Raw genomic sequence first — 103,552 nt, forward strand, 5'->3', positions numbered from 1 at the left:
AGTAATAAAAGAAACATTATCCTGAAATGGTCCATTCTGCATAATGAGTAATATTGTATTATATATATATATATATATATAACACTTGAGTACTTTACATTTACTACCTACCTAGCATACTTCTACACAGCAGTAATGCTACTTTTACCTAAATAAGATGGAAATGATGATCCCCGGAATCATTATCTTAACTGCTGTTTGTGCTCTTGGACCAGATTGTTGACACACCCAGGACACACTTCTGATTCCCATGCCCTGCTGAGACAAGCAGGGTCAGGGTAACCTGGCACAGGGGTCAAATGTCAGCAAGCTGGGCCAGAAACATAATGGTCCCTATGGTGTTTTTGGAAGACCTGATGTGCACTTTTACCCTCGTTCCTAAAATGTTATTCAACTTACTGCACCAGCAGCAAGTCTTAATAGAGTTTGTATATTTTGACTTTGTACATTTAAAAGGGAGCAGTAATACTATTACCTAAAAATGAATGTTGATGCTCAGTCAATGAACAATTTTTGACAATTATCCCTTGGTCTTGAGACAAATTATCTCCAAATACCCTGCAGGCTTACTGGACAACTCACATTTGCAAAACAGGAACAGATACAACAGACAGCTTATTAATAAACAGAACTCAATGGGACACAAACACTGCTCAAGGTAACACTTCAACGCCATGTAGTGGTGACATAATACAAAAAACTAGTAAAAGACTCAATTCAAATCTAGTGCTTCACAATTTAACATACATGTTAACATATAAATTATATGAATTACAGGTGACTCATTCTTGGTTTATATGTGTTTTTAGAATATTTTAAGTAAGAGCAACATAGTCAGAGTGACTTTAACATAATGGTATAATTTGTAACTTACCATAGCTGCCCTAAGGTGAACAGTTTGCATAAACAGATCCCATGGTAAATGCTAGATAGTAAAAGTTCTGCTCCTGTGGCTGTGTCATGTTTACATCAGGTACAAAACTGGTTTCAGAGAAACTCTGTCATCTGTTGTTGTTTAAATCTACCGTCAGCATTTCCCACAACAGATCAATAATTCAGATTCTACATTTTATAAGCATGCTCTAAAAATGCTTCAATCCTGTAGGGCAAAGTTCTCATCTTGTATCATTCTTCTTGTGTGTGTGTGTGTGTGTGTGTGTGTGTAATTCAGATCACATAATAAAAATAAGTATATCTTCAATTCCAAATATATGCATGCACAATGCTACTGATAACCGTTCTAATAAAAACAGTATTTTATTTCAAACAAGGTGTTTTGGCTGTACACTGAGGTTATTATACCCATCCTCTAACAACTGGCAGCCTGCAACTCGAATGAAATCTAGAAATAAAGTTTGGCATAACTTTATCACAAGTGCATCATGAGATTAAAAAAACATATTTCTTTTAAATGTCTGTAACACCTACACTGTCGGCCATAAAACTTTCTGCTAGACTTAATTATAATGCAATTTGTTTCTTTTGTGTAGTGCGAGTATGTATGCAAGGCAGTTGACTGAGAAATCCAAATATTAGAAAAAGTGTTAAATCATATATATAGAGCCACTTTCTGAACCTTGATGTTGTGGAGCCACCATCACAGGGAAATGTAGATAAACTAATTGTGTAATGTCACTGACTCAAAAGTCAGTGAGCAAAGGTGAAACGGAGAAGAAAAACACAAAATGCCTTTGTTAGGCTTCTTCTCTGTCTTTCTTTATTGTTTTAATTGTTATGCTTCATTTAATCCTCTGTCAACTGCTGCCATTACTTCCTGGTCTGTATTTTATTTATTTCATTATAAGATGACATTTGTGACTCACCAGGCCAACATATTTACATTTTACTGTCTAGAAATAGTTCCTCCAGCATGTATGAATGTCATCATTTGTAAACAAGTGCAGGTCAGGTCAGTGTTTCCACAATAGCTAAAGTTTATATGATAGTGTGTGCTGCATATATGGAAAGGCTTGAACGGAATTATTGAATGAATTGTGAGCTCAAATCTGTGACGTAATTGTTTGTGAATGCTTTACAGTACAAATGCGTAGTGGCTTAAAGAAGAGACACATGTACTGTGACTTCATGTTACATTGTACGGTAATTACTAAATATTTTGAAACTGCTTTAATGATACATAAATCGGGACTAACAATGTTTAAAAGGGCTTGATACTTTTAAAACTGTGAAAAGTTTGAAGTGAATGCATAGGGCGCATCTAGAGCCCACTGCTCAAATGAGACTGGGCCTGATTCTCAGTATGAAAAGACACAAATAAAAATAAAATTAAAAATTCCCTTCAAGCGTGTTTTAATATTAATAAAAATACTCTACTTTGAATAATGTTTTTTGCCTGATGTGGTTTTTTTGGGGGGGTTTTTTTACAAAAGAAAATCTGCTTTCTTGTTCAAGTCATTAGAATTAAATGTCCTCCTCCAGAATCTATAAATATGCAAGTATTGGGAAATTCAGAAGTTGAATTGATGGGGGAAAATATGTCCCCTACTTCCCTGTAAAGTCCACTGGATGCTTCAGGTTTCCACGTCACACATGTGTTCATTGAATATTGATCAGGATTGGCTTCCAAACTTTTTGTGATGTCACAGATCCTGCTTGTAAGCACACGCCTTAAGACTGGACTTTCAATGAGCACAGAGAAACTTTCTACTGTCAATAGTAAAACAGTCTAACTTTGCTTATATACTCCTGCACAGATACAGAATTTTCAATTTGCCTTTCAACCTAAGATCATGGCTTTAGCTGGGTTAAAGTCACAGTAATGTACAAGTGAATACAGTCATCCTTGAGAGAGCTCAGATGTAAACTGTATTTTTGTAATGTACACAGCCATGACTGATGCTTTACAGCTGTAGCATACCAACTCTGCTCTGTAATATAATGGAATCAACCTCATGTAGGTGTAAAACAATCAGCGTGTGACTCTACAAAGTTCTTATTGTAACAGCCGTCATCATTTAATGACAACACAAACTGGAGGCTTGGTGTACCGTTTTCTACTGTAACTTTGGGAAAGAGATGTTCAGCATTTACTTTTTTTAAATTTAGCTTTCCAAGGTCACAGAAATATCATGTGCAGGTTCTGTTTTGAGATGATTTTCGGTTGGAATTAGCACAACCCTCAGCAGTTCTTTTGTCCCCTCCACCCCACGCTTTTCTCAAATCAGCCATCATTTCTGCAGAACGAACCGAAAGGCAAATTATCTTATCTACCTTTCATCTTCCAAATTTTTTCATCTGCATCACATTTTATTTGAGATTAAAGTAGGGCTGTGTCTTTGTGCAGCACTAATTGCCATAGAGCTTCAGTAATTAAAGGACAATAAAGCCTTAGTAGTAATTAGTTTCTCTTGTTTGGTTGCTAGCCCATCAATTGTGCCTCAATAATACTGATCATTAGCATGCGCCTGGGCAGTGAGGGATGCTGGGAAAGGAGCCCTGCACACACAGCACTCCACATTCCATTCCCATGAAGCCATGGCACTGGGCCACGTGGTTAACCCTCTGTGTGCTGGGCCTGGGAGAGTGGCAGGCTGTGCCTATCAGCCAAGTCCCCCGCTGTAAAATAAAGAGGTTGCACTGTAACATAATAGACCTGCTGAAATAATGACCAGCTTTTTACATTTCTGAAGGTTGGGAACATAAGAGTTGCAGCAGTGGGCAGATGCTGCTGTCATGGTTTGTGTGAAAACAATTGTACCCTTCTCAGTGTCACACTCTCCTCTATTCACATCCAGGTTCCCCCTAATGAAAGCCTGTCTGAAATACTGTTAAGGAGTGATAAAGAGGATGAATTATCATCGCTTAATGCTGATGCATCCTAAAAACAGATCAAATTAAACATCTTTAAACAGAACAGCACCAGGAGAATAAAGCCTATTTGTGTGCAGGCAGGGTGTATAGATTGTGCTGTAAACTGTGGCATAGTAATAACGCCAGGCAGCAGAAAATGTGCTCTGTTCTGTACTTTGCCTTGACATGATTGAAAGACAATGGTCCCATGGATAGGCCATTTCAACATCAAATGTGCATGCACATCACAGGGCAAGGGTGTGCTATCCATCACATTCAGTGAGCTGTCAGAGGCTGCTCTCACAGCCCCAGCTTCTCTTCACACACATTTGCAACTGTACGGCAATACAAGATTAAACCTCCTTGTACATATTTCACCCTGAGCGTACTAGATTTCACTCTTAAAAGTCATCATTGTGAGCTGATCTGCGTTGTTGTGTGAGGTTAATATTACAGCTCTATTTTGACAGTTTCTTGTCCTTATTTTATCAAAAAGAACACTTAAACTTAAAAAGGCAAGCACTGCTGGAGACAAAAAAACAACAACTTTACGATAATTAAAATGTACTTTTAATGAAAATCACAATTAACCTAACAGGTAGAACTCTATAAGAAAGAAAATGGAAGAGTTGTGTCCTTTCGCTTTAATCTATTCATTACAGTAAAATGAAGAGGACAGACGCCTGCCCAAGTAAATTTTCCTCACTGCCTTAGGCTTTGATAGGCTGTGATTTTAACAAGAAAGTGATCGACATGAAACACAACAGGTTCAGGTTGTAGTCATGCAAATGCAAAATAAAAATACATAAAAACATGGTCGAACTACTGGAGAGATAGTCTGTGCAACCTCCTTCCAATCCGCCTTGGCACAATAACCCAAATGGAAGCCTTTATGAAGCACTGATGGAAGCAGAGTAAGCTTTATAATGCACAGCCGTGCACACTACTACATTTCCAGCTAATCAGAAGCGCGCAGTTGCAGAAAAGAGAGCGGTTGCCAAGGCAGCCACCAATCTCCCCTCCCCCTTCTCCCTCCGTTCCTCTTTCCCGTTTATTATCGGCAGAGGTCGCATGGCAGAGGGAAGTCCAACCACTTCTGTACTGGAACCAATGCAAGAATATGCACCTCCATAACAAAGCCTGTATGGAGTGCTGAGAGCAGTGGGGAAAACAGAGGCTTACTAATTTCTGGACTGCTGTAGAAACAGCTCTAAAAAAAAAAAGAAAAGAAAGAAAGAGAGGATCTAAGTTGGAGGTTTGCTTTTATTTGTTGTGGAACAACGGGATAGTTTTGCCAACACGTGTGTATCCATGAAATTTGTGCTCTCCGTTTTGAGTGAGTGTGAGTGAGTGTTTCGCATCCCGGTGCGGGTCTTTGAGGAGGACTGCGCATCACCACCAGAGTTGGTGCCGAAGTTCGGCCGCGAACGGATGTGAGGGAAGAGTGTACCGAGTAAAACTCCCCCACTTCTTTTTTTTGTGTGTGTGTCTCCTGCTTCGGCGTTGTGTTTGCTGAGACAATAGTGAGTCAAAGACGCTGAAAGTGATTTCATGCCTTCAGTCTCGCACAACCTGACATGGACGTGAGATTTTATCCTGCGCCCCCGGCAAATGTGGGTTCATGCTCCCTACCGACTGATCCAAGTTGTCTGAGCTCGTTGGACTATTACCACTCAAACAAGGTAAATAACAGACTGTGTCGCCTCGTGCACTGAAATGCTTTATATCTCACCTGTCTCTCTCTATATATATGAGCGTGCAACATTCACGCGATGCAAACGCATGCCTTTTTCAGATGCGTTTTTTTAATACACGGGCGCTCACATCGCCCCATAACACACATCTACACACTTCTAAAAAAAATGTCAAGTGTCAGCAAATAAAGTGACCTGAGCTAGACTGGTTTTTAATTCCGTCTCGAACGGGACACAATGTGTTACTTTAGACTGAAACCTGCAATCATTCCATTTTGCTGTTGAAAGAAAAGGTGTAGTCGTACAACTTTGCCCCCCTCTCTAACCAACATGGTCATTCTGTTATTTCTCCTGTGATATTGTGCAGTTGTGTTACGCACAAAGCTGGCATAAGTGTCCCACCCGATGTGGAATACCAGAGGCTGTATAGAATCCATACTGCCCCACTCTGCTCTCTGCTGCTCCAACATTATCTTCACTCTCAATGATTTCTTATAGCTTACATGGTTTTCCACTGGGAGCTCAACGATTAAATGGATGTGTGCCAGTAATGTACTGTTAATTACTTTGTAAGGAGAAACCACAGAGTCTGACTGGTACAAGTATCACTCTTTTCTCTCTCTCTTTAGTTTTGACACCCTACGGCTTTTGGCTTGTGACCTGCACTGACTGTATTGCAAGTGCGCAGGTGGCATTTAAAACAGCATTGTGAATATTTTGTATGACATTTTCCATTGAAGAAATAAATCATCATGCCATTGCGAAAAATGTAACCCGGTTATAAATAACCGGAATATTTTGCAACACTAGAAATGTCTAGATGTATTGCCATAAAAGATTAAAAAAAAAAACACCACAAAGTCAGATAATCTCACAGCCTAAGTACTAATTAGTACCGCAAACACAATATATACCCTGTGGAAATACCAGGAAAACTATTTTGAACTGTTTAATTAACATACTTCCTCTAGCAGCATCTCAGCAATCTGTTATCACCAAATTAGACTTTGTTGTTGTCACTTACCCTGGTTGGATTATTACAAATTAACAGGCTCTGGATGTTGACCTGCTGTTGTAGATAGAGATGGTTTGGAGCTCTTTGACTTGCTACCTCTGATAAAGATGGCTTTCACTTATATTGGTAATGAGTGGGCATGATAAACGGTTGGGGATGTTTGTCTTTTCGGCGTGTGGGCAACGGAAAGTTTGTGTAACCCAACGAAACGTTCCAGTTATCAACTGAAAAAAGATCGTCTCCCAGTTTAGATCTTAAAAAATGCCGCGACAATAATCTCGGCTCAGGTGTGGTAGAGCAGAAAGCTTGTTCAAGAGAGAAAGATGGAAAAAAAAAGCAATCAGGATACAGTTTTATTCCGCATCTAACATTCGATCACAGATGGAATAAGGTCTATTAAACATTTACTGGTTTACACCTGTGACACACAAATGGGCTCATAGTTTCCTTCGCACGGGCTGTCTTTTTGTAGGTCAAAAGAATTTGGATCATCCTCCGTGCACGTAATCTCGAGAATATGGTGATATCCACACATTGCATAAATCCTGTAAAAAAAGCTGCTAATTGACATGAAGTACTGTGGGAGAAAGTGACACCAACTAATGTCACGATACAAAAGTGTGGTGCCCCTCAAAATTACAAGTGATCATTTAAATTATTGAAATCCCCCCACTCCCTTTTTCTTCAGGGAGTGGGGGCTCTTTCCACAAGAGGGGTATAATTCGCCATCATTACATGTGTAACACTAACTACCTTCACTAGCAATGCAAATGAGACCCGGGGGCAGCGAGGATCACTTGGTGTCCTGTTAACACAGTGCACAGGGTCAAGTTCCTCTCCTCACACGCTTGTCAAACTGGCTGTGGCACTACAGAGACATCTGATTTGTTATGTAGGTACTGTATCTACGGATCAGATCTAATCATCTCTGACAGCCTTGGTTGATCTTAATTCTGCCCAGGTCTCTTTTTGAAACAGCATGGAAGCAAAAGGCTAATCAAAGCTTTAAGGTCAATTGTTTTTCATGGGCTTACTTTGCAAATTCATATGGATATTTTTGTATGTAAATCAGTTTGTTGGTGGGGTTTTTTTTTGGTTTCTAGTTTATCTTGAGAATATACGTACTTTTGGGATAACATTTCTGGAAAAGAGTCAGAATAATTTGAATAAAAATAAGCTTTTGGTTAGATTGTTGAAATTTGGCAACCGTGTTGAGAATTAGCACCATTACTCCTTTCTGGCAGCTCCAGTCTCCCTGTTTAAAAAAAAAAAAAAAGAAGCAATTTACAGCCTGAGAAAACATCTCTTGTTTTATCGCTGTAAAATTAGCAGTGTTAATCTGACTCATGCACCATCTTAATTGGATAAAAGGAGCATGTGCTTGTATTTTAGCTTTATAGTCTGTTTATTCGCAAACCTGTTTTGTGTGCGACTGACTCACTCTGGATGCTGTGCGAGGACATAAGCCTAGTTTGAGTAATTATCAAGTTTATGTGGCTTATGCGAACATGTGCTGCTGTCATGCTTTCAGCCTTTGTCACACTGCTCATTTGGAGCCGCAGCTTGTTTAATTCATAATAGTTTATGAACGTGCACGCTTCTGGATGCATTCTTTCTTTCACCTTTTTCAAGGTGTTGATAATTACTGCAATCATCAATCAGTGTATGAATCATTTCTGTTACTTGTGTTGTCCTTGGTGAACAAAAATCCTTCGGAAGGAGGAAATGTGAACCTTTTCCTACCCGACATTTGTCACCGACTGGTCCTTAAGTAACATGAATCACTCTGCTTTCCAGATCAGTTTGTGCTAAGACTGTAATCACCGAGAAGTTAAGAACTGTAAAACTGACAACTGTGAAGAAAGCAAAGAAATAGATGCATAAAATGAGCAGAGACTTCAAGTGCGGATTGAGATGATTCAGAAGAATCCATAAATAACCCTGAAGATTTCTACTTCAGTACTTTCAATACTCACTTTATTTCACTGAGTGTGCGTGTCTTTTATTGCTGTGGTGCTCTCCCACTGCCAAGGAGAAATGACACAGAATGAACAACAATACTATTAGAACAGCTTTGTGCTCTCATGGTAATATTAATTATAATATTAAACTGTGCCATGTTTTAAGGCTGTCTGCTGCCTTACAGGCTGTATGTACAGTATAGTATATATATATGCTGTATATGTATATATATATATATATATATATGCATATATAGTGTGCAAATACTATTCTTATTTGTACTGTAATGTAGAAGGCATTGAATATATAAAGATGCACTTTGTCTTACACAACATATACCACTGTATTTGTGGTTTGTCCGGCACTTTTAGTTTGCTCTGTAAAATGGGAACACAGCGTCTGCTCCTTTATTTGAATACCTTAATCAAACAGTGGTGCTGCTGAGGTGAGGTGATGCATACAGTATAGCAATAGCATAGAGTGCACAGAGAGTAGGCCCTGTGTTTATACACCCAGGCCCCACCCAGCTCATATATCCTCCCAACAACTGATATCTGCTCAGATAGGGCATGACTGAAGAGTTGGCTTTGTTAGTTGGTGGTCTCCTCTGCCTTAGATAAGCTGGGATATGATGCGCTCCATTTGAATGCCTTATCTCAGTTTTATTTTTTTATTACAAGACTGCCTGGTGTATGCTGTGCAAAGGTTTGATTACTTTGCATTAATATATTCAGTTGGTCCCTATCAACTGATCATCCTCAAGAGAATACAGATATTTATTGTTATTTTTGGCTAAATGTACAATCCTTATTTTGGGTACCATGATACATAAACATGGCTGACAAATTAACCAGTCCCAATATGTTCACGTTGAGTGGCGTTGTCGCTATTAGCTAATGACAAACTCTGTGGTATGTGACAGAGAGGCAGACGGGGAGAATCAAAGGATGAGTGAGAGTCAAATGGGTTGAAGTAATCAGTGGCCTAGTATGGGGACAGTGTGAGTGCGTGTGTGTGCCTGTGCATGCTAACTCGGGGCCATTCAAGCGTTTTGCTGACTACAGAATCACAATCACAATTGCTTTCATAGCCCCGTGCAGAGGAAGGCCATGCATACCACAGTAAGGGCCGGTGACACACAGCGAGCAGGGGCAGAGCAAAAACAGCCACTAAATCATATTCTCCCTGCCCCGACACGCGGAGGAGATTTTTAATAGGGATTCCAACCATTTGAAATCATTTCAATAAAACTGGAATTGGCTCTGACATTGGCTGAGTCACAGAGCTTGCATATGGCGCAGAGATTTCTTGCTTTATAATTTTTTTTCACCTCAGTGACTCTCACAACCAACGAAAAGATGTCTACGTCTGGGTTTTTTGTGACTTTATTTTGTTTTTGTTTGTTTTTTAGATTAGTTCAGATAGATTAAAGAAAATATGATGCTGTAATACCACACATGGGATCACAGATAGCTTTTTCAACATTTAAATGCCCCGTGTCTCTTTGTTTGGCCTCTTAATGTTTGTGTTTGATGTAGGTTATGACAGTGACAGTATGCATGCATGTGTGTGGTAGTGGCAGCGGTGCTACCCATGTGCTAATTATTGGCCCTGGCAGTGCTAAGCTACTTCCTTGTGTGTGGGTACCAGTGCGTCCCCCTCAGCGTCTGTTACCATAATTAAAACCAGCCGCCCCACTGTAGTGTGCTTACATTAGTTAGCCCAGGCCTTCCCATGGGGCAGTGCGATGGCATTCTCATTCTTGTTGCAGAAGAAAAAACAAAAAGAATCAGCACCTGCAGCAGAGAAGGCCCCAGGGTGTTTAGTTAAATGTTGATTATGTTTGTTAATGGCTGCAAACACTCAGAAGGAACAACGCATGACAGCGTGATGAAATTGGTGTGCAAATAATTCAGCATATCTTTTTATCTAATCTGTCTGTCTGTCTATTTATCTATCTATCTTGGTGAGGAGTTCATTAGAGGTGCCTCCTCTCTTGTTATAATTACACATGTATTGCTGAAGCTGTATTGTTTGTTTTTTTCTAGTGGCTTAAGTTTAGTTGCAAGTTGACAAGATTATTGGAGCTTTGAGCTGTCCCATCATGTTTTTTTTAACTTAGGTTACCTCCAAATAACTATCATAATTTTATTTTGTTAAGCAGTAGGAAACAAAGAAAAAAGACACAGAACAAGTGGGGAAGTTCCAATATACACTGGAGATCAAAATATGAAAATGAAGTGTTAATATTTGATTTATTCTGAAATATTGTTATTTTTTTATTGTTCAGAATTTGATAGAATATCTGCTGTGGCTGCACCACTGCTGTACTAGCATGTTTTTTTATTTTTTAAATGAACAAGGCACTTTAACAAAAACTTTATTTTATGAAAAAAGTGTGAAAAGATGTGAGCAAAATTAGATAACAGTAACCATTGTGTCAGAAGAGAAGATTTTAACTCTGTTTTCTTAGGGCTATAGGATTAAAAAATGAATAGGAAGTTTTAAGGCTCTTGCTTTGAATGACTTCAGCACATCTGCGCCCACAGAACATCACTAGTTTCTCACACTGCTCTGGTTTGATCTTGGTTCATTGTTCTTGCAGTCTCTTCCACAGTTCAGTAACTGTTGTGGGTTTCTTAGCCATTACTTTGTCACCGAGGATTTTCCAGAGCTTCTCTACCCTGCCATGGAGCTGTACAAGAGGCTTATTTCCACACTTTGGGTTCAGTCTTTCCCCAGTTCTACGCTGAACATAATGTTTCCCATCAGACACAAATAAATTGAACGTACTCTCAGCACTGAAGTGCACTCTGGACCAGTTTTTCTCTGTCCACACAACATGCTCCTCAGCAAAGGCAAGTCTAGCATTTTTATTCTTTCGCTGATGAGAGGTTTGTTCACTGCAGAGTAGGCTCTCAGTCCAAATTGTCTGAAACAGCGAGAAGCTGTGCCGAGACAGATCCTTGTCCTGTTCAGTGCTGAACTGGAGAGCAACTCCAACTGCAGTGTTGAACCGATTCCCCATTGAGAGTCTTTGCATAAACCAGCCCTCTTGTGCACTTGTTGTCGACGAATGCCTTTTTTTGAGGGACTTCAATGAATCTGTGTCCTTGTAAAGTTTCAATATTCTTGAAATCCCAGACTTGGAACCCCCATCCTCTCTTGAAATGGCTGAAAGGGTTATCCCTTTGGCCTTCATCTGGACAACCTGCTGTACCAGCTTGCCATCTTGCAAAGTAACCAGGAGAGCTGCGAGATAAATAGGGTGTGTCCAACAATTAAATAAATCTTCAGGTGCCAGATCAAGACCAATAACCGGGAGCTATCTGTGTGTTGGGTAATTTACTCACTGTTTTTTTCACCAAATAAAGGTTTTTGTTGAAGGTTATTTAAAAAAAAACATGCTCGTACAGCAGTAGTATAGCCAGAGCTGATATTCTATCAAATTCTGGACAATAAATAATAACAACATTTCAGAATAAATCAAGTATTAATAACTTGTTCTCTAATTTTGATCTCCAGTATATCACAGATATTGTACATCTAAATTTGTACAGAACCCAACCTGATAGGAAGAAGCGTACTGTAGTGCCAAAGCCAGAATGTATGTATGGATGTATAAGGGCTGAAATGATAAGTCAATAAGTCAGTTGACAGAATTTTTCTCTGTTTAGTATAATTGAGTTTTGACTACCCAATTAATTATGAAATATAATAATCATTAATCAATTATATAGGCTACATATGTACTGCATGTATGTACGCACTGTGCTGTGTGTACTGTATGTATGTACGTACGTATGTATGTATGTATGGAAGAGGCTGGAAGCTGGACAAACATTCCCAGTTGTCCCAGCTTCCTGAGGTATGTCCTGTGCAAACACTGTAGGCCCTGGTATAAGCTCCTTGCCAGGGATTTAAGGCTCTTTCCCTCCCTTGTTTTCACTGAATATCCTTTAAAAATATTATCGGCCTGGTCTCAGTCCCATGTTTGCACTTTGGCCTGAAGGGACAGAGCCCATATGAGAGTTCAATTAATGGTCTATGCCCAGACACATACACACATAAACAGTGCATGTAGAGCACAATGATCTGTATTTTTGACATATTTTTTCTGACTGTGCCTCATCTTTGTAGATTAAATCTTATTCTTTTGGGAGCTCGATGATCAGTCAGAATACCTTTTTCGGTTGCCATGCGCTAGAAGATCTTTGACTTTCTTACCTGAGCACTGGTGTCTTTCATTAATTCACTGACATGCATTGATTCGCACAAAGCGAGGTTTCCACTTGAGGAAGATATGGTTAATAAATCCATATGATCCTGAATTTGCCCTCTTTCCTCAGTTGTGACTGTCTCGCCTTGTCCCTTGTCTGTCAGGAGCATGTGTTTATTATGTGTGACATATTTAGCAGGCAGATATAATTGCCTGTGCAAGGCTGTAATCGTCTGCATCCAATTCAGTCAGGAGAGACTGCGGGAGCCCACAGAGCCACAGAGGTAATCAAACTGTAGCCCATTCTTCCTCTTTGAGAGCTAATGATGAGCTCCATGATCGTTTACAATAGGCCGAGAGGGAAGTGTGACAGAAAGTGCAGTGCTAATACCATGGTTTTAGTTCTTGCAATACTGTCATCTTTTGCCTAAAACAGAGTGACATGGAGCAGTTGCTGTAGAGTTATGGAAAGAGAAAAATGAAGATAGATGTTGCTAAAGAAAAAGGGAGGAAGAGAGGTTAGAGGAGACTTGTGGGTTGAAAAAAGGGAGGGAAAGCCAGAGAAAGAGGCCCTCTCTTTGTGTTGCCGACCTATTTAGTCTCAAACTGGCCATGAGCCACGTCGATGAGTGATGTCGCTAAGAAAAACAAACAGAGGAAGAAAAGTAGGATTTTGGAAATTATGACATACGGTCAGTGGTGCTATCGAGGACTCTGTCTCCCTCTTAACCAGGCTTCAACAACCTCATAACAGCTCAGAAGAGTTGTTAACACACAGGAAAGGGAAACTTGAGCATATCTTTTTATAGAATTGTTAATAACACAGTAGACAGTAGTGAAAAACCATAGCCTTAAGCAGCACTTACTGGCAAACCCACGTGAACCAAGCAAGTATATTTGCATGCGCCTGCATATGCATGTTTTTTTGTGTGTTGCCAGCACCTTAGGAGTGGTGGAGGAAGTATTCAGATCTTTTACTTAAGTGAAAGTAACAGTTAGACACTCAAGAGACACTCTTATTTCACTGGTAACACTGTCACCAGTGAAAGAAGCACCCATATATGCACCCAGTATGAAATCACATCAGAGTGTACTGAATGTGAAAGGGAAATTGGATCAGGAAGTTTGAGGTAGAAGAGGACTTGCTCTTGACTTTTTTTTTAAAAATGTATCAGTGGGCCGCTTTTACCTTCCTGTTGTCCGTGGGTCAAATGTTAATGGAGTGTCAAACTAGTGGTAACGAGTTAGAATGAAGTTGGCAAAGAAGGTACATATAAACACAGAATTGGGTGATAATTTGTACTGTATGTTTTATAAGGAATCAAAGCAGTGTCACTTTTTAGACCGCAAGTGGACAAAGATTGCACAGTCAACGGGTAGCCATTCCAAGGTCATTCCACCCAAATTACAAAAAAAAAGTAACCTCCAGTTGTATGGTTTTATTTACTGATGTCTGCAAGAAATCCATCTCCTAGAGTTCTTCTGCCAGAACAGTACAACGAAGGTATAATTCTACTTTAAAAAAATTACATATAAAGAATTGCACAGCAATATGTCTTTTCAGAAAATGCCCCTGTTGCTCTCTAGAGAATCCACAGACAGTCCACTGACGGCCAACTGTTAACACTGTGATTGTTCTTTTGGAAGAATGTGTCTTCATTGATCCTTTAATCTACAGACTTTAAGATTATATGAGGTAACTGGGACATTGTTTATGTAAAGAGATGATGTGTTATTTTTAAATGCTCTGTGCACCCCAAACAACATTACAGTCACCTACGTTTTATTGTGGTATAGCAGCAGAAATCTGAGACTTAATTATCTTAAAACATGTTCTTCTTTGGGTGAACCTACCCTTTAATGTTAATATTGTTACTCAGAGAATGTAAGTGCCTTGTTGGGCCGTTTGTATTAGGGTTGTTATTAATGTTTGGTCCATAAAATGTCAGACAATTGTCTCTTTTTTTGGTCCAACCAAAAGTCCAAATAACCACGATACTTAGTTTTACTATCAAATTAAACAGAGGAAAGCCGCAAATATGTACCTGTTGCTTCAGTTTAACAGCAACAGGTACAGTTAGGCTGGTTACTTTGCAAACACATTGGGAATGTCATAACCAGGAACAAACAAGTTTGCGGCAGCCGGGTAGGGAAAGGGAGTGAAAACTGAGAGATGGTCATGTTTTATTAAGCCTGATAATGCAGCCTAATCTGCGGCTCCGGTTACACAGTGCTTTGTGGGTAATTAGAGATCATGTCGTATGCCTGGCCTTCTAAAAAATTTGCACTCCGCCCTAATCCCCTCCTATCCGCCTCTCACCCGCCACCTCCCTTCTTCTCTCTCTTCATTCTCTGCCTCACAAAACGAAAACCTGCTTCCAAATTAGCTGGCTTCCTGTCAGGGAAATGAGCAAATAAACAAACATGGCAGTCATACTTCAGGTAGCTAGTCATCAGAAAGTTTAAACATTTCTGTAAGATACTTGTAAATGTGCTTATATGCTTAGAATTCAATAAGAGGAAGTCAACACTGGAGCACTTTGTGGTTTGCTTTGTGGAACTTGTTAGATGAATGACTAATGCCTCCTGGCAAGTGCCCCAGGTTTACTATTACCAAAACAATGGCACTTGATACAGAGCACCGTAGCCTTGGTTTTCACACAGACAGGAGTTCAGGCTGCTGTTTTCTTTTGAACCCTAAATGCTGACTGCCCATTCATGCAACATCCCCCGAACACAGAGACACACACAAAGGAAATTCTCAACTCACATGGGGACTTGTTGGAAAAAAACAACAAAACAACAGCTTTTTTCAACGCTCATTGTCACCAATTCTTTCCATTATTAAAAACTGAGAAATGTTTCCCTTTCTCTGTATCTAGATCTGGCTAACACAAAGTGCAAAATAGTAGGTGTGTTTACATGCAGTTATATATTTACTCGGATTATGACAGCAGCTCCATAAAAGTGTCTAAAATAATGATGCAATCTGGTACAGTTTTAGAGCAAAAGCATGAGCTGCCTCCCACCATAAACGGTATGGGTAAAATGACTGGATGAAAAGCAGCTTTAATTTCTAACTCAGTGAGTTGGATGCAGTGTTTCCTCTACAGTCTTTGTCACGCCTTGTGGTTTGAGCTAAAAAAAATCCCCTGTACATAAATGAAGACATGAAAGAAATAATACAACCAGCCATATAGAAACAGTATGCATTTATCTCCTCAGCTTCTCAGTGCCACTTAAAAACCTCATCCTACAGTACATGCTATATGAGTCATTGAAGAAAGTGTATTAGTAAACTATTTTGAATCTTATCACTATGGGTGCGCATAACAGTGTTGTCATAGACACAAAAAGTAAACAGTACTAATGTAAGCCTGGCATTGAACTCATTAACCTCATCAATCTCTTCAGAGTCACCAGAGGTTTTTATCATTTATTCAGACACAGAGGAGATAAAGGCAAAGTACTTCATAGTGATGTGTTCATAATGCTGCCATGAAGGAAGCAAGTTTTCAAACAGCTCATATACCATCAGGCATTACATTTGCATAAAAATGTAGCAAAATGCAAAACTGAGCTATGTTCAAAGCGTTCAAGTGCTATGGTGATTATCGGCAGAACGAGAAGGCTTTTAAGAGTAGAGGTAGCTAATAGCTATAGAGGCTTTGTATCTCAATACGCATGTACAGTAGGTGTTTCTTTTTTGTGTGGGTATGAACTTGTTATGAACCGCAAACGCAAAGCAAAGAAAGAGAAAAGTGAAGTTCTTAAGCAGCACTCTAGACTCCTGAGGCCAAATCAGCTCACATCAGTTTGAGGTCTTGGAAATTTTGACATCTAGTGTGTCATTTCCTTTTTTCGACTGGTTTGGTTGGTGCCAAAACATTCTCAATTTTAATCCGTCAACAAGTTCAAGAGAGTTTTAAAAACCTGTGCTACAGACCCAGACGTTACAAGTTGAAGGTGCTTTACTGTAATTTTTTAGCATCTAGATATCCTCCTTTATACCATGGAATACTTGATTCTCATTGGCTGCAGGATGTCCATTAAGACTGTAGTCCTTCAGTGCCTCATCTTCTGCACACCACAGGATGGAGACTAACACACAAGCTACTAGAAAAGTACGTTTACCGCCCCTCTGGACTTTCTATCACAGTGATCATCTCACATCCCACTCGTTGTTCAACTCACTACTTCAGGCTGCGCACATTGCACCTGGTGTATCAGTTGTTTATGAAAATCGTTACCGAGTCGTATCTAAAGTCCTTCTTGTTTAGTGGGATAGTGAACAATGTCTCTATTACATAAGAACCATGTGGGATGGGAACAATTGTTCCAGGTATCAGTCAAACCCATAGGAGTTACCAGGGAAACAATTGTTGTGTGAAAAAAGAAATGGTTTTAAATTGCAAGAATATAAATTAATTATCTCTAAAAATGTTTTTGGCAATTGACCATGGTAAAAGCATTTAATTCCCTTCAGCGTGTCCTATGCTAATATTGCAATAATCCATATATCATTGAATGCATAGTTGTGTCATGTAGGAATATATGGTTGGTTTTTCTGTCATTGTTTCACAATGATTTGTGTGTTTTGTAACCGTAACTTTATTATTGTGGTGCTATGATTGAGTAGAGGTGACACGAAAAATTCCAATTGCCCGATTAGAACAATACAAGTTTTAAACACATTTTTCAGCATATACCCACACCCACTTTACACCTCTGAATCCTCCACCATCCACAAACACACACACACACACACACACACACACACACACACACACACACACACACACACACACACACACACACACACACACACACACACACACACACATATATATATGCTCTCCATATAGCTTCAAGGCATTTCATTTCCTCTTCTCCTATGACAACATCACAATATAATGGGACATGGTGTCACGTGACAAGAGCAAGTACATGGAGTGATCAAATCGCTCTATCTAGCTCTCTCTCTCCCTAGCTTCAAGGGCAGAACGGTCAGTCGTTACATAAACTAGAGTTGGTTCAATTACAGTAAAATGTGCTTTGTGTCCTTGTCATAAGCAGAGTGATGAGCCAGATAAAAAAATAAGTTAGTTATCTGTGTTCTTTCAGGATTTTGATAAAATACCTTGGAACCAAACTGTCATGAGGCTAAGATACTTCATTCAGTTTGATGCTGCATTGATGTAGCATTACTAAAGGGGTTTATGTATAAACACACTTGTATGTTCAGCTTAAATGACTACATGGGCTGCACTATAAAAGAACGTGCCATCCTGAGCAGTAAAGATATCTGTAGGAAGTGACGAACCAAAAGAGCGAAGTACCAAATGGTTTCCCAAACAAGGAAATGGGGCCTCTTTCACATTTGACCTTTAACTCTTTAACTTGAACTCTCTCATCCCGAATCCTTTGGTAGAAACAATCGCAGACAAGCAGATTTGGAAAAACATATCATGAGAAGTTAACATTTGTGACGACAACATTTCTATTATCACATGCACCTTCACACAGCCAACACTTTATCAAACCACTTCTGTGTGACTCAGTTAGATTTTTCCATTATACAGGGCTATTTCCAGCAGTTAATTTGTCATCTATTGAACTTTGTTGTGGTTGACCCTCACACCAGGTAGTCACCGTGTGCTCCAGCATCGCACAGTTTTCCTATGAGCCTGTAATTAAGTCATCTCAGAGCCTTGAGAGTGCGACTATAGTGCACTGAGCTGAGACCAATCTGCCACTAATTGTCCCGAGTTTTAATTTCTAATGGAATAAGAGCCAGAGGGAATGCAGCTTAATGAGATGCAGTTACTGTGTGTCTGTGCGTGTGTGTGTGTGTGTGTGTGTGTGTGTGTGCGCACGCTCTTTTATCTGTTTACTGTAACTGCTGTTGGCCCCAGTGAATAGAGAAACAAGAGTGAGTAAAGCAAGATGTTCCGTTTTGATTTTGTTACCACATTTCTGTTTACTCTACAAAGCACTCAGGATGTCTCTGTCTTTCCAAACTGTAAATTTACACATAATAAATGGTACGTGTACCCTAAAATAAGTAACATAATTGATTGTACATTGACAGTAGAGTTAGAATACGCCTTTTAGCGATGCCTACTCTCTTTCAAACAAACTAGGGAGCCTCCTCTCTTAATAAATGTGTGACAGTGGAGACTCTTCCAGAAGTGAGAAGTGCTTTTGCCCTTGGCTCTTGCATTATTGCTCAGACAGCATGGTTGTAGACTAGAACTGGAAAGGTTGTTTACATAGCTTCGGGAATGTTTGTGTCATGATTTAGATTCCAGGCATTTCAACATCCAAATAAATCAGTTTAGACTTTCTGAGGACAAGTAAACCTGCAAAAGAAGAGATGCGTCAGCTGTGGTAGGTAGTTTTCTGCAATTTTGTTTTCAGTTATTATTGGCCAAGGGTGTTAAAACTCATTTTATTCTAGGGCCTCACACAGCCCAATTTGATCTCAAGTGGGCCGGACCAGTTAAACTATTGCATGAAAGAACGATAACATCACCTTCAAATGTGCCCATTTCTTTCAGTTCAAACAAGAACAAACAAATTCTGAAAATATCTACAATTAATGTAGAATCTATTGTACAAAGCAGATGATGACCAGCCTGAGATATCGTTAGGATTACTGAAAAATTCTAATAACTGATACACACAGACACACACACACACACACACACACACACACACACACACACACACACACACACACACATACGATCAGCTTGTCCTATGACATGTTACACAAACAACAACTCTGGCAGCAAAAAGATTAAAAAAAAAACAGCAACATGAGCACCACTGAATACACATGACTGCATGAATCTTTCAAACACTTTGGTGACTTCACTGTAATTTTTCTACCTTATCGCTTTTGAGTGAAGTTTGCTTTTGCAACTGACTCAAGGCTTTCCTCTTATTGTTTCAATATGTCAGAGCATTGTTTGAATGAGGTCACCCATTACCGATCTGGCCTGAGGCCAGCTTGACTTCAGCTGATTTAATTGAATCTACAACATGAGTCAAATTCAAACAAGCAGAGACTGCTTTGCCATGACAGCCTCATTACTCCACATTAAGAACTCATTTCACAATACATTGTGACTTTGGGCTTGACAAATGGTGAAAAGGGATGAAATCAAATAAGTGAGTACATTTTGGAAGGCTATTCTTGAAGTGCTCGGGCTGAAAGTACTCTAGTGCTGTACATATATTATAGGAAAGCCAAAAAAAAATTGTCTTTTTGCTATTTTGTATAAGTTAATGTGAATGCCTTCTGGGTTAGAGTGTTCCCATGTTTGCCGTCTGCAGTAATGGAATGACATTCAATGCCATTTTCCCTTTTAAATGGGATTTTTGTCAAAGCGTTATGAATTCAACCTGCCTTGTCACTCAAGCCACAGACAGTACTGAGAGAGGAGAAAAATATGCGAATGAAACCTTTCACTGCCGATTTCACTGTTAGCTGCGAGCAGTCCAAATAATGACGCCTTTATCACGTCAACGGCACAACAAACAAAGAAGGCTTTCTTGTGGCATACCATAAGATGTGATATCAGGCATTATAATGACATACATTATGTATATAACACATACGCAACATTCATTGCATCGAAGCTGTGTGCTAGCTGCATTTCAGCATTTCATCAGCTCCAACCTCGACTAAATTTCTCAATTAAGCACGCATTCTTTGAGAGCCACTGGCAGCTCGGCCAGAGCTTGCGGGGGAAAAAAAGTACAGCATGCTCAACGTGCCAGGGCCTCCCCCTACAATAGGGAAGGAAATGTTGAGACTGTGAGGGCTGTGGAGTAGAGATATGGCGGTGTTTGCTTAAGGCTAGGTATCGGGCACAAAAACAAACATGGCCGCCCTTAATGAGCCTGTTTGCCTGCCAAAGGTAAAGACAGCTGTTGTCTCTCACCACAATGGAGCAAGCCCCAGTGCCACAGAGCACAGAGGAGCACTCTGCGTCCCCATAGTAACGCTCACCTTATTAAGTCCTCTTTACAGATAATTACTGAGTAAAATGTAAATCGTGAAGCCATTCGGCACTTTCATATGGTCTGTGTGAAATAAAAAGGTTTATTAAGTAAGTATTGTCTTTTGAACACTAAAAGTGATGTTATTGAGAGGCTATACTTTCATTTTTGCATCCCTTTTGCCACTGGAGATAAATCTCTCTAAAATCTCTCCTCGTAAATAAAAAGTGGCTTTTCAAAGGGACCCTAATGCACGGGGATATAGGCAAAGTGCAGGATACTGAAACCTGGAAAAGCACTTTTCTCCTGTATGATAAAAATTAATAAATTCGAGCTGTGCCTGTCCAACTGAATCAGCACTGACAGCTTACTGCACTCCATGGCTAATTTTAGAGTTAAGAATATGAGTGAGATGACTGTACAAGCATTTTGTTGAGAGAAGAGCAGGCTGTAAGAAAAGGCGAACATTAAAGGCCCAACCGTCAATTGCATCAGGGTGGCTTCTGTTGAAACAAAGCCCTCCCAGCCCCCACTGCTTTCCTGCCATTGTTTACAGTACATTTTGAGCTGTTGAATGGATGACATTTTTCTCCATTATTATACTGGCTTCTGACAAAAATTTCACAGATATAGTTTTATATCGTATGGATGAGTATGCAGTAGTGGTAAACCTTAGTAACATATGACGTTTGAAGAGTATAGACAGTAACAGATATAGCTCTCTTGATTATAAAAATAAAATACACACATGAAGACATTTTCCCTTGATAAAAAGAAAAGTCTGTCTTGTTCTGTCCGATTTTGAGTGTTAAAAAAGTGTGATTGAATACATTTCGGATTAAACAATGAAAGATTGATTTTACTTTATTGTTTTAGTGTCCGGTTTAGATTGACTTTGTGACGTTTCCGAATTTCCTCTTGTTGCTCTAACGGGCATAACACACAAGAGCCTTCGGGGCTTCTGTCATATATCCAAATGGGAAACACTGCCATATGTCAGAGAGTAATTGTACAGTATATCACAATGTCACAGAATTATACTCAGTCACGGTAATAATTACTTTTTTAAATGCCACAAAGCATTATTTTTGCATTGATAACTCTGCTATTTTGCAACAGGGTAACGTCAATCCAGCAGAGGCTTTAATTATTTATATCGTATTTCATCCAGTGTACTTTAATGTTTTACGATGATAAGCTAAATGCTAAAACAAGTGACTCACGCTAATGCTTGTTGGCTTAACCATGCAGCAATGTTACACACTCATAGTTGTTTTTAGTATGATTGTTTGCAACAAAACAGAATAATGCAACAACAAAAGGCTTGAAATTGTGCTCTTAATTAGTTCCACAGAACTAATGCAAGTCCTACATAATGTTTTAAAAACGATATGGGAATCTTATTCATACTATGAAAAAGCTTGTGGGATCCCTTTTGCCTTATTTTTTGAAAGCATTCACTGTACAGTTTTTATGCCTCTGCGCCTACAGCAGCCATGGCTGGAGGCATTATGTGTTTGGGTCTTGTGAATGCGATATCTCAGGGTCCCCTGGAGGGAATGTCTCCAAATTTGGCACTAATGTCCATTTGGACTCAAGGATGAACTGTTTCGATTTTTTTGAGGTCAAAGTTCAAGGTCAGATGACCTCATAAAATGCATTTTTGTTCATAACTCAAGAATTCCTGCGTAAATGATGACAACATTTATCACAAATGACGACTGCAGTAAAAATGATAAAGTGATGACATTGTATATCCAAAAGTTAAAACTTAACTTTACTGTGACATCATAATACTCTGCAAAATCACTTTTCAGGCCGTTATTCTACACCATAACTCAGGATCAGAAGGGGACTCATTTGGTGGGATACTGAATTGGTGACACTGTGGTGATTGTATAAATCATCTGTGCTGCCGGCTTAAATATGTGTATGAATCATCCATGTGTCACAAAAAAATACACCTAAAACCTTTTATTATATTAATGTTTCTTCACTACATATATCACGAAAGTCTGAACAGTTTGGATGTAAACTGCAACTTGACTGGTCAGTGGTGACATACAACCACAAGATGGTAATTTCTACTTTTATTTTCTTGTGAGAATCAAATTAACATCACGGTTGCATTGTGGTTGTTATAACGTTGTTATAAGATAACTGTCATTGTGGTGCTGTAAAAGCTCAATGCGCATTTCCTGTTTGACTATTTCAAAGAAATGCTTCATAATTGAACCGCTGCAGTAGTATGCCTGGGTACAAAATGCCCCTGACCACATGTTTGACAACAAAGGTCAGAGCGTGAGGTTCCTAGTGATATGACTGGCTGGCATTCTCTGTCCTACATCTTTGCATTTACACCATTGCACTCTGGTAATGTTGCTGAGGCAGCAATCTGGGGATACAGTTGGTGTTTTTCTGCTGTGCAAGGAAGCATTAGGATGTAGAAAATGTTTTACCTTCTTTGGCAAGGTGTGGCCACACATGATCATAGAATTAATGATAGCATGACGAATAGATACACAGTGCATGGACTAGATCTACAAAATTGTGTCTCATGTTGATCTGGGGGATATGGCAAAAAAACGTATATCCCAATATGGGTATTTTTATATAACAATATATCTCACAATATAATATGTTTTCAAGTAATTTTATAAATGCATGGTCTATATGAAAGACATGATAAAGCCTATTTTTGTATGTTGTGTTGACTAATAAAAAGTACTGAGTATTTTAAGAATTTAAGTGAAAAATTAACATACATGCAAGAATCAGAACATACAGTAAAGCCAGAGGCTGGAGATGTGCTGGTAGGCATTCTTCTTCGGCATTTAACGGCAGTCTAGAACACATGTATATACTGCCCCCGTCAGGCCTGGAAGAATTGCAATTCCAGTACTTGCGGTACTCTACAAAAACAAGTACCATCATGTTTCCAGAACTTTTGCAACATCTTGGTATCAAAGTATTAGTTCTCGTGACATCCCTCAACTCAGACTAGGTGATGACTGAAAGTGTAGGGAAAAGGTATGAGATGAATTAGACAAGTTAATATCATGAATCTTAGTCTGCAGTCTACATATATTCAAGCTAGCTGGTATAGCTGTCTGCAATTTGTAGAGGTTTTTTTTGTATTTTTTAAATTTAGATTCACTACTTTACTGTTCAATTTTGTGAGTTACATACAATAATTTAAAACATTACTGGATTAAATCCATATTTAACTCTCACTTCATAGATATTCTGACTGTAATGCCAGTAGAGTATAACTAAGCGGTCTCTATTTGTCTCATTATGACAAATGGGGATTTTTTAAAGGCTCTGTGCATGGTAATGATAACTGCTATTTTTACCCACAATATGATCATATATTTGTCAGAGATATTTGGCCGTTTCATGTCTCCCAGGCTGTAATCTGTTAGCACTTGCCCTATTTGTTAGCAGCAGTGTCTTTCAATTAAATAGCAGGGCCAGTTTCTTCAGAGATTTCGTTTTTCAAGTGACTCCCCAGAGAGGGAGCAGAGGAAACACATCAGACACATTCGTCTTCTCTGCTTAGTTACCTTGCAGGGGGAAGATGGTGATACCCATTTCCTCCGTCTAATGTGTTTGCTTTACACCCTATGCCAAATGTCAACATGCAGCTTCTTGACAGTCATTTTTCATTTAGAGCAAGTAGCTAGGCTGAATAAGCCAGGGCAGTGCACTGCTTTTGTTTTTTAGGTGGCAAACTTCTAACATGTTTAAGGTTAAAAGTGCACTAGTCAGAGATTATTACTTAATAGCCTTGTCTGCTTGTTGATTGAGAGTAAAAAGCCAATTATCATAATAGGATATGGGACATAATGACAGAATTAAATGACTGTGACAGACACACAATAGGCCTGCTCTGTCATCGCCTTAGCCCAGCTCGCTTATTAGAATTAATCTGGCCTAATTAAAAATGCAAATGGATCAAAGTCATTGATGGAGTTTACATGTTTTTATAACATTTAACTGATTTAATTACATGGAAAATGAAATGGTGGGATGTGTGATTAAAATTTTTTTGTTTTCGTCGTCACAGAGAAATGAATATTCTCTCATGCCAGGAAGAGAAGGTAATGAGATTAGTGCTCTTCCTCTCACTGTTTCTCTCTCCATCTCTCCCTTTCAGAAGCTGATGGTTTGGTTCATCGAACCAAGAAGAGCGGTTTTATTGTTATCACTGAAAACACTTTATCTTGTCTCAAAAGCACCTACTGTATTGTGTGGGCTGAGAGCTTCACAAAATTTAAAGAGTTTCCTCCTACAATGTATCATTTTAAAAGAACACTATATGATTTATAGCTGGGCAAAAAAACTTATTCAGATTCTTCCTAGTATTGTTTTTCATGCCCAAACAGCCATGTGCAGAAAGGATCAGATGTTTTAACAGACAGATTTATTTGTCTAAAGTGTAATGACATGCTGTATAGCCTGCAGCAACTTGTCAATTCAAACAGTACCTGTTCTCACTCCCACCTTGTCAAATATGGCAGCTTGGTGAGTGGCCCTCAGCATCTGATACAGACGCACAAGACACCCTTTAAGATAAGATAAGATAAGATATACTTTGTTGTCCCCATAGGGGATTGCTTGGGCAAGAGTAATACACACAGCTGCAATCAACTGAAAACAATACATGGTCAATAGATAGAACAATGGTACACAAAAGACACAGTATGCAGTCTGTATGAGACACATCCGGCTTTCAACTAACTCCAATGTAAATGCATCTGCATTAACATTAGATGCTCAGAGCAATCGCTCCGCCATGGCGCTGTAACGTGACGCAGTATAAATAGAGATAAAGTCCACGGAGGGAGATGGGCGGTGAGTAGGGTTTCCCTCAGAAAAGTTGTTCGGCCCGAAGGCGAGTGTCTTTTTTTGATGGGGGCCAGGTGCAGGCAAGCGACAGACTGATGGCAGCTCTAAGGAAGGGCCCCTATAGATTCTGTGATAAAAGAAAAAAAATGGACGGTTTGCAAAATTGAGTTTTTAAAAAATCTCAGCTTCCAGGACTCCTGGTGGCTCGGTGGTTAGAGCGTGCGCTCAATATACAGAGGATGAAAGTCCTTGCTGCAGCGAGGCACCCAGGGTTCGACTCTGACCTGCATCTCTTTGCTGCATGTTGTCCCCCCTCTCTCTCCTCCCATGTTCAGTCATCTCCTGCTGTCCTATCTCTATAAAGGCATGAATGCCACTAAAATCTTTTTAAAAAATTATATATATACACATATGTCTTAAATTCCATAGGACACTACATTAAGCCACTGCTAAAAGCTGACTGGAGATTTGAAAATATGACCGAGCTGCCCCAGGTTTTTTTTAACTTGCTAACGTACTGAACTAATGTTAGGAATGTAAGTTACACAAGTATGTATGTGTGCATCTTGCTACAAACTCAAGATTAAAACGTTACCAAAAGTCTGAGTGTCCCTTATATCAGTCATTTCTTCTTCCACAGTCATACAGTATATTGCACACAATGACCTTTTTGAGCGAGACCAGCCAGTTCCTGTTTTCAGTCTTCGTGCCACTAAAGGTTTCAGACTATATTCAGACTGTGTGCACGTTGTACTGTGAACTTGTTAAACGTGCAGAATGATGGTTTTGCTTACATGAAACACGTTTGGTGTTTTTGCACCTTTCAGCCGTGGTTGTAAAAACCCGCTAGCATGCAGTGGACATCCTGTGGGGGAGGGAATTGATTTTGTTGGGTTTGTTTGTTCTAGACGAACAGGCGGCATGCATTGTTTGGTTATATTTTTATATCTTTACATTTCAGACTTATCGTTTTATTGGTGTATTAAAATATTTTATGGCTGTTATGACTTTACAGCTGTGTCGAAATAGTTTTATTTGAGCCAGTATGATGTTTTTTTCCCCCAATCATAAAAGGTCTACAACGTGCAAGAGAAGGCATTTGGAAGTGACAGAACCTTTTTAAATCTGATTCATGTGAATGGGCCAGATGTTCTGTTTTGATCTTGATGTACTGTGTCTATGCCTCAGTTACACCATTTCCCACCCACCTAGCCTTACATTAGCAGCAGCAATGCAGTTATTCAACGTGTAATACAGAGATGTCAACGTCAAAGCTACAAAGGGCTTTGAGATTGTAAACACGCTGTGAAAAAAGCTTTTTATTTAAAGACCATTTATTTTGCAACAGCAAAAAGACGTACAGACATAAAACTTTGTGTTGACAGGACAGGATCAATTTCAACTGTGCGTCCGTACATCAGCTCAATGTGTTGAAATGGAAAGTATGCTATCGATCTGTGTGCATTAGTGCTCTACAGTAACATAAGCAATGAGTGGCAGAACAAAAGAGGCACTGTGGACGCTGGAGGAGAGGTGCAGTACAAAGAGGGACAGTTAACTTCATGCAGTCTTTTGGCATTTCGTTGTTTATCATTTTAAGACCCAACTTATATTTGTCTTTCATAAACTAATTTTACCCTTATAAACATCTGGAACTGATTTTGCCTATTTTGAGTTATATAGGCCTACTGCAATGTACTCTTTTGCCCTGCAGAAATAGAGGTTATTAAAGTATATTGTAGTAAGTTCCTGTAAAAATATGATATGGCTTGACATTAAGGAGCTAAGAAAGCCACTAAAGCCTGCTGTAATAGAGGTCAGGCAACACAGTCACATCCCAGAAATCAAGTCGTTCATGTATATCTCAGTGCGCTACCCCTCACTCACAACTGGATCTTCATATGAGGCTTGAAAGCATACATCCTGTGCCGATATTCCTCCTCTTCCGTCTCATAATTTCCCTCAAGGGACAAAACACAATTACCCCATTGTGCCACACACTACAGTATATCACATTCTGCACATTTCAGCTAGAGAAAAGACGCAGTGTTTCGTTGGGGCATATGGCATCAGGATAAATATGATTTAGAGGAGGAGGGTAAGTTGGGGGAGGGTTGGGGGCGGGGGGTTCACTGTCAGGGCACAAATTGAATGAACTTTAACGCAGTGATTGGATTAGTGTAATGTAAACAAAGCCATATTTCTGTAAATATCCTAATCCCAGCGGCCCGGATTAAAGGCGAACAAACAAGAACTGACAAATATTTTGGCCCCATATGTCCGCCTAAGTATGTTAATGTTTCTTACATACTACGTTAAGTAACTATAAGTTGTAAAAGGCAAAACAAAACAAAAAATGTCAAGGTAGTGTACCTAGATCTCGGACCACATCTGAGAGAGAGAGACAGTTTGACAGACAGTGTCAGGGCTTTTTCAGTAACTGCACTGTTCAACCGTACCTATGACAGGAAACTTGGTGGTGACAAGAAATAACCCTGAGATGCCGCACACACGGGTAAAAATAGGCCTTTTGGCACGAGAGTCAGCAAGCGGGTGGGAGGAGAAGAATCAAACAGGAAAATTGGTGCACACTGTCTTCTTGTAGGGACTTTCTTCTGCAAAAGATAAGAAACTTCACTCTTTAATGTTGGCAAGTTGTTAGATCAATCTCATTTTCTATTGTTGGTTTCGGAGAGAGAAAGAGTATTTTCCCCTATGAATATTGGGGGAGGTTACATTCTACACCGCCTACACATTCACAGTTAGAATGGTTGTCCATTTTAACCCATTATCACCTTTAATGTGTTACACATCTCACTTGTGAACAGTGCCAGTAACACTCCCTCTCAATGTTGACCCAGGAAAAGCCCACATTTGTTGTTGGTGTCAAGGGTGATAACAGCTTGTTTGGATCAGTCACTCAGTGCCGGTAAAGATGCAGCTTCTTGTGTCAAACACTACAGGCTCCCAAAAGCAGACTACTATAGGAGTGGATATTTGACATGACTTCCTGAACCCAAAGATGCTTTAACATGACTGTAAAAAGAAAGTTGTCACAAGAAATTCTCAAAAGGTCACCAAACTCTATCTTCTGAAATGTTGAGTGTATAATAATAACATTACAATGACCACTATTGATGATAGAACACAACAACCCTGTTAATTTCATTTAATGTCCAACAGTGGATCCCAAACTGGGGATGGAGACCCATCCAGTGGGTCTTAAGATGTATTTGATGGGTCAAAAGGGTTTGTTTTTAAAGGAAAGAAAAATAACATTCAGTTAAATAGATTAAGATTCAGCTTCTGACTCAATTTTTTGCTTTCCCCACCCCTCACGAATAAAGGCATAAGTGCACATTTATCTCAAATCTAGCTTAAATTAATAGTCAGGTACCCATTTGAACAATGGTACTGATTTTGTGTGCTATAATTATTCCTTCTTTTCATAATAGGCATTAGGAGATCCCTTCCTAATGTGATGATAAAATCCAAACATCTTGTTCACTGGAAAAGGTACAAATGTAAAAAACAAGTGCTCATAAAACATATGTAGTCTGTGACTGGCAGACACTGATTTATATTAAGGGGTTACAAACCAAAAAGTTTGAGAAGACTCATATGCAGTTTGAGTTTTTGCGTACGTAACTACTGGCTGTGTGGAAACAGAGACAACCTATGTATGTATCCATCTATTTCAAATAATCACTCATATTCTGCATCCTGTATGATCAAACACCGCGGCGGTCGAGCTAGACTTTTCTAACGAGCCCGCCATGTCTCAGCAAACGGTCAAGCTGTAACACCCAGTCAGAGTCTCTCCTTGGCCCTGAGTAATGAAAAACGATGTGTCCTCACGCCTGCCCCTACTCTGCATATCTGCTCATTCATCTGGGCTGCTCATTAAAGGGTAATTACCTGTAATTAGTGAATCATGTCGCTTTAATGAAGACGTTGAAAGCTGTTGGAGCCGGAAGGGCTGGCCTTAATTCTGAGTGATGCTCAAGATTAGTGGCAGACAGGAATTCAATAAAGACGGACAGATAAATGAAATATTAGCATTTTGTCTGTGCCATAGATGGCTTGTATTATGTTTATATTTCACATTCATTTTCAATTCTATTAGCGTCAACACCTGGCTCTGGAGGGCAAGTACGTGTTACTGTATCAGAGCAGGCTAATGGGCACGATGGTGATGAAGCTGTGTGTGTCTAAGTACATCTGTGTGTGTGTGCAGTGCTTTAACAGGCGGGTGTAATTCTTGCTCTAATGTGTGCTGTGCCGACTGTGTGTGTGTGTGTGTGTATGTGTGTGTGTGTGTGTTCCCTGGCGGCATGGTGAGTGTTTAATCTGGCCCGGTGGCGTGCCGTTGGCCCGGCTAATCACAGTGTGTCTGTAGGAGTGCGCTGAGCCAGGGGAGCACGCCATCGCTAACAGCGCCTGACAGACTCATTAGAGAGACCTGGCACTGAGCTTGCAAAGCACACACACACACACACACACACACACACACGCACATAGAAAGATACACACTCAAACACTTTGAAACACACACAGTGGGAAAGGCACTCAGGCTCAACTGTACAGACATTGGGATAAATTCACACACTCACACACATCTTTTTTTGGATGTTCTTGCACACACACACACACACACACACACACACACACACACACACACACACACACACACATACACACACTCATTCATATAATCATTCATCGGCGAGTGTGTGCGGTTTCTTGCTTTCTTTCCCACGCGTACAAACACACACTCAGTGCTCCACGTGTGAGAACAAGGCAGGCGGTGACCCCTCGCAGTCGCAGCCCAAACACAGACAAGAGCCGAGAGAGCATCTGGGAAAAGAGGGGGGTGGGGGGGGGGGGGGGGGGGGGGGTTGGGAAAAACGAGAGGAGGCAAAGAGGAGGAGTGGAGTGGAGAGAGGGAAGTGTCTGACACAGCAACGCTTTCTGCCATTGAAATGGTGTGTTCAGAGAGGTAAATTACATTTTCATGGCTAATTATCTCCAGTCAGAAGATCACCTGCACCCTGTTGAAAAGAAGAGTGTAAAAAATAGTATGTTAGCAATCCATGGAATGTAAGCTGGTACGATACCTGGACAGGTGCTGTAAGTGAGAGAAGTATTTGAAAGTGTTTTCAAAGTATGAAAATTAAAGTAACAAACTATTCATTTTACAGGATTCGGTAGAATGACATGACAATGTCACACAAAGTTTGACAAACTACTTCCTTTGACGAATTACTTAAGATTTGCTTGCGCTGCTCTCACAGCGAGGTTAATTGCAGCTCAGCTGCAGCGGAGCCAAGTGGAAACATTAAGTTCGGCTGAATAACAGGTGAATGCAAAGCAGGTCAATACGTAGTCAAGTGTGAGCCTGCCAGCTGTTCACTCCCTGCTCTGCCACCGCACAATGGTGTGACACAAACACACACACACACGTTCAGGCTTTACGAACATGTAAAAAAAATGTTTTATTTCGTATGTATGTTTGTAGTATTTATTTAAATTCTGTTAATTGAAGCATATATATATACAGAATAAATTAAACAATACATACAATGATGCAATAAACAAAAGTAGTGGTATTCAGTACTACATTAACAACTGAAAGGTTTTGGCTGAAGTAGCACAACAGCACCTATTGTTTTCACCTTGTGAGTGTGTGTGACCACATGAAAAAATATGGTCCTGGAGACACCTACTGTAGAGGGGGAACTACCACAAAGGCAGTTTTGAGTATTTAAGGTGTTTATATGTCGGCCAGATTTTGTCACAGCGACAGCACTGCATATGTGCAAGATGTCCACAACAGATGTGTGGTTGAGGGCAAAATGAAAATTGGGTTTGATCTGAACAAATGCGCAAAGAAGTAGGGGGGGGGGGGGGGGGGTTCAGAGGGGGCCTATAAAAGCAAAAACAATATACTAAAGGTGATAAAATGCTAAATAGATCATCATCATTCAGGTTTCTGTCTCTTTTCGTCCGTTGTTCATATAAAATATTTACGAGCAGATTTTTTAGAGAAAAAAAACTTAATTTAAAGACAAGATAGGGATGTTGGAAAGTATTGAGAGATTAACTACCATATAGTTGGTTTTGGTCTTCTCTTTGAAAAATATCAAGCAAAATGAGCCTTATCCTCTAATGCTTGAAAAAAACTTAGAACGCTTAATAAATAAACAAGAAGATCCTGGAAAGAAGCATGCATTTCTGTATGACAAGAAGTTACATTGTATGTTCTCCTCCCAGTTCTGCCAGCTTTCTCTCTCTCTCTCTCTCTCTCTCTCTCTCTCTCTCTCTCTCTCTCTCTCTCTCTCTCTCTCTCTCTCTCTCTCTCTCTCTCTCTCTCTCCCCCTTCCTCTCTCCTTCTTTTTCTCACTTTCTCAGCCACTCTTATCCTTCACTTTCTTACACAAACCTCCTTGTCAGGATTTTTAATCTAGCCTGGTAGCTGTAACTGGAACAAGGTTTGCTGACAACCTTGTTTCCACTAGCCAAATCAAACTGTCTTTAATTTTCCCTACCAATGTACTATGTAACAGGATAAATCTTCTCTCTCGGTCTCTCTCTCTCTCTCTCTCTCTCTCTCTCTCTCTCTCTCTCTCTCTCTCTCTCTCTCTCTCCCCCCCTCTCTCTCTCTCTGTCTCTCTTCAGAGTACAATAGCTATTTTACTCCTCCCTTTACCCATTCTCTCTCTCTCTCTCTCTCTCTCTCTCTCTCTCTCTCTCTCTCTCTCTCTCTCTCTCTCTCTCTCTCACTCACTCACTCTTCTCCAGCACAAGGCAGTGACATTGAGGGAATGTGATGTGATGTATTGTAGTGAATAATGTATTCTGCAAAGACTGTACAGAGCGCATAGAGCAGATGGCAGCAGGTTGATCTTGGTGTGTGTGTGTGTGTGCGCGCGCGTACGTGTGTGTTTGTGTGTGTGTGTGTGTTTAATGATGACAGTGTGTATATGTGTGATGTGCGTATGAGCGTGTATCTGTATGTGTGTGTGCTCACCCAGAATGGGGGAGGGGACGGAGGAGAAGAAGGGAGGACGGAGGGAGAGTGGGGGTTGGTGTGTGTGTGTGTGTGTGTGTGTGTGTGTCTATGTCTATGTGAGCCTCCTTTGTGAGATAAAACATGCAAATGGTGGATTATTTTAATGCAGTTTCTTTTCTAGAGCCCTGAGCCTTAATCCCTAAAGCAGTTGAAATGAAAATAGTATATGTTTTCTTTCAAACTCTCTCCCTCCCTGATTTTTTTATTCCCTGATAGGAATTTACAACCACCAGCTGTCTAGGAACAGGATCCTTTGCACTTAAATTTCTCTCTGGTGTAGTTACAGCCTGACTGATGATTACAGCTGGATAGCATTGGAATTGACTAAGGCTCCGCCTGAATTGCTCTGTTACGCAGTAGTAGGATGATTGAATGGTGATAACAATGTCAATAATAAGAATAGAGCCAAATGCTCAGTCTGTTACTTTGACTGGACAGCTGAAATAAAATATGCGCATTAAAAAACACTTGCATAAGCACGCTGGATATAAAAACACATAAAAGAGGCACAGAATTACAGGACTAGAGCACTTGTATTACATTTAGGCTCTGTGTCAACACTTAACTGTATCTTTTCTGTAGTTTATATGTGAAAATCTTCATTTAATCTAACAAGGTTTTGTTAAAAAAACGCTGGTATTTTATACTTTCACGTTATATTTCACATGTGACGTGCACAAAAGCATATTTCTAACAGTGAAACTGTTAGACATGATGTTTTGTATTTCTCATGTGAAATATCTGAAGAGCAGATAGAGTATGTACATCACAAGTTAAATTATGTATGGTTCACATGTGATAAATGTACATGTTTGGGGGTTTATTTTGGAAGGGAGAAGGTTAATTAACAAAGCACAATTTTGTGCTTTTGCTTTCCGAAGGGTTAAATAAGAGCATAATAAGCAGTGGCTGAATCACACAAACACATAGATACACACTTCTCCCCACTATGATTATGTCCCCAATAGATGAGGCCAACAGATGGCAGAATCTATTTCTAGTCACTGAGTTGATTTGTTTATATACTGAAGGTTATTCTACAGTTTCCAGAGACTTAATTTTGAAATATATATATGCGACTGTGTGGTTGCACTTACAGTGGGTTTCATGGCATCTTTACTCCACAGAATTATGCCACGCTGATATTGTGTCACATTACATACTTTCACTACCTATGTCCATCCTTTTCCTACCTGTTGGTTGCCTATATGAGCTGGCGGTGTGACACCCCACTCTCGCTCCCTCAGGCCCCCAGAAGGCTCATCAACGATGTGGCAACAACAAGATATTCAAGGTGGCATGTTCGGCTGCAAAGCGCAAAGCCTGCTGTACTGCTATGTTAGTGAGGCTAGACACCACAACAACAGCACACATCCTTTTATTGTATCCTCCCACACCACAGATGCAAAAACAGAAGACAAGTCAAGAACCGTGTTATTGCTTTTTCTATGAAAACATTTTATCAATTAATCATTATAAGACCTGTTGTTCATGTAAGTATGTTCTTGAAATATCAAGGCTGAAACAGAGCGTATGAAACAGTCGGGAGAGGAAAAGCTTGTACATCCTTGTCTCTTTCATATTAGGGACAGTGAGCATAATTGAGTAAATGTATTTAAGTATTTGAGCGAGCTGATTCAGCCTCTCTGGGATGGTTGATATTGTACTTAGGATGAATATTGCCCGAGGCAATTCATTAGCAGTAAATAATTGAGAGGCTTGGATTGTGCTAAGGTGAAATGACTGTTATTATTTTATAGAGTTTGTGTTTTCAGGGCTCTTCAGTTTAAGAATATTAAAAATGCACAAGCTTTCCCACAAATTACTCACTGGAAAGATTTACAATGGGCGCTAATGACTAACTATCCGTCTTCCATTGTTTTCAAGCTCTGTAAGTGTAAGTGTTTCACTGAGCCATTATCAATTCTATTTCTGCTTTTGGTAATTTTCTTTAATGTTATGATATTACATACATACAGATACACGCTCATTTTATGTTATGTTATTTTCTGAATGATGTTATTTTACTCTCATACTTTTTACATTTTTTCCTCGTTTGATTTGAAGTATTTAAGATACATCAGCCTCACGGTCTTCACTTTCTTTTCATTTATAGTATAATATTTTGAAAGGCCGTTACATCATTACTTAACGACCAAATCACAGCAGAATACTTCTTCATTGACATATTTAAAATAAATGTATCTCCAACTCTAGTTTTAAAAGCATGTAGCTTAGATTGTTGTCCAATCTCTCAAGACTGGGTGGGAGGGTGTGATGGAGCTGTCAACCAGGCACGCAGAAGGCCTGTATGGAGCTATATGAATAGCCAGGGCTTATATTAAACATAGATTAAACACCAGCAGTTGTGGGGTGGTTATTGGCAAACTAATAAACTTGCCTCATGTAAGTGTTGAGTTCACATGCATCTGTTTATTTAACCTCAGATAGACTCATGCAAATGTCTTAAGTTTTTATCGACTGAAAGGTTTTCTAAAGCGCCCCTCCGCTGTTTTCTCCCCTCTCTCTGTCTTTTGTTTATTTCTGTGCGCACTTCAGCTCTGTTAAAAAATTGTCACCTTTTCTCGTTGGTTTTCCGGTGATGCAACTTGAAGGCCACTGAGGTTTTATTTAAAATCTTATGCGCCCCCACACCACCATGTGACAACCAAGAAATGGGGGCCCATCTCAGGGTCTGATCAGTTACTCACAGCACTGTGTGCACTATAATAGGATGATGTGTTTATCCCGTAGTCTGTGGTCTGGGCGCGGGGGCTGTTTGTCCTAAACAGGTCAACAGTTGTGTATGGTTGCATAGTGTTAGGTAAGATGCTGACTCTTGTGGTTGGACTGTGTTAGGTGATCCATCCATCTGACTGACTGCAAGTCCATTCAGTTCAGTGTGAAATGTAGAATGGATTGACATTCATGGTCCCCAGAGAGTGAAACCCAGTTGCTTTGGTTACTCCCTCACTTATGATGAGTGCTACCCGCAGGTCAAAAGTTACACTTCAGTTTAAACCTAATTAGGGATTTTCAGTCAGACTCATTATAAAAATGCTAGTGTACTCAGGATGAATATAATTTTGATAACAGCATGACACACACAGACACACACACACTTTTTGCCTCACACATTTTTCAACCATTCAAAACGTTTTGTTTTCTGGTGTGTAATAAACATTTTAGCCTCTTTGGGCCACTTGTGTGTCTGAGGTTCTCAAAATGATGTGCTTTAGATTATGTGAGCTGATGTTTGCAGGTCATATTTAAAATAAAGGTTATATTAGATTACTAATTATTAATGTGCATTCAGTGTAAATCCACTCCTTGCTCCATGACTCCTTAAGTCTCCAGATCCTTGGCTGAGTGCCAGCGTTCAGCCCCACTGGTTTGTGGGGGGGTTTGTATATATGCTTGTCAGTGTGTGCAAGAGAGTATGGAGGTGGGCATGGGGAGGAGGCGTGTTCGGGGTGGAGGGGATGTCAGCTCATTAACCTCCATTCTCCCCCTAGCACTGTGCTGCGTAGAGCCACTGTGTAAGTCTCATGTGATTACTCCTCCCCCTGCACGCGTGTGCTGGGCATGAGGGGAAGAATGAGGGGAAGAGCAGAGCAACAGGAGAAAGGGAGTAAGAGGGAAAGGTTCACAGGAGGGAGGGGGGGGGCTTGACATGTTCCTTTACAAATGCCCTGCTTGTATCTCGCAAACTAAAGCCCCGCAATCTCGTTTCCTTCCCCACTTTTGTCTTCTCTGTCTCTTCTCTTTTTCTCCCTGCTGTCTCTCTCTCTAACCACAGGCCCGGTACAGTGTGGGTGAACGAGGGGTTAGGCTCCACACTGCCCACCCTCCAGGCATCAATCCAACTAGGAAAAGACTGCCCACTGCTGTGGTGAGATACAATAGCCAAGCCCCCCCGTTCTCAGAAACCTCTTCTGTTTGTCAGCCAAATGATTTGGAAAGGTGTACCTCAAGCTACTGACCTCGGCGTGGTGGTATTTTTGAGGCTCTAAACTGAGGATATCTCAGTTGTGATCAAAGTGCTCCTCACAGAGAGACAAATTTACTTAATCTCATGAGAATCCCTACAAGAACACATACCTCCACGTACTGTATATATTTTCCATGTACATGGGTGAAAACTCATTATTCTATATTCTCCACCGCACAAATATTGCATATATTTGCATTCAAAAATAGACACACAGTTACGGGAATACACAGATGATGTCAGGAGTTTTGTTACTTAACTGCAGCAACATATGTGTGAAAACATGCAAAGGTGCAAAATACGCCCCTGCAGTTGTTACAGTCAGGTCACACTGTGTGTGTATAGAAGTGAATAAAGTCTGAAACCGAAAGCTTTTTTTATTTAACGATTAATAACTGACTGCAACACAGAATTATTTGACAAAGAAAATAAAAATAGTGCCCAAAACATGACACAGATCTTTCTTCAGGAAGCCTCCTATCAGAATTAGATGTTGCAATGTAACTTCCTGTGAGTTTCATATGTTTTGTTAGAACTGCACTGATAATCTACTGGACTTATACTGTTGGTAATTGTACAACACACTTCCCTGTAAGTAAGTAAGCTGTAAAACTGTTTTTGTGTAATAATTAATGCATGCATTACATGCTCTAGAACTGTTTAGAAATCCATGCATGGAAAAGTCCATGCCATGTTGGCGCATGACCCAATCCAACACATGGAAGAAGACACTTACAGTATAGTCATAGATTGATGTGTTTCCTGTGCTCATAATGATTTATTTTAGTCAATGCGAGAACAGTCAAACTTTGGCTTTCTTCTTCTTCTTCTCCCTTTGCTCTTTCATACTTCATTCTGTGCAGAGGCAAGAGAGCAGTAGATTGCAATAAGATAACCAATTATATGCTAGAGGAAACCAGCCTTTTTTCCCCCTGCTGCAGTTATCTGATGCTGCGGTGAGCAGAGGCAAAGGGCTGGGGTAATGTGACATTCACTCTGCCCTTTATCGTCTCTCATCACTGTTTACCCCAGTCAGTTAAAAGTGGCTTGTGCTCTGCATCCTTTCCTGCTGCCAGAGAAACGTCACCGACATGGACTCACACAGAGACGTGCACTTGTACGGACACACATATTGTACACACAAACGTGCAAATGCACACACGCACACATTCTCACCTCAGACAATGTGAGTGTCAGGTAGACTGGTGAGATAACCTGTTTCCTATTAGTAGCACCTATGTTAAGTTTAGTGCTATTGCACCTGTTGGTTCTAGTTGCTAATTGCATGCGATGTTACTGTGCTGGGTGCTAAGAAGGTGTTTCCCAGCATTGGTTAGCAGACAGGCCGTTGAAGGCCACCGCGGGAGGATGAGGGAGGCTATGTGGGTGGCTTTGGTCTGACATTTTCTTTCTGTTTTACCTTTGCACATGCTTTGCACGTGGCACACTTTTCAATCTACTCCCTTCTGCTTACAGATACAGGACACTTAACTGGAAAAAGGCCCTATTTAGAAAAAGTTTTGTCCCCTCTGTATGTATGTATGTATGTGTATATGTAAGTATGTATTTCCCCTCTTTGAGAACAATGAAATCTATCTACATATGACCTCTTCAGCTCTCTGCTCTAGTGACTACACAGACAGACTGATTGTATCGATGACATGTTGACATACCTGGACCTTTTGAGGGGCAGTGCAGTCATGTGTTATCCAATGAGTCCAATAAGCAATACGCTAACTGCTAACTCCTGGATAGATTTTTGGGCAAAAGTAAATTTGACTCTTGATATCCGAGCAATTTCAGTCAAAAGCAACTGGACTTAGTTATTAGTCACCTCTCATCCAAGAGGCTTCATCAGTTCATGTACGCAACTGACCAGGCTGCAAGATAAAAGTCGAGACAGAGAAAATAAATGTTCTCCAGTGAAATATGAAAAGCTCTCAATCCACAGAAAGTAAAATCAAATAAAATAATAAATAAAATAATGTTAAAAGTAAAATACATTTGTCTCTTTAAAGACAGTGAGACAGATATTTTTTACCTGGTACGCTATCTTTTGGCATGAAAGAATCACAGTTTGGCAGCTTGGTAAACATGAGCCAGCTGTCTTCTGTTTACCGATGCATTAGAGTGTATTAAAGTTTTTTGAACAGTTATTTGTTACTTTCAATTAAAACCCAAAAAAGCTTCTGTTTCACACATTGTCCTAAGATGAAGACTGCATTATTACTGTTTTCTTCTTATTTTTTTGTTTTACCTTGAGTGCCTGCATTTGGAACATATCATTATATGAAATTATTTTGATGATAATTAAGTCAAAAATGAAATGAAAAAAGGGATTTCACATTAGCCTGTAATTATTCTTAACATGGTGTGCGTTATCAAGCGTCACCATCACCGTTTAGATTTTTTTAGTTTAACTCACAGTGAACCCGAGTTCATAGTGGAAACAAAACCTTATTTAGCACCACCCCACCTGGCCTCTCTCCTCCCACACACACACACACACACACACACACACACACACACACACACACACACACACACACACACACACACACACACACACACACACACACACACACACACACACACACACGCCTTTCTCCTCAATCTCTCCTCCCATCTCTGCTGTTGACTGTTACTTCTGTTTTGTGGTTGCTCCAGTGCAACAGAAAGTGGATGAATGAGAGCTTCAGTCTGCCTTTTTATTTTTACACATCACAAGGTATAGGTGAAGCCGGAAGCGGTTGGAACTTGTATTATGTCTTTTGTGAAAAAGTTTAGGGTTTTTTTCAAGTTTCAGCCGCTGTGTGTTTGTGTCTATCTGCATTGTTTCACTGTGGAATGCATTAGACATAATCATAAATGTGAGCTGATAGATCGCACCGATCACTGACAATAAAACAAAAATATTTATTTAACAGAATCAGCTGGAGAGGTAATGCAGATAGACTTTTAACACTTTTGAAATAGTCCTTTGAAGAGATACATCACCGCGCCTATTTGTGTTTCCTCTAACTGAATATTTTCTTGAATGGCATGAAGCCAGGAAATTCCACACAGAATTCCAATCCCAATCCCTGTGAGAGATCAGGGAGCTGCTCCGTGTATGCTCCATATCTGATCATGACCAGCTGACCAGAACACAGTGGGGTCCACATAAAAAACATAGCCTGGGTTTTTGCATATGAAAATTAACTATGCAGCAGATAAAGATGAGGATACATAAGATGCTTGGCGTTGGTGGATTTGACCCCAGTGCTGCTGCAGAGTGCACAGGCAGTGTGTGTGTGTGTGTGTGTGTGTGTGTGTGTGTGTGTGTGTGTGTGTGTGTGTGTGTGTGTGTGTGTGTGTGTGTGTGTGTGTGTGTGTGTGTGTGTGTGTGTGTGTGTGTGTGTGTGTGTGTGTGTGTGTGTGTGTGTGTGTGTGTGTGTGTGTGTGTGTGTGTGTGTGTGTGTGTGTGCGGGATCAAACTCACACCCAGGAAGAGGCCCTGTTTCCCTTATCTAACGACAACAGAGCATGTGTCGCCATGGCCACAGGCTGCGCCTTTATGGGCTTTGTGTGTGTGTATGTGTGCGTGCGTGTGTTTGTGTGTGTTTGTGTGTGTGTGTGTGTGTGTGCGTGTGTGTGTGTGTGTGTGCATGTGTGTGTGTATGTGTGTATGTGTGCCATGTTCATTGTTTGCTTGGGGCGTGGTGCAACACCAGAATTGTTACTATAGTCTCTCCTCTCTCCCACTTTCTCTTTCCTCCCGCCATTCAACTCTGAAATCTATCTACCATAGCTTTCTTTATATTCCTTTCTTTCTTTCTTTATTCATTTCTTCCTTTCTTTTTTCTTTCTTTCTTTCTTTCTCTTTCTTTTTTTCTTTCGCTATCCATTCCATTATGTCTCAGCCTCTTTGGCTTGCACACTTCTTCAGTTTTTAAGTGTGTGTGTGTGTGTGTGTGTGTATGTGTGTGTGCGCGCTCAGGTCTGTCTCTCTGCCTGTCTGTTTGTCTGTCTCATCCTCCCATGTGCCTTTGAACCAGCAGTGACAAGTTGGGCAACATCAAAATTCAGTGGCACATTGTCTCAGGTTCAGGTTAGTTAGGTCTCTCCTACTGCTTACAGTAATTGAACAGAGGAAGAGAGAGAGAGAGAGAGAGAGAGAGAGAGAGAGAGAGAGAGAGATGTAAAAAGAGAAATAAAGAGAAGAGGGGGAAGATGATGAAGAAGGGTGCTCAAACAGGCATACATATTGCATGAGTCCCCCCACCCCACCACCACCACACCCTTTCTTCACAGAATGGCTGTGTACTGTTCTGGGCTTATTAATTCCGCTCGGTGAGAGAATTATTTTTAGAGACTTGGTGAACTGGCAAAGGCTTTTAAAGTCACAAGTATTACATATTCTGCTTATAGATTCCCTCTTATACAGTTAAAAGTTCTAAAAGTTTGTTGTGGTTGTTTTTTGTGTGATACCATATGTTTTTTGTTACCCTAATGTTGCAATGGTCTGCTTAAATGTGTTGATTGCATTAAAGTTCACTTTTTTACTCAGTTACATCTCTGTAGTATAGTATATGAAATAGTATTAAAGCCCACTGGTGGATTGTGTAAGATAATTCACTTACTTGCAGTCACAATGTAATCATAACTCAGATTTTAATTTTGCAGCTGGTCAAAGTAGATTTTAGACAAATTTATATAAAATTGGTTGGTTTAATCTCTAACAACGCATCATATTTTACGGGCTTGTGGTATGTTTTTTAAAATCTTAATCTGCAATATAGTAACTAGTAACTGTAGTGGAAAAGATGAAAAAAGTAGAATAAAATGGAAATACTCACGGTACCTCATACTTTTACTTAAGCAAATTTAGTTACGTACTTTCAACCACTTATAAGTGCCTACGGAACAGGCATGCGCTAAATATATCTAAATTGTAGTTTACCTTTTATGAATACTATCATATACATAAAAACAGATTACTGTGGCATTTGTGTATTCCAAAATAAGTTACAGGAATTATTATTTTATTTTGCTTCCTAGATAATTGGTTTCCTCTCTATGAAAATGAAGGTTTTTTCATCATTGTGAGGTCATTTTTCTCTCTAATGACTGGACAGTTGTGACATTACACAAGCACACAAGCCGTTCATCTCCGCCCAACCCCCTCATCAAACAGATGTTGCCTGGAAGGCTTTATGAGGAGCTTATTTGAATTGTCCATCAATCAACAACAATCTTCAGTGGAGTCTGTAATTTGGCATCCAATCCTGCCATCAACTGTCTCACTGGTGCACTCCAAGATGAAAAGATCCCAGCATTGTATTCCACCATTAGCACTGTGTAAATATTACATGTTTTCCCTGGATATGCTAGTTAGCATTACTTCCACCTTGTGGCTTCATTATTTTTGAAACGCTCAGCTTTGTCTATGATTGCGAGGCATGACCTAGTTCTGGGACTCACTCTGTCTCTCTGTTTCTCTCTTGCACTGTTTTTACTTTCTCACTTTTCTTCCTCATTTACTCATTCTCTACATCTTTTTCATTCTCTCTTTTTGGCTCTCCACCTCATTTTCTTCTCACACTGAATCTGTCATTTATTCATTGTCTTTCTCCATTTACTGCCTCAGCATTGCCTTTATCCTTTTAGTATGTCTCTTTTCTGCCTCCCTGTGACTCTCATCCTCCTCTATCATGCATGCATTCTTTATTTCTCAATTTGTCTCCCTTCCACAAGCTATTATTATTTTTCCTCTACCCCCCACCCCCCCTTTCCTTCCTCCCCATGTTTTTATTCCTCTCTCACAGCACCACGTGTGTCACGGAGGGAAACATCGCGAGCAGTGGTCCCTGCTGAACAATTACCATGCAAAGCAATCCAAATAGAGATGTTTGCCGAAAACAACATGTGTGTAATTACTGCTTAATGAGGCCCTTGTCTCAGGCAGAATGCCCAATTAGACTGCCGATGAGAAAGAGATGCCAAGGCCCACTGAAGAAAGAGAGCAAAGAGGGGTAAAAAGGGATAGGGAGGGAGATGCAGAAGTAGAGGGAGGTTATAACGTGGAGAGAGGTGGGGACAATGGGCACATGAAGGGGAGTGGAAAGAGTAAGATGGAGAGAGTAAGAGAAAAGAGTAAGAGAGAGAAAATGAGAGAGAAAGGGAACAACAGAGAAAGAGAAGATGCAGTAAACGTGGAGTAATGGCTGAGCTGATAGCATTGAGCCGAGGATAAATTGGCATTTTAAGTGGGAGAGGGAGGCAGTGCAAAGGAGTGCTTTCGAGAGAAGAGCAGGGGGAAACAGCTTTACATTTGCAATATATGGGCAGCCATGTTGAAGCACAAAATGGCTGACCTTTCAAGGCTGTATTTGGCCTTTTTGTGGAATACTACATTGCAGATGTAATTGGTGGAAATGAGCATTGCCTAACTTCATTGCTTCTGTTAGAGATGGAAAAAAAATGGCAAGAAGGCTTTGCGTCAAAGAATTCAGTTTGCAAAATAAGCTAAAATACAAGATCTGGCAGCTTTTCCGGGTTAAAAAATGTTATCCAGTGACTCTCTTTTCGGATGAGAGAATCTTCCTAAAGAAGCTGCCTAAATGGCTTCATGTCACCAGTGATAACAAAGTGGATTTCAATGGAATGAAATTGTTCAGTTAGGCGGGGGCAAGAGGCTTTCATGTGAGGAGCGAAGAGTTTATCGCAGATATGTCAACGAGGTCGACTTAACTTTGGCCCTGTCAGTGAGCTCCTGTCACTTAAGTCAGGTGACAGACTTTACCAAGTAAATTAGCATCTGTAGCTCCAGCGGGTAATGCTGAACAATTACCCAACATTCAGATTCACTTGAAATAAACATGTAGTTTTTTCCTTTTGGTTTAATCATGTGAGGTGTGAATGAGGTTTAAACGCAGTGTCTAAGTTTCATGTTTGTGTATGTGGTCAAATGTAAATGTAATCATTAGAATAACTGAGTGAATCCTCACAACGGCTTCCATGATATGCATCATTAACCAACCATTGCCCTGAGGCAAGCACTCATTCCCCCGGCCCTTCTCCTGCAATAATGTACAGTAATTTCTCTTTCTCACCACTCTCATGCTCATTTAGCTACTTCGACTTTTTCCTGTCTAACAGTGTAGATATTAGATTTCACCCCCAGGAATTCTGCCCATTTCCGTCCATTAGTCTACCTAGTTATTGTTTTGAGCAGGTATATCTCATGATCCATTTGTGTTCACTCATATCTAGTGTGTGTTTATCTTTCAAGTCTTCGGTCGCTTTCTCCATAGGCACAAAGCAGACCACCCCAAAGAAAAGGGCCCCCTGTATCTTCACATCTGAGGAATTTGACATGGAATGCTGTCTAGTTTGATCATGTTGTCTCTGCTGTCTTTTCCCATGTGTTCTGTGCATTGGTATCACAAAGAATGACCTCAGTCAACAAACAAAATGAGTCTCTATTTGACACATTGGGTTTCTGTGTGTGTTTGTGTTCTTGAACGTTATTATCCAGTCCAGTCAAGGTTTATTCCATTTGCTGTAAGTGTGGTATGACAAAGCTTGATGTCTTTGAAAGCCAAGGGCATTTCACAATAACGCTCTTCTTAACATGGTAGCAGTTTCTCAGTCACCTTGACACCGCACAGGTTCAGTTACTGAGCCTTTTGTGGGGCAGAATCTCATTTTCTCTGTTGCTAAAAACAGAATCTGTGTCGTTTTTTCTTCTTCATTTATATCCCACTCAAAGCTGATTTCAGTGGGGAATTCTTCAGGCCTTTAGCTTACCGACACTAGATATCAGAGCTAGCATGTTGCATGTAGCGCTCAACTGGTGACCTGGTTGCGTTTCACAGCACCCTTGGGGGTCAAGGGCTATTTGTCGTGTCAAACTGTGTTTTGGCACCTGCAGCGAGTGATCTTTCAATGCCTTATTAGCTCAATCCTGACGAGACAGCATGCCCCCACTGCACACACACACAAACACACGCACACACACACCCTTTACAACTGTATGTGCTCACAGTTTCATTCACACTCATTCTCTCTCAGACACACAGCAGAGCCCACAGGGAAAAGCCCATCTCCCGTCACTGTGCTCATGTAGCCTAATTACCGGCCTGCTGACGAGCAGTAATTACCCACACTGCTATGCCACCACGAGGTTTAACCAAAGTGACAAAGTCATTAGTCTCACACTTCAGGCCACCCATAAAGAGCTTTTCTCTTTTCCACCACAGCCCCCAATTTTTTTTTCTTCAACTCTCTGCTTGAATACTATGTTTATTTCTCCTTTTTGTTTCCGTCCACAGTTTGATGGTGACAACATGTACCTGAATGACAATAACCAAGAGTTTCGGTCACCAAACCAGGTAAGACAGCCCTCATATTTCCCTGCAAACCCCACATACTTGTGTAGATCAATACCTGCAGAAGCAGTCATGTTAGTAGCTTCAGTTTTGCAGCTGTCAGCATTTAGAGTTTATACAAATATATGTTTTGACAAGTATCGTTAAATATTAAATGTATATGTTTGCCATTAAATGAGCTTACTAACTGAAGATGGGCTTGGTTCTAAATTGAGACATTGGTTAAATAGCTACAGTTAGTGGTTAATGTAAGTGGAAAACAAATGTCACAGTAGTGTGTAATCAACTACATCTTCACATTAACCTCTGTGGTAAACTGAAAACAGTGTTAATCTGAACATTTAAAACCCTCATTAGCCAAGTGTAATCAATGGTCTTTGCATTTTTTCTTACCAGAACAAACAGCTGCGGGGCAAAATAATCAAATGTAATTCAAAGTGTGTTTACTCGATCCAGGTATTGAAAACCGGGTTGCCCAGATTCCAGTACTTTTTTAGGCTGTTTTTGTTACTTTCTAGCTTTACATGCGTTAGACATGAAGGGCAAAAATGCAGAATTGACAGAAGAAGATTTTTTTGCCATGCTAGCTGCATGGCTCTGGGGTTGATCGTGCCGTTCTGTCAGCCTGTAGGTTGCTCGTTCCACAATTTAGTCCAAAATGAAATATCTCAAAAACTACTGCATGAATTACCATGAAATTTTGGACGGACATTTATGGTCCCCAGAAGATGAAGCTTACTGACTTTGTTGGTCCCCTAATTTTTCCTGTGGCGCCAGCCACAAAGCAAAAATGTCACCAGCAAGTTGACATTTTTGCTTTGTAGTGCCACCACTTAGGTTGATTTGGTTTATGACTTCAGCTGTACTTTCAGTTTTGTGACCAAGGTGCATCTGTTTAATGGCCAGATGAACATCAACTGTAATGTGGTCTTGACAGTTTTTTTTTTTTACCTTGAGCAACACCTGGATTCTTGCAATATCAAAAGATCACGCAAGAATCACAGGATCAGGAGATTACACAAATCTGTCAGGCTTCAAGTAAAGTGTTTGTATCCAGTTAAGAGCTACTGGCAGCTAGATGATGATGTTACATTAGCATCAGTTAAATCACAACTGAAAAGCATTTCATTATTGAAACAAGAGCAAAGAACAGCACCAAAGGCATTTCTCAATGGAAAAGATGTCTTCACACTTTTCCTGAGTGGCTTAGGCAAGAGTTTGATAGACAGATTGTTCATTCAATCACCTGCCAGATATTTTTTTGAAAGTGCCCGCCCTTTTCCAACCCGTCTCCTATGACGGCTTCTGTGTGACAAACCATCTGGCGCGTCAGGTTTGGCCGTTTTACCAGGTGTCTGAAATGTATATAAAAAAGCTGCAGTTTGTCAGATCATTTGATCTCACAAGCTTTCTCCAAAAATATTTATGACAGCATTATTAAGCCTAGAAATCGATGCTTCACTTTCATGACTTTGACCCTCTCTTACTAAGTACGAAAAACACTTCATTCCTCGTAAGCCAAAGTACCCCTTAAAGTCCACAAAACATGTGCCATTTGATGGATGATTTTATCCAAAGCACATTAACGTAACATATATCTTTAAGATCAGAGGGATTAAACCATCAACATGAGTGCAATGTCACTAACACAGATAAACCAGCACAACATGTCACCGTTCCAGACTCATTGAAGTAGTTGTCCCAGTCTGGAGCGGTACAGTCCCAGTCATACAGTCAGTGAGGTAGACAGGCACTGAACACAGAACTGAGCGCTCCCAGCTGGTAGATGAGAACACATGCCTGGACATATGGCAGAATTTGGAGCTCCAGGATTTGTTGATCCAGCAGCGAGGCCTTCACGTTCTGACAAAACACAACGAGGTGGAGGCTCCTCGTCAATTAGCGCCTTGCGAAATTCTGTCAGAAAGTCACAGGACAAGGCCAGAAGGCTGATGATGCCAGGGCACACACACACACACACACACACACACACACACACACACACACACACACACACACACACACACACACACACACACACACACTCTCTCTCACATAAAAACACAGCATATTGTAATGAGATGCGACACATTCTCTGACACAAAGTTATTCATAAGTCATAAGCACATGCAAGAGAAGACGTCCTCAATATAAGTTTCTTTACAAACTGTGCAGACACACACATATGTTCATACTTCCATAGTTGGAAGGCCCCACATTGACATAATGCATGAACTTGGTAGCCATCACCACTACCTAATCTGGAGCAATTTTGGATTTATGTATTAAGAGTAGCTGCATCTGAAACTTCTGCTACCTCCCCAATACATGAGGATGTTACATACATTTAATATAAGGTGCCCATCTATGTGTGAAAAGGGTTAGATCAATAGCCACTTCCTTCTACAAAACTTGTTCTAAACAGTTTTTAACGGTGCGACCATGTTTTAATTTTTTGTAATTTGTATGAACTGACCCCATTAACCCTAAAAACATCTGTAAACCCTTAGTCATTCAACAGCCCTCTGAAGATGTGATGACCAGGAAAAGTATCCTCACTTTCCAAAAATGCTCTCACTTCTAGGGTGCAAAACTTAAATTGGTCCGTGCACAGATTGACAAAGAATAACATATGTACGTGCACATAAACAGCCACACACAGACATACTCTCAAAAGCTGGACAGTGTATGCTCACTGTCATCCTATAGCCATAAGGTTGTCTTTCCTTTGAAGTTGGGATTGACTGACTATAATGAGGGGTCGAGTGGGAGCTTTAGCAGCTTATTGTCTACTTATAGCACACATCACAGACTATGAGGTCCATCCTTGTTAGCCCTGTTTCCCTGTCTGCCCTAATTATGTCAGTTTGTGTGCGTACATGGGTGTGTGCCAATTGGGATAAATGTCCAGCTTTGTAGTTTCTCTGCTGCAGCGGTCATGTGTCAATCATCAACACTCACTCCAGGTTTGCAGCATTGTGTCAACAAATACCTTCTTAGTGGATAAGGCAATTTGGGCTTTTCAAAACATGCCAGTTGCGGTTGATGCTCTGTCAGCACTGTCAAATAGGAGCTTACACACCCATACTGAACAGCAATCAGAACACAGAGTTCACTGTTTGGCATCCGATGTTTTTAATACAGCCGATTTAATTTGAATTTGTTGGAGTTGGGATGGGCTCCCTTGAGTCATTCTTTAGTTAAAGGTTGCATAGTTGCAGGCTTAATGGCAAATAACTGATTGGTTAACACTGATCTTGGTATCTAGGCACAACTTCCATAAGTTCTAGTTGTCTTGTGCATACGTTTATGCATTTTTCCTTGTAATTTAGCCTGTGCTCTGGTGTTGGGATCTTGACCAGAATTAATCATTTCTGTGGATTTCAACAGTACTTGGGTACAAGCCATGCATTTGCAATGGTTAACCTGCCAAAGGGTCTGAAAAGGTGAACTTATAAATATCTTCAAAGCCACCACGTACAAGGAATGTCTGCATTTTCTTTATGCCTCATACAAAATCCTTCAGTCTGACTGGTCACTGTGCATGTGAGTCAATCATTTCTTAAGTGATGCTTAATTGTGAGCATTAGCTGTGCAGTGATTTGTCAAATATAGCCGCTTTTGAAGTTAAATCAGACAAATTAGAGGTTTAAATATGGAATAATTTCTGCATCAATTTTGAATGGTGATTACAGTCTAAGGAATATGCTGAATACATTCTGGTAACATATACATACATACTGTATATGTATATATATATATATATATATATATATATATATATATATATATATACTGTACTATATATATATACTATATATATACTGTACTATACTATATACTATATATATATATTTACTGAATACTGGATCCATTAGTAACTTATTTGTATATTGTTAGCAACATTGCTACCGCTAGCTGCCCATCCGGCCATTATCACTCGATTCAATGGCTATGATGAGTGGTAATCAGCCTCACAGATATGGGTTAAAAGTTGCCTGCTACACCTACCAGTAGGTTGAGAAGGCTGTTAGCATCTCTTTATATGGTAACTGGAACGGTCAAATCCACAGAGACACTTGGCTGTCCTAAGGAACAAACAACCGTAAGAATCCTAGTTTGAATCAGAAACCCTGATCTCTGAGCTTTTTATCGCTCTCCCTCTTTGCCTTCTTAGCCTCCTCTGTCAATGGGGCTCTTTTTATGTTGCAGGGTAGAGTTTCCACAGTTACTCTGATTGTTCCACCGCCCGCCATTTCACCTACCTGATGATATTAACTGTAAGATAGATTAAGATTGTTGAGTTATAAGCTTGCCTCTTAGTGAAATGTGTTTGGTAAGCAGTGACCCAGTGCATAGGCTATGTCTAGGGCTTTTATTGTGGAAGAAGAGAAGCTAAGGGGGAAAATAAAGAGTTTGCCATTTTGATTCGGACTTTGGAGCCTCCATGTTATTATTTTCTTACCTTCATGAAGAATAAGCACAACTCAAGTGCTATCCACTTCCTTTATGCCGTAAAGCCAGACTTATTTTTCTGAAGGATCATACAGGGTGCCAGACTAGAATTACATAGTGAGAGCGAGGCTTATAGGCAACTGAACTAAACACAGATTATGTAATTCTTATATAGCCATTACATTGTGCAATCAACATCTACTTCATAATGATAAGTTAAAGCAAAAACGTTGTGCCTATTGCTACATTAAGATTATCTGTGTTTGTAAAAGAACAAGATGCAAGGTGGTGGTATTTCCACTATTTCTCTTCTGTTTATTCTGTGCAAAGAGTACTGTGGAAAGACTTTTATTCTTTGGTTTGGAGATACAGCACCTCCACAATGGTCAAACATAATGTGAAAGAAGGAGCCTGTATTCCTTAATGCAAGTTTTAACACTGCGTTGAGATGCCCACTCGAGCCTTTATATGATGTGTGCCTGTGAAAAAGGTGCATGTAGCCAGAACAGAGACTCCTTTGTTTGCATGTCTGGGGTCTTCCACAGAGTACGCACTGAGGTAGCAGTTTGACACAGCCAAGAGATTGCATTACACATAACATCTCTGGGCTTTTAAAAAGAGAAAACAGCTAATCAGAAACAGCTATAAAGGGGCCGTTTACTGTATGCTTGGACACAATCTGTCCATTCAAACAAGATGTTTTCAAGGCTTTGAATACTCTACGGTTTTTGTACAAGATATGCATACAAGCTGCACATATGGAACTCCCAGACGTTTTGATGGTATTGATGTTTTTCATTTGGTTCATCTGTTGAGGTTTCAGCCTATATGCAAAAGTGTGGGCGTGTAATTTTGTTGATCAGTCAGCGTTGTTTATATCTGCCCACACACAAAGCTACCAAGGGGATAGTTTGTCAAATTAAAGATTATTAAACATCTCCATTATCCTGATTGACTGAGGATGTTCTTGTGAGGCACAAAAGGTTCGAATCACCCACATAGACTTGTTCCAGATGTCTAAAACAACAGATTTTAGTCACCTATTTAAATACATGTCAGTCTGTAGGTCTCATTAATGGCTGATTCCTTGGTTATGAAAAAAAACCTAGCCTGCTGGAACTCTTTATAAAGAATGAGGACAGAATCTTTCTGTGTTTTCGTAATCAGACTTGCAGAAATAACAACTCTTAAAGGTCCAGTGTGTAGGATTTAGTGGTATTTAGGGTTGAGGTTGCAGATTGCAACTAAGTGAAACCTCTCCAGTGTGACAGGCGTGTAGTAGAACAAAAACGTAATTGGCCCTCTCTAAAGCCAGTGTTTGGTTTATCCATTATGGGCTACTGAGGAAACGTGGCAGTGCAACATGGCTGACTCCTTTGAAAAGCAGCTCATTCTAAGGTAATAAAGAAAGCATCCTTATTAATATCATATTCCTTTTCTGACAATATAGATCCACCTAAATCTTACACACTGGACCTTTAAATCACCATATTTCTTCCAAAAAACGTGAAGAAGAAAGAAAGCACTAGCAATCATTACTGCATACCTGTCAGTCACTACTGAGGGCAAAATAACCCCAATGACAGAAAACGGTTCTCTTGGAACATGTTTTCAGACTCAATAATGATGTGAAAATGGCAATTCAGTCTGATTATCAGCGATCACGCACATGCATGCCAAATAATGCTGACTGCACTGTATATTTTTTCAGCACTATAATAGCTGCAGAATGATCACAGTCAAACCAAAATGGCTGTCTCCAACCACGCCCACACATATTCTAATTCTGTGTAAAGCACAATTAGTGTTCTTTATTTAGATTCATATCAGACCTGATGTGTTTGAGCAATTGTGCAGATTTGTACCTTCATGTATATTTCTGTGTTTTGGCTGCCTTCTTCTCACCCTATAATTTGTATGTGGAAGCATGTCCATGTGTATATATGTGCAAATGGTAGATTAGGGAAAATTAGAGACAAAAAAGGGTAGATTTAAAGAAATAGCCGGTTAGGGATGAAGTTTGAAAGAAAAAATAAGCTAGTGGCAGGAAGAGGGAGAGCATGTCTTCTTTCTCTGCTTTTTAAAAAAAAAAAACTTTAAGAGCATATGAAGCCTACATATAACACAAAGCAGTGGTACTCAGCTCATCTGACAGTTACAGATGATATGTGCATATGATTCATTGCAGAATTTCCTGTAGGCCTACTGTGTAGTTGTTAATGCATTTATATGAAGTGAGGAAATACTTAAAGGAGTAATTTTTGGAAAATAAGCCTAATCATATTATTCTCATGCCTGTTAAATGTGAAGCTGGAGCCAGCTAAAAAAAGTGCTCACCAACAACTCTGAAGCTTATTATTTAGCACATTATATCTTGTTTATTCAAGTGTTGCTAGCCAGCTGCTGGCTGTCGCTTAATATTTAGTGTACAAATAAAAAGGCAGCATAAATATTTCCTAACATTTCTAGCTATTAACAGAAAAAGAAAAAGTATAATTCTAGTTGACAAAATGATGTTTTGTCAATAGACCATTAATAGAAATCCAGATGTTGTTTGGCCTGTGGGACCAGCTAATGTCCTCTCACCCTATCTCACCCGTTTTCTCTCACTCTCTCTCTCTCTCTCTCTCTCTCTCTCTTCCTCTGTCTCTCTGTTTTTCTGACACCTCAGTACACCCTGGCATTGCACACCCAATGTGGGCGATGGTGATGTGAAAAGGCAGCGTTACTTAACAGTGACTCACAGTGCACCATTATACCCCCACCACCACAACAGCAACACTCACTTCACAACCCCCCCCCCCCCCCCCCCCCATACTTAAATGAAAATGTTTCTCTTTCTACTATCTATTCCTTGCATCCTTCCCCTGCAAGAAAAGTTAGGGGGACATTTGAGACAAAGGATGAAAAATGAAAATTGAGGGTCTGAAAACGCCAACACACATCTCACTCCCTCTTTGAGGCCGTACGGAGCCGCTGGCAAGGTCGCGAGAATGAAGTACTGATACATATTGTACGGTGTGTATTTAAATTTCAAGAGAGTGTACAATTTTAGTAGCGTGAATTCAGGCAGAAAACAGTTTGCAGCTTTAAACCAGCACTGGAGCACAAATATCTGAAAACAATGCTGGAGGAACATCAGAGCAACATCACCACAACATACACGCCTATGCTAGGAAGAGGAATTGTAAGTTAGAGGGATCGGTAGGTTTTTTTTTTTTTATGTAGGTCAGTCCATGTCAGCCAATAAGTCCAATTACCATCAGCCTCTCAAATAGAACATGCTATGACCTCTGCTCTGCTTTCATGGAGTTGAAATGGATGGAAATCCCTACTCTGCTGCAGAGAAAGGACTTAATAAAAATGATATAGAAGATTTATTGAGAGTAGAGACATATTAGTGAGTGAGCAGCTGGATGAAAAATATTAGGGAAATAAACGTGAGGGTTCCTTGGTAATGTGAGTTGTCAACATACCCGTGTCTGTTGATATCTGAGGTTTTAAAAGACATCAAAACAACCCACTGTCCCACTCTTTTGTTGCGTACTCCCTCGGTCCCTCCTCAAATGCACACCCTGCAGAAAAGCAGCACTCCGCCCCAAAAAACAGCAACTTATCAGCTGCGAGAGTGCACTCAATGATTCATACACTCTTTTAAGAGAACTTGAAACCTTGGCTCTATTTCTGTCCCAGCCTCTCTCTGTATTTGCTGCACAGTGGAGCAGATGGATTTAGTGGGACTAAGTAGTTTGATATTTCTATTGGTTTTCTGTGTGTATTTTCATTCTCTCTTTCCCTCCCTCCTAGTGATCTTTCTCATCATATGGAGACCAAGGTCATGGCTGATTGAAATATAATAGAAGTGTAGACATCTGGCCTAATACTGTGGGAAGTTAAATCTATTTTAATGGCCCCTGCCGCAGTGGATTCTCTCTGATGCACTCTTGCGCTTCACTGACAGTAAATCACAATGTTCTCTTATTACCCTGACTGGAATGAGGGCATAGAGAAAGAACAATGAGGGATCCACATCATTTGTTTTCACCCCTCCCTTGCTTTCTCCTCTCCTCCCTGCTCCTCCTCTCCTCCCCTCTCCACTCTGTTTGCGAGTCATAAAGCAAGGGGCTTAAAGAGAGTGACATCATGAAAATAAAAATAAAGGGGATTATGGGCGAGCTATTGTGCCATATGTGATTACTGGGGCTTCCATGTTCCCTTGGGGGGGATGAGTGACTACGAGACAACATATTTTATTTATTTATATGATTCTCTCTAATGAATAAGAATAGGAAATGTGTCTGATAGAACAGTATTACCCCCCTTAAAAAAGAAAATAAACAAAGAATATGCAGCCTTTGGATAAAACATTAAATAATTTTCCGGTAAAAAAAAAAGATCAGAGATTTATTTTCACCTATCATCTTTGATATAACTGAGGTTGTTTTTCTTTTTAGAAATTTAAATTTGCACACCTTTTCAAAAATACTTCCCTTGCAGCTGAGTTTTAAGAGTTCAGGTATATCCAGCACAGGTCCACCCACATCTGCGATGGAGAGTCGGGTCCTTTTTACCCACCTAAATGAGATCCATTTTGATATGACATTTGAGGGAATTACCAGTGCATTGGGGATCATGGAAGAGGTTAGCTCATCCCTTTACCATTGGTTGAAGCACACCACAGCCCACCTTTAGTAACGGATGCTGCGAATGACCCTGAGCTACTATCAGTCGTGGTGAACCCCCCTCCCTTGCACACTTCACTTATCCCAGTTCTGTCTTGCTGTCAGTCAGCCCAGTGGGTCTGCATTCTCCTTCTTTTGTACTACTCTGTCTGCTTCCCTTGATACATCACCCAAATGGAGTTCCTTGTCGTTTCAAAGCAGGGTCAGATAGTCTTTGTGGAACCTGCAGACCATTGCTGTAATGGTCACTTGTGCAGCACACCGCAGCAATGTTCAACACCCACTGATGATGAGTTTGATTTCTGCCCTTTCTCGGTTCCTCAAGGTTGAACTTTGAAGGTGAATATTTGAAATTCTTCGTAAGATGTTTTAAAGATTTACTGTTGCCATCCGTCTATCTGGAATACACAGAATGGACGTGAAGACCTTTATGTATGCATGGCCAGCTGTTGTTTGTCACCAAAATCATGCTGCTCTGTCATTTTTTTCACAAAGAAGCATATGGCTGGATGACTTTCCATAGGACACTGTATACTCCTTCAAAGTTATACGGTTTTATGGCGTAAAAAGAGTAGTTATTTTTCAAATCATATTGGTGTTTTGGAATACAGGAAACACTTTGAGTGTGTCAGTCAGTGAAGCTGTAATAACAAAGTCCATCAAAGACAGACAGCTCTTGTCTTTGGACAATTTGGCCCCCATCAGCCATGACAGGTTCTCTGGTGTGAGCAACATTTTCATTCTGCTCCCTTTGACGAACACATCATTGTTCCCAGATGAGCTGTCTTCCACTAAACACCTCATAGGCTACGGATGACTCCATCACCAAGCTAATGACTTCGTCTCATCTTCCCAGCCATTTGTGTCAAGAAAACCTTTAACTGAGCTGATTAATTTGTTTCCACTTAAGATAACTTCATTACTTAAGGAGACAAGGTGGAGCTGTTTGGTTGCAGATATTTTTCAACATACAAGCTTACGGGTCAAGTGACATTTACAGCTGTTACTGTGACTTTTTGCTACCGCATGTACTCCAATCTTTTGTGAATTTAACATGACATGTTAGCATGTAGACACCATGTCCACAAATCAAACAAAAGACTTAGCCTACATACAACTGAGAGGACTAGAAACTATATGACTGGGTATCTTTATGTAGTGCCTGATATTTTTGTACCTAAACAATAACATAAAAACACATTTCAATAAAATGATTTTATATAAAGAATCGACTTAACTTTTTTGAAGTATAAATGAATATGTTGTCTCCAAGAGTATCTTAACACCACTGCCATCTCTGTTTGGAGTGCAGAGGAGCTTTTCTAAAAATAAAATCAAAACTTAACTGAGCCGTAGGTGGACTAAGATAGCCTCGCAAGACCATCCTGATCATCAGTCCATTGTATTTAACTCGCAGATCAGTATGGTAACATGCAATTGAAAAAACTTAGCCAAGGTACCGAACCAATCAACATTGGTTTTGAGGGGAGTCGAAGTGTGATGCAATGAAAAGCGACTGTTCGGTGTAAACAACATGCTGGCTGCTCGCTAACGTTTTTTTTCTCTCGGATCTTCTGTTGGAATATGTACCTGAAATTGTGCCTCTTATCTGTAAATTTAAGTTACACAAACAAAAAATATTATTTACGGACATGTCGTTTACTTTCTGAGCTTTGCCTTGACGCTGTTAGCACATGATACGCTTCGTTGATCTGACTGGTTGATTTGGCCTGTATGTTGGTGATAGAGAGATGGTTTATCCAATCAGCAGCCAGTATTTTCGCCCCTTCCCAAAAGATCTCCAAAAGAGAGTTCCCAGATGTATATGCAGAGCAAATGCAAATTATGCGAATCAATCCATCGTGCGGAGTCAGGTTAGGACTAAATTGCAGATGAGCAAAACTCAGAGAATAGCTGGTCCACCTTAACGGTTAGGTAACTCTCTTCACTTTAGCCTGCCGTTAGCAAGCAAAACAGAGGGACATGGTTTGGATCTGGGGGAGTTGTAGCATAATTTTTTTTAACAGACGAATAAAGTGTTCACAAACTGCTTTTCTACCTTCACAATGTTACCATAGTGGTGATTGCTCTAAGACTGCAAGGGAAGCTCAGCTTGCCCTAAAATGTTACCCAAAAAAAAAAAGTGGTGAAATATGCACTCCTGTGTGTTCATTTCATTGACTAAATACACCCTAAAAAGTCTGAGATGGAATCCTTTTTTGATTGACAGCTAAATGAGCGAATCAGCGATCTTGAAAAATAAACATCCACCGGAGCAAATTTTTAATTCCAGTGTTCTGAACTGATCTGGAGACTTTCCCAATCCCCAGAGACTTTGTCTTTGTTAAAAAGGACTACAGTTGTGTTTGGCGACTCTGTTCTGTCGCTCTGCGATTTCTTTCCCTAACGAGCAGCGGCGGAGCTCCTCCCCCCGTCACTCACACTCACAGGCGGTCACACTTCACAGTAGCCTGGCGCAGCAGCTCCAGCTGGGCCAAGGCCGTTTAAGCAGCCTAGCTCTGCTGGCCATTGAGAGGACACTGGTCAAGTCCCTGGAAAAGACGCCTAGTTGGTATGACAAAGTCACAGATAATTTTCTTGAAAAGGAACGAAGGGTAGAATTAATATATAAATAAACAAACACATTTATGATGTAGGCCGGAAAAAATGAGCTTCCCCTCCTTGAAAGACCAGCAGCCACCACTGCGTAACTTCATACTCTTCATCATGCTCACTCTCACTGTTGTGTCTGTGAGTTTATCAAATTTTGACAAAGACCGAAAGCAGCATGACCAGAAATGACAGCTAAATGTATCTCAACATAGTTTCTCTCTCTCATTAGGGACACCAATATGCACGTAGTTATTCCTTAAAGGAGTTTGCTACTTGTTAAACATATTTTAGTTTAAAAATCATGTGAAAAATACTTATACTTATACTAAAAAAAAAGAAATCCACTTAGACCCTGACCTACTGTGGCCTTCAGGTAACATAAAAAAATCAAAAAGGCTCTCTCTCTTTGTCCTTTCTGGGCTACTGTAGAAACATGGCGGTGCAACATGTGAGAGGACCTGCTCAGATATAAAGGGCTCATTTTAAGATAACGAAAACACAACATTTCTTAGTTTCAGGTGATTATACACTAATGAAAACAGAATGCTGAATATTATATTCCATTTCTGTCAATAGATTCCCCCTTTCCTGCACACTGGTTCGTTAAAGCAAATAGATACAAGTTCATTTCTTTTAGTGAAATGCAGTATATTTACAGAATAAATCCTGCCATTTCAGACAAAAAAGAAATAAGTAATACAATTCAAAGAATATGACCTACTATTGGTGCCAACTTTAAACACTTCATTAGGAACTTTACATTTATCAGGTAAAAAATTATTATAATGGTCACTATAGCTGCCTTTCAAATTGAGAAAGCACACTTTATTTCTTTCATATGCAGCACGGATTTACCATTGAAGTAAGTTATGAAGGGTGCAATGTTGTTAGTTTCCTTGAGCTCGTGACACCTCAGTGGTTCATTAACTTAATACTGCAAATGAAAATAATTTGATCTTAGCTTCAAAGCAAACAGTGAGTATAGTTTAAAGAATGCTTGAGCTTGTTCATAAAACTTGCTTTTAATGTATGTGTTTTAAGTGATCGAATTGTAGAACATCAGAATTAATTGTGTGTTTTGTCAGTCTTGAACTTCCAAAGATATACATCTCAACATTGTTCCCTTGGGGTGAATCGTCCCCCCTGCTTTTTTCCCCCAAAGAACCAGGGACTGCTTTATGTATGATGATTGTCAATATGCCTTGGAGCAGCATCTCACAACTCTAAAGCATGTTAAAGCAATATGGTGTTTTTGATGTCAAATCACAGCTGATGTACAAAGAAGCTTGGTGCTATCGTTGCTGAAGTTACAGAAAGAAAATCAGGAAAGAATTGATTCGCAGATCCTTCAAAGGTCCAAGGTAACGTCCTTGTCCAGGAGAATGACAGATTTGCTTAAATTTCACAGCTGGAGAAGAGAGGGGAAGGTGAAGGTTAGAGAGAGAGAAGGCTGAATCAACATGGCACGTCTCTCTGACCCCTCTTTCTTTCATCCATGTCCTGAAAGACGGTATACAGTATATATGAATTATTTATCTTTGTTTGAAAATATTAAACTTGTGATGTCCTTGTCCCGTATCTTATCTCCAAGGGCATCATAAGAAGCTGTAAAGAAAATAAAAATTCACCAAAGCGATGGAAGGCACGATCATAAAATACCCTCTGACAGCATTTATGTTTTTATGTTCATTGGGCAAAGTTATACAACATACATTCCAGTTATTACAGCATTTGTCTTTTAAATTCTGCTAAATGAAGTTCTGAATCTTGAACTTGTTGTGTTTGTAGATTTTCTTTATGGCCTTATTTCTCTCCTCTCCGTTGTTGGCATGCCACCTTTATTTTCAACCCCCGCTATATTCAAACACACACTCCTACACATGCCCTTCACCCGCTCATCACTTCTAATTATGGGATAGTATAAAGTTTATACAACTAATTAGTTACCCGATAAAAATAACAAAACAAACAGGCGCAATAAACAAAGATTGTTAACATGCAAACCAAAAATAGTATAGAACCAAAACACTGACATTAGCTGTACACTTCACCAGAAAGCTACTTACAATATAGATTGTTGAAATGTGTAAGATTCCCATGCATGCTTAGCTCCAATGCTCTACATAGATCTCATATCGGTCGCCTTAAGTGCTTTCTGTTTTGAATCTTTATAAGTTATTGCTCAATAAGGCAATCAGATTTCTCAAGGCTATTCCAATTTGCGTGTATGAGCAAAAAACTCCTCATCGGAAGATGTCAACAACAACAAAAAAAAACTGACTGACGGGATTTAAATCTTGGATCATAAATCAACTTGTTAAATTACTAATTTTTGCCAAACAAGCCTCTACAGCAAGGGTCATCAACAACATGTTTTCCTGTGGGGGCTTTACTGTCGAAATCATAAAAAAATATATATATGCCTAATTAGCCTATCATTTTTTATTATTTTAACTTCTTTGCAAGATCTATATTTTTATTAGCCTGTATCCATTTGAACAGACTCCTAAAAACATGGGAAATCCATAGTGTTAAATAAGAGCCTATAAAAAAAGGAAAGAGAGCCATACATCCTCTAATGCCCTAAGTTTCACAAGGCTGTGATTATCCTGGGGGTCACTATAAGTAATTTTATACAGTGAGGTCAGGTTCCAGGTTTTTTGAATCTACAATGAAATGGCTACTATGGGAACTAAGATCATCACACATGAATATGATTAGGCTCATTTAATCCACAAGAGTCTTAGCTTTCCAGTCAGATCCAATTTATGCAATTCCAAGACTGTTTAGGGCCCGTAGTATGCAGACATATTCAGACACACTATCTCAGGAGAAAATAACACACTTGTGCGGCATGCAAAGAACTGCATGGTATCAGACAAACCTACATTGGATTAGCATAAAGTGGACATTCCTGCAAAGGTGAGACTCGTGGGTACCCATAGATCCTATTTTCATCCAGATATCTTAAGGTCAGAGGTCAAGGGACCCCTTTGAAAATGGCCATACCAGTTTTTCCCCCGCCATAATTTAGACTGAAGTGTTATTATCAGCATCTAGACGGTCACTGTTCTGCAGCGATTACAAGCACACACTTGAGCATCCTAGCTAGAGTTCCTACCTGTTTTGCCTATGTGCATATGTCAGTGAGCTGTAACCAAGGACTTGTTTCCTTTCAGATGGTTGCGTTTTAATGGTTTGCAGAGAAAAACAGCTGTATTAGTAATTTGTTAAAATGCTCAAAGACCCATGATGTTGATAAATTACAACCTTTCCTCTAACTATGATTGTCCACTAACCTTAACCACAGAAGGATTTTCTAAGCATATAACCAAAACCTTCACCATGGTACTGCGTGGAAGATGAGAATACAGTCATTTGAATAATTTTGGTAATGGTGTGTTGGATCAAAAAATGCTCCTGTGTTGTTTTGAAGGCAATGGAAAACTACATATTTAGTCATTTAGACTGGAGGGCAAAAATGTAATTAGCAATTCATCTGATAAATGATTTATCTCATAGTTTACAAAATAATAAACAAAAAGAGATGTATGATCATTCTCATCCTCATTTCTCATCCAATATATTTGTTACATGTTTTTTTTCTTATTGCAGAGATATTCAGTTTATTATCACAGATGACTGAAACAAGCAGCAAATACTCACATTTGAGAAGCTGCAAATTAGCTAGATGCACAAACGGGTGAGACTTGTTTTCATTTGTTTACTGAATTAACCCTAGCGCATATGCTTGTTAACAATAATAACAAACGACAACAAGAATAAATGTTGGTAAACAAGGACGCATTTGCAAAACCTTTATCGTGGGAAAAGGAATTGTCAGTGATAATATTTCTGAGAAAGCATCAAGAGTGAGTGTTGTGGGAAGAGAAAACAGCACATCACAGCACACAGCCTTTTATTATTATTATTATTATTTTCTCCCTAATGATAGTGCACATTATGAGACTTTTATCCTATCTTCAAGCACCAGTTCTGCTAGTGGGGACATTGTAGCTGTTCCTCAACGTTTTCTTGCCATTTGTTTGCTAAAAGTATTTGTTTTCAAGATGAATTGCTGCACTGGCAGGCGCGATGACAGCCTACACGAAGATGATATTGAATTGATTTCTGAAATGTTGCAGAACGGACTAGTTGATGTGTACCACGAGACATGAATAATAAAAATTCTATTAAAAAGCTCTTGAATGGCTGACACTGGAATATTATTTGTGATGATTAATTTTCTTCAGTCATTATAAAGGGGAGTTGGCATCAGATTGCCTCTGACAAAATTGCTTTTCATTCCCTGGTGAATACCCTCAGTATGCTTTTTGAGAGCACAAAACCATATTTCTCAACGCAATATTATGTCAAGATAGGCCCCCGGAAAAGACAAGCACAGGCTCTGTTCATGTATCACCTTATTAGCACCATAGAATCTGTGCTGTTTTACCTGGTGGGGGTCATTGGGACGTACTGGATACATTTCATGATGAGGAATGGGAGCTTGGTTTAGTTCAGTTTTTGTTTTTCTGAAAAAAAAAACATGATTGGCATTATAATTACAGGATTATAAAATAGCCAGTAACTGAGTGTCAGTGGTGTTTTTACACATAATGAATTTGATTAACTGTATTTTAAAAGCGTGCAGGCTGACAGTTTGTTGCTTTAAAGCTGTCAAGATTTCTGAAGCATTCTGTACAGCAGCTGCTGTTGTCTAACTCTAATTAATTTGCTCTGTGTGTTTGTGTTGAATTAATTCTTTACACTTTTGTAAGTGCAACAATTTGCATTTCTAATTATTTTTATTTTCAGCAAAACAGCCTAAATTGACTGCTGCAGTTCAGTGTCGGCTGCACAACAAAGTGCAACAGGTGCATTTAAAAGCCAATTACGAAGCTTTTTAATTACTCTGGAATGTCCTTTGTTAGCAGTTCCTCTTCGAGCGTTCATTAAAATGCTGTATAACAGTACGGTTGTCTGTTTTTCTTAGAGATTCAAGTGTTGAAACCAGCCCCCTATTTTATTTATGCTGTAACTAAATGTGACACTGTTTTGAGACGCAGGTACAACGTTCTTATGTTGTCATGTTGTTTTCACGTGTGTTTACCTTACTGTAGGTGGGCACTAATTTGACCATACATATGAAAGTCTATCTGTGACCTGTCCTCTTGCAACCCTTAAAATGCAGAACAAATAAGTATATGAGTAAAAGTTGCTGTTATTGCAGTTTCATCCTCTTCTAAAAGTTAATTTCTCTGCCTTTCCAGAGCTACTCCAGTCAGGGTAGAGGCAGCAGTGGCGGAGGAGGAGCAGGGGATGAAGACTACGAGATCCCCCCTATCACACCTCCTAACCACGCGGACCCTTCTCTGCTGCACCTCATGGAGCACGAGTCAGGTTACCCCTTCCACTCCCTGCCTCACAATGGTCTGCTCAACACCTACTCCTACCCTGAGCTGCCTGCCCTGATGATGTCCAACATGCTGGGTCAGGACACCCACCTCCTCTCGGGGCCTATGCACTCGGTGAGAACTCTTCTTTTTTTTTTTTTCCCTTTAGCTGCGACCTTTTGTGATTGTGCAAGTCAAGCGCTGCGGTGTGCTCTGTCTCTGTGGTCGGAGGGCTCGAAGTCATCCAGCAGGTCAGCGCAGAGAGCATTTTGAAAACGTCATTATCAAGCATTTGAAACAGGTTTCACATGTTTGTGTCGCGTAAAATTCAGTCATTGCTCCATTGAAGCTATAAACACGCATGAATTCAATTCAATTTTATTAATAGGTGTAAAATCTAACAAAAGTTATCTCAGGGCACTTTTCGTATAGAATAAGTCTAGACCACACTCACTGTGATTAATACAGCAATTCAGCAATACAACAGTAAAATGACTAATTCTTCTCAATAGTCTTCCTTTATTTTCTCATGATAGCAAAGCATTCTTCTATGCGAGATATAATTAAAGGCCATGGTAGCTGAGTTGCAGTCTGAGCAAATCTAGAGTCTATACATGCAACACTTTTAAATACAGACAGCTGCTGCCTCCTTAACACCCAGACCTTTGCAGCATAGCTCCTTTAATATCTATTCAGCTGCACAACTCAAAGATTTCATTGCCTCAAAGTGAGCCAAGAAAGAGAGCAAAAAACTCAGCGGTGCACATTTTCATTCGTTATGATCGGCAAAGCAAAAAAAGGCATGGGGGGGTTGTGGGTGGGGGGGGTGGGGGGGGGGGGGGGGGCATTTTGAATAGAGAATTTTGACGAGGAGAGGGGGATATCCCTTGTCAGCTGCTTTTTCTTTTCAAAAAGATGCTGAGGACCCCCACTCCGCCCTCCAGTAAAGGGACTTTTTCTTGTGTTAAACATGCTTCAGACTGAACATGTAAACACCCCTGGCGAACACATTCAAATGCTTTAATCATAGGATCGAACCAGATGAATTATAGATGGCCTGTGTGGTGAATTATTTAGCGTTATATACTTTCATCTGACATAAATATTACTTTTTTCTCTCTGCCCTCCATCATGAATATTTATGCTTTAATGTGAGCATCCGTGGCATTTATCCTCCGTTAATCAGGTCTTATGTGATTTTCAGAATCAAACTGCGTAAGTTGCAAGCTCCATTTTTTTTTTTTTTTTTTGTGGGTGGTAGCTAAGGCCTCCATTAAAGCCAGTCTTCAGGATTAGGTCACAATCCATCGGCTACTGTGCTGAATATGCCTGATGCAGGGAAAAGATGTTGTCGACTGTAACATTTTCAGTCAATCTGCTTTTTAACGTCGATAGCTGGTTTGAAGAAACCTATAAAATAATTTGGGCGAGTGGATTTTAGAGGATAACAACATATCAACTGGATGCATGTATGCAGTATTTATATATAAATGTGATGTCCATGCACCAGTATATACCAAAGCAGCCCGTTTTTGGCCAATAGTATTTTAGAAGGAAACAGAGAGGGAGTGCCTGCCTCTTAAACAGCTTTTGTTTCACCTTTGCAATTATTTATTTTCAAATAGCCCTTCAGGGTAATGTTCCATTTTCTTATTTCACACCCCCTTTTCTCATAAATGAACCGTCATTGCAATAAATCACCGCACAAACAGAGACTTGCACACACTGTGAAAGGTCCAGAGATTTATGTAACACATTCATGTTTCCCACTTCTACATTTTAGTACTACTCTAGCAGAGCCTGGCTAATAATAGCCGCTATTAATATTTCTTGTTGCCTAGCAACCCCAGCAAGTAATAGCTTACTCTGGAAAAATAGATGACCGATAAGGAAGAAGGAGGGGGTTGGTGGAGGTTGGAGTGGGGGGATTCAATTCATTTATTATCTCCTGGGACAAGAGGAGCTTATTTCTGAGGCTGTGGAATAGGAAAGTAGGCTGTATATTGAGAAATATTTTAAAGCAATCGAAGGTGACGTTATTTTCATTTTGGTTCCATTAGGGATGTTTCATTTGATGTTACCCCAACAAAGTCAATTAACCTTAATTTCATACTGATAAAGGTATAATAAGGAAGATTGAATTTATCTGCTGCATGCTTAAAGAATAATAAGGGTGGATGGAAATAGGCTCTCGGTGAAACCAGGGTCGGAAATGAAGAGACAAGCCTTTGCATTTGTTGTATTGTATTAACAAAAGCCTTTCAGTAAAACCACAAAATTTTAGGAGATAAATGGAAAACACAAACGCTAATCGTTCAACAGTCTTCTTTCACGTTGCTGAAGAAGCAAATAAAAAGTCAACAGCGTTACCTTAAGGATACACTCCTCTTCAATAAAAGCTATCCTTCAGCGCACATATAAACCTCCTACAAGTACAAGCTCAGCTGGAGCAACAGATACGCTTCATCTCAAGGGATGCTGTTGCTGGTTTTTGTACAACATTTAGCCTGAGGCTAAAGCTCTGTAAACTTCTCCCTGCTTTGGGATTCTCTTTTTCAGTGCACATCGATCCTACAGCAAACACAGTTAAATCATTCCAGCAGTGGATTGACCATCATCTTCATGCTGCATACTGTACACACAAAATTCTGCACCAGTTTATCCTCACAGCTATAAAGTCTGTAATGTCTACTCAATTGGAGTTGACTTTATAATAAGATTATGATTCCTGGCATGCAGAACAGCATATGTCTTTGCAAGAGCCCAGTTTTTTTCCCAGCTGAATTTATTTTGTCTGACTATCTCCTCTTTTCCATCTAATTATGAATCCACAGGCGGCAGAAATATTACCCAGTGAATCAAAAAGATGTGTAGCAGATGGAAAAAAACAGGTGTCATATACATGCGTTGAGTATTAGGCAAATTTCAGAGCTGGAACATTTGATGTACACTGAGGTTTGGTTTTTCTATTTTTATTTTCAAGCACTTTGTTCATATGTAGAGTTTGATCTTCTCTGCTGCAGTCGCATGTTGTTCATAATAGTCTTAACTGCCAGTTTTGAACCATTTGTCACACTTGAAATTGCACCATTTACAAGGACGCCAACAAGTAAAAAGGATCAACGTTGGTGTTATAAAAGACAGAGCTGTCAATCAGAAAGGCTCTTGCATTCTTTTAACTCCTTCCCCACAACGCTGACCTACTCCGTCAGCTCAAGGAAGAAAAGGGCAAAGTCTTGGAAGACTGGTTACTGCCAAATGTGGAATGCCTTTGCGCGAATGCTCGTTACGGAGGGAGAATCCCTGTCTCACCCTCAGCTGTCAGCGTTATGGCCACCCCAGCGTTTGGGGAAGAAGTGGCACCCAGAGGTCTCTTGTTCAACAAGCCCCCTGATCGTACACGTGTGACTGAGGCTACAGCCGGGGGGAAGATACAACCAAGATCTAGCGCTTTGAAAAAAATGAAGGAGGAGGGACACTCACCGGCAGACAGTAATGAGGGGTCGTGAAGGAGTTAGCAGAGCGGCCACAACGCGGAGCCTCGAGGGGCGCCAGCACGTTTAAATATTGAAACAGAGTACCAGCCCCTGTCTCATTACCGGTGTAATGAGGCTGGTTAGGGAGGAGGAAAGCCCCCGCCGTCAAAAAAAAGCAGCTGCCAGTTTTACAAGTTTATGTCACACATTCAGTCAGATGACTCCTGGTGGGAAGTTTGTTCAGTTTTGTTAAACATGTGGTGTTAGAGTAATATTTTTGGCAAGATGTGTGATGTGTGACATCAGCCGTCGATTTTTAATGCTCCACTATGTTGAGACTGTGACACGCTACAGTTAATGGATATATTTGTCAAATGAAGATACAGCTTTGTTTTCTTTATTTTTAATGCTGCATGTTTATATTTTGATGTTAACACTTTATACAGTTGTTACTGGGGTTTTGCATTAATTTAGTCTTGTGTTAGTGACCACCTGATGGCAATATGTGTAATTTTCACTCTTCTTTTAGCTCTGGTTCAGTTTTAACCCAACCCTGAGGAAAATATCCGGGTCACCTGCTGCTAGCTGTTTGCTTAGCTAATTTTGTTTGTTTGCCGTTGCTGAGCATTTATGTATCATATCATATCAATTATCAGAGCTGTTTTTCTGAAAACTACTGCTGCTGGAAACAAGGTTTAGACTGCATCAGACAATACATTGTCAGGATGTACTTAGGTTATAATTCACTGTGAGAGACCCCTTTCAGAATATGCATTTGATAATATTGAAAATATTGATTAGTGGAGCTTCAACTTTACACCTACCCTATTAAAAAGTATGACACAGAAATGCTGAGTACATTGGTGCATGTCTGTGCAATATTGCATGGTGCATAAGCACAGTGTGTTTGCACTGTGTTTGTGTGTGCCTTTAGGATCAGTCTTTGTCAGAGTCACTGATTGCTACAAGGTTATGTGAGCTTGACTTCATTTAATCTGTGAAAGGAAATTTATTTTGCATCACTTGGCATTTAGGACATAGGCAGCGGAGGAAAAGGCCATAACTATTTTAATGCCGCAACCTAGAAACGGTTATTGACAGCTGTGTTTATTGGTAGCGTAGGGATAGTTAGATAGAGGCCCAATCAGAGTCAGCATTGTACACAAACCTGTGTTGTGAAACAAGTCATATTCAGACAAATAAATTGATATAATGCATATAAAAGAAAATGCACTGAAAGCAAAGGGATGCATTAAGAATGTGTTCACAGTGTATCGAGTAGTTTGACTTGACTTCACATACTGCAGCTGGATTACTTTTTTATTTAAAAAAAAAAAAAATTGAAACAGCAATCTTTTTTTTCCAGTGTAGGTTTTAGACATATCTCATATGACCCGCTTGCTCCGCTGCCTTTCACTAGGATAGATATGACATCTTGGTGACGTTCCGAGATAAATCAGTTTTTGTAACAGTAGAAATGTTTTCTGTTGTGGCTTTTCATTTCACAGAAAGACAGATGCCCTTCAGTGCTGCACTCCACAACAGGGGTGAACAATGTGTCTTGTAGTTGTCAAGAGAAATGACAGCGGGATAATTGGTAGGGCACTCCCGTTTCATTTAAAACTGAAACAAAAAGGCTTCTAAAGAGGATTGTGCTTTAAAAAAGTAAAGCTTTGTTTTGTGCAGTTTATTATGTAGGCTTTGGAGTGAAGTAATGAAGAGGAGTATTAACAGATTGAGCATTAAAAACAAATGCACATTCATTGTGGTTCATGAATATTCACGGCACTAATTCAAATAACCTTAGGCGACTGTTAGGACTAATGAATATTTAAAACAGCTTGGTCACAGAGATTTGAACATTGCGTTACAGCTGACTCTCTAGGATCATCTTGTACAAGGGTAGACAATTAGGAATGGCAAAAAACAGATTTCAGTGGTGATCAAAATACATCTGGAAAACAATATCTCATGTTGTCACATTAGTAACGCACCATTAATGCTCCAAAGGAGAATGTGATGAGATGCGAAAGGACAATGAGGTGAAGAGTTGCCAGTAATCATAACTATTGGTTGAATTATCAATTAGTCAGTCAACGGAATATTAATCAACAATTATTTAAAAAAAAATCTGAACCATTTATCGAGCAAAAACGCTGAATATTAGCTGGTTCCAGCTCTCTGGACCAGATTTTAGCTGGTTACATTCAGCTGGTTGGTCAAAACAAGCTATTGTAATTGGCAACTTTGGTAAACTGCGCTCGGCATTTGTCAATATTTTATAGACCACATTGTGATTTTTTTAATTCATCAATAAACAAATTGATCTTAAGTTGCAGCCATGATCACTTTTGAGTTGGCTCAGTCAGGAAAGGTTGAAGAGCAGCAAAGCGACGGCGAACACAAGGCAACACCTGACAGAGCGGGACTTCCCCTCCGAGGGACCCTGGGGTGACTAAACATGACACTAAAGATTTACCACGCTGGTATTGAAACAGCCCGGCGCCCTTAGCCGCTGCAAGTAGGAGAATCCTGTACTGCCCACTTAAAAGGGGGCCTCGGATGCCTCCTTTGAGGGATCAGTGTGGTGACTCGTCCTCCTCACCACCACCGCAACGCTAATTAGGCCCACCACAAAGCCAGCCTGTGGGGATAATGTCCCATTATTAGAGTCATTTGTTTCAATTAACCGCTCTGTGATTCTACAATAGCACGGCGCGGCCCAGTGCAAAGAAGCCATTACTCTCGCCCAAGGAACCACTGAGGTTTGGGACAAGAGTGTTTGTAAGGAGGTTACAGCTTTGACGCTTCCAAGCTCCACATACTGCACAGTCACTGATGAATTGTTTCAGAAAGGAAGGGGTGCAAAAAAGTCCCCGTTCATATCTTTTTGTAAAGCTTTTAAAGACTGAAAATGTGATATTTCTTTTTTGTTTTTTTGTTTTGTGCACATCAAGGAGAACTGATTGAAAGTTAGTTCATGGGATTGTGGAATTGAGCTATAGGCTGTTCCCTTTTTAGACCATTGTGGTGTGCTGAGTTACTATTCTGCTACTGTATACTTACATGCATGCATTCTACATGCTGTGCAAGTCATTTATAGACTGCAATGAGGTTACATCCTGAACTTTCTGGATGAGGCTCTCTTTGTTTTTCTCCTCAGCTCATGCATTACTCTTGTAACTCTAAAATCGTTGTTGTAGATTTGAGGAAATTTACCTGTCTATTTTCTTCACATCACTGGACCAAGAAAACAGATTGTTTTGATAACACTCCCCCCATCCAAGACTCTCAAAATAACAATTACTCTAGAGCCTTTATGGCCACCGACAAGCGACCCTTGATAATAGCTGATTGTACTGTTTGTGCACTTGCATACTGCTTTCCGTTGGTCACAGCTGGAGGCTGAAAGAGCCTACTGGTTGCAGGTTGCATAAGACATGACTGTGAGAGAGATTATGACTGTGATTTGTTGCCTGATGTAAGAGGAATAACAGCAAGAAACAGCGTTTGTGTAATAGCTTTGATGTCAGCTCTTCAGTGATTCTTCAAGCAGCAAAACACATTGTGTCTACAAAAATTAACTTCTTTTTTGAAACATCACTCTTCCCTGATCATTTGCATATTGTTTTTAGCAGCTGCGGTCTTCACTGTATTCTACCTCAATGTTTTTAGACACTTAACAGACACTGTACAAAGATGCTTCTCAACTCTAATGCTCCCGAATACAATATTACAAAAGCACTTTTAGGTCCTTTCAACACTTGATAATGGAAACTTCGATTGTTACCAAGAGGTTGCTGCCCTGTGATGCCTCTGTTGCCAGACTCTCTCATTGGCTCCCCCCCGCTGCACAGATGTTTACAAAGAGACATCACCAGCTCACATTAAAGGGTTCAAGTTGTCCCCTCGGGCTGTTGCCATGGAAATAACCCTGCTATGGTCGCTCATTCATGTTTGATTAATTTTTTTTTCTCCTTTCTATGCTGTTGCCTCTACAAAGAGCTCATCATGGGGACATTCATCTTGAAAACAAATAGCAGAAAAGATAAACATGTCCACATCTGTTTTATTTGGACTTTGAGATATTCTCTCCCCTTGTTTTGTGGACATTTTGTGGATGTTCTGTGGTGATAAATGTCTGTTAAAAATTATATTGGTACTGTATTAAATACACACATAACATCATAGAAATAACATTTTTATTTCGTTTCCCAGACTTACCTGGATTGAAGACAAGCATTTTGCCTTTTTTCCCGTCCTAAATTGCACTGTGTAGTGCTGAGCTACAGCAACCCACTGGGGCCAATTAGGATGCCAGCAGAGCCAGGAAGTGCATAGCAGATGCTTTTGCCACTATTTATTAAAATCCAATCTGCGGGGGCCCCTCCAACAGCTCGTTAAACTACCGTTAATCTAATTAGCTCTCACTTGCCACTGTTTTCACCACATTACCAAATACAAGGGCCTCGACTTTGCAATTTAGGCTGATTAAGTAGGTCCAGTGCTGTTAGGCAGGGCTTGCAGGGAGGAGCTCCTCAGAGCTGTCAGTCATTTTACAGTCCAGAGCAAGATAAATCATGCTGCTTAGTTCAGCAACGGCTTTGGGCTCCAGTTTGAATTAAAATATCTGTAACAGGAATATTGGTTGAAATCAAATCCACATTGCCAGCTCAGTAGTGCAAGCCCACATGTTTAAAAAACACTAATGAAATACTCCACATCATAAAGAGCTTGTATATTTGTAATGGCACGGTACCAGAACTGGATACAAATTCCATAATGGGCTCTTTATGGATCAGGTCTATACGGCTCCCACTGATGTCCTTTCATGTCTTTTAGATCACGATCACGAATCCGCACTTCCGGTTCATTATTGTTTGGGCCGGGCTGTATTTTTATTTGATGAGTGCTGCTCTCTGGACAAGTGTCTGGTTCTACTCAAAGATCTGTGCAGCGGCTTTGACATGCAGTCCTGCTCATTGCTTACAGATGGGCAGTCTGACATGGAGCTGTAATCGCTTCCAGATGAGTAGGGCACAGTATATACTTTAAGACATATTGTAATCCATCAAGCCTTCATGGTTAACCAGATGATGGAAATGCACATATACCAGACAGGGTTGATTGTAAAATAATTGACAGGTATAAGATATGGAGAATTTATAGTACACTTGTAGTTTAATTTGACTATCACACATTGTATAATATTCAAGGAATTTTAACAAGCATTGTATTTTGGATTGCGTCCATGAAGTCTACAGACAGTCTTAGTTTAGAGAAAGTTGAATCATTCAGATCTCAAACAGCTCTGTTTACATTCTCATCATGCCTGCCAACATTTTGTAAGGCCACAGTCTTGACAGCACGGGGGCACTTTGAAATGTGAGGTGAAACCGATATCTAAATAGCAACGAAATGCATGTCATAATTACCCAAATGAAAGCCCACATGATCCCCTATCCTGATTATGGAAACTCAACAAAGACTTGCTTACGTTCTCCCCAAAAAACCCACTGCAGCATCTATTCTTCATACAGTCAAGTAGAGAAGGCGAATATTGTAATTTCAAATACGTGATGTTACAAAAACTTTGAATAGTATTCATCATTTATCATATGTCTCCGTACCGCCTGTAACCTACCAAAAAACAACTGGATGGATGGTTTCGTTGACAGACATGCTTTTACATTTTTAAACCTCCTGACTTTGTAGCCGCTCATGAAAGACGTGTGCCACAATAACTTTTTGCTCTGCGGTTTTGTTGCACTACACAACCATCAGGAAGCCACTTTTTCCTTTAAGGCTGCGAGTTATATCTGGTGGTGAAAATTGCACAAAAATTATATATGGCATCTTGAAATTACATTATTCTCACTGCTGCTTCTCTAACCATGGCCATTTATCTATTTATAAACCCACAAAGGCTTAGAGTCTGTAACAGCTGCACTAAGCTGTGCTTCTCTCCAGTATGTTAGTGCGGAGAGGTCCATGTTTGTGCAATTGAAGAGATTTATTCCACTGTATCAGAAACACATTTTTTTGTTTTACTAATGCAAAGAAATCTCAAAGAAAAAAAGAAAACAGTAGCTAAAAGAAAGTAGTTATGGCAGGTTTAAAGATGACCAATAAAACTACATTTTTGTTGACTTCAATACATTTAAGGAGCAGCGTGTAGGATTTAGTGGCATCTAGTGGCGAGGTTTCAGATTGCAACCAACTCAATATCCCTCCCCTCACGCCGTCCTTTCCTAGCGTGTAGTAGAACCATAGACTGTATAAAAGGACGTAGTCTCGGTGATGTCACCCATAAGTTTCTGAAGAGCCCCTGTGAAGCTCAGCGTAGGTGACACCAGCTATCAAACATCTTGGCAGTGCTTGCCGCCTGACTCCACTCAGAGGATGAAGCTGCAGCAGGCCTGCAGTCTATGCTACCTGTGATATGACATCCACCTGTCACTCAAAGCGGACATCCTTTAGTTATGCAAAATTGTAAGCCTTTAAAGCAGTTAAAAGCAAGTTTTGGACCTCCAACTAGGCAAAGTGCACTGGAATGCCTGTCAAAGTGGAACCTCCCGAATTCGGGGGGGATCGACCTACCCCAAATTCGCTAGTAGTAGCATGAGCAGTGCAAGTGAAACGGAGAGACGGATGACAGGCAGGATGCTCTGCAAATAATTTTATTTGGACTGGATAAAATGGTTGGTCAGACTTTTATCAGAAATATAGGAGAATTGAATATTGATTAGTTTTAACACCTGGTGGATTTCTTTACATTTTAGTGTGCCAAACGCTTACTAGAAGCATTTTAGGATTACAAAAGAAAAATGTAAAATTGCCAGAAAGGTAAGAATAGCTTTCATTTAAATGGGTGAGATATAAAAAGAAATCTTTCCCTGTACAGTCGTCATGAATAGGGAAATTGGCTAAAGAGACCAAAAATGTTTTATAGCACAAGGCTGTAAACATGTTTCTGTTGTAATGTTGTATTCTAACATGAGTTTCTGTGGGGATTGACACTTTTTGGAGCCAGCCTCAAGTGGCTATCTGAGGAACTGAGTTTTTTGACACTTCTGTGATGGCTTCACTTCTCAGCCTCGGAGTTTCCCACTTGGTCACTGGTGTAGTGTTGGATGACTGTAATTTTTGACATCAATGTATTGTGGAATTAATTAAGAGAAAGTAGTGTTTCGACATTTCTTTTCTTTCCATTGTGGGAATTTTTGAGACCATTACATAGAGCGTAATTTCACACTCCTTTCATAGTTTCTTTCAAACTCCTGACACAGTCATAGTACTTCAACCACAGCTGAATGCCATTTTTAATTCAAATATACTGCATGTCATAATCTTCTGTTAAATGTGGTCTCATAATTGGAAAAAGTCCCCTAGTTAAAACTACTTTTACTGGCTTCCCCCCCCCAAGTCATTCATTGATCAAAGATTATTTTACTGCCGGTCTTTGATTGATGTTCTTGAACTGCTGTTTAAAGAGCCTCTTTTATATCACTCGGCTGCTGAGGAGCGCTGCTTGTACTTTGGCTCATTCTTCAGTCCAGTGCACATTCAGACAACATTTCCTTGCAAAAACTAGCACGTTAAAATTGGTTTATCGTGTTTTCTCTGTTGATGCTTGCACACTTACTCTGTTACCGCAGACTGTACAACACACTGACAGCCAGTGCTTGTGTGTATATTCTTATTTTACAGTTGTTTGGCTTGAAAATCCACAAAAGTGTTATAGACTTTGGACGTGGGATTGCATTCATATTTGATTTGGTGTTGTGTTCTGTATCATGCTTTGCTGTAATGACCATCACTGTAAAGAGAAAGTGTATCTGCGTGTCACCTCTGAGTAGTTCCTGTTTTTATGGCTTTTTGAAATCGATACGCCGCGCAGCACTCTCCATTTTGCTGCGCGGTGAATGTGATGATGATGATGCATATATTCAAGAGGCTGTGATTGGACAAACACTTTTATACTCTCCCCATACTATTACCTGATTTTATTGTCTAATTTTCATGTCTCTAAAACTCTGTCAGTCTCTGCGTCTGCGCATGTCCTTCTTTTTGTTATCAGACCTCTTCTCTCTATATCACTCCATCTCCCCTCCTCATTTTATCTGCTCTCTCTATATCAACTCTCTCTCTTTCTCTTTTCCTTTGCATCTCACACTCCCCACTCCCCTCTCACTCCCCTCTCACTCTCTCTCTCTCTCTCTCTCTTCTCTCTCTCTCTGCTGTTTTGATAGTGACGCAGTTATCAGGCTGTCAATTCTAATCTTGTCTTGCCAGTGCAGTGCTGTCCATTCAGAATTACAGCTACCCCCTCCTCCCTATCTGTCTCTCCACATCCACCACCCCTCATACAACAGAAACGCTGATGGGATGAGCAAGCTCAGGCTGACACTATAGCTCAGTGTTTTGCTAGTAAACTAGAAACTTGGGTACAAAATATATTTAGATTGCACTGCTCAGTACACGACATGGTCTTCTTACCTAGCTACCTAGCTTCTAACAGCTAAATGCTGTTTTTCACCAAACCGAATTTGTTTGTCAGTGTTGATCTGCTCTGTAAATTGGCAGTGTGTCCTCTTGTGTGGATAAAAGCAGCAGAAACTGAAGAGAAAATAATATTTTACATCTTCTGGTCTCATTAAACCTCAATAATAATAATAATAATAATAATAATAATAGTAATAATAATAATAATAATATAATAATAATAATAGTCTCGAATGATTGAATATTTGCTCAATGATTGAATATTTGCTCAAATTCACAATTTGAGATGTGAATTTGATTATATTGAATAAAAAATGGTTTATTAAAGAAAAACAAAACATATCTGTATTTTTCAAAGTAATATTGCAAGAAAAAAATATTGTTTGCTATTTATGATAAAAATCAAGACGTTGTATTAACACTGTAGTCTCTAGTAGTACATGGTCTGTAAATGCCCTGGATGGTAAATGGTCCTTGACTTTAAATGTTTCCCCCTTTACACATGGAATAAATGGATTCTTTTTTTATTAATCTAAAATTGTTGTGTTTTTTTCTATGCGATGGATTATCCTGATAATGCATCTTCATTGCCACGTTTTCACCCGAAATGTGTCTGTGGTTCAGCTCACAAGCTACAGTTAAAGTAGAGCAGGATGAGCAGAAGAAGACAATGGCTTAAAGCAGACCTCTGCACGTGTTTGCTGCAGTTCACGTAACTGTCGTGACCGCACAGCCTTTCCCTCACCCTGCCGACACTTCTGATACCAGTGAATAATTAGGCAATGAAGCCTGCTCCTCAGTCACTTGGAAGCTTAATGGATATTTCCATATTTATATTTATGAGACACATTTCTGATTTGGGGCTAAATAAGTAAACTTAACTGCAGCAGTGACTCCTACTGGAGGATCGGGACATCTGCATGGAGGGGTCGGGTTGGGAGAAAACTCCTTTAAGCAACGTACTGTAGCTTGCATATTGTCGACAAGTCTATTATTCAGAGTGTTTACATATATTTTTCCTGTTGCTGAGGATATCTGACCAAAGGTAGAAAAAATTACATCCTGTCACATCCAGATATCTCCAGCACAACTACAGTGATGCAGGACAGGAGATAAATGCCCATCAATCTAAAATATGAATTTTAAACGTCAGGATACACTGTCAGCACATCAGAATCAAAGAATTACTTCACAGACTCAACATTTTGAATCAACAGTCACACAGAGAGAAATCCATCGTCGAAGAGGACCAGATACCAATCTCTCCACTGGCAGTATCAGAAAATAGACCAGCATGCAGTGCTGCCACAATATGTTGCGTTATGAATAAGGGATGGGACTTTTTTCTCAACTGACAACAGCTGTCATAATCATTACTGTTCTCTGAAACCTGTATGAGAAAAGCAATGAAAATAAGCTTTATATTTCATACATGGTGTATATTTGTTTATCTGCCAGTAATAATTTGTATTAGCCATCAGATAAAACCAAACTGATGATTATGTTTGTGATTAAGGAGAAGAAACAAAAGTAATATAAAAAGTAATAATAGTGCATCATTTTATTTACATAATAGCCAATATCTGAATATCTGAAACTTTATTGAGGTCACATAAACTCCAAAAAGTCATTGGGAAAAAAAAGAACCTCCTCCTTCAAATGAATACAATAATCTAAATAAATTTGCTATCATCAATGGAAAAATCTGCCAATGTGGTAGGCAGAGGTGAGATTTCTATAGACTAGCCTTGAAAACTATTTTTTGCAAAATTACTTGATAAGCAGGGAAACTTTGGACATTCAAGATAAAGGATATCTAAAAAATGTGTCCTTTTAGTTATATATATATATATATATATATATATTTAAACAGACTGTGTCTGTCGTTTCGGCACTTAAGACTGTCTACTTCTTAAAACTTAGATATTTTGGATTCGAGTGAGACAGTCAAATTCAGCATATTCACTTTTCCCTCTAACTTCGAGTCAGCTCTAGACCAGTAAAATAAAAACACATTGAACATTTCTTAGATTATTTCTAATTGCCCTTAATACAGTAAAGTTCAAACCCACCCATGGGTTTTTTTTTCTGAAGGTCTTCTGGGAAACAATATGACAGCAATACATGTTGATTAGACAGGCTGAGAGAAAATAAAAAAGTGCCAGAATGATTATGTATTTTTGGTTTATTATAATCTTTTTAGAGGTTCTGTGTGTTGAGCCGTCTCTATTATTTTCTTTCAATTTCGTGGATATGTCATCTGGCCTCCTATAAGTTCACAAACATGAATTTCGTGCAGTTAGAGAGGAATATAAATATACAAATGAAAAAACATGCCCCTGGTTTGTTTTTTCATTTGTGGTTGATTGCATGTAGTTGCAAGCTGTTGTGTGTCATCGCTCTGTATGAATACAAGTGAATTTTCCTGCAGATTATTTAGCCTTCTTTTTTTCCTATTTTGTCATTCCATTAGCTCTACCTTCAGTTTATTCTATTTTCACTTCAAAGGCTTGAGTGGAACAGATGTCGTTTCAAATGCCTGTCTTCTGCCTCATTGCCTAAAAGTGAGGGATGATTATTTTTTAATGAAACCAGGCATACTCACACACAAAAAAAAGAATATTACCTGTAAGCTGTGAAATAGACAAGCAATACTTTCGCATCCCCCTGAATGAGAACATCCATTCATTTCCGCACACCACAAAAGCCATTTTGAAGTTTTTCTTTAGCTGCCAAATGTGCTCCTGGACCTTGAATTTTGATTAGTTAATTTCATGCTGTGTGGAATACAGTGTGTTGTTTGTCTGCAATTGCTTTGCTGAAACAATGTGATTTTCAAAGGCAGTCATTTCCTCTCTTCCAATTGACAGTTAAAGGGGGAAACATGACTGTTGCCTAATCCCGTGATAAGTATGCATTAGATGGATGTGAACGTCTTTAAATGTCCTCAAGTTGCTGTTTGATACTCGCACAGGGACAAATCTTTTTCATGGTTTGTTCTCCCTCCTGCTGAGTTTTAACACTGAAAGTCAGGATCAGTGGATTATGAAAGAGAATGTTCAAAGCTGTTTCAAATTTCTAAAATGCAACCTGATGAAATAGGAACTTGGCCTTAGAGATAAAAAAAAAAACTTTACTTCACTCAAAGCAATATTTAAGTAACTCTCCTTAAGCCCTCGTCCATGAATAGTGTGCATAAACATCCTCATTTGACATAATACCAGTGTCTATCATTATATATTCAGTACGTCATTATAACTTCTATTATATGGATGGAAATTGGATTGTTATTTCCTGCCTTTATAGCAACCAAGAAATCAGGTTAACTGATGTTTCACTGATACTAATGGCAACATCAAGCCTTCACTTCTTTCTCGCCATCCTCCCTCAGCTGCACCACTTCTCTCTCTTTCTCCTTATCTTTCCCTCTCTCACTCCCCACTCCCTTCCTCTCCCTCCTTCCCCCGTGCTTGATGTGTTCTCTCCTCAGCAAAGAAGGCAATTTCCATATAGAATCACAACCAGGATCAGGTGACCTGGATTTGACTCCCCGTCAAAGCCTTGCACGGAAAATGAAAATGTATTCATGTGTATTGGATTGAGTGCATCGCACAGATGTGAGCAGTTTTCGCCTCCTGAAAATGTAGTGAGATTGCACTGACTTATTGTTGACAAACCAATACATCCTATGAAAAATATAGATATAATCTTTTTTTTATGGTTTCCACAGAAAGTGGAGTTGAATTGTTTGTGATCTACATGAAAGAGACAAAATTAAGATTGAAAGCTAATCTGAACATAGCCATAAATCCAGTGATTTAAGAGCTGATAAAGTGATACCAAATTGCCGGGACTCTCTCCCCGCTAGCCATGATGTTTGACCAGTTTCTCCTGAACTATACCTCCCTACCCCCCTCGAGCACCCGAGAGGCTAACCTGTCTCACTGACGTCCTGTTGGTCTTCACTCAGCCATGTCCGTAAATTGATCTGTTTTCTTTTCCCAGAAAAAGCTGCAGCTGCTCTTCACAGAACTCTGTTGCTTTCGCCCTCTCTTCAGCATTAATTGAATGTTCTATTAGGCTGTTTCAATGATGCTGAGCGTCACAGTGTTTAACGCTCAGGTTTTTTTAATACGTAGATATAAGTAACCTGGCAAAAATCTACAGTAGCTTATCCAGTCAACGCATCATGCCCATAAATACGCTGAATGATTCTTCAATCTTCTATCTGCGACAAAAGAGTTGTTTTCATCAGCTGATTTATGACCAGAAATGTCTTTGTCTCTTTTTCTCTCGTCTCTCTCTCGTCCTTCTTTCTGCCTCCAGATAAGCAGTGAGAAGCGGGCCTCAGCAGAAATGATGAAGCCCAAACCCAAACCTCAAAAGAAGAAGAAGAAGAAGGACCCCAACGAGCCACAGAAACCTGTGTCGGCCTACGCGCTCTTCTTCAGAGACACCCAGGCAGCCATCAAGGGCCAAAACCCCAACGCTACCTTCGGGGACGTCTCCAAGATCGTGGCCTCCATGTGGGACAGCCTAGGAGAGGAACAGAAGCAGGTACATGTTACTGACCGCCCAAAACAGAACGTTTTAAGTGGAAGGAACCACTATTACCTGCATGTAGGCAAATGTAGTACTCTTACATATAGCTTCTATGCTTACACAGAAAGTAGCACATGTAGATACATGCACATACACTCACTACACACATTCTAGTCTAACCAGTAGATGGCATGTGTGCTGCAGCAGGCGAGCAGCCTTCTCCCTGGCATTATGTGCTGTGTAGTGTGTAATTACCAGAACATCACTGTGAGATACAGCTCACCTTAATGAGCTAGTTCTTCTCTTTCTAAAGATAATCCATCCGTTTATCCCCACTCCCCTGACTCTCATAAAAAAGATTTTCTTTCTAAATTTAATTCAAGCTAAAGGAAGGAGGGGAAGGGTGGGGGAGGGGTCTGTGCAACAGCAGTCGTAAAACAGCCTGAGACTAACAAAGTTGGACATTTTACAGGCAAGTAATGGTCAATGTGGGAAAAATATAAGCGCACCTGGGGAGAGTTTCCGGAGTCTAGGACTGATATTTCATTTAGAGGGTAGATTCAGTCATACTCACATAGATTCAGTCATACTAACATGCTAGTGCACACCTGCAAACAGATATGAATACACATATGAATACACCCTCATCGGTGTTCTACTTGTTTCCAATCTTCAGACATTTTCAGCAGCGCAGTGTCCAAAACTAAAAAAGGACTTTCCAAAAATATAGAGGGCAAAAAGTGAAAATCATCTCCTTTGCCAAAATAAAACTCCACAAACCCCCACGCCCAGATACGGTCCACACTTCCTGTGTCCCCCATGCCTCCATAGCAGATACCTCGAAACCATGCATCTTCATTGGCTCTCTGACAAGCAGGGATGTGTGAAGTTTTCATTTCCACTCTCTTTATTTATATCTCTCACCTGCTATTTTGATCCTGCCTAGAATACAGAATTAGTGTTCCCCCCCCCCACACACACACACACACACACACACGCGCACACACACACACACACTCACTCGTCTCGTCCTTGGATTCAGCTGAAGGGCATCTTGGCTATCCAGGAAGAGTAGTATATTGTTTTTGTAGCTATTTAACATCATCTCCAGCTCAGTAGTAATAGGTAGGAATTGCTAATGATGACTGAGTTTAAGCAGGTCATGGTGTTTTGTATTATGGGTATTTAACTCCAAGTGAAACTACAGTTGTTAGCTTCTTTTGCAGTTCTCTTGGGATGAGGAAGCTTTACTTTTCAGAAAGGAGACTGCGTAAAGACAGTATTCTCATAAATTATGTGTATTTTAAAAGCACCAGATTTTCGAAACTGTTTCTTCTGGAGTATCAGTTCTGCAGCATACATGTCAAGCATTTTTTTTTTTTTGCTGTACCAGACTAAATGTGTCCAGACCACCAAGTATTGAAAGTTGTCAAGTAATGAAAGCTTGTATCATCAAATTAGTAATTTCTTCTTTTTTAAATGCAACTTCATTCAGGCAAACGTCTTGTGTGGTTGTTTGCGTCTCAACAACATTAAACATTTGAGTTTGGTTTCCTTTGCTTAATGAAAAAAAAATACGTATTAAAAAAATTACCTACTTTGGTTGTCTACTGACATACATACTTCTCTCTTCTATCTTTTTTTGCATAATAGACATGAGTTTGCCTATAGTGCTTATAGCTAATTGACACTAAGACATTCAGAAACTCCTACACAGACAATACCTGCAAATACGACCTGCGTGCAAACACATGCATGCAAAAACACACATCCATACGCTCTCATGAGCCCACATTCTTTGTGCAAACACACTGAGTTCAAACCCATTCAAACACAACAGTAGCAGCAGTTAGTTGTATGGCAATAGAGGTTTGTGTATCACACTAACAACATGGAAGGTGGTTTCAAACAAAAGTCATACACAGGCATCCTGATCACATCCTAATGTACAGAGAGAGAGAGAGAGGGAGAGAGAGAGAGAGAGAGAGAGAGAGAGAGAGAGAGAGTTCCAGTTCATTTCTCTAGGTGGATTGAAATGGAAATGATGTGTTGCTACGATAGATGGAGACACATTGAGATGAGGGAGTTTTAGCGCTGTGATGAGGAAATAGAGGTGTTCTGTACCATTGGTTCTGATGGAAAGGGAAACATTAAGGGTGTGTGTGTGTATTTGATGTGTATAAAAAAGTGTTAGATAAAAGTATGTGTGTGTGTGTGTGTACTGAGAGTCAGACATGTGTGTCTGCACATTTATAAGCATGTCAACCTCTCCCCTCAACCAAAGCCACTCGTTTTGATTTTTTTTCTCTCTCTCTTCACAGGCGTACAAGAGGAAAACCGAGGCGGCTAAGAAAGAGTACCTGAAAGCCTTGGCCGCGTACCGAGCCAGTCTGGTTTCCAAGGTAACTCTTATGACACACAGGTCCTGGCTGAAACTGGTGATGGATTGGATAGAAAATCCCTGCTAATGGGCTGGGTGGGGCTTCCTTGGGATGATGTGGTGTTGATGGTGGTGGTGGAGGAGAGGGTGGGGGCATCTGATGCAAAAGAGCAGGCCGTACTTGGAACAATACCTGATTTCCATAGGGCGCAGATGTTGGGGGTTGGGGATTGTAGTTGGTATGGTGATATAGTTGGGGGAGGGGTCAGCCCAAGCATATGGCCAAAACATCTATGAGAGATGGAGGATGGAAAATGATTGCTCCCTCATGTGCTATACATAATATTAGGTTTACGTTTTATATGTATTGTTAGAAGATACAAACCATAAATGGTGTCTCAAACCAACAGACACCTGTGTCATGTATTAGATCATCGATTTCTTCCATCTACAACAGGAAGTACATCCAAATCAAAGCCAGCAATCATAGGCTTTTCTGCTGTTTCCACTTCTGACACCTTCCAGCTAATTCAGATCTACGACATCCTTTTTGCTCAGTGAATGATGGCGTCTTGTATGCACCAGCATAGTTGCACTGGGAATAAGGAAAGGCAAGAAGGAGGGCTGTGGATTGCATTGTTTAGTGCCGTCTTGTATTAACAACATACAATGTAGTGCGGGGAAGATTCCTTTTGTCATTCCATTTGTTCTGCAGGCAAACAGCCTCATTTCTCTGCCTGGGCTCCTGCATATATGTGTGTGCGTGTGTGTGCATGTGTGTGTGTGTGCTTGTGTGTGTGTGCGTGTGTGTGTGTGTGTGTGTGTGTGTGTGTGTGTGTGTGTGTGTGTGTGTGTGTGTGTGTGTGTGTGTGTGTGTGTGTGTGTGTGTGTGTGTGTGTGTGTGTGTGTGTGTGTGTGTGTGTGCGTGTGTGTGTGTGTGAGAATGTGTGTCCCTCTCCTTTTTTCCCATCTATCTGTCAAGGTATCTATTGATCATTACCCCGGCCCAAGCTCTATTCATACAAATGGGCTCCATTACCTTCTAATCAACACTGATGGCTGGAGATGAGCAATCTGACAGCTCATCATCAGGGCCTGGAGAGGGTGGGGCGGGGCGGAGGTGGAGGTGGGTGTACTTTGTAGGTGCTACACCTGATGCTTTCCAAAACGAGAAAAAGGTCAAGTTTTGGTGGTTTTGGTGGAATTTGGTGTTTTCCTTCAAAGCACTGCATCTATTTTCAGCCTTGACCCTGTTTCCCCCACCTGTCACCTTGTCGTACATGTGTGTGAAGTGAAAGCTGTCAGGCTCAGGATAGACATATATATTACACAGTGAGCATCAAGACGCTGAAACGGATTTGCTGTTAGGAGCTTTGAGTGTCAACTGTCCTGTTAAGACTATATTAGACAGCTGCACCAGGCAAGCAAGAAACATGCATTTACCCTGTCAGCTGCTTTGTAGAGAAGCAGAGAGTTTTGACAGAATCGATCAGTAGTGAGAAAGGTATTTCTCAACCTGGGTGTTTCTCTCATATATTTTTCAGTTATGACTATTTCATAAAGGAAGAGTTGAACATTGCGGGGAAATTCACTTTCTTGCCAAGAGTTAGATAAAAGGATCGAAACCATTATTGTGTCATATGAAGCTGAAGTCAAGCGATGGTTAACTTAGCTTAGCAAACAAGGGGAAACAGCTAGCCTGGCTCTGTCAATCTTGTCATCTTTCTGTGAGCAAGAAAGCGACCAAGCCTGTTTCTCAAACTGCTCCTTTTAAAAAACCTTGTATATGTGAGTCCAACAAAAAAGTAAATACACATAGTAGTCCCTTGGAAATCCCTGCAGCTGTTGTAGCAAACAGCCCACTACTTCCTTTTCAACTTGGCTGACTTACCTGCTGTGTAGTAAGAACCAGGTTGACTGATAAGTAACGGAATTTCCCTTTAAGTTACAGGTCGGGTTTTGTTTTAAGTGTAATGGATGTTGCGATTATAGTACGAGAGAGGAGATGTGTTGTGATCAGAGCTTGATAAATGATGATTGATGTGATGATGATTTGCATGTAATTAATTGAAGTTAGTCAACTTAATAATATTCTGTTTTATTCATCCACAGACATACAATGACCCTGAACCAAAAAGTGCCCAGCAGACCAGCCAGCCCTCCCACATGCTGCCCCCGAAGCAGCCCCTATACAGCGTGCCCCCCCAGCCCTCCTCACCCTACCTGGGCCCGCCGGGCTCCTTTCCCCTGTCAGACCTCCAGAGCTACGCAGGGCCGCCCCGCCACACCCTGGCCCAGACCCTCAGCCAATCCCAGATGCTGCCGCCCAGCATGAGTGCCTCTCCCCCAGCTCCTTTCCAGATCAGCCCACCTCTGCACCCCCACGCCCAACTCTCCCTGCATCAGAGCTCCCTGCTCAACCAGCCAATCCGCATGCAGCAGTCGCAGCCAATCATCTCACACCAAATGGGGCTCCAGGCGTCGCTGCATTCCCCTCCTCTCAGCCAACAGGTTGGTCTGGCATTTATGAAAATGAAAAAAAAGTGCTATTCATCACTAAACTAAAGAACAACTGATAAAGACCACAACAACATTTGGCGTCATACAGCATCATGGCTCAGCAAACTCTAATGGCTGGCCTTCACAAAGCTAGAACGATATAACCTCTTCTCCTCTCTCCTCTCCCTCTTCTTCGATCTACAGGGATTCTCCCATATTCAGGCTGATTACCAGAACAGTGTTGGGGGATCACAGTCTCCAGGGGCCCCCAACCCAGTGCATGGCCAGAATCCTGACTGGGACAGTGAGTACTGCAACAGGGACTGTGGACCCAACCACTGCGGGTGAGCTCATCACATGTTGTGCATTGGTAGTAGCATAGAAATATAATGAGTAGAAAGGACATTCTCACTTAAATCAACGTAACAGAGTTGTCAGAGCAGCGGCCGTTTTTATCAATACCATTGCCCTTGCAATAGGCTAATTTCCATATAGACCTTTTCAAGCTAGGCAACAGCTTTGGTCCTTGTTAACTTCCTGTCAGCTGATGTCATTCACATTCACTGCAATAGGAAATAAACTAGAACACGTTTAGAATGTTTATATTTACATCTTTGAAAAGGTCTGTAAACCGAATTGCCAGCCGCTCGCTAGTTAGCTAATTAGCTAGTTAGCTAGGTATCTTGCTAATTCCACTACTACAGGGACCATCTCAGGAGCTGTGTGTGCTCTCTTCCTCGATGAGCTGCAACACTCCTTTCTACTTATGCCATTTCTATGGCTAGTAGTGAATGTTTTATGATTAACATGATGGTTAAAAGAAGAAATCACATTGAAAAGTTGGTCAAGGATGAAAATGTCTCTGCCTCTGTAAATCCAATCCAGGACATTTGATTGTTGAGAATAGTAAGCAGTTGTCTGACAGTTACTCATTTTCCAAATGAGCTGCTCTAAACCACTTCACTTTCACACTCAAAGACTCAGACAGTATTAATCATAAACTGCGATTTCTCTGCTAAGGCAAAGCATCTCCTTGAAATTGAAATGAGTAATGCAGCAGTAGAACAATGCTATTACAGAGCTCGGAGAAAGTGTGACATCCAATTAAGTTTCCCTGTGTTTCGCTCAGCACACATTGCCTTATTGAATCAAGCTATTCAAGCAGGTACAAGAGGAATGTTGTGTCTCACACCTGAAACTTGCCGTTGCTATTCTGAGAGGCAGCCGAGCTGGGAGTCAGTATCTCCTGTATTTAGAGCTGATTCATCTGTATGTCAAATGGGATCAAGCCTGGGTCAAATCATGTTTGATGCTCTTTGAAGTAGCTTGAGTCTTTGCTTAAACCTTCTCCCTCAGTGTCAGATCATAGTATTTTGGAGTTTTGGAGCGTACAGTTTGTCGGTAAAAGATAACTGGAGAACAGACTTTGTATTTGACATTTCGAGTACCAAGTGATCTGCAAATTCTGACTTTAGTATTTTCTTTATTCTGATTGATGTCTGTTGCCAGCTTCAATGTTTGTTTGGAGCTCCTTTCTTAGACAGTTCTTCCTTGGAATAGATTTCATCATCACACTGGGATTTCCCGCCGAAATATAGGATAAACGGAAATGCATGTAGTCATTTTTTTATATTCACATGTATCCAGACATACACCAAAGGTCCCATTTTGTTGAAAGAGAGATTTATTTTTTATTATAAAGCCAGTCAAGGTAAATACTGTGTAAAAACTGTGAACGTATCAAAAAAATAAATCCCCAGGGAAATGCACACAGCCTGTATTGAGAAACTGTACCTTTAAAACTAGGACTTCTGTACAGTTGTGATGTCACAACTATAATATACATAGACAGTGCCGTTACAGTCATTCCCGGGCTGCAGTGACAATGCAGAAACACAGAGAGCGCAGATGCGGTAGACTTGAAAATGCTGACAAATCAGAACCGACTGGGCTTTTTCAGGAGGGGGGCTTAAAGAGACAGGTGCTACAACAGAGCATTTCAGACAGAGGGTGAATACAGGTATATTCAGTTAGATCGCTAAAAAAAATATATAAAAAACAAGGTTTTCTTTTTTTTACATTAATGGAAACAAGTTCTACTACAAACCCCAAATAATGAACCTGTAAATGAGCATAATATGAGACCTAAAATACAGTTTCTTTTTCCTCAGCAGTGGCATGGGAGCTCGGGACAAGCCTCTCTACCTCACTTGAAGTTGAAAGACCTCCAAATGTCAGACTCCAGGGAGCTTTCCACCATAACGACAACATCATTGATGTATCTGCTTCTAAACCATTTTCTTTTTCTTTTCTTTCCTTTTTTGTGTGACGGATTTTGAAAATCCCAAAGACTGCTACAGTAACTTCACCTATTTGCCAAGCACTTAGATCGGCCAGAAGCCTGAGGCACTTCTCTCTTTTTTTCTCTCTCTCTTTTATTTCAGTGAACTTTCCATTTTTTTGCGGGGGCAGTGAGCTTTAAGCTCATGCCAACATACTGGAAATGAAGACCAAAAAAATGTCTTCTCATTCTGTTTTGAATTTTTTAAAGATGCTCTCTCTCCTCTTCACTCCATTACTCTGTGTTTGCCATGGACTGCCCTCATTGGGGAGATGAAATGCTCTAAGCATACTCAAAGTGTAGGGGTCTTGGGTAGTAAAGCGAATGCAGAAAACTAGAATATAGTCACCTCAGCAGGGGCAGATGTACTTCAGGACAGACTGAAACACCTCGACTGAGTAACAGCAAAGAAAAATTATAATGAAGATAGTCACATACACTTAAGAACATTTGTAAATCATCCTCGCCCCCTAGTAAAGGACTCCCTCTTTTCCTTTCTTTCTCACAGAGTGATTGTAAATATCACCAAAATGGATCCCTCTTATCTATGTATTTAGCTGCAGTCCCTTGCTTTCTTTAACATTCTTTTCGTTTTGGTTATGTGATTTGCGTGCAAGCGGATTCAGTGAGGGAATACACACACTAAAAGTTGTGTTGAAACTGTTTTCACTGGTCTTGTTTTTTCTCCAAATGAGAGAGAAACGCAAAGACTGTAAAATGCTCCATTTCCTCCGTAACTGGCGGAGATCTGATCGAGAGTGTCACTCTCTTCACATGGCCTCAGGACGTTACAGAACTGTAGAGGTCAAAGGTTGATACCTCTCCTTTTAGCTCCTCCCCCTCTCGGTCAATAAGGACCCCCCCCCCCCCCCCCCCCAACCCTCCACATGTAACCCCACCCACCCTTAGTCCTGACACCACTTGTACAGGTGAATAAAAAAAAGTTGCTAAATGTGAAATGTTACTAAAGAAAAAAAAACATAACAGTGGGTTTTAAAGTTTTTGACTAGTTTTATTAGGTGTTTTAGAATTGTGTTGAACTCATCTTTATCATTTTTTGTGAAGAAAAAAAAATTCTGAAGATATTTTGTTTTTTCACTGTAGCAGGATTTGCGTTTCGGAGGGACAGTCATGGGGGTAGATATTTTAAGTTTGTGTATAAACCTGCCAAATGTACTTCTTTAATTTGTAAAGCCAGTGATGAGAGAACCCATTTTGTTTTGTTGGATATCATATGTTTTACAATATGGTCATTCTATTTAATTTGGTTGCAGGTTTCACATCTATTTATGAATGATATGAAGTATAACATTTTGGCTTATTTTCATCAGGGTGCATTACTATTATTATTATTATTATTATTATTATTATTATTATTGATCAAACAACATGATTATTAGAATAATAAATATTTTTTTCAGAAATGCTGTTGGTGCAATACCAGTGTACCAGCATTAGATTCATTTTGTGTCACAAATACTTCTTTTGTTTTCTTTTGTCTGTAATAAAATGTTTAAAGTGGAGAAATTGATGTGCATGTCTATTTTATCATTTGGTTTACATTTCTGAGTCTCAGCACATTCATAAGTAATTTGAGTAGCACCTGATAGCTGCGGCAGCCTATAAACATAACTTTGCATTCGCCTGCATTGGTCTCAGGTTAATTAGGGGAATTACCTTTGATGTTGTAGGAAAGTTAATGTGACTGCTGTCACGTGGATCATTAGGTGAGGGGTTTAGGATTCACAGTGTACTCTAATAAACTTTAACCTTTCCACAGTTTTTTTCTTTCTTTTTCTTTTCATAAAACCAGACATGATCGATAAAGTATATGAAGCAACATTCTGCTGCCCACTGGTCGTGTTTTCTGGTGAAGGTGTGATGATGAAACTCAGGGTTGATGCAGCAGTACACGGTTATTCAGAGAAGTACCTGTGAAGAAAAATAGGACTGCCTTTTACTTATGAATTTCACAGTTGGATTAAAGGTAGAATAGAAATGGAATCTATCATCCCCCCAGTTCTCTCTCTCCCTCTCTCAGGGACGATGATGACGCAGTGCCCCCTAGAGCTGATTCATAAAACTGACCACATTATTTTTCAGTTCTCCTAACCTATAAAGAATACGTTCATAACAGCTCAGTGGCTCAGTTAGACTGTTGACCAACTGTAATACTGATATGATTTCCATAACAATAAAGCACATCAAAGGCCCTTGCCTCACCCTCTTTATCCTTATCCTTACTGGGCAGCTTACACAAGGGAGATGTGTGTAACTGTGTGAGCTTGATCAAGACAAACAGAAGGCAATGCAATTTTAAAAACGGCAAATATTCTCAAGAAGTTACATTTGAGAGCAGATGGGAGAAGAATATCCTTTGAATGCCAAAAAAGGAGGGAAAAATTAACGAAATTCACATTGCATTTATCTAAAAGACAGATGATTTTTATACATACACTGTTAAGGCTGATGATATAACTGTAACAGCACAAAGTGTTTAACAAGCTCATATTCATGTACCTCTATCGCCCTCTGCTGGTGAGATCAATGTTGGTGGTGCATCCGCGGTTCAAACAGAAGTTCAGAAACTATTATACCCACTGCCAACATCTACATTTAATATGTTTCAGAAATGAAAAATGATAGATTTATAAATAGAAAACACAACCTTATCCTGATCTGGAACCTTACTATGTTTATTCTCATGTCTCATTCTCACATTTAATCTAAGAGAGTCCTACAACTTTAATTCAAAATATAATTGTAGTGAACCAAGTCAAAACAAAATCTACCCGTAAGATTTTATAATGTTCATTAAAGACTTTTTAGCACATTTCTTTTGGCTTTATATGTTAAGACCTTTCTTGAAACAAGTCAAAATGCTTAGAGGACAAGTTGATTTATTTCACCCCACTGGCAGAATGTTTCTTGTTTTATGAAAAATAGATCTCAAATCCTCAATATGAACAACTAAATTATGTATAAAGATTGTTGTTGATCATGTGTTTCATGAAGTTTTTTCACAACACAGAAAGGTTGGCCATGAAACTTTGAAAACTAATATGATGGTAGTAACTTAAATCCGTAAAAATGAAAACTGCCATGTTGCATGTTAAAGATTGCTAATAATAAACATATTTTAATGTAATTCTTTTATGTTTTCTTTCTATGTCAATAACAGACTGACTTAGAATGTAAGATCCGACTCCACTGCTGTGGTTTACTATAGCCTACTGTATTTATTATGTTACAAATTGAATGAACTGGTCCACTCCCTGCATGATACCCTTCCCTTCTGCAGAAGGTATCAAAACACGCTATACTTCACTTGTGTATTATTGGCTCCTTGCCTGTCCAATCTCCCATCACTAATATTGTATCCAGCAGCTCTGATATTAGTTCCATCAGCAGCCATCAGACTCTCTCATTTCCTCTTCAGACGGATATGAACCCTCCTGACAGCACAGGCATAGGCAGCTCCATTGTCTGACAGCCAACAAACAAGACAAGACAAACAGGACAGAGCATTTCATACAGATCGCTACCCAAACACTAGATGGCTGAGATGATACCACCATTGGATGACATTTTGAGAAAATTGTGCTTGTGAAACACCCTCATTTGGATAAAAGCTACGTTGTGTTTTGGGGATTGCTTGTGTTATCTGCAGAGAGGCTGCTGCTGGCCTTTTTGTTAACTGATGCAAATATATTAGGACTCTGCATTCAGGCAGCAGTGAGGAATCTGATTTCAAGCCTCTGAGGAACACAAACAACCTAGGCCAGCTTTGAACAAAAATATGTTTATTGTTACATGTACCTGCCATGGTCACTGACATACAACAGCTACAATAATTGACATAATTTAAAGATTAAAAATATGCAATTTGTTTTTTACCATTAAAGGCATTATCAATTATACACACAGTAACACTTTGTACATAGAGATACTGAGTAGAGATGTTGTGTAAAACATGAAATATATGACGGGATCCGCAGGAACCATTTTTCAACTTTCAATTCAACTAATTGTGCTGTGTATTGTTTTGCGTGTAGCTTTCTGACTTTTGAAGATGATTAAATCTTGGGGTGGAAGAGGTGCATCCTGTTGAAAAGTTTGTAATAAACTTTCATATCAACCTAATTTTTCTTAGAATATGATGTAAACATGAGACTCTTTAGGGGGGTTGATGCTGTTGGGTGGTATTTAGATATGTGCTTCCCTTTCCCTTTACATGTAAATGGATATCCATTAAGGTATTTTTTAAACTTTTGTCTGCAGTTGTAAAAAAAAAATTCTTAACATTTCAGCTTTATTAATGTTAAAAGAATGGCACTCACTTTTCTGTTTTGTGCATTTTTATCCAATTTAAGTGTACGCATTTTCAGTTTGGCAGTGTCCTGCAACACCTGGACTGTAAGGGCTGATAACCCACTAACCAATGGCTAATGTTTGTTATGGGACTGTCTCTTTTTTGTGCAAAAATCCAGAAACATTTGCTAGCCAAGACAGCCTTCACCCTCCTTTATTTCCCTCAGAAAGGGAGTCTACTCAAAGTAAGTGCTTGCAATAATATTGGGAAACATCAGATATTCAGTCAAGTAAGATTTTATAGGTAAAATATAAAAGCAAAGCCGATGTCACTAAATTTGCAACATTCATTCTGGTCTTATGGTAAACATAAAACAAAAAAATGAAATATCAGCACTGACATGGCTGGCACAGATACAAGCAATACAAAACACTAACACTACAAAGATGTTTTTTCTAAAAACAACCAGAAGGACTATGTAGGTCTTCAGTTTCCTATAATAATTCCCCACAAACAGCTGCTGGTATCCATTGTCATGTCATCAAATATCATCCCATATTGAGCGCTGATGCTGATGTGGTTTGATATGAAAATGAAATGATACAAGAAACAGACCTGATTCACAGCAACACATCTTCAGGAAACATGACATACACTGGTTTATATCACTTTAGCTTGTGCTTTAACATAGTGCTGTGGATTCTTTTTTTTTTTTTTACAAAGTAATGCAAAAACATACTGAAATCAGTTGTTATGAACACAAATATTAGTAGCATATAAGTTTAATGTAATCAGTGTTATGCTAATTAACTATTTCCTCTGCCGACCCTGACCTTATCTGTACACTATACACTGTCAGTGATTGCCTCTTATGTGATCAATAACTGCAGCAGAAAGTCTATGGTTTTAACTCACATTTTCTATAAAACTGTCAACTATCATAAACTATGTGTAGTTTGGTTTGTTAGTCTCTATCAAATATCTTGTCTTGCTAAGCTACTCATTTGTACATAGTGAACATGTAGTATGTTTTAGGCCACTGGTGTATGTGTGTGCAGCTTCTAACACTATGTTGGCAGCACACAATTAATTATGTGTCTGCAACAGTTACTCACATTTTAAAGGGGAACTACATCCATGTTCTTGTTATCCCTATGGTCTAAGACATTTCAAAAACATTAGTAAACATGAAACACTCAGATTTGTGATGTCGTCAAGTATAAAGTGTGGCTACAGTTTCTGTTTCAGAAATGATAACACTTCAATAGAAAAAAGCTAATTTTGGGTATAAAAATGGAAATTTCTCTTCTCTTATACTGATTTAACTTACTAGAATTTAAATAACTATATCATATAATATATTTGAATACATAATTTAGGTGGCATTCCCCTTTAAAATGCAAGTGTTACTCGCCTTTAACTAACATGCAACATGTAAGCATGTTCTAGCATTAAAAGGAATGCAATTGTCCAATTTAGAGTTAAAAGTAGTGGAAAATGTCTTAAAGCCAAAATACATTTTTTAGCTTTTAACATTTTGTAGTGTTCACAAATTGTGCCATAAACTCTCCTTTACCAAGATTGCCACTCTACCCTTGTCAATACCAGTTTGTTCCACAATTACCTTTCTGATTAGTTAAAGAGAAAAAATAAATACAAAAAAAAAGGTTGTTAGCCAAATCACGAGTGAGTGAGTGAATGAATGAATGCAAATATATCAAGAATGTTCAGACAAAAATTTTGACACAGTACATCTTCTATCAGTCTGTCCAGCGTTATTCAACCGCCTCATGTTGGTCCTTCTCCTCAGGAACAGACATGAAGATCTTCTGACAGAACATGGTGAAGATTTCTGAGGAGAAAAACTTATCACATCAGCCCTGTCTGTTATCTTTTCCTAAGTCACTGCAGGTCCAATGTCAGATTTTATTAAACATCAGATCAACACCCTGGTTTGAGTCCTTTGCACTGACTGTAAAAACAAACCAAATGTATCAGTGCCCGCAGCTGCACTCGAGCAGATATTCTCACAGGAAATTCACAACAAACTGTAATGAATGCTTCTCTGACCTTGCCTGAACAAATAGACAAAGAGGGTATTACAAAAACAAATATGTCTTACTCACCCAGCATCTTCTTGACCACATGGGGTTTCTTCCACTTGTAGCCCAGGAGGTATGCCGGGATGCCTGTGAGAATAATGCTGCAGCCTACCAGGCACTCAAACGGAGCTGCCCAGAAGGACACGACGATCATGAAGACACAGCCCAGAACAAAAGTCACAGGGATGAACAGATACACCTGCAGAAAGAAACAGAAATAGATGTAGGCGTTTGTTCCTGCTTTCGTCGGACTGGTTATCAAAACAAACAAGCTTTGTTTGCTGCTATATTAAAGTTGTGCATGTTGAGTACAGCTCTTTTCCAGAGGGAATCTGTAGATATCTGTATATACAGTATTCTTTGCATATAAAGTAATTGGAATTATCTCCACCTTTACCAGCTGCAACATTAAAGATATGTACACATTAATGCATCAATCAAATTATATAACACATAATGTAAATGGGTCCTTTTGCATGGTGAATTTTGAGTACTTTTACTTTTGGCACTTCACATATATTTTTGAGCTATTTTTATTCCTTGTTAGAGGTTCATCATGTAAAACAAATGAGCTGAGAGCACTCAGGCTCAAAGGAAAGATGAAAGACACTAGTCAGCCAGAGTTATATTCCCATGATGAAATAGAAACAAAGAGCCATGTGTGTGTGTGTGCAAACAATCCCTCCTATTCTGAAAACACAGTATGGTTCCACTTCCGACCAATAACAAGAGCAGTAATACAATGGTGCTTTCATTAAAGAATAAATAAAAAAAGAAAAGAAAGAAAGAAAAGTGGGTGCTCTATGAAACCAGGAGTGTTGATATTTTGGTCAGGCTGAGGTTCAGCTCGAGCAAAGATCTTACATCACTTGTGTATTGAATCTCAGATCCTTTAAAAACAATTTAAAATCTCCAATACAGCAGGCGTTTACAGCCTGCAATACAACCTTTCAGACAAGGGTACCTTAATGGGCCTTCGGAGGTTTGGCTTGGTAAAGCGCAGCCAGAGCATGCCAGCAATGGCCATACCAACACACAGCCAGGTGAAGAAGCTGAAGAGATTGATGACAGAGAAGATGTCCTGAGAGATGGCGTACATCATTGACAGCAAACACTGATACAAGGGAAAAGGAAGACAAGATAGTATTAGTCTTGCATACTTTGTATATAAACACACAAATTGTATTCCTCAAGCTATTTGGATATGTGTTATGCTAAATGCTTTCATGCTGAGAACATTCTGAGTTTTATATATACGGTATATATATATATATATATATATATATATATATATATATATATATATATATATATGATGCATATACCGTATATGTAACTAAAGGTCATATAATGCACCTTTATTTACTAAATCCTTCTTGGAAGCCATGTTTTCTATCTTACTTTACTTTTTTTAATAGGTGTATCTTGCTTGATTGTTATACTATGAGGCACTGGTGTTGGCATCCCTCATTATACACTTTACATGTATTAGTCTGTTGTTGTTGTTTTTGTTGTTGTTTTTATTATTATGTCGTTGTAATTTCTAAACAGTCTCTGGCACAAGATTTTTCTTTGCAATTCAAAATGTTCCATCTTATCTTATAAGTTGTTTGGCTGATTTGAGAAGAATTTTTGAACGTGCTCATGAATCAAACACAAAAGTAATGTCAGATCATTGCTGTAAGTCGCAGGCATCTTACTGTGAAGATTAGGGACGGCACCGGCGTGAAGACATCTGTGTGAACCAAACCCAGAGCAGCAGGGAGTTGACCCTCGCGAGCTCCAGCATAGAACAACCTGAAGAGAAGAGAGTTTATTTTGCAATGAAACAGTTGGCATTCATAAAAGAAATCTCATATGATATGAAACTGCACATTCTCCCAACATTTGAGGGTGTTCAATCCCACAGACCAGATTCTCACTGTAATGTGATTATTGCAAAGGAATATTTAAGGTTTTTTTGAAAACTTTTTAACACACATCCACCAAACAAGGAATCCCTAACCTGTTTTCCCAAACTCATTTGTATGAACTGTAATCAAAACATTTATAAACTGTTGTATATAACATCTAGACGCTACTTAATCTTTATTCTCTCTGTGCAAAAAACACACCGTGCTGAGGTGAACAGGGATCCGTTGACGGCTCCAAAGCAGGACAGTCCCACAAAGACAGGAATCAGCCAGGACATCGCTCCAAGATGGTACTCTCCAAAAGTCTGCAGAACAGCACAATGTATATGAGAAACACAATCTTCCGACAAGATGCGTCTGATGGCTTTGAGTTACAGTCTGTAAGTAACCGTGGTAACTTTATGACAGAAATATGAAGCTCACCACAGCAACAGCCTCAGACTCAACCATGACTTCAGGAGAGATGGTGGTGAAGTAGGCCAGGTTGGTCAGAACGTACACCACCGTCACTATAGGCATGGATATGATGATGGACAAGGGCAGGTTCCTATGGGGGGAGGACATCTGTTATAAAGGTTGTGTTCAATTTTATTATTTGTATGTTTATGTGACCATAGTATTTCATGAATTGAATTGAATATCTGATTAGTTTCCTACAGTGGTCAGTTGTGCTAGATTATATAATATTACACAAAACAATTGGAAATCCTAAATATTTAATGCAATCCAAAATTAAAGCTTATATTTTCTTTTGTCTATAGCTGTTTTTGAGGCTGCTTTTGTCAAGAGGCATCTTGTCACTTTGTAAAGGGGACAAAGTGAGAGTGATTTGAGCCTGTGGGGAAGTTGAGCCACTCCTTGTTTCTAGGCAACCATAGAAAAAATTGTTGTTACTCACCCTAGAGGCCCATAAGTGGTAAGAAAATTTTGTTTTGTTTCAAATGATTTTTGTTAATATATTACTGTATTCACGATTTTTCTGTCTGGACAATTAAAGACACGTTTCCAAAAAAATCCCACACGTGTTCTTTGGGAAGTTACATCATGAGGCTATACTGTTAGCTAACCTGACTCCGCCAGATGGATTGATTCGCATAATTCACATTTGCTCTCCATAGCCATCTGGGAACTCTCGTTTGGAGATCTTTTGGGAAGAGGCGGAAATACTGTTTGCTGATTGGATAAATCATCTGTCTATCACCACCTATGTTTGTGATTGACAGGCCAAATCAACCAATCAGATTAACAAAGCGTAAGACGTACTAACAGAGCGTCGAGGCAAGGTAAACAACATGTCGGTGAAGGATAATTGGCGTTTGAGTAACGTGAATTTACGGATAATAGGCACAATTTCAGGTGCCCGATTCCTTTTCCAACAGAAGGGTCCAAGAGAAAAAAGCGTTAGCGAGCGGCAAGTCGAACACGCGGCCGCTGCCTCGAGGACCTTCAGACTCTTTACATGGGGCGACTGCTCTAAGCACTGTTCCACCGGAACCCCCTGGATGATATAAGTTTGTCAAGATGGGGCTCAACTGATTGTTATATGATTATCACTAAAGTATTATTTAACTGCAGTTCTACGTTGCAACCCCCCTTAACACTATTGGCTCTGTCAGCACTGCTGCTGTTAGCACTGAGCGCCGTTAGCAACACTAATAACGCTGTCCCGAACCACGGTGGCGCTACACAACCCCCATTAACACTGTAAGCTATTTCAGCACTGTTGCTGTTATTAACACTGTTAGCATTATTAGCGTTGTTAACATCATTAGCGTGGCTAGTATTGCTGGCTGCTGCCATTTCAGCTCCACCACGTCCATGTTTGCTTGTGACTTCAGAGATGAGAACCATATAAAGCCCCTTTAAATCACCTCTCTGGATTGATCATCTCCTCTGTGACGTAATTCAGGTAATTCCTAAAAAAAAAAAAAAAAAAAACAGAGTTCAGCATTTTAGGGATTGCATAAAGACTACTGTATATTGTTTAAGCAGACAGGAATAAATAATTTCCATTTCTGGTCTAAAGTTGCATCAAAATAGGTCACAAATGCCTCACCAGCCTCCAAAAGCAAAGAGACCACTGTACAGAGCCAAGACGATACTGTCCACTCCCAGTTTGCTGCCTTCAAATGACTTTTCTAGTGTCAGGTATGGCACATCACCTGCACACACACAAGGAAGAAGAAGTTAAAGGAATCTCAAAAAAAATAAACATCCCTCTATCTTAACAGTTCATGATGTAATTATGTGGTTTCATCACTTCAGGGCTGTTTCCACCATCTATTTCTTGCATGTCATTGCAACATTCTGTTGCAGCCTGCCCTTTGATAGGCTTGACATTTTAGCCAGTTTGGACTCTGAACACTATGCCTCCAGGTTTGAGCATCTGCTTTCATGAACTGAAACATAATCAGGTCCTGTCCAGCTGACATTTGAAAATGAAAAAACCTCAATCCACTTATTTAGCCGCAGCAGTTAACAAACCCAGTGTATCATCAGAGAGGGCAACAGTTCAACTGTCGTGTGTGTGTGTGTGTGTGTGTGTGTGTGTGTGTGTGTGTGTGTGTGTGTGTGTGTGTGTGTGTGTGTGTGTGTGTGTGTGTGTGTGTGTGTGTGTGTGTGTGTGTGTGTGTGTGTGTGTGTGTGTGTGTGTGTGTCTGTGTGTGTGTGTGTGTGTACGCTGGAAGTCCTCTCCTCTACCTGTCGCTTTCAGATGGTAATGTCCACTTTCTGTGGGGCCTATTACACACACACACACTATACAATATTTTTCTCACTCTGTCCTTCTCTCTTGCGTTCTGAAAGACCACAGTGTGACAACAGCCGGCAAGCTTCGCTGCCTAGTCTCCATGGCAACACAGCGTGGAGCACAATGGTGGTGGGTGTGGCCTTGCAAAAAAAAAAAGAGGGGGGAGGGCAGCAGATGTACATGGCCACACTGTCTTCCCGCTCTGTTTTATTTTGAATGGCATGACCGGAGCTTATTTACAGTATGTGTATATCTTCTATAAATATATTTATAATATGTACGATAAACAGAACATGATAGAATTGATATAGTCATACAAGGGAAATAGTAACATTTTAAAATCATTGATGCTGCAAAAAGAGACAATTAATCTGCCTGCAGTATAATACATTTTCCTTACAATGAATCTCAGTTTAGACTGAATCATCCACACCGTTTGCCTAAACATGGAGGCAACCGCAGTTGATGTGATTCACAAGTGCAATGTCAGCTCCATCTTGAATAACACCATATATGCGCATATACAGTATAGGCCTCCATGTTGTAGCCTAGAGATGAGTCATATATTAAACCAATTATGCTCATCAGTGTTTCAACTTCAAAGCACACCCACGCAGACACACATGTAGGGTACATCATGGCTGCACACTTGCTCACACTCAATCGCTCAGCTCCAGACAGACGAGCCTTGTGTTCAGACTCAGCAACTGTGCTAACAAACTGAAAGGAGGGCAGTCTGCTTGGTTGGGCTCATTAGTGTTAGTCAATAATTTGTTAATCATTAGAGACAAAAAAACATAAACCTTGGTTTCAGCAGCACCAATACACACTAAGACAATAATCATTATAACTATACTTTGATTAAAAAAAACTACTAGCTAATAGTATTTATATCATTATACTCTTTTGATCATACTTATTACAATAAACAACACTGAAAACAAATGGAAGTTGGTCAAACACACTGTACACAGGTGCATGCTAGAAAAGACACACATACGGCTTAGTAAAAGTTTATTCAGGAAGACTTCTGTGCTTCTTATTCGTTCGCTAACTGTCTCTAACAACTTAATCAGCTCACTATGATTATTCACTCCATCAGTTAAACCAACTTGTTTATTGTCATCTCAGTGTGAAATTGATGCGACCCTACTCCACCTAAATTCACTTCCAGTTCTCATCACATCCAGCTCCCAGGGTCTCTTACATCATAAGAAGCCCTGCTCCACCTCACATGCATCCAGATCTTCATTTCCTGTCATCCATTCACCACCACCATTGTCTAGACTCCATCGGACGATACTCCGTTGCGAAGAGGTCTAATTCACAAAGACTTTTTTCCGTTTCTAAACCTGATTTTTGCACCATGTCAATAAATGATTGGATTTTCATCTTTTAAGTTAAAGAAACACACTTCTACTTATTCACCCCTTGAAGAGGATTTAGAGCATATTATGATAATACTTCAGATTTAAAAAAGGTGCCAGTATATTGATAAGCGTCAGCCAAAGGCGTCAACGCAAAATAATTTTACTGAGCATCCAAGCACATTATATTTGGTAAGGATAAATGTCCTGTGAATCTTCAAATTGACACAAGCATGACTCATCATACACACATCAAACAAGAACCAGTTTTTTTCCTTTCATTCACCCTACAGTGATGTTGAGCCGGATTTTACTCCATGTATTTGCCTAACAATTAAGTTTTACAAGAATTTAAATATCAACTTGGGTTACTCGTCCACCCAACTCAGTATCAAGATGTTAGTATTCAAATTGGAAATGATAACAGATAGACAATAGATCACATAGTTCACTGCGTTCAGTCTCTTTGTGTCTTGTAGACCTGTAGCCACAGAATACTATAGAGCACAGTTTTACGTCACCTCTGAATGAACGTGACCACAACAAGCTCTAAACTTCAGTCTGTGAGCAAGACTCACCTGTGCCAATCTGGATGAAGCCGAAGAGGATGATGATGACCAGGGCTAGCAATTTGGAGGCTGTGAACAAATCTTGCACCTTGGTGGCTGCTCTTACACTGATGCAGTTGACAAATGTCAAGGAGGCTACAGGAAGAGAGGACACATATAGAAAGGCATAGAAATATAAATTAGGGGAATCACATGGAAAGAGAATAAAGTTTTTGAGAACCTCAGCCAACAACCCTTACTCACTAAGACACAAGCAGGCAATCAGCTTGGCTGCGCTGTCGGGCACGGGGCAGTTTGGGTAGAGAGGTTTCAAAAGGTAGGTGGCGAACACCAGTGACACCACATACTGTGACGACGGTCGGATGATAAGCATCTCCACCCACAGCTTCAGGAAAGCCGCCAGTTCGCCGTACACCTCCAGGATGTAAGTGTAGTCTCCGCCCGACTTAGTGATGGTCGTGCCCAGCTCAGCGTAGCACAGGGCGCCCATGGTAGAGATCACTCCGCAGGCAGACCAGACGATCAGGGAGAGTCCAGCGGAGCCGGTCTCTTTGACCACACCAGTTGGAGTGACAAAAATGCCTGAGCCGATGATGGTGCCTATGATCATGCCCACGCCATTGAAGAGGGTGATGCTGCGTTTGAGCACAATCTTCTCTTTGGCAGGTGTGCCGGCAGTTGGGCTCGTGGCGGTGGGAGCAGGGACCATGGGGGTAGATGGAGACGCTGGCTGCTCTTCAATCAGACCCTCTTGTTTTGGGTCAGCTTCAGCCGCTGTAGGAGAGAGGACAACAGTTACACATTTGAGGTACGACTGTTTTAGTTATGCCAGTGATCTCAGTGCAGTGATAAAGTGTTCTTTGAAGTTTATTTTATTCCTGAAACATTTTAGGCACTGGTTCATTTAACAGAATAAAGTACCAAACTTACATGAAAACGAGAGACAGACTTTTTTTATAATGTCCATGAAGTCAAGTCACAAGGGACAGAAGCAGTGTGCATTCTTTTTCAGCAATTTGGGGAAAAATGTGGCATGAGCTGTTTAAAAACAGGTTGACGGACTGGCTCATCTGTGTGGTTTTTAAAACCAGTTTCTTCCATAATTTGCACAGCATCAGTGTCTACACACCCAGTAAATGGCTCACGTGGGAACAAGCTCTTTATTTTTGTGTCAAATTTCCTCACTTGCCTGACTCCTCGGCCACCTGTCACCGTCTCCCAGACTCCCAAAACACTGTGATGCGTCTCTATAGCCACGTCAACTCTGAAGGTACTTTAGCATCAGGCAATGTTGCATCAGAGCGCATGGTGGAATAATGCAGACCTGCACCATGTGGTCCCTACAGGAGTGTGAGCGTGCACTGTACTTACCCCCCATCTTCTCCTGGCTCGCCGCCTTGGAGAGGCTCTCCCGGCTGCTCCGTGATTTCAACTCCGGCTCAGCCATCTTCCCTCTTAATCTGGGTCCCCTTGTCTTGTCTGTTTCCTCCTGCCCCCCTTGTCCTTCTTCCCTTTATGTCGCCTTCTTCCTTCTGCCTGGATTTCCTCTGTTTCCCTCTCTCACACACACACACACACACAACCCCCCCCCTCCCACCAACTCTTTAGCCCTCCCTAATTCGTCTTCTCTCACACACGTGCACACACTCTCCTCTTTATTTGCACACACTGCGTTCGTCACTCAGACTGGAATTCATCTGACCCTGATCCTAGCCCTGTCTCTACCTCCCTCCCTCCCTCCCCTGTCTCTCCAGGATACAACAGGGAGGAGCTGAACGTCTGTGATGCTGCTGCTGCTGCTTCTACGTGAGCCTACACCCACTCCAAATGAATGATGGGATAGCTCGGAGGGGGAAGTAGGTTATTGGCAGGCACCATTTGGAGAGGCCACCATGTGATGCTGTAATCTTTTTGTCTGCTGCCTAATCCAGCAGTATACAGCATGTCCATGTGTGCTTGTGTGTGCGCTTTTACGTCAGTGTATTGGGAGAGGATGCTGTAGATCCGTTGCTCCCTCTAGTGACGTTATAGGGGAAAGCAGGTGTCTTTGTTGTGTGTGTGTGTGTGTGTGTGTGTGTGTGTGTGTGTGTGTGTGTGTGTGTGTGTGTGTGTGTGTGTGTGTGTGTGTGTGTGTGTGTGTGTGTGTGTGTGTGTGTGTCAAGCAGAAAGGTGACACCACAGAGAAAATGGAGACCTACTGGCCATGTTCAGTGTAGGCTGCAGAATAATGATGATGATGCAGATGGGGCACATTTTGTTTCTGTGTCACCTGATTTTTCCACCACTTTATTTCCGCCATGTTGGTTAATTGTGAAATTGCCACCAGGTGTTCAAACAGAACCAAACCTACACTGCATTAGTGTGCTTATACTGCTCCATGACAACAGGGCACTAATAGCCTACTGTAGACGCATACTGGCCTGTGAGAGAGACCTATGTAATTGGCAATAGAAATTACTTTTAGCTGGGGATTCTGGACAATTGGAAAAATAAAGTAATACAGCAGTATGGTAGTACAGCAATATTAGGAGTGAGAATGGTTGAAATATCAATGAATCCAAATTTGTGTTTATACCGAAATTAACCAAATGCTTGGAGGGCTTCATAAGTAAAATGTGAAAGATGTGTCATCATTTCTCTCAGGGTTTTCATTTTTGGTTTGCAAAATCATAGCCTAAGATGTTGATTTCTCTCAATTTATGTCAGGCACTTGGCTTGGAGCTATAATGGGTTGCAAGTCATATTTTCTGCCACTAGCTGGCGACATAAACATGTTTAAAAAAGAAAAATATTATTACTCAATATAAACATTATTTTTCTTACATGTTCCAGAGTTATAGATGAAAAAATGTATTTCTAAATGTAGAAATGATAATAATAACAAATTAAAATGTACAAAGACAGTAAAAGATTTTTTTTTTTTTTAAAGGAATGAAGAATTAAAAACAAAATCCGAAATGCCTAAATAATCTAATTTATCCAATTTGTTATTTTAGAGATTTTACATAGTGGTCAAACATTATTTAACATCTGAATCTTTAGAAATATAAAAAAGAGGGTCGTTTCTTACGCCAAATCATTTTATGGATATAGTATTTTTGCTAAGAAAATTATCAAATGAATTCTGTAAATGTCATCCACAGAATATTTGGGATTGTTAAGAATTAGTAATTAATCAATCTTTGTTAGAATTCAATTTCTTACATGTTTATCGTATGGGAGCACGTTTTGGCACTTTTGGGTCAACAGTTCTGTATAAGGGAGATGATCTCTCATCTCATCTTCAGCCTCTTATCCGGGGTCGAGTCGCAGGGGCAGCAGCTTTAGCAGGGGACCCCAAACTTCCCTTTCCCGGGCCACATTAACCAGCTCTAACTGGGGGATCCCGAGGCGTTCCCAGGCCAGTGTGAAGATTTCATCTCTCCACCTGGTCCTGGGTCTTCCCCGAGGCCTCCTCCCAGCTGGACGTGCCTGGAGCACCCCCCTAGGAAGGAGCCCAAGGGACATCCTTATTAGATGCCCGAACCACCTCAACTGGCTCCTTTCAACGCAAAGGAGCAGCAGCAGGGAGATGATTATGAACAATATTTCTCATCTCAAGTTTGAATGAATCGAGTTGAAAAGTACTTTTGCTACATAGCAGTAACAAAAGTACTTTTGTTGAAAATGGACATTCCGAGAATGAGCCCCGTTCTGTTACGGCCTTAGTTCTGCTCACTTGCATTACTATGACGCTGACAAAGTCGGTTAACCATCACCAAGCTCAATCCACACAGACGTCTTAGCTTTCACCGGTAGAGGGCGAACCGACACTGGATTTAACCAGGGCACTTTCTGCCACGGGTCCGGGGACTTTCCCCTGGGCGGGGGCAAGAGAAACTAGGTTCCCAGCATGTAGCCCAGAGTGCAAGTCTTCTGAATGCCCGGATGTGAGACGGTTGATGAGGAGTTTATATAGGAAGACACACTGCAACTACTCACGATCACGGTGTCGGAAGTGGTTGGGTGGGGCACTTAGTTTAATGTGAATCAATACTTATCCTGTCAAATACTGGCGGGGGTTTTCTCTTAGAAAGATCGTCTCTGCTGTTAGTCAGCTATTCTTGTTTCAAAACATTCAAAAACCGCAAGGGATCATGGGATATTTAAAGGCACAGTAGCTAAATAGGCTAATAGCCACCATGTTATTATTTATAGGTAGGCCCATTTGTTTGCAAATCATTCACTTTCATGTCAAATTCTCCAATTATTGTTGTCAACTATGTATTATTAACTGAAACAAGGAGAGGTTTAAGCTACAAACAAAGGCAATTCGTTATTAATTGTAATGTTTTTTTGTTTTGTTTGATAACATTACTGTCGCATGTTCCTCTCTTTTAACCCAGGGGCTGCATGAGGTCCAATCTGATGCATGAATGTGTCGCCAACAAAAAAAAACAAGCTACAATAATTATGATTTGCTTACTTTTCTGTTATTATTGAAGCTCATTGTAGACTTGTCATGTGGTGTCTTTGTCATTCTGCAGACAGTAGGCCTACCTGAGGGAAGGTCTCCGTGGAAAGGTCACTGCTACGTTTGCTAATGATCCAATGATCACCCGATTAGGGAAAAACGAACAGAAATCAAAGGTCACTGTGAGTAATTCTCTTAGAGG

General features: G+C 40.0%; 2 protein-coding genes across 3 annotated transcripts; one reads left to right on the forward strand and one right to left on the reverse strand.

Annotated features, from left to right (window-relative positions):
- The first annotated feature begins 4,962 nt into the window (after positions 1-4,962).
- On the forward strand, positions 4,963-86,742 carry LOC310951440 (TOX high mobility group box family member 2-like). 2 transcript variants are annotated; one of them, XM_083919654.1, is made up of 9 exons: positions 4,963-5,492; positions 36,433-36,525; positions 44,940-44,999; positions 62,020-62,277; positions 78,450-78,680; positions 80,987-81,067; positions 83,158-83,556; positions 83,749-83,888; positions 85,716-86,742. In XM_083919654.1, exons 1-9 carry the CDS (start codon positions 5,388-5,390, stop codon positions 85,756-85,758), a joined length of 1,410 nt encoding a protein of 469 aa, XP_083775780.1. In that variant the 5' UTR covers positions 4,963-5,387; the 3' UTR covers positions 85,759-86,742. The 2 variants fall into 2 exon arrangements, with proteins under 2 accessions (XP_083775780.1, XP_083775781.1); XM_083919655.1 differs by lacking the exon at positions 36,433-36,525.
- Positions 86,743-91,506: 4,764 nt separating this feature from the next.
- Positions 91,507-100,388, reverse strand: LOC310952321 (large neutral amino acids transporter small subunit 1-like). Its single transcript, XM_083920901.1, has 11 exons — positions 100,269-100,388; positions 99,141-99,671; positions 98,907-99,032; positions 96,269-96,374; positions 96,084-96,128; positions 94,636-94,759; positions 94,414-94,517; positions 94,000-94,096; positions 93,264-93,413; positions 92,324-92,498; positions 91,507-92,049 (listed from the first exon to the last, which is right to left on the reverse strand). The coding sequence occupies exons 1-11, from the start codon at positions 100,342-100,344 to the stop codon at positions 91,973-91,975; spliced, it is 1,611 nt and encodes a 536-aa protein (XP_083777027.1). The 5' UTR covers positions 100,345-100,388; the 3' UTR covers positions 91,507-91,972.
- Positions 100,389-103,552: the final 3,164 nt, after the last annotated feature.

This window comes from Echiichthys vipera (genome assembly GCF_963691815.1).
Source record: "Echiichthys vipera genome assembly, chromosome: 9".
NCBI lineage: Eukaryota > Metazoa > Chordata > Actinopteri > Perciformes > Trachinidae > Echiichthys > Echiichthys vipera.

Bases quoted from the DNA above. Each gene is read 5' to 3' on its own strand.
- LOC310952321 (XM_083920901.1), bottom strand. From the start codon at position 100,344: ATGGCTGAGCCGGAGTTGAAATCACGGAGCAGCCGGGAGAGCCTCTCC. The intron at 94,760-96,083 runs GTGATTTAAAGG...CTCCCCCCATAG, and splicing joins GAGATGATCAATCCAGAGAG to GAACCTGCCCTTGTCCATCA. The intron at 93,414-93,999 runs GTAAGATGCCTG...CCCTTGTATCAG, and splicing joins TGCCGTCCCTAATCTTCACA to TGTTTGCTGTCAATGATGTA.
- LOC310951440 (XM_083919654.1), top strand. From the start codon at position 5,388: ATGGACGTGAGATTTTATCCTGCGCCCCCGGCAAATGTGGGTTCATGC. The intron at 78,681-80,986 runs GTACATGTTACT...CTCTCTTCACAG, and splicing joins TAGGAGAGGAACAGAAGCAG to GCGTACAAGAGGAAAACCGA. The intron at 83,889-85,715 runs GTGAGCTCATCA...CTTTTTCCTCAG, and splicing joins TGTGGACCCAACCACTGCGG to CAGTGGCATGGGAGCTCGGG.